At 36.5% G+C, this 139,633-nt stretch overlaps 3 protein-coding genes and 1 long non-coding RNA gene across 4 annotated transcripts; 3 read left to right on the forward strand and 1 right to left on the reverse strand.

Annotated features, from left to right (window-relative positions):
- The first annotated feature begins 6,785 nt into the window (after positions 1 to 6,785).
- LOC145109911 (GDSL esterase/lipase At1g29670-like) lies at positions 6,786 to 9,260 on the forward strand. The gene is made up of 5 exons (XM_079047028.1): positions 6,786 to 7,280; positions 8,041 to 8,165; positions 8,275 to 8,520; positions 8,614 to 8,854; positions 8,953 to 9,260. Exons 1-5 carry the CDS (start codon positions 7,043 to 7,045, stop codon positions 9,171 to 9,173), a joined length of 1,071 nt encoding a protein of 356 aa, XP_078903154.1. The 5' UTR covers positions 6,786 to 7,042; the 3' UTR covers positions 9,174 to 9,260.
- Positions 9,261 to 27,380: 18,120 nt separating this feature from the next.
- LOC145109912 (GDSL esterase/lipase At1g29660-like) lies at positions 27,381 to 60,564 on the forward strand. The gene is made up of 5 exons (XM_079047029.1): positions 27,381 to 27,737; positions 58,833 to 58,957; positions 59,233 to 59,466; positions 59,688 to 59,925; positions 60,157 to 60,564. The coding sequence occupies exons 1-5, from the start codon at positions 27,488 to 27,490 to the stop codon at positions 60,369 to 60,371; spliced, it is 1,062 nt and encodes a 353-aa protein (XP_078903155.1). The 5' UTR covers positions 27,381 to 27,487; the 3' UTR covers positions 60,372 to 60,564.
- Positions 60,565 to 61,310: 746 nt separating this feature from the next.
- Positions 61,311 to 97,726, forward strand: LOC145106347 (GDSL esterase/lipase At1g29660-like). Its single transcript, XM_079043348.1, has 5 exons — positions 61,311 to 61,579; positions 62,457 to 62,581; positions 96,656 to 96,889; positions 97,017 to 97,254; positions 97,479 to 97,726. Exons 1-5 carry the CDS (start codon positions 61,318 to 61,320, stop codon positions 97,697 to 97,699), a joined length of 1,080 nt encoding a protein of 359 aa, XP_078899474.1. The 5' UTR covers positions 61,311 to 61,317; the 3' UTR covers positions 97,700 to 97,726.
- On the reverse strand, positions 70,533 to 72,658 carry LOC145106349 (uncharacterized). Its single transcript, XR_013707546.1, has 4 exons — positions 72,435 to 72,658; positions 71,435 to 71,522; positions 71,186 to 71,286; positions 70,533 to 70,607 (listed from the first exon to the last, which is right to left on the reverse strand). It is a non-coding gene; the product is annotated as an uncharacterized LOC145106349 (long non-coding RNA).
- Positions 97,727 to 139,633: the final 41,907 nt, after the last annotated feature.

Raw genomic sequence — 139,633 nt, forward strand, 5'->3', positions numbered from 1 at the left:
ATGTTTATGTTCCAAGTGCAAGAAATAGCAATGTACTTTGGTTTTTGTCCTTAGTTTAAAAATAGCAATATACTTCGGCATCAATAAATTCATGTAGACTTGGTAATTGTGCTTATATCCCAAGTACAAGAAATAGTAATGTACTTATGATATTTCTTGTATTTAAGTGCAAGAAATAAAAATGTACTTTGGTAGTTTTTGCTTATGTTTGATAGTTTAACTTATAAGTTTATATATGTTGTTATTAATTATGTAGTTTGAAAATCTTCATGCAATGCCCAACGACCCGGTATGTAGGGAGGAACTTTATGCATTTTTTCAATCGGGAAAACCACAAAGTGAAGATCAATGAGGAAACGAAGGAAGCGGAGATGATGGTTCGTCGAAAAATAAGTTTATCTTTTGTATGATAAACTTGTTGTAACACTTTGATACTTGTTGGAATTATAACAATTTTTGTTGTTTATTTTGGTATTTGTATGGAATTATAACACTTCGGTACCTAATTACATGTCTTTATGTAATTTTTTTCTGCATTTAATTCCGTTACCTATTGGTTTTTTTTGCACCCGAAAAGTGTTGATTTTAAAAGTAAAAAATAAAAAATAATATTACCGACGACATATGCTATTATCGGCAAAAAGGAATTACCGACGACAAATATCTTTGACGATGACATTTTGAGAAATAACGACATGGCGTTACCGGCGACTCCTTAGCGCCGACCTATCACCGCTATTACTTTTACCGGCGACAAATCCAACCTTTAGCGGCGATTTTTGTCGCCACTAATGCCTCTTTTTCTTGTAGTGTTGCATCCAGAAAGCTCTATGTAACACTTATACTTTGGTATGTACCTTTGGCCCTTTTATTTTGGAATTGTGCATTTTAGTCGCTAAAGTAGTACGTGGGGCATACCACTTGGTACACTTAGCGTACTAGTTGAAAAGAGAGTACGCGGGGCGTACCACTTGGTACGCTTAACATACTGAGTTGATTGTGAGTCAGGACCCAGGTCACGTACATTGGGCGTATGTATGTGTACGTTGGGCGTACGTGGACTTTAATGAAACCCTAGTTGGGAGTTTTGCACCCTATATAAACATCCTTATTCATGAGGGTTGGCCTCCTTATCAGCCTCTAAAGCCCAAAACCCTAAAAGCGAGTCTTAGCCTCCATTGTTGAGTGTTTGAGCCTTTGGTGAGAATTTGGTGTTTATTTTGTGCATTTTGAAGGAGTCAGAGGAGCTTGAAGTTTCTTAGCTTGGAGAGAAGGTCTTGGATCTAGAATCACCACCCTTTTTGCAAAGTTTTTGAGGTATCAAGTTCTCATCTTGACTTCTAGTTGTTTATATCTCTTTTTGGGATGATTTTTCATGCTTTTGGCCATTTTTAGTGGATTATTGAGTTAAGATGTCCTAAGGACTTATCCCTTCATATCTAGGTTTATCATGGGCTTCTTAAGCATAAAGGTGCCAACTTTATGGAGTAAAAGGCATCATGTATGAATTAAGTCACTTATTAAGTCCTTATTGAGCTTAAGAGCTTCATTTAGCTATGTATGGACGTAAAGTTAGCAACTTCACGTGGTAATCCTACTCTAGGAAGTTAAATCTACATTCTGGAGTGGAATCTTAATGGATTAAGATCTGAAATGAGAAGGTGGCTAAAACTGGAAGAGTACGCTAGGCGTACAAACCCTTGAGCCAGTACTCTTAGCGTACAAGCTAAGTACGCCCGACATACTCAGTCAGGTGGCATTTTTCGATTTTGGCCTTTGAGTTCGGACCATGTTTTGGGCTTAGAAGGTTGGGGCTTAGTTGGGCCATCTGAAATTGGGAGTTTTAGGCCAGGAATATTATTGGGCTTTGGGTTTAGGCCCATGAGAAGAGATTCGGCCCAATTGGAAATTGGGCCATAATTCGGCCTTGGTGGGTTGTATGACTTTTGGGCCTTTTAGATTGTGGATTTGGGCCTTAATCTTGGATCAAACTAGGTCAGGGGTAAAATGGTCATTTTACCCCAACTAAGGATTATTGAATATAGATTGGAACCCAAGTGTTAATTAGGTGTTCTTTTGTATTGATAGCTCGGGGAGTCGTCAGGACAACAACTAGGGATCTTTAGTGAGATTCAACATTCGAGGTGAGTTTCCACACTGGGTTTGGCAGGTCAAAGGCACCAATGTCGGCCCTTACTTTGTATGTTAGGATACTAGGAGTCTGTGTGACCCTTGCATGTGTATGTTCTTCTATGTATACAGGCCAGGGCTCGATGTTGGGCGAGGCTCGATGGCTGGAACGTATGATATTGTTTTATGATATTGTATGTGTTAGCGTGATTATGTGTTATGTATTGTGTGTGGCTAGTGGGCAAGGCCCGACGTTATGTGGGGCCTAAGAATAACAGATATATATACCGAGCGGGGCTCGATGACGAGTGGGGCCCAATGTAGGACGGGGGCCTAGTATATGTTTTATTATGTATGGTATGGGGTAGTTTAAGGAACTCGCTAAGCTTTGTGCTTACGATTTTCAGTTTATATTTCAGGTACTTCTGGTTCCAAAGGGAAGAGCCCAGGTTGACTGTGTCACACACACCATATGGATTCTGCTTTTGAGATTTCACTCTGATTCTTATGATATTTGACACACTTATTTTTATTTGGGAGGTATGGATCATGTTTGGAATATTGTTTTACTAGAATAAAAAATTAAAATTTTGGATCATATTTTTGGCACATTACAAGTTGTTATCAGAGCCTTGGTTTGAGTGATTCGGGCACACTATCGCGTGTGTCTGAACTCAAACTGAGGATTTGGTAAGGTTTTTTTTTCAAAATGAAATATAATTTTTAAGAAAAGAGTTTTTTGAAATAAGAAAGGGTGTGGTGCATGCAATCAGCCGATCTCATGTAAGTTTCCCAAAATACCCATACATGTTATCTGTTATACTTTGATCTGTGAAGCTATGAAACGCGTGCTAGTTAGGGCTAAGGATCTGCTCAATTTTGCATGATAGAATTCTAGGAGAGATGTCTTTGTATGCCTATTGTATGAGCTAGTAGACTTGCATGCTACTATTGATCAGTCAATGATAGGATGGCTTGAATAGGTTATGCTTAGTTCTGGTTACTTGATGCTCGAATGCTACTAGCTTTGTGCTTTTAGGAGTTATTACTAACTTCAGCTAACTAGTAAGAGAATATCCTAGGTTACATACTATGGGAACTGAATTGTTTTAGAAGGCTATACTTTAACTTTTTTGCACAGCTCTTGTTTGAGTCCAACTGTGGTAGTGTAGGACCTTTCATTCGAAGAATTGTCCGCTTTTAGTGGTATGTAATTGTATCAGTGAGCTAGTTAGAGGGAGGTAGCGGGAGTTCCTTCTGCAGCATATGGCGGAGAGTAGTGTGGACTTTTCCCTAGGAAAATCTAGGAGGAGATCTAGTGTTGGGAGCCTTATCTGTGAGGGAAGTTGTATGTATATAAAGTAACTTGGTTGAGTCAAGGCGCTTCTTGAGGAAAGTACAGATATATGTGGAAGGTAGTATGGGCCCGTACTACTAAAAGTAGAGGATCCGTACACGATTCAAGGAGAGCTGCAATAAAATCAGGGAGGTTATGGAGTTGTGATTCCCCGATATATATATATATATATATATATATATATATATATATATATATATATATATATATATATATATATATATATATATTTCGGTGCGTATTCTGATGGTTTATATGGTCTATTTTCAGTATGGTGGTATTGCGAGGCAGACCTACTAGCAGTTCTGGTGCTAGGGAGGGCTTGGGCTCAGGATCTGGATTCGGGCAGCTCGATGAGCAGACTAGGGAGTTTATCTCGTCTGAGATTACTCGTTTCATCCTTGATCAGACTCATGTGATTTTCGGCACGGTCAAGGAGGGTATTCTGGAGGTTTTGGATGAGCGGTTGAGCTCGTTTCATTATGAAACGATGGCACTAGCGGGGTCACATTCTTTGACATTCAGGGAGTTCCGGGCATGTAGAGCTCCAGACTACCATGGGGAGAAGGACCCCATTACGAGCAGGTGGTGGTTAACGGATGTTGCTAATGTTTTCCGCACCAGTCGTTGTCCCAAGGGGGACAAGGTCAGATCAGCTTCCTGCATTTTGAAGGACATGACGAGATACTGGTGGGAGGAGGTTGGACGGGCGTTGGGTGATGATACGGTTGATGTGATGACATGGGATAATTTCTCGACACGGTTCTAAGCTGAGTTTGCACCAGTGATTGCGGTGCAACAGTTGGCGCGAGAGTTCCAAGATCTCCGCCAAACTACAGAGACGGTGGCTTAGATCACCGTTATGGTCAGGGAGAGGACGCTTCTGGTTCCCCAGCATGGGGCGGACAAGGAGATGAAGATGGCCCGATATCATAAGATGATGAAGAGTGACATTCGGCAGTTTGTGAGCCGATCCAGCTGCAAGACGCTGGAGGATATGATAGAGTGAGATATGGAGAGGGAGATAGATCTCGAGATGGAGAGGAAGAGGAAGTCGGATGAGGTGTAGGTGTAGGTGTCAGGGAGTTCGGGCAAGAGGCCCAAGGTATCAGACTTTAGATCGAGAGGCCATCAGGGCCGTAGCCGTTGCGGGAAGTTCGGCAGGGCGCACGAGGGACCGTACAGGGTGGGTGGATCTGGCTGCTTCAAGTGCGGTCGAACATATCATTTTAGTGGGGATTGTACTGCTACAAGAAGGTCCATTGTCCGAGTTTAGCAGCTGCACGACCGGTGTTAGCACCCGCTCCTGCGACACTGAGGATTACTGACGGACGCCAGGGTCAGGCAAATGTGCCTGCGGCGAAGAGCAGAGCGTTGTAGCTGACGGCTGAGGAGGCTCGCGCAACTCCCGTTGTGGTGATCGGTATGTATCTTTTCCTTATCTTTTTATTTATAATGAATTGTTGCTTATGTTTATTTGTTTTATTATAGGATCTTTCTTCGAGAACGATATTTCTGCTTTAGTATTGTTCGATTCGGGGGCTACCCGATCTTTTCTATCGCTTGCGCTTAGTAAGAGATTTATTGGAGCTCCGGGGGAGTTGGATTGTCCTCTAGATGTTGAGATTGCTGATGATAGGACTATTCAGGTTGCGAGGGTTCATCGGGGGTGCACTCTTCAGTTGTTCAGTGATCAGTATCAGGTCGACTTGGTTCCCATACTCAGTCTGGTGGCTTTTTCGATTTTGGCCTTTGAGTTTGGGCCATATTTTGGGCTTAGAAGGTTGGGGCTTAGTTGGGCCATCTGAAATTAGGAGTTTTGGGCCAAGAACATTATTGTGCCTTGGGTTCAGGCCCATGAGAAGAGATTGGGCCCAATTGGAAATTGGGCCTTGGTGGGTTATTTGACTTTTAGGCCTTTTAGATTATGTATTTGGGCCTTTTAGATTGGAACCCAAGTGTTAATTGGGTGTTATTTTGTACTGATAGTTTGGGGAGTCGTCAGGACAGCAGCTAGGGATCTTCAGTGAGATTCAGCATTCAAGGTGAGTTTCCTCACTGGGTTTACCGGGTCGAAGGCACCAATGTCGGCCCTTACTGTTATGTTAGGATGCTATGAGTCTGCGGGACCCTTGCATGTGTATGTGCTGCTATGTATATTGGGCGGGGCTCGATGTCGGGCGAGGCCCGATGGCTGGAATGTAAGCTATTGTTTTTTAATATTGTATGTGTTAGCATGATTATGTGTTATGTATTGTATGTGGGTAGTGGACGAGGCCCGATGTCAGGCGGGGCCTAAGAATAACAAATTTGTATACTGAGCGGGGCTCGATGCCGGGCAGTGCCCAATGTAGGGCGGGGGCCTAGTATATGTTTTATTATGTATGGTATGGGGTAGTTTGGGGAACTCACTAAGCTTTGTGCTTACGGTTTTCAGTTTATGTTTCAGGTACTTCCGGTTCCAAAGGAAGAGCTGGGGTTGACTACATCGTACACACCATATGGATTCCGCTTGTGAGATTTCACTCTGATTCTTATGATATTTGACACACTTATTTTTATTTGGGATGTATGGATCATGTTTGGAATATTGTTTTACTTAAATAAAAAATGAAATTTTTGGATCATATTTTTAGGACATTACACTCTAACTTAACGAGTCGAACACTTTCTCGAAGTCCACTTTCAATGCAATAGCCTTTTTTTGTCCTATATAGCCCATATGCGATCACTTCGTTAAAAATTAAGGGACGATGACCGTACTAGAAGTTGAAAGTAAAGGGTGAAGAAGGCCAAAACCAAGACTAGCTAGGAAGAGGCTATTGCAAAGGAAGCTGAGGGACCACATTACATCAACGCTAAGCGAGTGGTGTCTTTCATGAGTCCATTGGGATGAAATTAAATTTTGTAATATCTAATATGAATCTATACGTTTATATACTTCTTACCCCTTCCGATTGTAGACATGCATATAGTTTGTGCGCTTTGTATACGTGATAAATCTATACGTTTAAATACTTTTTATCCCTTCTGACTATTTAACCCTAGAAGCAAATGGGTGTTTTGTCTTTTAATTGACTTGAAGATTTTTTGATATTGGGAATAGGATCTTCGTTGGAATGATTATTGAGATGAACATGGAGAACCACAAGTCTGGGAATCTTTTTTACCGCACGATTCCCTTGCATCAACTTTTTAGACACCTTAATTAATATCACCGACTACTGAATGGATGATCCACATAATAACCAGTGAACGTTTTTTCCCTCGTCATCTTTTATGCAAAACCAAAAGAAATTACAAGCATATAATTGGATCGCATCCAAAATGTTATTGGTGTTGCTAAAACCCCGCCGGCAGCCATATGTGCATTTAAACACAAAATAAATTGATTTCGCACTGTTTTCATAAAAAGGGTTGTTAGGAATAAGCATATTTGCAAAATCCTGGTTTTATATCATTACAAAAATATTTAAAGAAAGGAGATCGATTTAATCAACTTTTTTAATATAATTCTCATGCAGTTGGCTGCCCCTTGATCGAAGTCAGACAAACATGGCTTCGGAGCCTGGTGTATTGTTTTGGATCCTTGTGTTGCATGTTCAGATATTTGTAGTCATCGGAAATCCAAGAGTCCCATGTTTATTCATATTTGGTGACTCGTTGGTTGATAATGGCAACAACAATGATCTTGAGACGCAAGCGAAAGCAAATTACAAGCCTTATGGGATTGATTTTCCTGAAGGTGTTAGCGGTAGATTCACCAATGGTCGAACCATTGCAGATATGATAGGTTTATTTCTATCTATTATTCTGTTGAAACACAAAACTTATCATTTGAAGAAATTTTGCTACATATCTATTACATTGTCCTTTTTGTCTTTAATTATCGATTATTAGTTCCATGGGCAAATATTCATATTTTCCAACAAAAACCCTTCATTCCAAACAAATTTGAGGGTTCATGCTTTTTATATTACGTACACCCTTTCATTTTATCCTAATTAATCCAAGAAAAATTGTTTTAGACCAAGTTTTAGATGTTCTCTTTTAGGTACAAAATAACCCAACATTTTATCTTATGACTGACAAATTTGTTGAATTGACGCTAGCTGTTCAAGAAAAGAAGAATATAAAATTAAAAATAAAATAATAATAATAAAATAAAATAAAATAAAATTATTTATACAACAATATCTCACTTTTTTTTTTTTGGATATAAAAACTATTTTACCTTATAATTTGCAAAAATCGTTAAACCAAAATATAAGCCTTTAACCTTTTTTGTTATACAAGAAAAATACGTACGTACATTTTAGTTTGTAATCAATATATAAAACATACTTCTATTTCATTACTTCAAATTATAAGCATGCATTTTAATTAACTGAAAATTCTAAGAAACTCATTTTACTACATATATATCTATTATATAATGATATCATAGTTTTTTGGTTTTCTACAAATTAAATATCATACATTTTGACATTTTTATTAGTCAAGATCATATATTAGTAAAGACTATTGACGTCAATATATAATATTTGTTTTAGGTCATCTTCTAGGTTTTAAAAATTTTGTACCACCTCATGCCACCGTAAAAGATGAAGAGATCAGCACAGGGGTAAACTATGGCAGTGGTAGTGCTGGTATTCGTGATGAATCTGGAATGCATCTGGTAACCACTAGTTGTATGCGATTTTATTTTACTTTTGAGCTTTTTTTGTGATGACTAAAATTATTTATTTGTTTGTTTGCATGTGTTTAACACTTTAACTACAACGCAGGGTGATCGTCTCAGTTTGGGTACGCAGATACGTAATCACAAAGCAATAATTTCACGCATTACGAATTTACAGAACAACAAGACACTTACCGATGAACACTTGAAACGATGCATTTACTTATCAAATATTGGAAGCAATGATTACATCAACAACTTCTTGATACCTGAGCTATATCCTCAAAGCCACAAATATAGCAGCGATGAATATGCAGCAATCCTTGTACGACAATACTCTCAACACCTAACTGTAAGTATATATGATTCTTATTTTCGTTTTGATTTTGTGATCGATCCATAAGCTTTCAAAAAAACTCCAAATTTATATATGATTCTTATACAGACTCTGTACAATATGGGAGCGAGGAAAGTTGCAGTATTCGGTTTGGGTCAGATAGGGTGTGCATTAGAAGTAATAGCAAGGTTTGGAACCCCTGGAAGTTCTTCGTGTGTTGATTTGATCAATGATTCAGTTAACGTATTTAATGGTAGACTCAAACCTGCTGTTGATAAGCTCAACAATGATTTTCCTGATTCAAGATTCACTTTCATCAACGTTACAAGCATTTTAGCACCACAAGGAGGTAAAGGATGAGCATAATATTTTATAATTTATGGTGTTTCATGCTGATTTCAACATATATCATGTGATTTTGTTATTTAAATTGTTGTGAATATTTAGGTGTACAGTTTCCAAATATTCCTTGTTGTAAAGTAAGGCCAGATGGACAATGTATTCCAGACACAGACCCTTGCCCAAATAGGGGGCTATCTGTTTACTATGATGGTTTTCATCCCACGGAAGTTGCGAACACAGTACTTGCAACAAGATCATACACTGCGCTGTCTGCTTTGGATGCGTCTCCTTATGATATTGCTCATTTGTCTCAAGTGGCTGATTAAAGGGGATTGAAGGATACCAATTAATCTGTTTAGATTGTTTATTTTTATTTTATGCATGACATATAAATAGCAGTAATCATGACGATAGTGACATTCTATTGTATCTGGTGTTCATTTAGATAATTAGATGTAGAAAATCCATACACAAAATCTACTGAACTAATGGAGCACTCAATTTTCTTGATTTCTCCAAATTAATGCTAGATATGGATTTTAAAAAGTTGGAACTGAGGTGAAAAGGGTTTGGGATCTTCATACATGCATAATGGTAACACTTTTAGTACTGCTAACAGTTCACAAAAGACCTGGAAAATTAATTGTACATTCTGAAAAAGAAAATAGTGCAAGACAAGCAAAAGATGCAAAAATCACCATAACAAAACATCGAATGGTCATGGCCGTTGGCAAGTGATATGTCAAACAATTAACGCTTCCAAAGAGCATGGTCATAGAGGCAAAAAGCTAAATTAACCCATGGTAATGATGAATGTTGGAATTTAATAGGATCAAATATTATATGCTAAAATGAAGAGTGAAATAAGTGTTTGTAACTTGTGCTTACAAGTCATAAAAAACCGGTAAGGACTTAAACGATATAGTGGAAGGAAAGGTAAAAGTAGAGAGATTTATTCAAGTGTTACTCTACTAAATATTGAAAGAAACGGTTACAACTTAATTCTTATAATGACGGAAGAGGTACATTGTATTCTTATATAGCCTAAGCTTCCAAATATTAAAATACTAAAGTACGCTAAACCTAAGCATACTATCATTATTTGAATACAAAATATCTAGACAAATTTCTTGGGATACTAAAGTACACTAAACCTAAGCATACTATCATTATTTGAATACAAAATATACAAAATATCTAGACAAATTTCTTGGGAACATGTAGTCAAGATAAAATTGAGACATAAATAACTCAAACAAACTCTTTGATTAAAAGGAATATCACTCAAAACTTTGTGTTACAGTTGTGAATTCTTCATCCTAAAACTCGATTAAGATAGGTATATATAGATCTAAATACTGACTTGTATTAGACTACAGTTAGGAAACTAGGAACCAACTTGTAAAATAGTTTCCTAAAACTTTGTTGCCTAAATTGGATTGCCTGATCCTCAAACTTAGGATTTCAACAATCACCCCGAATCTCTAAATCCTTCTGGAGATGTCTTCAATCATGATCAAGCTCCGCATTTCCTTGAACTTGGTTCAAGCTAATGGTTTGGTAAGAATATCTACCATTTGTTCTTCACCAGGAATGTACTCCACCTCCACTTGATCGTTTTCAACACAATTACGAATAAAGTGAAACCTCGTGTGAATGTGTTTACTCCTTCCATGAAAGACGAGATTCTTCGTTAGTTCGATGACCGACTTGTTATCAACACTAAGAACCACTTTCTTTTGAAGTCATATTGTTTGACATGCGATCATCGTGGCCGCCATGAACTCCGCCTCGCAAGATGATAAAACAACTGTATCATGCTTTTGCGAACACCATGTAATTGGAGATGACCCGTAGTAGAAAATGTGACCGATTGTGCTTTTTCCATCATTCGGGTCAACATTGTGACTACTATCACTATAACCAATGAGTCGGTTTTGTCCCATCCTCTCGTACTTGATACCGTATCTCGTTGTTCCTTCGCAGGATGTGCTTGATTGCAACTCCATGTGATTCTCTTGGACTCTGCCTGTATCGGCTAACAACTCCAACTGTATATGCCATATCGGGTCTTGGTTTATAGTAATCCCCGATTCCTATTGCTTAACTACAATGTCAAGGTAATAAGTCATTCTTCCAAGATCCTAAATCTCAAGGTTCTTGGACATCTCTAATTTGAACCTCTTGATCATGATCAAATGTGTACATGTCACAAATAAATCATCAACATAAATTACTAAAATTAGCAAGTTAGATCCTTCACTTTCCGGTACACCGATGGTTCTTTCATGCACTTTTGAAATTTCATACTCTTCAAAATCCCGTCAAGCTTCGTGTTCCATGCTCGAGGTGCTTGTCGTAGGTCATACAGTGCTATTGTAAGTCGATATACTTTATGCTCGTTGCCTTTCTTTATATAGCCTTCTGGTTGCGATACGTAAATGGTTTCCTTTAATTCTCCATGTAAGACGTCGTTTTAACATCTAAGTGGTGAAGCTCCCACCCATGAGTAGCATCTAAGGCTATAAGAAATCGGATGGTTTCGATTCGAGCTACCGAAGTAAATACTTCTTGAAAATCAATACCGGATTGTTGCACGTAACATTTAGCAACTAATCTTGCCTTGTATTTATTAACGGTGTCGTCTATAATTTTCTTCAATTTGAACACTCACTTGAGTCCGTTTGGCTTCACCCCCATAGGCTTGTTTACGAGAGTCCATGTATTATTCTTGTTTATTGAATTAATTTCCGTACTCATGGCTTTAACCCACTCTGGTTCTTTCTTCGCTTCTTCAACTGATACCAGTTCGTCAATGGTTGTAAGAAGAAGTTCTTCGAGATTATCAAGATGTTGAGAATAAATCTCGAATGATCAAATAGATTCAACAGGTAAAAGAACTGAGAACACAGAATGAATATCAAATATGTCGAATGATTTATTATCACAGCCTTAGAAGAGCTCGATTAAGAACTGCTACTGTAAAGGAGTGTAGGGTTTACAAAGATGATTTGACGATTATATAAAACAATGCATGCATGCACCTTAAATAGATAAACCCTAATAATAAAGAACGGTGGACAGGCCCAACCCTGATACAAAATAGACTAAACAATAAGCCCACAATGACGCAACACTTTAATCCCAACAATCTCCCCATTTGCGTCAATTGAGGCAGGAGACCTTCATTGTGGAGTTCGCTTCTGCACTTCAAATAGTTTCGGAATTACGTTGATCCACTGCTAGAAAAAGGACAGATTTCCTACGAATATTTCCGAGGAAAATGAATTTTTCGGTATTACCTACGAATTACCGAGGAAAGTCTTAGGAATAACCATAAACGCCCTTTCCTCGTAAATCCTTCGGAACTTCCTACACTTTTCCTAGGATATTTATAAATACCCAACTTTCCTCGGTATTTCCTTTGTAATATTTTTTTTTAACAATTTTTTTCTTGTAATAAAAAAATCACATCGAGTTTATGTAGAGAATACACTCATTGTTCCTACACTTTTCCTATGAAGGTTGTACTAACTACAGTTTGTATTTCCTACACTTTTCCTAGGATCTTTATCAATACCCAACTTTCCTCGGTATTTCCCTAGTAATATTTTTTTAACAATTTTTTTCTTGTAACAATATAAATCATGTCGAGTTTAGTAGACAATACAATCATTGTTCCTACACTTTTCCTACAAAAGTTGTACTTAGTACACTTTCCTCGGTATTCCCTCAGTATTTTTGAGGAATTTCCTAGGAACAAGCACATAAATGATAAATTTATATAGACGCTTGTGTTACTTAAACAAATTAAACCATGACTGTTACTATACTTCACTACTAGAAATGAAGTTTCCTCACTTTCCAAGGGATTTCCTAGGAACAGAATCCAATTTTTCTTTTAAATTTTAGGTTGAAATGTCTACTTTTCGTTCAACATTTTTGTACAGCTTCATTATATATAAATTGTTTTTAGCTTACCAAGTTATGGATGATATATACATACGTACGTATACACACCACCATAACACATTACACACCACCATAACACCTTACTCAAAGCACTTGTTTATTATTATATATTTTATATATTGTATAGGTATATATGTATGTTTATTATCATATGCATTTCCTAGAAATTTGTGACGAATAATGTATTTCCTAGGAAGTCCATCGGAAGTTCCCAAATTTTTCCTAGAGATTTCCTAGGAACGCAATCTATTTTCTAATATTAAAAGTTGAAACATCTATTTTTTCGTTCAATATTTTGCTCAACTTCATTATACTTGAAATTCTTTTAGTTTACCAAGTTATGCATGATATATACATACGTAAATATACACACCACCATAACATCTTACTCGAAACATTTTTTTATCATTATATATTCTATATAGTGTATGTGTACATATGTATGTTTATGTATGTGCATAATTCATATTTTGGTTAGGTAAAAGTATTTCATGTATAACAAAGTTGCACAAAATATGGAACGAATAAAAAATAACAAGAACGAAAAAATGAGTTTTATTCCTAGTAAATCCCTTGGAACTTCCTATGCATTTCCCATAAATTTGTGACGACTAATGTATTTCCTCGGAAATCTATCACAAGTTCCCTCATATTTCCTAGGGATTTTCTAGGAACAGAATCCATTTTCTAATTTTAAAATATGAAACATTTATTTTTTTCGTTCAATATTTTGTACACCTTCATTATACATGAATTGTTTTTAGTTTACCAAGTTATGCATGATATGTACATACGGAAGTGAGCACACTACAATAACATATTACTCAAAACATTTGTTTGTCATTATACATTCTATATAGTGTATGTGTATATATGTATGTTTATGTATGTGCATAATACATATTTTGGTAAGATAAAAGTATTTTATGTATAACAAAGTCGCACAAAGTATGGAACGAATAAAAAATAATATGAATGCAAAATGAGTTTGATTCCTAGGAAATCCCTTGGAACTTCCTATGCATTTCCTACAAATTTGTGATGACTACTGTATTTCCTAGGAAATTCATCGGAAGTTCCCACATATAACCTAGGGATTTGCTAGGAACATAATCCATTTTCAAATATTAAAATATGAAACATTTATTTTTCGTTCAATATTTTGTATAACTTCATTATACATGAATTGTTTTTAGTTTACAAAGTTATGCATGATATATACATACGTAAGTGTGCACACCAACATAACACATTACTCAAAACATTTGTTTATCATTATACATTCTATATAGTGTATGTGTACATATGTATGTTTATGTATGTGCATAATATGTTGGTAAGATAAAAGTATTTCATGTATAACAAATTTGCACAAGGTATGGAACGAATAAAAAATAATGTTTGAATCTGTAAGAATGGAAAAAATTAGTTTGATTCCTGGGAAATCCCATAGAACTTCCTATGCATTTCCCATAAATTTGTGACGATTATGTATTTCCTCGGAAACCCATTGGAAGTTCCCACATATTTCCTAGGAACTAAATATATTTTTTTTTTTTATATTTTGAGGTAAAAATGTCTTCTTTTTAAAAATAAATCTTGTTTAGTAAATTTACGATTTGACTCCTAGGTCAAATGCTATTTTTTTTGGTTTCCTAGTTAATGCATGTATATTCATATAACTTTCCTAAAACAAAATAAATAAATAAAAAATAAGCTCCCTTTATACGTCGTTTCTTCTTTTCACACCTAACAACAAAGTTTTTTTATTGCTCTTTTGCGCTCAATAGAAGTCGGAGTTCCCCCAAAATTTCGGTTGCAAATCTCACCTTCATCGCTACAACCGCTAGTGTCGCCGCCGCTGGGTCGATCGGAGCTACACTTATGGCCTTTTAGTTCAACCTCTTCTTCCCCAAATCATTTTTTGAAGGTAATGTTGTATCAGGTGTCTAAGCCCATAACTATATATGGTATGTACTTGACCCGATTGTAGCATGGTCCTTTTGGATTGCCTTCACCAAAGCAACTTGACTAGATGAATATTGGAGAAAGAGGATAAGTGTGATTTATTAATATATTATGAGAATAATATATTAAAAGAGAAATCATATTGTTTAATTAATATTGGTCAAGAATTAATTTAGAATTAATTTTGTGGTCAAAAGAGGTTAATTGAATTAAGAGGACTGATATTGTAAATATAAGATAATTACAAAATAGGCTGAGGAACCCTTTGAAAAGGGGTTGACGAAATATTATGGGAGCCCATAAGAATTTCGTCCAGGACTAGGTTTGTGGAAGATTCTTATGGGCTGCTTAGGGCTTAAGCGAGCAGATTAGATATTTGACTGAAACCCTAATTCTTCATCTATATAAGGACACCCTTGGCATCCCAAAACCGGCCACTTGAAACCCTAGAAGGATCACCAGCTGATTTTGAGCCTCCACCCCTCTCTCTAACATTCTCCAATTGCTTGTGGTGTTTGTGATCGATTAGAGGTATTATATTTGTGATACTAAGCTCTCAAAGGCAAGGATCTTCAAGCTTCAATTGAAAGGTAACATTATTACTTGTTTATTTATGTTGATTTCGATTTCTATATGATAGATTTAGGGTTTACAAGCTTTGGATGATTATTGCATGTACAACTAGAAAAAACTAGATACAAAGCTTTAGGTTTTGCATGTGCACCATAGGATTCTTGTTTTGCTCATAACCCAACAGTGGTATCAAAGCCTAGGTCGTTTTTCTATTGTATTTGACGCATAGCTAAATTGTTCAAAGCTGAAAAAGTCGAAAAAACTGCTTCTGACTGATGAACTCTTCGAGTCGCCTGATGAACTCGACGAGTCAGGGCTACTCGACGAGTCCAGTCTGTGACTCGGCGAGTCAGCTCGTCTATTAGCAGATTTTTTGTGATTTTGACTAGAATTGGGTTAAGATAATTAACATAAACGTTTTTAACTAATAAAATCCGATTTTCTCAATATGGTATTGATATCCTCATCCAATTAGAAGATAATTGTTAAATAATAAGATAATTACTTGTTTATATGATAAAATAAAATATTTTTATTATTTAATATGAATTATCTTGCCATGAATGAATTAGGACAAATTTAGATAATCATAATTTATTTGATTGTAAATTATTTGAAATTTGATCTAGAAGGTTTTGAAAAGTTTCAAAACTTGCCCTCAAGTTTTGGAATTTAAATTTTGATTAATAGTTTTAATTTTGAAATATTTAAATTCTAAACCCTAGAATTTTACAAGTTTAAAATTCAACCCTTATACTATTATAATATTATAAGACTAATAATTATATATATGTATAAGATAAGCCAGTCTTACTGTTAGTAGGCCTCATTCACGAAGCTGGTCTATATGGGGTGTTTAAGGAAGCGGCCTATAAAATGACCGTCATTGGGTATCCACTCTTACTCACCGCACTCTTGACTAATGGAGGGTCGTTAGCCGAACGGGTAGGATAGGGCAACTAATTCCTCATTAATAAGTATAATGATCTATAAAGTAACTAAATGTTTTTTTTATAAATTCTCAATCTTAGTTACTTTAGGAAAAAAAATGTGAAAATGATGCTATTCCATGAAATTACACTTTACACCTTGCCAAGTCGTTAGTGGAGCGTGCATGGATAACCGGCACACTAATTTGGGACTAGCAATGGTGGCAAAGGGTGGCTCGATGTTTATCATAGATCAATGGAGCGTGTGTGCTTAACGGCACATTGATTAAGTGGTAAATGACATCGAGAGTATCAAGTACATTTGCATGGTTATTCACACCTTGTTTGTGATCCTCGGTATCCCAGTCACAAACTTGAAGGGCATATCGAGATTTAAACATGTCATTGAAAAGTTCAATGAATCTCAAAAGAATCTAGGAATTTCAATTCATTTAAAACTTAATTGTCTTTTTCGTTTTTCATGGTGGAAATTGGTAAATCGTCATTTACCTACCTTCAAATTATTTGCAATTAGATTACGGCATCCCTATTCTGGATTGTAAATAATTATGTTGGGTCCTAGCCCTAGTTTCTCATTTGGGTGTTAAATTGGGGATTCTTATCTTATCTAAACTTTGTCTCTTTTCTTTTTCAGATGTCTACTCCAAACAACAACGCTTCTGGCTCAACCCCTTCTGGCTCATTCTCACTCATGAACTTGTGTGGGAGGGTGATATTTGATGGGTCCAACTTTAATGATTGGATCCGCAACATTCGCATGGTCACCCGCTACGAGGACAAAGAGTATGTTCTCGACAATGAGCTGAAGGAGATTGATCACAACACTGCTACTCCTGAAGAAATTTATGCGTACGAAACTCATGAGAGAGATGCTATGAAGGTTCATTGCATCATGCTCGCAACAATGACTGCTGAACTCCAAAAGTCCTACGAGGATTACTATCCATTCGAGATGCACCAAGATTTGATGGAAAGGTACCATCAAAGTGCTAGGCAGGAAAGGTATGAGATCATCGCCTCGATGATCACTACCAAAATGAAGGATAGAGAGTCCATCACGGTCCACTTGCAGAAAATGCAAAGATATGTGGACCGCTTGCTGAAGTTGAATGTCAACTTCAATGAGGAGCTGGCCATAGATATTGTTCTACACTCCTTACCTCCCTGTTATGTCAGTTTCGTATGACTTATCATATAAACAAGGAGGAGGTCACTCTAAGCAAGCTTCAAGGCCTGCCAAGGACTAATGAGAGTAGTCTAAAAGGAAAATCTATTGCATCTACTCCTACTACTGCTGCCTTTGTCTTGGTTATTGGGCAAGGAAAAGGAAAGAAGAGGAAGGCTCCTGCTAAGAGCCACAAGGGAAAGTCTCACGATGGTACCTCTTCTAGTGGAACAAAACCTGGTCCTGATGCTCCCTCTTCCAACCCGAAGGATGCAGAGTGCTTCTACTGCCACGAGAAAGGGCATTGGAAACGAAGTTGCCCGAAGTATCTGCAAGATATCAAGGATGGGAAGATATATCCCACCTTCTCAGGTATTTATACTATTCAATCTAATAACTCATCACATGCTATGTCTTGGGTCCTCGATACAGGATATGTTTTTCACATTTGTTTTAATTTGCTGGGTCTAAGAAGAAGTAGGGATGTGGAGAATGGGAAGATAAACTTGATCATGGGGAATAGGAAAGTGTCGCCGGTCACCAAGATTGGAGTTTACTCTTTAGTGCTTAGTAGTGGGTTAGGTTTAGATTTGAATAAATGTTGCTACTCGTCAGAAATGACATGATACATTATTTCTTTTCATGGTTCGTATAAACAAGGTTTTATATTTTCGTTTAATAATGAAAATGGTTCTATTAATTCTTTCTTTAATGGTACTTTCCATTTTGAAGCATTGCCTTGTAATGGTATATATGAAATTGTGATGGTTGTAGACAACTTAGGAAATGATGTGTTGCATATCGATTCGTCCAATGGGTTGGACAAAGCATGCTTGTGGCATTGTCGTCTTGGACATGTCAACAGGAAACACGTAGCCCAACTCCAAAATGATGGAGTGTTGGAGTCATTCGAACTTAGGGACGATGACACGATCGAGTCTTATTTACTTGGAAAGATGACCAAGTCACCCTTCACTGGTACTTGTTAAAGGGGTGAGGGTTTATTGGATCTCATACATACCGATGTATGTGGGCCCTTTAGATCCACCGCAAGGGATGCAACCCGCTTCTATGTGACTTTTCACCGATGATTATAGCAGATATGGGTATATCTACTTAATCAAGCACAAGTCAGAAACCTTGGAAAAGTTCAAAGAGTTTAAGCAAGAAGTGCAGAATCAACTGGGCAGGAAAATTAAGATGCTCTAATCCGATCGAGGAGGTGAGTACCTTAGTATTGAATTTCACGACTACCTCAAGGAATGCATAATTGTTTCGTAATTGACGTCACCTAGGACACCGCAGTTGAATGGTGTGGCTGAGAGGGGCAATCGAACCTTGTTGGACATGGTTTGTTCCATGATGACTCCAGCTTGTTGGACATGGTATGTTCCATGATGAGTCGAGCTTCGTTACCTATCTCATTCTGGTGGTACGCCTTAGAGACTGTCGCCCATATCCTTAATCTAGTCCCGACTAAGAAGGTTGCCAAAACACCTCACGAGATGTGGACAGGGAAAGCTCCCTCATTGGCACATATCAAGGTTTGGGGTTGCGAGGCTTTCGTAAGAAGAGAGACTCACGACAAGCTCGAGCCTCGTTGTGAGCGATGTATTTTCATCGGCTATCCACAAAAGTCCTTTGGATATCTCTTCTATAGACCGAGTGACAATGTTGTCTTCGTTGCGAGGAGAGGGGTTTTCCGAAAGCGAGAACTCATATGCCAAGAGGACAGTGGGAGGCAAATTGACCTTGAAAAGCTTCAAGAATCAAGTGATGAAAGAACCTCTAACACTGGCGTTCAACCCGAGGAGGAAACTCCTGTTGAACCGATTGACGAGTTCTTACCTATTAGACGTTCCAGTAGAGTTAGTGTTGTTGGGTTTTATACAAACAATCCTATGTGTGCATGCAACCCTAATTGGATCCATGTTTTCACTATTAGACATACAACTTTATGAACACAAAAAGAAACTTGACATGCTACTATTATTTTCGAAATCCATATAGAATAATAGAATACATACCTTTTGTTGTTATATAGTAATAACAACTAGTTCCTTGAATCACCTTAGCTCTTGGAAGCAAGTACCACAAGTGTAGTACCTCTAATGGCTCACAAACACACTAGGTGAAAGGATAAATATGGGAGAGAGGAGAGAAGGGTATCTTGCCCTAAAATTCGTCCCTTTTAGGGTTTCCCAAGGCTTGGACGAATTCTAGTGCCTTAGGGTGCTATTTATACTTGAGGCTAGCCAGGGTTTCAAGGTGGAAACCCTAATCCTTTAGCTTAGGGCCTAAGCAAGTCCATGGACTCCTTTCCTTAAGCCCTTGGACGAAAACTCCTAGATCCTTCTAGGATTTTCATTCAAGCCTTAATAAAGGTGATCCAATAGCCCAAAGTCTCAACTATCAAATAATTACAAAACAGCCCCTGTACTTTTAATTAATTCCTTTAATCCCAAAATTAATTCCTATTAATTTCTGATTAAATACTAATTAATAATATGATTCCAAATTAATATATTATTCATATAATATAATAAATAAATCATATTTATGCCCTAATCAACCTCTCTCCTCAATTGTCATCCTGTTTAGTCACCCGTGTGAAGGCAACCCAAAAGGACCATGCTCACAATCGGGTCAAGTACATACCAAAATAGTTATGGACTTAGACACTAATCCAACAGTCTCCCACTTGGATAAGTCTAATAACTATTCTGCGTATGACTTCAGAACCTGATCAGCAATCGTAGCTTCCAAAAGCCGATGTCAACTCTGATCTTATCAGATACGCGTGTCCTTTAGATAAGGGATCATATATTCCTCAATTCTACAAGATATCGTATAGACATGAGACATGGATTGAAATCATTCTCTCAGTCTATGTGTCGTTTCCCGATTTCCGATTTATGACGACTGACTAATTGAACAAATCAAATCAGTCCTGGCCCGGCCGAGCACTTTCTTTTGTCATCACTAAATCATCGAGGGGCCCACAGATATCGCTTTTATCCCACCTTGGGTAAAAGGAATGGATAAACTTTGACTCAAATGCTTGCTTGCACCTACTAATCGAATCACACACAACAATAAGTTTTATAACACCAAGTTACTGGTGTGTTTACTTATCATCAATGTGCAACCGACTAGCAAATAACAACTCACACGTCTCGGTTTCAAGAATATACAATGTTATCGTCTCACCAATCACTCGTGATAAAACCATGAAGTGATTCAAGTGAGCGTGGGTTTAATCCAATACTTTAATCTTATCAAAGCACTCATGAACTCTGCAGCAAACTTGTGCTATGTCTAAACACTTTAGACAATCTACAGACAGATTCATGACAGTCTTCCTTCATACCTACTTCCAACGTATGACCGACTGTGGAGCTTCGAATAACTTAGTTATTCTGGAAGTCAAAACATGAAAAATGAAACGCAATAATAATATTAATCCTATATGGTCCCAAAACTTTTTGAGCGTAAATAAAAACACTTTTAAACACCATATTGATTACTCATTATTCATTGCTTACTGTTTCAGAAAATCAACTTATTACTCGAATTATAACCACAATTGTCCCATGCTCCAAGCATGCACACTTTGGTTACCTATGGTCCATACTCTATGAAATACAACAATTGAAAAACTTTTCCAATGAAACTCATTTCACAATCCCCAATTTTATTATTAGTATAAGAATACCAAATTCTTGCCACTTTTAGAATATGTCAGATTCTAACACTTTATGCAATGATTCTTTCGTAATGTCATAGCACAAAAGTCACCAAGACCCGGCTAATGAAATTACTAAGTTCTCTATCAGAAATTGTTACAAAACAATTTTATAGATGTGATGTCTCTCACTCAAAGTACATTCCTTTGAACATCATTTTGCATAAAAGTTTCTAATCTACATAGAGTCTTAATATCCAACTCCCATTAATGGAAACATTTCCATATTTTCTATATGACAACTTATTCTTAATAGAATCTTATCTATTCATAATAATGTCAATATAGTCCATCCAGTACTATACTTCCAACTACTCACAAGCGACAAATCCTCAGTGAACCTCAGACCGTCCTTTGATAGTTGTTTAATTATTTTAGTCAAAACCGATTCTAGTCCTTTTTCCCTCTTAATGCCCTAGGCATTTGGAAAATTTAGAATGGTGAAATATTATAACATATGCAATCGGTCCCATACCCGAAGCGTATTAGACACGATGCATAATGTCTCACATAAGGATGTGATACTTTATCATCCTTCTGCCATAATATTTTATGTGCCCTGTTTCCACAATTCGAACTATGAAGAGGTATGCCGTAATCATAATCGAATTTTTTAAAATGCACTATGTATCCTTGACTAAATTTATTAACATTTCTCAATCTAAGCTTTAGAATTTTGAAATGAAGTATAATATTCTCTCCCTTAATTATAGCTAAACAATTTTTTTTTTAACCCTTGCAACTTTGCAAAAATGAATCTTTGTTTTCTATAATTAATATTGCTAACTTGCAATACTTACTATAATAATCATGTTCCCACTAACATGACGATTATTTTCTTACCATCATAACACTTATGCTCCCACTAGCTTTGACATGTATTCAGAAAACAATTGAACTTCTAGAAAACAATGCTTATTGAATTCCTTAAGTTCATATTTCTAATACCTAATGCTTTCATAAGAATTTATCTAAGATTTTTAAGCTCATACACCTTTGCCTTAGATAGCTCACATGTGTGTCTAAACAATTCAGAATTTATGTTACTAAGTCCCAAATGTTCAGATCAATTGCCAAATCTCACAATTCGAACTATGAAAAGGGATGCCGTAATCATAATCGAATTTGAGAATACAATTTTCACAATTGCTATCTTCTTAAAATCTCTCTTAGTGAAAGCATTTCCTCACAATCATTTTCATAAAGGAGGAAAACCTTATGACACTTAGATTTTATGATGTATGTGTTCCTATCCATGTGAATTTGTCAAAACGAAAGTTTGCGACAAATCCAAAAACATATGGACTGAACTTGTTCAATCTTGATTTCTTGCCTCATGGTAACATGAATGCCCACCATGTCTTCCAAGCAACTCACCCTTTCATATCAATGTACTTTCCATTGATCAAGGTGCTTTGTCTTTATGCATTCAAATGAGAACTCATAGAACTCACACGCATAATTAACTCAATTGGAATGGCACAGAAAAAGAGTATGTCATCCACGATAGGCTTTAAACCTCAAGTCGTGTGCTAGTGATGATCAACTAGGTTTACTCTTGATTTGTTCTTGAAACTTTTCAAGACCATTAAGACTCCCACTGACTCCTTGACATATAAGATTCTCTTGTCAAGAAACATTTCTTGACAAACAAATATTCAAGAGTTAGTGTAGCCTTTTGTCAAGTTTAACACTTCACACAATTGGTCCTGGTTGGTCTTTGTCTTATCCAAGACATCACAACTTACCAATTTCAAATGTGCAAGAATAAGAAAACTTTTCCAAATTCCACATTTGTCGAGTGTTATAAACCTACTTAAGACTTGTCACTCATGTCAGAATCTTGACTCTAAGACTTGATATTGGAACGAAGTATGATTGACTTCTTGATTTAACCATTTCTATAATTCTCGATTCCTCTTTTTAGACATGCAATTGCACTAAGACTCACTTAGAGGATCAATTGAGATATGGTTCTTAATCATTAAGACTTATCATAAAACACAATAAAAGGTACTCTCCCTTCTTCTTAGAATAGAGAAACTTTTATCTTTCTGCCTACTTGATTCTTCTTATTCGTTCTGCTATTGATTGAAACTCTTTCAATCAACTCAGAATTATACTTAATCTTATAAGTATAATCATATTTACTAACCTTTAGTAAATCATGACGAATATCTTTATCACTCTTGTGGTGGACTTGATCAACGCACAACCTAGTGTACTCGATCTCCTGGTCCTTCTCAGAGGTTAATTGAATTAAGGGGACTGATATTGTAATTATAAGATAATTGCAAAACGGGCTGAGGAACCCTTTGGAAAGGGGTGGACAAAATCTTATGGAAGCCCATAAGGATTTCGTCCATGACTAGGTTTTTGGAAGATTCTTATGGGCTGCTTAGGGCTTAACCAACCAGATTATGAATTTGACTGAAACCCTAATTCTTCATCTATATAAGGACACCCTTGGCATCCCAAAACCGGCCACTTGAAACCCTAGAAGGATCACCAGCCGATTTTAAGCCTCCTCCCCTCTCTCTAACATTCTCCAATTGCTTGTGGTGTTTGTGATCAATTAGAGGTATTACATTTGTGATACTAAGCTCTCAAAGCCAATGATCTTCAAGCTTCAATTGAAAGGTAACATTCTTACTTGTTTATTTATGTTGATTTCGATTTCTATATGATAGATTTAGGGTTTACAAGCTTTGGATGATTATTGCATGTGCAACTAGAAAAACCTAGATCCAAAGCTTTAGGGTTTGCATGTGCACCATAGGATTGTTGTTTTGCTCATAACCCAACAGGTAAAACCCTAACTTTTTTATTTTTTTCGAAATCTTTAAATTTAACTGGTTATATGTTGAACATTAGGCTTAGATTTATGTTATTATGTTTTGAAGTGTTATTTCTTAGATTTTAGGTTGAATTTTGCCCTGGATGGTGTGATTTCTTCGACTACAGTTGAACCATATGTATCAAAAATGAATGTGTAGATGCAACACAAGATAAACACTTAATATGTTAACAATTGAAAGCGCTAAAGGGGCAATTACATTTTAGGATGATCGTGTTCTCTTCTCTTTTTATTTAGAAAAAATCCTCAAAATTCCTTCTAAATTCATCAAAAATCCTCTAAAATTCTTCTACCCACTTTCCAGATTTGGTTTTGTAAGATTTGTTTATGTTTTTTGATTTGGTTCTGTTTCTATTTGTTTCTGTTTCTGTTTGTTTGGTTTGGACAGATTTCCAGATTTGTTGGTTGGTGTAATCTGTCATATGTGTCATGTTTTAAGTTTTTTGTTGTTTAATTGTTTAATTGATGCATTAGAGTTCATCTTTCTAGACATGTAGTGACAAAAAACTGACATATATACCCTTTAAAACATGTAATTCTATTCAATTTTCCGTTTCTGGTTGTTGTTTGGTGTGCCAAAATCCCAAATCATCACCAAGGGCAAAATCGTCATATTTATTAAAAAAACAATTTTGATCAGACCTGTACATACCAATAACCCATAAAAAACAATTATTTGTTCTAATGTAATGGCAGCTGTGTTTGAACTCTAACCCATAAAAAAACAATTATACACCATTCAATAGAAAGTTTTATATAAAAATAAATAAATAAATAAGCTTGCACAAGTTAAATGACAGCTGCGTTTGGTGCTAGTTTGTGTGTGAAAAACAAAAAAGTGTTATGCAGAAAAGTGGTAGCTACATCTAATTTTCCTGGAATCTCAATTCAATAATGCAAGAAAAAAGGTTAAATGGAAGCTTTGTTTAATGGCTGCACGTTTGGTGTTGGTGTGTGTGCAACAAAAATTAAATGGAAGCTTTGTTAAATGGATACCACGTCATTAAACAACATATGTCAGAAATAATAATTATTTCATTTCCACTATCATCTTAATGTTCGTTAGTTTTATCAATAATTAAGTGTGTCGATTCATTTGTTAGTTGATTTGTGTTAAGTTGTTAGGCCTTTTTTGTTAACATCTAACAAATACAAAAATCTTAGTTCTAGATCGAAAAATGTCATCTAATAGAGAATGGATGTACACTTTGCATGCCACTTCAAATAGATCTAACAAATGCATTTGATTTGTGTTAAGTTTTTAGGTATTTCCTCTATCATCTAATTGAAAGTGTAGTGCCTCACTTCAAATAGTACAATACTAACAGTCGTTTTGTTTTGATAAATTGTAGGAGAGATACACTAGCTAGTGCCATGGTTGAAAAGTACGGGGAGGACCTAACTCAACATCCAGAGGGTGATGTTGACTTGTGGGTGCAAGCACAAGAAGGGAGAGGCAAATGGAGACATATTTACGGGGTAGGATGTTCAGATCTACATTTTGTTGTCACGGGGACATCATCCAACGAGAACAAACCGACCTCTTCTGACTACCAGCAGTCACAACAACGAGTAGTTTTCTTTGGCATATAAATAAAAAAGTTGTTGCTATTATTTAAAAACATAGAAGTATATGGTCTTTGATAATAAGTAACAATTAAAGTATGTTGATATTATGAAAAAAAAAAAAGGTAAAATGCTATAATGGATAGAAAATAAAAGTATGTTGCTATTATATATTAAAAAATGATAATATGTTGCTATTGTGAATAAGAAAATTTAAGTTCATTCCATTTATTAGTGAAATGTATGTTGCTATAATAGATAAAAATGTTAATATATACTTTGTTTTTACTATTTTTTTATGTTACTAATGTATGTATGTTTCTTTTAACATTTTTTTAGGTCCGGGAATTAGAACAAGCTCATGCCGAGTTAACCCGACAAAATGGTGAAATGGCCGAAAGACAAGCACAAATGGAAAAACAAATGGCGGAAATGGTCGAGTTCATGAGATGATATGACGCTAATAACCGTCCCGACAATCAATCCAATCCATCGAATGCTCCTTAGGTTATTTGTTGTAAAAGTTTGTACGTTTTTAAGACTTCTAGATTTTTTGGTTTACATGATTGTTGAAACTTATGTTCTAAAGTGTAAACGTTTGTATGACTTCTAGATATATGGAATGAACTTAGTTTTTTTGTATTAGTTTTTCTTTTTTTCTGCATTTTAGGCTAAATTTTTTGGTTTTTTTGTGTTGTTTTTAATATTTTTTTATAACTGCACTGTTTCTCGGAAATTCCTAGAAACTTCTGTCACGTAAAAGTGTCACAAAAAGCTATTAAGAAAGTTTTCTAGGAGTTCCCGAAAATAAGTTTCCTCGGAGATTCCTCAGAAATAATCCTCGGAATTTTGTCGGAAATAAACTTCCTCGAAAATTCGTTAGAAATAATTTACTCGAAAATAAATTTCCTCGGAAATTCATCGGAATTAAACTTCCTCGGAAATTCGTCGGAAATATTCTTCCTCGGAAATTCCTTGGAAATAATCTTCCTAGGAGTTTCCTCGGAAATAAAATTCCTAGGAAAACCTTCGGTACTTCCGACAAAACAATTTCCTAGGTAATGCGTTAGAAAGTTCCTCGAAAATCCCTTTCAAAGCATTTCCTAGGAGGGTTTTACCTACACACAGGATTTTCTCGGTATTTCCTCGGAAACGCTGTTTTCCTAGAAATTTCCTAGGCATATGTCTATCGGAAATAGCGCTTTTTTTAGTAGTGAGCATAGCTTTGCGAACTTGAATGTACCACAGGATCATATCCGAGAAGCACTTCTTATCACTTTTGTTGTTCCCTCTGCTTTTACCCACAAAGTCCATGACGTATTGCAGACACGAAGTGGTGAAAAGATGCTTATCAGCGAGATGGAAGCAAACTTTGTGAAAGTCTCACTTCGTTCTAGACCTAGAATGTGTATAAATTAGAAGTAATTAAACATTCTTTTACTTTTTCTTATTATCTATTCTCTTATGATTTTTGAATGATGACAAGTATAATAAAAAATTATTAATATTATTAAATATGATGTCATAATTTTAATTTTTTTAAGTGTTCTAATAGGATGAAAAATCAGGAGATTATTTGATTTTTCATAAATTAACCATTTAAAACAATTAATATTAAAAGAAATACAATCTAGTTAGTTTAGAATACATGATAAATGTGATGGTTTAGAAAACCGTTTTGCTTTTTAATAACTTGATTTGTACAACAAACTCCCACGTTAGTAGTTGTCAAAATAACTCAATTGTCCACCTCGCCTTCTCTATTTCTTTTAAGACAAATTAAATATCCTCGCATTTGCTTTGCATTCGGAGCTATCATCATTCATCTTCAAACTCCAACTATAATGGCTTTCGAGCTTGACCGATTACTCTTTGTCCATGCATTTATAGTGTTATTACACGTAGTAGCATTTGTGGTCTCCTCCAAACCACAAGTCCCATGCTACTTCATTTTTGGAGACTCCTTGGTCGACAGTGGCAACAACAATAAACTGAAAACAAAGTGTAAAGTCAATTACCCGCCATATGGGATTGATTTTCCTCATGGTAATACCGGCAGGTTTACGAATGGTCGAACCTCAGCAGATATCATCGGTATAATATTCTCTCATTCTTTCTTTTATTTTGTTTGATGATCTTCATTTGTGAATTGTATATACCTTTAGTTATGCTAGTCAAGAAAACAAATAACGGATTCTAAAGATGAATGTTTTTGTTAAATACTAAATGCACAAATTATAACAGTATCTTTTTTTTGTTTATTCTTATTACAAAAAGTTGGTGGCGTTGTTGCTTTTAGTTCACCAATAAATGATTCTCTTATTCTTTGTCTGTCTCATATTTATATTAAAGAAAATAGAAATATTTTAATGTTCGTCGGCGTTACCTATATATATCTAGCTGGGTATGCACATCTTGATTTTAAAAAATTAGACCAAACAGTTGGATTAATAACATATTTTCATAGATACAACTCTTACTTAAAAATGAAGAATTACTTATTGATCACAAATCTTTCCTGGATTAAAATACAACATGTCTATGAACAAATGTTATCTTATTGTTAGATCGATAAGTAAGTTTGTATGTGGAAAGAATGAAAAAGAGATGTTGAGTTATCGCTCAATAGGTAGAAATTGGAAAAGTTGGCACAAACTTTTCTACCGAACGAAACAAATGAAGGAAACAAAGGATAAATGAAATAAAAATAAAAGATAAAAGATAAAAGGAAAACCAAAAGCGGAAGATGTCGAATTAGAGATGAGCTTTAGAACCGTTAGAATCGAACCAAAACAGAACCGGGAGCGGACCCGATTTAGTATTAAGGTCTGGTTATTGGTTCTTTAATTTTATTAAAATCGGTTCTGGTTCTAATACGGGTTCGGTTCTAAAAAACCCGGTTAAAAAACCAAAATTAGTCCCGTTTTTTAAAATGTGTGTAACTCACTCATATGAAATCAGAATTACTTGATTTTTTTTCCAACATGTAATTGGTGTTTGTACTTCATTCTAGAGTATATAAACACATATTTTTGTTAGATATTGAATCAGATACAAACTCCAAGACATAGAATATCAATGTTGCATATTTTATATTTTAGAATTTTTTTTTGGTTCTTTGAATCTGTCCCCTTTTTTTAGATATGCACAACTCACTCATATGAAGTTGAATTACTTAATTTTTTTTCTAACATGTAATTTGGAGTTTATACTTCATTTTAGACTATAAAAACATGTATTTTTGTTAGATATTGAATCAACTATAGGTCCCGGAAGACAACATATTAATATTGCATACTTTCTATTTCAGCAGTTCATTTTTTCTTTTTGGAATTTGTCTCTCTTTTTAAAATGTGTGTAACTCACTCATATGAAATCGAAATTATTTGATTTTTTAAGCATGTAATTTAGTGTTCGTACTTCATTTTAGAATGTATAAATTCAAATTTTCGTTAAATATTGAATCATCGAAAGGCCCCAGAAGCCAGCATATCATCTACAACATATCAACTAGTTCTTGTTTGGTTCCTAACCGATCTAGTTCTAAAGCTCATCTATAGTTTGAATGGATATGGTAACATTGGTTTTAATGATTGAAGATATAAATCAAGATTACAACTTATTACGCTCAAATCAATCAAATATTTTTTAAACCAATGTAATGGAACATCATGGAATGATTAAAAAATATAAAAATCCAGACACATTGTTTACCGAATCTGAAAGGTTCAAACCTACTTTATAATACGATAAAATAAATCAAAACTACTTCGGGTTGTGATCATGTGAGGAATTAGCCAACATGGTGATGGATGATGAAGATGGTGAACATTTTTGGTAGTAGCTTGATCTTTGTGGGATTCTTCAATCATGAGTCAACCGAGGCTAGAATATTTGATTGGACGAGTAGAAGTGTTTTGGGAAGGAATTTTTATCCTTGTAAGCTTTAAAAAGTGTTTGAAATTGTCTAGAAATTTCTGAATATTGATGGGGGCAAACAAGGATCCACTCTTGTGATTGTGGTAAATCTTACCACCAAAATAGGTGTGATATATGTATATTTATATAACAACAACTTACAATAATGGTACTTGAAGAATAAGAAAAATACAAGATATACACAAAGTATTATTTTAGGCTAACATCCCCCCTCAAGCGAAACGGTGGTGGTCCCAATCGTAACATGGCACGAAAGAATTTAAACTGCGATCTTGGAAGACTTTTCATAAAGATGTATGCCACCTAAAGCTTGGTCAAAACAAATTTGGTGTATAGCTTACCAAAAGTAACAAGCTCTCGTATAAAATGATAATCCAAATCAATTTGTTTAGCTCGCTTATGTGAGACCAGATTCTGAGTCAAGAATAAGGCACTGTGATTGTCAAATAGAAGTGTTGGCTGAACTGATGGCAGTGCGTATAGTTCCTGCAATAAATGTGTAATCCAAACAATCTCAGCTGCAGTGTTAGCCATGGCTCGATACTTAGATTTACAGCTAGATTGAGAGACAGTGGGATGCTTCTAAGCACTCCATGAAACAACATTAACACCCAAGAAGATTGAATAACCATACATAGAGCGCCTAGTTTCAAGACAACGAACCTACTCAGCGTCATAATAACCAAGAATAGCAACATCATCTGGTTTCCGGAAGGTGATCTCAAACGAATAAGTGCCTTTAATATATCGAAGTATGCGCTTGACACATTGAAAATGTGTATCGGTACGAGATTGTAGAAACTAACTAAGCTGGTTCACATAATAAGAAATATCTGGCCTGGTAATGGTTAAATACTGAAGCACACCTACCAGAGACCGATACAGGTTTGGAGAGTGAAAAGGAGTACCTTTTAAAATCAATGTCTCATTAGGAGCAAGAGGCGTGCAAATCGGTTTAGAATCAAGCATGGTTGCTCGTTTAAGAATATCTCGCGCATACTTGGATTGACTCATGAATAAACCATCATCTGTATAAGCCACCTCTAAACCAAGAAAGTTATTTAACTCACCAAGATCTTTAATCACAAATTATTGGTGTAATCGACAAATGAAAGAAGTAATAACTTTTTCTTGATTTTCGGTCATAATAAGATCATCAATATTGACAAAAAGATATGTGATGCATGATTCCCGTTTGAAAACAAACAATAATGTGTCAGCTTTGCGGCAAGTAAATCCATCACGTATAAGAAAAGCACTTAAACATTGAAACCAAGCTCGAGGAGCTTGTTTAAGATCGTAAAGAGCCTTTTTGAGCTGACAAACGTGATCAGGAAACTGTGAATCAGCAAAACTGGGAGGTTCCTCCATACAAATGGTCTCATTAAGATGCTCGTGCAAGAAGGCATTCTTAACACAAAGTTGATGAAGTTTAAACTGATTAATAACAACAAGCGATAAGACGATACGAACAGTAGCAGCCTTGACTACAAGACTGAAAGAATGTAAATAATCTAGACCCAGAACTTGTGTGAAGCCCTAAGTACTAACTTGGGCTTTGATTCGTTCAATAGTGTCATCTGAGTTGTATTCGTACAGAAAACCTATTTTGAACCAACTACATTTTTGTTTTTAGGTTTAGGTACCAATACCCATGTATCATTATGTTTGAGTGCATTGAGTTCATCATGCATGGCCAACATCCATTTAGGATCTTTTGCTGCTAATTTAAATCCTTTAGAGTCATGAGAGGCAAATAAAGCCAAGCATAACAGATGATGAGTGGTGAAAGCAAGATCAATTGTGTGTTTAGGTTTAAAAATTTTGGATTTTGAACGAGTTTGCATATGATGAGTGGAAGAAACATGACCGAAAGGTGTATTTCTATCACTAGGAGATGTTGGAGGATGCGAAACCGAAGGAACAACCATATCGGTTTGAGTGAGCTGATCAGAAATGGTCTCAGACACAAGTGGGGACTGCATAGGAGAAGTTTGCATTGGACTAGTGCCTGACGTGTTAGGTTGAATAGCGACAGGATCAGGCTTATGTCGAACGTAATATGAATCACGATTTAGGCAATGTTCACCAACAACATGAGTAGCAAAATAAGAGCAAATTGGGGAACTTTGAACTTTGTGTGTGAGAATGAGCATAAATATCCTTAATATTAAGCTATACCGGTGAAGCAAGAGTAAATGATGTTAACGAGAGGCTGTCCAACTCTTGTGATGAACCCGAACTTGCAAAGGGAAAGCTTTGTTAATCAAAACAAGCATGACAAGTAATAAAAACCCAAGATGTAACTGGATCAAGACATCGATACCCTTTATATTGAGAAGGTAGAGAAGAAAAACACACAGAAGACTTTGTGGTGACAGGTTATGTTTAGCATAGTCCCGTAGATAGGGAAATACAAGACAACCAAAAACTAAAAAATTCTGATAATTCGGAACTCATGAATATAAAATCTGAAATGGAGTTTTGTTGTCGAGAAGTTTACTTGGCAAATTGTTGATGATAAAGATCGCCGTACTAAATGCATCAACCCTACATTGAGCACGAACATGAGAATTGAAGAGATTGCCTAAACCGGTTTCCAGAATGTGACAATGTTTTCTCTCCTCTTGTCCATTCTTCTACGGAATATAAGGACAAAATAAACAGTGAAAACTGAAAAGTCCTATTGTCCTCAAACATTTTGCGAACAGTATTTAACAAATTCAGTGCCTTTATCACTTTGAAATACCTTGACTTTTTGTGAAAATTAAGTATGTACAAACTTTAGAAAAGTTTCCAATATTGTATAAAACCCAGATCTACCTTTTAGTGGGTAAAACCAGCTGAAGCGTGAGCAATCATCAATAAAAACCAAATAATAGCGATAAACATCAGTTGAAGAGACAGGTGAAGGCCCCTATAAATCCACAATGAACTAAATATAATGGATTAGAAGAATGTTCATCATTTAATTGAAAAGGTAAGCATTGTCCTTTAGAGAATTTACAAGAATAACAAACAATCGGTTTTCGTAAAACGGATGTAACAGACAAGCAACCTAATTTATTCAAAATAGAAATAGTATCAAATGCAGCATGCCCTAAACGACAATGCCAAATTTCGTACGAAGCCTTCATAGATGAAATAGCAACCAAAGCTTGATGTGCATCTTGAAGAACATCTAATCCATTTTCACATATGCCTCTTGCTAGGGGTTGTCTCGTTTTCCTATCCTGAATAGTAAAATACGATTGAGAAAACAAAACATCTACTAGGTTATCAATAGTAAATTTGCTGATAGACCATAAGTTCTTGCTAACATTACCAAGAAATCACACAACTTAATCTCATGAGAAATATTAGAATGACATTTATGCAAAATATTTAAAGTATGACCATTACCAAAGGTGACAGTCGTATTGCCCGAAACAAGAGAGACATGTTATAAGTGTTTAGCAGAGGATGTCATGTGAGCAAATGCTCTCGAGTCAACTTACCAATCTGGATTCAAATTAGAAACATGACATTGCAAGTGAAATGCCTTAGCAAGATTAGCATCAAGGGAAGGAGCGTGACTTGCATAAGAGGCGAGATTGGGACACTGATTAGCATAATGCACTTCTTTTCTACATAACTGAGAATATGGAGAATGACATCTACGACCTCGACCATTCCCACGAGAAGAAGAGAATCGACCTCGACCTCAAGAAGAGTTGTTTGATCGAGAAGAATCAGCAGCAAAAGCAACAATGGGTGAAGAAGATGAACCATGAATTGATTTGAGAAATAATTCATGACTTTCTAATTGACACACAAGATCATGAAATACTAATTCCTGTCGAGAAACCCGTATTGTTGTAGAGAAATTTTCAAAGGAAGATCCAAACCCACATAAAAACTAGTGAGCTTTATCCATATGTTCCATGGGGTGACCAATTGTAGAGAGCTGATCACACAGACGTTTGAATTTACTACCAAACTCAAAAACAGAGGACGAACCCTTTATCAGTTGTCTAAGCTGGTCATGAAGACTTTGAACCTGCTCAACAGATGAGTGATTATAGGCATGTTTGACTGTAGTCCATATCTCAGTAGAGGTTGAGAGACCCAAAACTTCAGAAAGAGCTTCCTCAGAAAGAGAGGAGTTTAAGATGATTAGTGCCTTTTGATCATTATCGCACCAGGTAGTGTAGGATAGATTCACGACTTCTTTACCCTTTTGAATGATGGTTGGAGATGGAGCTTTAGACGAGCCATCAACGTGCGCCATTAGTTTTTGATACATGAGAAGAGGTATCATGTGAAAAATAAGATAAATACAAGATATACACAAATTAGACAAAGTATTATTTTATACTAATAACTATTCTTATGGTTGATAAATACAATTGTGTTAATTGCTCACTTGTAAGACTTTCCTTGTGGAAGGTGAATGCAATCCCTATAGGAGATAAATTGACTCTCATTTAGTATGTTCTTGGAAACCTTGAAGTCTATTTGTTTTCTATGCTTTATATCCTTAAAGGTGTAGGGTTTTGAGCATTCTAACACTCCTAAGGTGTTATGCAACCCTAGAAACCTTAGATCTATGTTTGACTAAGATACATGCAAAATTGATTTTCCAAGGTTCATAATCCTATCTAGCATACATGGGGAACTTTTAATGTAAAAGTTAGCTAGAAGACATACCTTGTAGTAGTTTGGATTCCTTGAAAACCTTGTGAGCCTAGCACCCCAAGTGTGATGCCTCAAATGTCTCACACAACACCAAATGTTATTGGAATGACTTGAGAGAAATGTAGAACACTTCTAAAATCGGCTTGCCCTCTCTATTCTTTCTACTAGTCGATTTTGGTGAGCTTTATGTTGCTTATATAGTGTGTTACAATTAGGGTTACACCATGTAAACCCTAATGTGACATGACTCTTCATTTCCATGATCCATGGGTTTACACCTCCATGGAGCATCCATGGAGCATCCTATGGGTCTTAGCCTAACTTGATAATCCATGGAGCATTTAGCCCACTATACAAGTATGGATGATTTACACAATCAACCCATATATTTAATTAGTCACCTTTTTGATCACTTAATTAATTCTAAATTAATTCTTGATCAATACTAATTAAATAATATTATTAATATATATTAGAACTTATAATATATTAGTAAACCATAAGTGTTATTTCTCTCATTTTAGTCTATCCAAATGCCTGATGCCATGTAACCCAAATGGACCATGCCAAATTGGGTCAAGTACATACCAGAAATAGTTATGGACTTAGACACCTTATCCAACAGTCTCCCACTTGGATAAGTCTAATAACTATAACTGCAAGTATGACTTCAGGAACCGATCAGCAATCGTAGCTCTTTCAAGGTCTCTCGGAACTGAGATGATGATGATACGCCATTTAAGATAAGTGATCATATAATCCTCTGTTCTAGATATCAGCCGGACAAATACATGGAACACTGTCTTACTTATTGTCTAGCAGTTTGTTTCTCGATTTTCGATTTGTTTGACAAAGAACTTAATTGAACACATCAATTTAGTTCTGAGCGGGCCCGGTACATAGGTCAAAACAAAATCATCGAGGGGCCCAGATATCGCTTCTAATCCAAGAAGGAACAGATAAACTTTGACTCATATGCTTGTTCTACTATTTGTTGAATCACACACAAAAGCACATTTTCTAACATCGAGTTACCAATGCGGTTTCGTACAATCAATGTATAACCAACTCATAGGCAACAAGTCATCTCTAGTTTTGAAGATTTATATGATATTACCGTCTCACGATCACTCGAGATAAATTCCATGAAGTGATACCAGTGAGCGTGGGTTGAGTCCAATACTCAGAACTTATGAGCACTCATGAGTGTTGTAGCTATGTCCAACATCTTAGACCTCTACAAGCCAACCCATGACAGTCTTAATTCATACCTACTTCCAACATATGACCGACTGTGGAGAATTTGAAAAATATGAAACAACATAACATAATTATTCTGGAAGTCAAAACATGCAAATGAAATAATAGTAAACGATTGACAAAAGATAGCAACACTTTACTCATAAATAAACGCCACTTTTATCCATCATCAAATGTCAATTACACTTTACAAATTTCAGAGCTATTTAACTACTAAAACTAATATCATCCTTCAGCCCTATGTGCCTCGCATGCTAGAGATGCTTAACCCTACACAGTCCCTTCGTGAGGGGATCTGTTGGGTTCTCATCCGATGATACCCTCTTTTCCACGAGGAGTCCTTCTTCTATTCGATGTCTGATGAAATGGTATTTTCTGCCGATGTGTCGGGATCTCCCATGATCCCTTGGTTCTTTCGCTAAGGCAACTGCACTTTCACTATCACAGAAAATTTCCATTGGCTCTTTAATAGCTGGTACAACTCCAAGGTCTCCAATGAAGTTCTTCAGCCATATTGCCTCCTTTGCAGCCTCGCTTGTTGCTATATACTCTGATTCGCAAGTTGAATCAGCCACTGTCTCCTGCTTGGAACTTTTCCAAGTAATTGCTCCTCCGTTTAAGGTAAAGACCCAGCCCGACTGAGAGCAGAAATTATCCCTATTAGTCTGGAAGCTAGCATCACTATACCCTATAACTCTCAAGTCATCACTCCCACCGAGGGTAAGGACCCAGTCCTTAGTCCTCCGCAGGTACTTGAGGATATTCTTTACCGCAGTCCAGTGAGCCTTGCCAGGATTCCCCTGATATTTGCTGACCATGCTCAAGGCAAAGGCCACATCAGGACGAGTACAAGTCATAGCATACATGATCGAGCCTATAGCGGAAGCATAAGGTACTCGACTCATTTCTGCTATCTCAACCTCGGTACTTGGGCTCTGAGTCTTACTCAATCTGGCGTTACTCTGGATGGGTAACTCTCCTTTTGTTGGAATCTTGCATGTTGAACCTCTTCAGCACCTTATCCAAGTAGGTACTCTGACTAAGTCCAATTAGTCTTTTACTCTGGTCTCTCAGAATCCTTATCCCTGGAATATAGGCAGCTTCTCCTAGGTCTTTCATAGCGAAACACTTCCCAAGCCAGGACTTCACTTCCTGCAAGGTTGGGATGTCATTTCCTATGAGTAGTATGTCATCCGCATACATTACCAAAAAGCTAACTATACTCCCACTAGCCTTGACATATACACAAGATTCATCTTCACTCCTCGAAAAGCCAAACTCTTTGACTTTCTCATCGAAACAAAGATTCCATCTGCGAGGTGCTTGTTTCAATCCATAGATGGATTTCTCAAGCTTACACACTCTATTAGGGTATTCTGTACAGACAAAACCCTCTGGCTGACACATGTAAACATCTTCAGCCAAACTTCAATTAAGGAAGGCGGTTTTGACATCCATTTTCCATATTTCATAATCATGAAATGCAGCAATGGCTAACAGGACCCTAATAGACTTAATCTTTGCTACTGGTGAAAATGTCTCATCATAATCAACTCCTGGAGTTTGAGAAAAGCCCTTTGCAACCAGTCGCGCCTTATACGTGCGTACATTACCATCCATGTCGGTCTTCTTCTTGAAGATCCATTTGCACCCAACTGTCTCGCGACCTGGTACATTGTCAACCAAGTTCCAAACATGATTGTCATACATGGACTGTATCTCGCTGTCCATTGCCTCTTTCCATTTAGCAGACTCGGGGCCTGTCATGGCTTCCGCATAATTGTTAGGTTCATCCAGATTTACCAGTGTTTCATCACTGATAAGTGTCTCACCTTCCGCAGTAATATGGAAACCATAGTAGTGCTCAGGTGCATTCCTAACCCTTATGGAACGCCTCAGAGGTACAGACTCGTCAATTGGATCAACAGGAGTTTCCTCCTCAGGTTGACTGTTGGGTTTGAAGTTCCTTCACCACTTGACTCTCGAATTTCTTCGAGGTCAATTTTCCTCCCACTGTTTCCTTGGCTTATGAACTCTCTCTCTCGAAAGACACCCCTCCTTGCTACAAAAACCACATTCTCACTGGGTCTGTAGAAGAGGTAACCAAAGGATTTCTATAGGTAGCCGATGAAAATACACCTCTCACTTTGAGGTTCGAGCTTATCGTGAGTCTCCCGCCTCACGAAATCCTCGCAACCACAAATCTTGATGTGGTCTAGATTAGGAACTTTTCCAGTCCACATCTCATGAGGAGTTTTGGCAACTTTCTTTGTGGGGACTAGATTAAGGATATGGGCGGTAGTCTCTAAGGCATACCCCCAGAATGAGATTGGTAGCGAAGCTCGACTCATCATGGAACGAACCATATCCAACAAGGTTCGATTACGCCTCTCAGCCACACCATTCATCTGTGGTGTCCTGGGAGGTGTCAATTGTGAGACAATCCCACATTCCTTAAGATAGTCGAGGAACTATGTACTGAGATACTCACCACCACGATCGGATCGAAGCATCTTAATGTTCCTACCCAATTGATTCTCGACTTATTGTTTAAACTCTTTAAACCTTTCAAAAGTCTCTGACTTATGCTTGATTAAGTAGACATAACCATATCTACTATAATCATCTGTAAAAGTCACATAATAACGATTAGCATCCCTTATGGCAGTTTTGAAGGGTCCACACGCATCTATGTGCACTAGATCCAACAAACCTTCACCCCTTGCACAAGAACCAGTAAAGGGTGACTTTGTCATTTTTCCAAGTAAGCATGATTCACAACTATCATCTGACTTTAGGTCAAATGACTCAAAGACTCCATCCTTTTGGAGTTGGCCTATGCGTTTCTTGCTTACATGTCCAAGACGACAATGCCATAATGATGCTTTATCCAAGTTATTATTGTTAGAAGAATCAATACACAACCCATTATTTCCTAGGTTATCTACAACAGACACAACTTCATACACACCATCACAAAGTAATGCTTTAAAATAAAGAACATTATTAAAGAAAGCATTTATTCCACCAACTTCATTATCAAAAGAAAAAGGTAAACCCTTGTTTGTACAAAGCATGAAAGGAAATAATATTTCTTGCCATTTCAGGCGAGTAACAACATTTATTCAAATCTAATGTAAACCCACTACTTAGCAACAAAGAATAAACTCCAATATTGGTGACAGGTGAAGCTTTCCTATTCCCCATGATCAAGTTTATCTTTCCATGCTCCACATTCTCACTTCTTCTTAGTCCCTGCAAATCAGAACATATGTGAATTCCACATCCTGTATCAAGGACCCCAAGAGTTAGAATAGGGTGAGTTATTAGATAATATTGTGTAAATACCTGCATGGGTGGGTTTCACTTTCTCATCCTTAATATCTTGCTAGTACTTTGGGCAGTCCCGCTTCCAATGCGACTTTTCATGGAAATAGAAGCATTCAACCTCTTTTGGGTCAGAAGAAAGAGTGACGAAACCTTTCTTGGTTCCACTTGAAGAGGAGCCATCAAGGGTCTTACCCTTGGTACCCTTCGAAGGGTTCTTCCTCTTTTTCCCTCTACCTTTCTCGATTGCCAGGACAGGGGCAGAGTTTGGAGTAGGAGTAGGAGTGGTAACAACCGAATTACCTTTAAGACCTGTTTCAGCAGTCTTTAGGAGTCCTTGAAGCTTGCTGAGGGTAATTTCCTCCTTGTTCACGTGGTATGTCATGCGGAATTGATCATAACACGATGGTAAGGAGTGAAAAATGATATCTATTGCTAACTCCTCAGGGAAGTTCACATTTAGCTTCAGAAAACGGTCCACATACCTTTGCATTTTCTGCATGTGGCCCGTGATGGGTTCACCATCCTTCATCCGGGTTGTTATCAAGGAGGAGATGATTTCATATCGCTCTTGACGAGCACTCTGATGGTAGCGGTCCATCAAATCCTGGTGCATCTCAAAAGGATAGTAGTCCTCATAGGAGTTTAGGAGCTCTGCTGTCATAGTGGCCAACATGATGCATGCCACTTTGGTAGCATCTCTTTCATGTGCCTCATATTCAACGACCTCCTCAGGAGAAGCAGACGGCTCGGGTACCTTAAGCTCCTTGTCGAGGACATATTCCTTGTCCTCATACCGAGTGACCATCCTGATGTTCCTGATCCAATCCATAAATTTGGATCCATCAAAGATGACTCTCCCACAAAGATTCATGAGAGAGAAGGAGCCGGTAGGGTTTGAGCCAGAATCAGCATTATTGGAAGATATCTGAAAAAGAAGAGAACAAGTTTAGATTAGATATAAAGATAGTCCTTAATAAAACACCCAAATGTAATATTAAGGCTAGGATCCAATATATTATAACTTAGAAGAGGGATGTCGTAATCTAAGCTATAACATATTTGAAAGGTAGGTGAATGACGATTCACCAATTTCCAACATGAAAAACGAAATTATTAGGTTTTAATTGGTTTTTAGAAACTCCTAGATTCTTTTGAGATTCATTGAACTTTTCAATGGCATGTTTCAATCTCGAGTGTGCCCTTCATGTTTTGTGATTGGGATGCCGAGGATCACAAAACAAGGTGTGAAGTAACCATGCAAATTACATGGTACCCTTAATGTTTTTCACTCAATCGATGTGCCGGTTAGCCACACGCGCTCTACCGACCTATGAAAAACCTTAAGTCACCCTTTGCCTACCTTGTTAAGTCCAAGTTAGTGTGCCGGTTAACCACATACGCTCCACTAACGACTTAATCAGAGTGCAAAGTGTAATTTCATGGGTTAGCACCTTATTCACATTTTCCTAAAGTAACTAAGATTGGGAATTTATAAAAACATTTAGTTACTTTATTATAATCATTATATTTTTAATGAGAATTTTTTAAGTCATTGTCTTGGCCCTTCGGCTAACGACCCTCCACCGATCAAGGAAGCGGTGGGTGAGAGTGGACACCCATTAAGCTGCCATTTTATAGGCAACAACCTTATACCCCCCTTATAGATCAGCTTCGTGAATGAGGCCTACTAATGGTAAAAAGACTTGATCTTATACATATATATATATATATATATATATATATATATATATATATATATATATATATATATATATGTATATATATATATACATATATATATATATATATATATATATATATATATATATATATATATTATTAACTTATAATATTATAAAGTATAAAGGTTGAATTTTAAATTTTAAAATTTTAGGGGTTGGAACTAAAGTTTACTAGATGACTTTACATGTTCTAAAACTTGAGGGCAAGTTTTGTAACTTTACAAATCTTTTCAATTCATAACTTATGAGTTATTGTTTATTAAAAATGAAGACTCTTCATTTTTTTGTAACTTATGTGTTCTTTTAATGGATTTATTACAAAGTGACTTTTGGTTATCCAAAACTTGATGACAAGTTATGGACTCCATTAAAACACATCATGATCATGAATTAACTACCAATCAATAGCACATAATTCCTATGATCTTGCAAGAACTCATAAGAACATGAATATTCATATCAAAATTTCAAGAACATATGAACACATATAAACATGGAATTTTGATATTAGCCATTGTAAATGGATTAGAACAACCATTACACCATCTAAAACAAGTTTTATAAGACCAAAACAGTTTAGGGTAATGTTTCTAGTCCATTTCCAGCAGCAAAAATCGAAAATCTGCACTCTGCCTGGCCAACTCATCGAGTGCAAGAACTGACTCGCCGAGTTGGTTGAATTTACGCTTGGACTCGTCGAGTCCCCCCATGGACTCGGCGAGTCCCCTGTGCAGACAGCAAGAATTTCGACTTTTTCAGCTATTTTGCATCAAGTATCAAACAAACAAGCCTAGGCTCTGATACCACTGTAGGGTTTTAAGCATTCTAACACTCCTAAGGTGTTCATGCAACCCTGGAAACCTTGGATCTATGTTTGACTAAGATACATGCAAAATTGACTTTCCAAGGTTCATAATCCTATCTAGCATACATGGGGAACTTTTAATGTAAAAGTTAGCTAGAAGACATACCTTGTAGTAGTTTGGATTCCTTGAAAACCTTATGAGCCTACCACCCCAAGTGTGATGCCTCAAATGTCTCACACAACACCAAATGCTATTGGAATGACTTGACAGAAATGTAGAACACTTCTAAAATCGGTTTGCCCTCTCTATTCTTTCTACTAGTCGATTTTGGTGAGCTTTATGTTGCTTATATAGTGTGTTAAAATTAGGGTTACACCATGTAAACCCTAATGTAACATGACTCTTCATTTCCATGATCCATGGGTTTACACCTCCATGGAGCATCCATGGAGCATCCTATGGGTCTTAGCCTAACTTGATAATCCATGGAGCATTTAGCCCACTATACAAGTATGGATGATTTACACAATCAACCCATATATTTAATTAGTCACCTTTTTTATCACTTAATTAATTCTAAATTAATTCTTGATCAATACTAATTAAATAATATTATTAATATATATTAGAACTTATAATATATTAGTAAACCATAAGTGTTATTTCTCTCATTTTAGTCTATCCAAATGTCTGATGCCATGTAACCCAAATGGACCATGCCAAATTGGGTCAAGTACATACCAGAAATAGTTATGGACTTAGACACCTTATCTAACAAAAGGTATGCTTAGCAAGCTGGAAAGTCTTCACATAATGTTTTCTGGGGAAGTACAAATAAAGTAAGTAAAATCCCACACGTCTAGTGGGAAAAGTAATGTCAGATAAGGATAAAGGTGGCACTACTAGAAAAACAGCCTTTTACGACGCGCAATGCGTGTCATAAAACGTTAAGACGACGCGCAAATGCGTGTCAAGGAAGGCCCTGTCATAACGAGAGACGACACGCTTTTGCGAGTCATTTATTTACGACGCACATTTATGACACGCATTTACGACGCGCAGTTATGACACGCAATGCGTATCAATGAAGGCCCTGTCATAAAGGAAGACGACATGCATTTGCCTGTCGTAACCTTACGACGCGCGTTTAGGACACGCATTGTGCATCATTAAAGCCCCTATTATAAATGAAGGTGACATGCATTTGCGTGTCATAAACTTCAACAATCATTTACGATATGCATATACGACGTGCCTTTACGATATTCTTTTACGCATAATACAAACATATAGAAACAAATATATACCAAAACAATCAATTTCATCCAATAACATCATATATGGGCAACTAACATCAACAATCAGATATGAGCACTGAAACAATTCAAATACATGTTGGTAGCATTAAAAGTTGTTCATCCCTATTAAAAGAAACAGAAGACCGTAGACCAAAAGTAACAAATTAATCAAATAGCTAAAAAGTAATGGACTGCATGTATGCATTTAAAAGTTTGAGTATCCATCAAAAAACATAGTAAAGTTACCAACAAACATAGTAAAAGAGGAATATACATTTAGGTCATTTTGAATTTCTCCTTGGACAGTTGAATCAGGGTATGCAATGTTGTACCAAATTTACCAACAAATTAACGCACATACCTCAAAGAGGGATGGCCAGACCTAAAATCAATCTAAATTACTTCTATAAAAGATAACATCTCAATTTTTGACACTTCTTTATGGGCGTCTCGTTCTTGATGAAAATAACAGCAAAAGATGGAGGCTGGATACAGATTGTATTCTTTCCAAATTAAAAAAGAACTCAATGCCTGTAATTAAAAAACCTAACCAATATGTAATCATATGTTAATATTAGCCAACGTCACTGTTTAAACAGGAAAACAGAAGTGGGCTTGCTTGAATTGAGCATAAACATGGCAGTAACATTAGAACATATAAAATCGAACTTAAATTTCCTTAGAGGCTGATGACCATTTTCCAAAATTAAAATGGAATTACCCCAAAGTTCTTGATGTCCTCAATACTATGAAAAAAGAAGGGTACAAAGAAATTACTTTTGATTAGAAGGAGGTGGTAGGAAGCTTGGAAGAGGCAATCGACAACTCAACTGCTCGGACTTCCGTCTACAACACATAACACACAAACGAATGGAAAAACCATGAACCCGACTTCGCATCAGGAAAAGAGATGTTAGATACCGATTAACCCCAAAATGGAACCTGATTCGCTAGCCTAATAAAGAACCCAAAACAATTTAAATTATAAGAAACATGGAATCGATTTTTCCATGGGGATGAGGATGGATTAGAAAGGAATGTGAAAGGAGATTCATGATAATGGAAAATTTTAGTTTTCTTTGCCAACGATTATATTCCAGTTTGTGCCATTACCAAAATTTGCATACATATCATCACAACATAGTTGGAAACAAAACGTTGTGGGCAACGAAAGCTAGAATTTTTATACTCAGATGCAATACATGATACTTTAATGAAGTGGAAAGCACCAGATCTGATATCAAAGCAAAGGTAGTTCCATTTTTTGGCAAGAGAGAAAATGTGTCTCTTCAAACGAGTTGAATTCAAATGACGATGTTTTTTTATATATACGCTCAGAATGGTGGCCCGGGGGAAGATCTTGACTCGTTTACATTAGAGAAAGTTGATACAGTACTTGTTTCGCTATAAAGAAGTAGATCTGATGACAAATGAACAGAATTCGAAACGAAAAAAATTTGATCCATCATCTCTGATAACTCACGGAATTCGAAACGAAAACATACCTTAATCAGACCTAGGGCTTGTAAACTTAAGCATTCGTCACAGTCTCTAGGAGGTGAGGTGAACCCAAGGTCGCCGGTAGAAAAATATGAGTCGAGGTCATCGACAAGAGGTGATTCGAGGTAGAGAATGTTGTTGAAGGTCACCACCTTCAGGAGGGGAGTTGATTTAGCGAACGTGGTACGGAGCCATCATTGACAAACCCTAGAAAATGGTCCCTGTGATTTTTTGATAAGATAAATAGTCTAAACGCGCGTTCATTTTAAAAATTATAAAGCGATCTGATTATACGACACGCTTTTTATTTCGGGTGCCATCCGTGTTTTTTTTTTGTTCTGACACTAATTTTAGGAGACACATAAAAATGTGTGCCTTAAATCCTTCAAATTTTGGGAGAGATGAGATTATTTTTAGGGAACACACTTTTGCGTATCATAAATCGTTGTGTGTCATTGTTTGCGTGTCATTAAAGGCCTATATTCTAGTAGTGTGGGCTCAGTGTAGGTAGTCTCCATGTGCTAAAAAGAGCATTGGTGGCAAAAATGGATTTAAAGATTTAAGTTAGATAAAAAGGCCCTTTGACGTAAAGTCTAATGGTGCATTAATGGTGAAGATGGTCTTATTACCGAAGATAAAATCCGTATAACACATGGATGCACATGGAAATTTATTGTTTATTCACTTTTTAACTTAAGATATAAAAATATTGATTTTTTCAAGCTCTTTAATATCAAGCTCGGGAATGGGTGGAAACTAAGTTATAGAAGGACATGTGGTGTTGGGAAAGAAGTTTAAAGGATTATTTTCCTAGAGTTTTTAATCTTGAAACGAGTACAAAATGCAAGGTTGTTGAATGTTTTTTGAATGGACTATGGAGATAGAACTGTAAGAGACAAATTAGAGACACAACCGAAACAAAGAAACTTCAAAATCTTATGGACCAAGTTAATAGTGTGGAGTTAGATCCGTCAAAGAAAGATAATTGGAGATGCAACCCTAAAGGGGAAGGGAACTTTACAGTTGCTTTGTTAAGGTCTTATATTGATATGTAAGTTCTACATTCCAATAATGAAAATGCTAAGTAGAATAAGTGTGTGGTGTGTTGTTGGGAATATTAGGGTTTGTAGTGGAGATCTGGATACCGACTTGGATCGTGATATCACTTTCCGAACTGATATTTCTACCCTATGCCTGGGTTACAAGAAATTCAGCCTAGGATAATCCAAGTGAACACTTACGATTCTAGGCACAGAAATCGTAAGCTAATATGCTAGAGGATTCTGTGAAAGTGTGATGAAAAACGAGAGCTTAAGATCGTCACCCTCTTCTGAAAAGAAGAGCTGTTTATATAATAAACGATATTAGGGTTTCATTAGGTTGGGCCGTCATTAGTTGTTTCGGAAGCAAGTAATATTAATCCGGATTTAATGAGGATTTAGGGTTCCTAAAACTAACGAATTTCGTTAGTTTTACCATAAACACCCTCAAGAAATTGAATTTTCCACTATGGGGCTCTGCCCCTTGGACCCCGCTAGGGGCGCTGCCCCTTTGGAAACCCCGGACCCCAGGGGCGCTGCCCCCGGACCCCTGACTAGTCGTCGAACCGGCTTCTAATTTGATCTTATACATGCGTGCACTCCGCACAACCCCGTACATATAATAAAGTACAAATTATGAAGCCCCTTAGCTCACATGTTAGTTCCAGTTACTTAAAATGACATGGTGACACTAAAATCACCAACAATCCTCCCCCATTTTAGTGTAACCCTTGAACAAACATAACCTTTGTCAAACAGACCAAACTAGTACATAATGAAAATATCTAAACGATTGAATTTCCACTTAGTATCATACATTTTCAAATACTCGAGAATCAGGGTGTTCTAATAATTGAACCCATCAACCCATTTGAATACCAGAAAGTAAAATGCATACTAGTTTATTGAATTTCTAGCAAATTACAACTTGACACTATTATAAAGCTGTGTGTCCCAATCCTCTCATGATCGTATCAAGGTCAAGTCCACAAACTCTAGAAATGCGGCTACACTTCACAATCACGTAGGTAACTCCTTTCCATGTATCTGCACATACATTTATCAAAGGAATTATTAAGAAGTTAAACTTCAACCTGGCTAACATGCAGAACCGAACACATACGTGGGATGAATACTTCCTGTGTTCTAATCTATAAGTATGAGCTTTCCACATTGAATTCAACTCCTAACATTATATTAGGAGGGAATTGGGTGTCTCATCATTATAGAATTAAATGGACTTTAATCTCATCCCGATTACAGACTTGTGCACTAAGTCTCTTGTCAGACCTTTAGTCAAGTGATCTGCCAAATTTTGTTGCGATTTCACAAACTCAGCCGAAATCACACCATTCATGATTAGTTCTCTAATCATACTATGTCTAACACCTAAATGTCTAGACTTGCCATTATAAACCTGGGTATATGCCTTAGCCAAAGCAGATGCACTATCACAAAGGATAGAAATAGGTGTTATTGGATTAGACCACAAAGGAATATCATAGACTAAATTCCTTAGCCACTATGCTTCTTTACCAGCAGCTGATAACGCAACAAACTCAGATTCCATTGTCGAGTTTGTAATGCAAGATTGCTTCTTGGAAGCCCAAGAAATGGCACCTCCCCCAAGCAAGAATACCGAACCAAAAGTTGAGGAATGGTCCTCCATGTTGGTTATCTAACTTGCATCCGAATGACCTTCTAAAACCAAAGGACTTACCATATAACTCAAGCCATAATCCATGGTTCCCTTGAGATATTTAAACACTCTATTCACTGCTTGCCAATGTTGAGCACTAGGATTACTAGTGTACCTGCTCAACTTACCCACAGCAAAAGCAATATCAGTTCTGGTACTTGTCATGGCATACATCAAGCTACCAATAGCCTTAGAATATTCCAATTGTGAAATAGGAACACCATTATTTGGCATTAATTTCAAACTTGGGTCCATAGAAGTACTCACAGGAGAACAGTCGGTAAAATTAAACCGCTTGAGAATTTTCTCAATATAATGACTTTGAGTCATTACCAAACCTTTGTTCATCCTTTTAATTCTTATTCCAAGAATTACATCAGCCTCTCCTAAATATTTCATAGAAAACTTAGATGATAACAATTTCTTTGTTTCATCTACTTGATTTTGGTCGGTACCAAAAATCAACATGTCATCTACATATAAGCAAATGATCACCCCAGCTTTAGTAGCATCATCAAATCTACTATAAACACATTTGTCACATTGGTTTGTCTTGAAACCAGAGGACAAAATAACTTCATCAAATTTCTGATGCCATTGTTTAGGCGCTTGTTTCAGCCCATACAAAGATTTGACAAGTTTACAAACCATATGCTCTTTACCGGGCATAATAAAACCTTCAGGTTGTTTCATGTAAACTTCCTCATCAAGATCACCATTTAAAAAGGTTGTTTTCACATCCATTTGATGAATAACCAGATTGTGGATACTTGCCAAAGCAATCAACGATCTAATAGTAGCAATACGTGCAACCGGAGCATACGTATCAAAGTAGTCAATACCGGGTTTTTGTCTAAAACCTTGGATGACTAACCGGGCTTTGAACTTGTCAATAGTCCCATTAACATTCATTTTCTTTTTGAAAATCCATTTGCAACCGAGTGGTTTAAAACCTGGAGGCAAATCAGATAACACACATGTGTTCTTCTCAAGAATTGATGACATTTCATCATCAATTGCTTCCTTCCAAAAGGCACTATCATGAGACTCTATGGCCTCTTGATAAGTCTTAGGATCATCTTCAATACTATAGCAATAAGAGTATTCAAGATTAATTTCATCTCTTGAACCTTCCATCAAATACAGTTGGAAGTCGGATCCGAAATTTTTCGCATGCCTCTTTTGCTTTTACGAAGCTCTTGTGGTTCTTGCACATTACCACCATCTTGACTTTCTGAATTTTGATCTTTAAGAGCACCAAAAGTCAGATCCTTAGGCCTTTGAATCGATGAAAACCGCATCTCATCAAAAATTGCATCTCGTGATTCGATAACAGTGTTAACCGAAACCGAATCATTAGGTTCTATTACATAAAACCTATATGCCTTGGAATGTTCAGCATATCCAATGAATATGCAATCAATTCCACGTTCTCCCAAATTCTTCTTTTTGGGCTCGGTGAGTTTTACAACTGCCCGACATCCCCATACCCGAAAATAACTCAAATTCAGCTTTTTCTTGAACCAAAGTTCATATGGGACTATTTTGTTCCTTTTATTTGGAACCCTATTTAATAAATAGCAGGCCGTTAACATGGCCTCTCCCCAGAATCCTTCACTTAATCCCGAGTAAGACAACATCGAGTTTACCATTTCCTTTAAAACTCGATTTTTGCGTTCAGCAATACCATTCTGTTGGGGCGTATAAGGTGCCGTGGTCTCATGAATGATACCCACTGATTGGAAGTATATGGGATCCATATATTCACCTCCCCTATCAGTCCTGAGATATTTAACCGAAATGCCCAATTGCAATTCCACCTCGGTTTTGTATATTTTGAATTTATCTAAGGCTTCATCCTTAGAATGCAACAAATACACAAAGCAAAACCGAGTGCAGTCATCAATAAAAGTGACCACATATTTTTTATTTCCCAAAGAAGGAGTGGAGTGGAAATCACACAGGTCACTGTGTACAAGTTCCAAAAAAGCTGAATTTCTAGTGACACTAGGAAAGGGTTGTTTTGTCACTTTTGTAAGCATGCATGTTTTACATTTATCAGATGTCATATCAAAGGCTGGAATTAATCCATCTTTTGACATCTCATGCATCTTTCTAAAGTTGACATGACCTAATCTTACATGCCAAAGCATAGATTTATTAACATTAGAAGCAGAAGATACAAATGCAGAATTCCGAACAAGTAATAATTTGTCAACAATATTCAAAAGAAACATTCTATTATTTAAATATCCAAAGCCAACAAACATTCCACCCTTAGACAAAACAAACTTATCCGACTCAATAACTTGTTTAAAACCATCAGAATTCAAACAACTAGAGATAGCAAGATTCTTGCGAATCTTGGGAACAAACAAAACATCAAATAACCTAATTGTCTTTCCAGAAGTAAATTCAAGACACACGACACCTAAACCACAAATAGAAATAAAAGAATCGTCTCCCATTTTCAGCACCGACCCATCTTCAAGCGGAGTAAATGTTTCAAACATCCGTTTATCCTTGCATACATGGTTGGTTGCACCGGAGTCGATCCACCAAGCAACATCATCATCCTGCACATAGAATGATTCAGGGATAAATGAAACATAATAAACATAATTCTGATTAGAATTATCAAAGTTAGTCAAAAACTGACCTCTTTTAACTTGGGCCGAAGACCCGTTCACTTTCCCATTGGCTCCACTGTTTCCAGCACCATTGTTGCCCAAATTCACACGACAATCACGCTTGCAATGCCCAACTTGATTGCACCTCCAACAAACCAGATCCTTTCTCTTTTTGTTGGAGTTGCTTGGGGCATATTCCTGCTTACGTTTGCCATGTCCTTTGTGGTTTGGTTCCTTGGTTTGTTTTCAACCATATGAACCGAGGGCTGTCCAGGTTCAACTTTTCCTTTGGGTTTTTCAGATTTGTCACTTTCCTTCGCACGAAGAGATTCTTCAATACGAATGTGACTAGCAATTTGAACCAATGACAGTTCCTCCTTTTGATGTTTCAAGTTATGTTTGAAGTCTTTCCAGGACAGAGGCAGTTTGTCAATGATAGTGGACACAACAATGGATTCATCCATATTCATACGGTGCAGTTTAAACTGACCGTATATGCCAAGGAGTTCATTATACTGCTCAGTGACAGACCTTGAATCTTCCATCTTATAATTAAAGTCACTGACCAGAAACTTCTTGCTAGAAGCATCCTTAGTAATGTATTTCAGTTCAAGGGTGTCCCACAACTCCTTGGCACACAAGGCTTCACTATAGATATCAAATAATGCATCAGATATACCGTTCAGAATATGACCTTTGCAGATGTAGTCATCATTGTCCCACTTCTGTCTCTTTCTTGTCTCTTCAGCTGTCTCAAAAACACCTTCTGCAGGCTCTGCTGGTCTTGGAGTAGTCAACATGTATGCTGCTTTCAAAGTAGTTAGCATGAAGTGCATCTTCTTCTTCTAACGCCTGAAGTCGACACCTTCGAACTTCTCCAGTTTGGAAAACTTGGTAGTCATCTCGCGGATTGAGTCACACATCTCCAGGAATAGGAAATATCAGTTCGATTGTTGGGAATATTAGGGTTTGTAGTGGAGATTTGGATACCGACTTGGATCGTGATACACTTTCCGAACTGATATATCTACCCTATGCCTGGGTTACAAGAAATTTAGCCTAAGATAATCCAAGTGGACACTAACGATTCTAGGCACAGAAATTGTAAGCCAATATGCTAGAGGATTCTGTGAAAGTGTGATGAAAAACGAGAGCTTAAGATCGTCACCCTCTTCTGAAAAGAAGAGCCATTTATACAATAAACGATATTAGGGTTTCATTAGGTTGGGCCATCATTAGTTGCTTTGGAAGCAAGTAATATTAATTCGGATTTAATGAGGATTTAGGGTTCCCAAAACTAACGAGTTTTGTTAGTTTTACCATAAACACCCTCAAGAAATTGAATTTTCCACTATGGTCCCAGCCAGGGGCTCTGGCCTTTGGACCTCGCTAGGGGCGCTGCCCCTAGACCCCGCCAAAGGGGCGTTGCCCCTATAGAAACCCCGGACCCGGGGGCGCTGCCCCCGGACCCCCGACTAATCGTCGAACCGGCTTCTAATTCGATCTTATACATGCGTGCACTCCGCACAACCCCGTACATATAATAAAGTACAAATTATGAAGCCCCTTAGCTTACATGTTAGTTCCAGTTACTTAAAATGACATGGTGACACTAAAATCACCAACAATCCTCCCCCATTTTAGTGTAACCCTTGAACAAACATAACCTTTGTCAAACAGACCAAACTAGTACATAATGAAAATATCTAAACGATTGAATTTCCACTTAGTATCATACATTTTCAAATACTCGAGAATCAGGGTGTTCTAATAATTGAACCCATCAACCCATTTGAATACCAGAAAGTAAAATGCATACTAGTTTATTGAATTTCTAGCAAATTACAACTTGACACTATTATAAAGCTGTGTGTCCCAATCCTCTCATGATCGTATCAAGGTCAAGTCCACAACCTCTAGAAATGCGGCTACACTTCACAATCACGTAGGTAACTCCTTTCCATGTATCTGCACATACATTTATCAAAGGAATTATTAAGAAGTTAAACTTCAACCTGGCTAACATGCAGAACCGAACACATACGTGGGATGAATACTTCCTGTGTTCTAATCTATAAGTATGAGCTTTCCACATTGAATTCAACTCCTAACATTATATTAGGAGGGAATTGGGTGTCTCATCATTATAGAATTAAATGGACTTTAATCTCATCCCGATTACAGACTTGTGCACTAAGTCTCTTGTCAGACCTTTAGTCAAGTGATCTGCCAAATTTTGTTGCGATTTCACAAACTCAGCCGAAATCACACCATTCATGATTAGTTCTCTAATCATACTATGTCTAACACCTAAATGTCTAGACTTGCCATTATAAACCTGGGTATATGCCTTAGCCAAAGCAGATGCACTATCACAAAGGATAGAAATAGGTGTTATTGGATTAGACCACAAAGGAATATCATAGACTAAATTCCTTAGCCACTATGCTTCTTTACCAGCAGCTGATAACGCAACAAACTCAGATTCCATTGTCGAGTTTGTAATGCAAGATTGCTTCTTGGAAGCCCAAGAAATGGCACCTCCCCCAAGCAAGAATACCGAACCAAAAGTTGAGGAATGGTCCTCCATGTTGGTCATCCAACTTGCATCCGAATGACCTTCTAAAACCAAAGGACTTACCATATAACTCAAGCCATAATCCATGGTTCCCTTGAGATATTTAAACACTCTATTCACTGCTTGCCAATGTTGAGCACTAGGATTACTAGTGTACCTGCTCAACTTACCCACAGCAAAAGCAATATCAGTTCTGGTACTTGTCATGGCATACATCAAGCTACCAATAGCCTTAGAATATTCCAATTGTGAAATAGGAACACCATTATTTGGCATTAATTTCAAACTTGGGTCCATAGAAGTACTCACAGGAGAACAGTCGGTAAAATTAAACCGCTTGAGAATTTTCTCAATATAATGACTTTGAGTCATTACCAAACCTTTGTTCATCCTTTTAATTCTTATTCCAAGAATTACATCAGCCTCTCCTAAATATTTCATAGAAAACTTAGATGATAACAATTTCTTTGTTTCATCTACTTGATTTTGGTCGGTACCAAAAATCAACATGTCATCTACATATAAGCAAATGATCACCCCAGCTTTAGTAGCATCATCAAATCTACTATAAACACATTTGTCACATTGGTTTGTCTTGAAACCAGAGGACAAAATAACTTCATCAAATTTCTGATGCCATTGTTTAGGCGCTTGTTTCAGCCCATACAAAGATTTGACAAGTTTACAAACCATATGCTCTTTACCGGGCATAATAAAACCTTCAGGTTGTTTCATGTAAACTTCCTCATCAAGATCACCATTTAAAAAGGTTGTTTTCACATCCATTTGATGAATAACCAGATTGTGGATACTTGCCAAAGCAATCAACGATCTAATAGTAGCAATACGTGCAACCGGAGCATACGTATCAAAGTAGTCAATACCGGGTTTTTGTCTAAAACCTTGGATGACTAACCGGGCTTTGAACTTGTCAATAGTCCCATTAACATTCATTTTCTTTTTGAAAATCCATTTGCAACCGAGTGGTTTAAAACCTGGAGGCAAATCAGATAACACACATGTGTTCTTCTCAAGAATTGATGACATTTCATCATCAATTGCTTCCTTCCAAAAGGCACTATCATGAGACTCTATGGCCTCTTGATAAGTCTTAGGATCATCTTCAATACTATAGCAATAAGAGTATTCAAGATTAATTTCATCTCTTGAACCTTCCATCAAATACAGTTGGAAGTCGGATCCGAAATTTTTCGCATGCCTCTTTTGCTTTTACGAAGCTCTTGTGGTTCTTGCACATTACCACCATCTTGACTTTCTGAATTTTGATCTTTAAGAGCACCAAAAGTCAGATCCTTAGGCCTTTGAATCGATGAAAACCGCATCTCATCAAAAATTGCATCTCGTGATTCGATAACAGTGTTAACCGAAACCGAATCATTAGGTTCTATTACATAAAACCTATATGCCTTGGAATGTTCAGCATATCCAATGAATATGCAATCAATTCCACGTTCTCCCAAATTCTTCTTTTTGGGCTCGGTGAGTTTTACAACTGCCCGACATCCCCATACCCGAAAATAACTCAAATTCAGCTTTTTCTTGAACCAAAGTTCATATGGGACTATTTTGTTCCTTTTATTTGGAACCCTATTTAATAAATAGCAGGCCGTTAACATGGCCTCTCCCCAGAATCCTTCACTTAATCCCGAGTAAGACAACATCGAGTTTACCATTTCCTTTAAAACTCGATTTTTGCGTTCAGCAATACCATTCTGTTGGGGCGTATAAGGTGCCGTGGTCTCATGAATGATACCCACTGATTGGAAGTATATGGGATCCATATATTCACCTCCCCTATCAGTCCTGAGATATTTAACCGAAATGCCCAATTGCAATTCCACCTCGGTTTTGTATATTTTGAATTTATCTAAGGCTTCATCCTTAGAATGCAACAAATACACAAAGCAAAACCGAGTGCAGTCATCAATAAAAGTGACCACATATTTTTTATTTCCCAAAGAAGGAGTGGAGTGGAAATCACACAGGTCACTGTGTACAAGTTCCAAAAAAGCTGAATTTCTAGTGACACTAGGAAAGGGTTGTTTTGTCACTTTTGTAAGCATGCATGTTTTACATTTATCAGATGTCATATCAAAGGCTGGAATTAATCCATCTTTTGACATCTCATGCATCTTTCTAAAGTTGACATGACCTAATCTTACATGCCAAAGCATAGATTTATTAACATTAGAAGCAGAAGATACAAATGCAGAATTCCGAACAAGTAATAATTTGTCAACAATATTCAAAAGAAACATTCTATTATTTAAATATCCAAAGCCAACAAACATTCCACCCTTAGACAAAACAAACTTATCCGACTCAATAACTTGTTTAAAACCATCAGAATTCAAACAACTAGAGATAGCAAGATTCTTGCGAATCTTGGGAACAAACAAAACATCAAATAACCTAATTGTCTTTCCAGAAGTAAATTCAAGACACACGACACCTAAACCACAAATAGAAATAAAAGAATCGTCTCCCATTTTCAGCACCGACCCATCTTCAAGCGGAGTAAATGTTTCAAACATCCGTTTATCCTTGCATACATGGTTGGTTGCACCGGAGTCGATCCACCAAGCAACATCATCATCCTGCACATAGAATGATTCAGGGATAAATGAAACATAATAAACATAATTCTGATTAGAATTATCAAAGTTAGTCAAAAACTGACCTCTTTTAACTTGGGCCGAAGACCCGTTCACTTTCCCATTGGCTCCACTGTTTCCAGCACCATTGTTGCCCAAATTCACACGACAATCACGCTTGCAATGCCCAACTTGATTGCACCTCCAACAAACCAGATCCTTTCTCTTTTTGTTGGAGTTGCTTGGGGCATATTCCTGCTTACGTTTGCCATGTCCTTTGTGGTTTGGTTCCTTGGTTTGTTTTCAACCATATGAACCGAGGGCTGTCCAGGTTCAACTTTTCCTTTGGGTTTTTCAGATTTGTCACTTTCCTTCGCACGAAGAGATTCTTCAATACGAATGTGACTAGCAATTTGAACCAATGACAGTTCCTCCTTTTGATGTTTCAAGTTATGTTTGAAGTCTTTCCAGGACAGAGGCAGTTTGTCAATGATAGTGGACACAACAATGGATTCATCCATATTCATACGGTGCAGTTTAAACTGACCGTATATGCCAAGGAGTTCATTATACTGCTCAGTGACAGACCTTGAATCTTCCATCTTATAATTAAAGTCACTGACCAGAAACTTCTTGCTAGAAGCATCCTTAGTAATGTATTTCAGTTCAAGGGTGTCCCACAACTCCTTGGCACACAAGGCTTCACTATAGATATCAAATAATGCATCAGATATACCGTTCAGAATATGACCTTTGCAGATGTAGTCATCATTGTCCCACTTCTGTCTCTTTCTTGTCTCTTCAGCTGTCTCAAAAACACCTTCTGCAGGCTCTGCTGGTCTTGGAGTAGTCAACATGTATGCTGCTTTCAAAGTAGTTAGCATGAAGTGCATCTTCTTCTTCTAACGCCTGAAGTCGACACCTTCGAACTTCTCCAGTTTGGAAAACTTGGTAGTCATCTCGCGGATTGAGTCACACATCTCCAGGAATAGGAAATATCAGTTCGATTGTTGGGAATATTAGGGTTTGTAGTGGAGATTTGGATACCGACTTGGATCGTGATATCACTTTCCGAACTGATATATCTACCCTATGCCTGGGTTACAAGAAATTTAGCCTAAGATAATCCAAGTGGACACTAACGATTCTAGGCACAGAAATTGTAAGCCAATATGCTAGAGGATTCTGTGAAAGTGTGATGAAAAACGAGAGCTTAAGATCGTCACCCTCTTCTGAAAAGAAGAGCCATTTATACAATAAACGATATTAGGGTTTCATTAGGTTGGGCCATCATTAGTTGCTTTGGAAGCAAGTAATATTAATTCGGATTTAATGAGGATTTAGGGTTCCCAAAACTAACGAGTTTTGTTAGTTTTACCATAAACACCCTCAAGAAATTGAATTTTCCACTATGGTCCCAGCCAGGGGCTCTGGCCTTTGGACCTCGCTAGGGGCGCTGCCCCTAGACCCCGCCAAAGGGGCGTTGCCCCTATAGAAACCCCGGACCCGGGGGCGCTGCCCCCGGACCCCCGACTAATCGTCGAACCGGCTTCTAATTCGATCTTATACATGCGTGCACTCTGCACAACCCCGTACATATAATAGAGTACAAATTATGAAGCCCCTTAGCTCACATGTTAGTTCCAGTTACTTAAAATGACATGGTGACACTAAAATCACCACAATGTGTAAGGCTAATATGATTAGGTAGAAAATAATCCTTAATCATATTTCTATGAAAGATAACCTTGATAAAATAGGCATAAAATGAATAGAATTTTGTGTGATTTATGCTCAGAAAAAACAAAGTCGATAGAGAACTTACTATTTGATTTTGGGTTTATAAAAGTGGTCTCGAGTAAACTAAGCAAATGGTGGGATTAAAATGTTTCAGGACTTCAAAACTATGGCGATTTAGCAGGGATATTGGACAGGTGGAAGGATCTAACCCAAGAACAATGGGTTTTGACAGCATCATATGTGACATGTCTTGGTGTACATGGAGGTTAAGAAATGACATGGTGTTCATGAAGAAAAAAGGATGCATCGAGGTGCTCTTTATTGATGTTAGACTTCCGCATTTTATGTGGATTAGATCTAGATGTAAAATTTTGAATACTTAATTCTTAGAGTAGTTGAGGTCCCTTAGTAAAGCCTTACAATCGAAGTAATTCTTGTTTTCTCTATAGCTATGTCCTTGTTAGTAGCTCTTCTTTAATATATTTGTCGTTTAAGAAAAACATTACTCTTCACTTTTCAACAAATCAATAGGAAAGTTCCACCCCAATTATGATAAGTAAGAAACTCGTAGATTTCATATCCTATATGATTTTAACCTTATTATGAAGAACACCCAAACACTTATAGTTTAGAATACTCCAATCACCCACCACACTATTATGTAGACATGATAACTTCCTAAAACTTTCAATATTCAAATCCTATTTTGTTTTGCCACATTAGCTTGGATTTTCTATGAATACACTAGTCATTCACCCCCACAAAAGGTTGAGGAGAAGCAGGGGTAAATCTAAATAGGAGATAGGGGCTGGTGCCCTCAATGGCAAAAAAAACTTTTAATACTTTCCCTCAACGAATACTTGAAATGCAATGTATAAACCTATTATCTAGTCAAAAAATGAAGTTTCTATCTACCTACCATCTTACACATTTATTTTTACGAACTTGATTGCTTATGGATTATCAATTTATTATAGGACTAATGAAGTAGGTTTAACAGAAAATGCATAACTATGGTAACATATGTTGGAACTAATGATCAAGTGACACATTTTCATTTCTCTATTCATAAATAATGTATTGTAAAAGTATTTATGAAGTTTACTCTAAAGTGATGTGTTGTCATGGTTTCATTAGTTCCCACATGTGTTGCACTGATCGTGCATTTTCCATTAAACCTTCCCCTAGGATTAATAACATAAACTTTATTATAATTTAATCAAATCCACCACATCATGGTGGGTCAAATGTTGTTAAAATATATAACATTTTATTTCTCTATATCAATGTATAGTTGCTCTCAAAACTATATTCATGACCAATGGTTAATTGTTTTGATAGGTGTACAAGTTGATTTTTTAGCCCTTTTTTGTTATAGAAAAAATAATTGATTATATTATAAACAAACTCACCCGATAACTCTTAAAAAAAAAGCAAAACAAAACAAAACAAACCGGCCCCAAAACCAAAATTTTCCGATCGACTATTTTGTCATTTGATGCAAGCGGGAAAAACATGTGTTTAAAATCTTGGATTTGGCTACTACCCCCAATTATCAAAAATCTTGTATCCGCTAACTGGGGAGAAGTCGGGAGAACATAAAGATATATATGTTTGGTCCCGACGAAATGTTTATGCAATATATATGTTTTTTTATCAAAGCTTTCATGATCGAACTCAGTAGGGAGTTTTCTCTCTTTTATTATAGATAAAGGGAGATGATTTGTACACAACAATTTTTCTCCATACACAACAATTGGTGCTTTAAAATGTTGTATTGTACAACTCTATAATTCATAAATTGTTGTGTATGGCAAAAAACTGTTGTGTACGAATCACTTCCCATACAAAAAGTGTTAAATGGACTTGGTGTCCTTATTAAGGTGGAGATTGTGGTGTTTAGTGACATAAATACTATGCCTAAAGGTCTAATTTGTAAATAATTGTATTATAGAGTTTGACTTTGAGCGCTCTCAAAAGTGGACTTGTTTAGTTTTTTGTTACACTTTCATTGTGTCGTATCTCTCTGGTCGCAAACATGCAAGAGAAATAATAGTGGATCTTGATGAATATGTTTGTATTCTAATGATTCCATAAGGTAGTTTAAACCACATTTCTTGCATAACCTAGTCCAACCATGTTAAATTCTCTGTATCTTGTAGTTACAATTTTATATATTTTGGATGACTTATTTAGCTTATTCAATGGCAAAATATTGTTAGTTTGTGTTCTTGGTTGGACATTTATTATTATCGGCTTAATTTATTTATATATAATATGTAAAAAATATTGACAACAATAATATTGAGATTAACAAATTACATACTTGCTTCAGGTCAACTTCTAGGCTTTGATAAGTTCATTCCATCATATGCTACTGCAACTAACAAAGAAATCAGCATTGGAGTAAACTATGGCAGTGGGGGTAGTGGGATTCGGAAAGAAACGGGAAGTCATATGGTAATCTTCATTTGCAACTAGACTCCTATAACATGCATTTTATTTAATGGTATACTAAGAAGCCTTAGAAATCACGTTTCTTGATGGAAATTCATTTCCTTACAAATAGGATTTCCATGTTATCAAGTCGCTTTAGAAATTAATTTGGCATTTTAATGATGATAACGGCTAAACTACATCTATTTAAATTTGGTTGAATTTATCCTTAAGTATAGCTACTTTTTCCATTAACTCTTGAGACATAATAAATTTATATGCATTTTCTTTCATCACAGGGTGATCGCTACAGCATGGATAGGCAATTACTTCATCACAAGTCCATAATTTCACGAATTTCACGCTTGAAAAAGAATACAAAATTCCTAAGAAAATGCATCTACATTGTAAATATAGGAAGCAACGATTACATCAACAACTACTACATGCCCGACCTTTACAATACAAGCCACATGTATACCAAGCGTCAATACGCAAAAGTACTTATAAACCAGTACTCTGGACAACTGAAGGTACACATATTATAATTCATCTATTCTTTATCTAGGTTTATGGTACTATTTTTCCTAAAAAGGGGCTTGCTCATTCTCATCTCCCTTTCGTGTTGCTAAAACTACATTCTTAGAACGACATGTCAACTTAAAGTTAAAACCTTTGAGATTCAAACATGAGGCAACTCTTTTTGGAATGCTTAATAATGCAAGCATGTTTCTAACATTTTGATGTATGATAGAGTTTGTATAGTTTGGGGGGCAGGAAGATTGCGGTGTTTAGTCTGGCTCCTATTGGGTGTAGCCCAATTTATATAAACAAATTTGGCACATACGGCAAACCGTGCGTACAGAAGATGAATGAGGCAGTTACATTATTCAATGATAGGCTTAAAGCTCTTGTTCATACACTTAACCATAAGAAATCAGATGCAAAATTCACCTTCATCAACCTTGGGAGCATTTTGTCACCTCTAGGAGGTAAAGTCTGGGTAGTAATGAAACTAGATTCACATGGACAAAACTGGTTTCATGGCTTAATTAATTACTATATAACTCCTCAATGCAATTAGGTGTATGCATATATGAAGCATGCTGCATTTTTCAAAAAAAAAATTATGAATCAAGTAAAAAGTTACAAAGTAATGTTTAAATGTTAAACAAAATATATGAAAGTTCATTAGAGTTGTAAGATGCATATTTATATTTCAGATGTGCCCATGCCAAATTCTCCGTGTTGTCTAGTAAGAAAAGATGGACAATGCATTCCAAAGTCGATTCCTTGCCCTATGCGGTCTGTCTCTATTTTCTTTGATGGTTTACATCCGACAGAAGTTTCTAATAACATCATTGCAACAAGATCATATTCTGGAGTTTCACAAAAGGACGCTTCCCCATATGATATAAGCCAATTAGCTCAACTTTAATGTTGAGTATGACTAAATGATACACATATTTTCTGCAATAAGGTGTGCCATGAAGTGTTACGTACTATGCTATATTGTTTCATTTGAGAAACATGCAAGCCATTAGGACATTTTCTATGGATTAATATCATCCATCTCTTTCAATAATCTATAAGAAAGAAGTGATCGTTTTCAAAAAAAGCAAGGTCACGATTCGAGCTTTTATCGTTGTTTTATGATGTTAATTTATTGTAATCAATGTTTCTTTTGATCTTATATTTGTATTCTAGAAATAAGTTTTGATTCTATAATTGTTTTAGAAAAGTGTTTTAGTAAATCAAAGTTTTATGTTTAAACGTTTGTTAAGATCTTGAAGCCCTTTTGTTGTTGCTTGAGGTTATAAGGGCATTTTCAATACAGTTCAATGTATTGTCATGTTATTTTTTTATATTTCATACGCTATCAATTTTTTCTACAATATATTGAACTGGACAAAGTTCAATAGAAAATTACAGAACCTAATTCATAGTAAATATTTAAGAATTTAAAACTTTTTTTTTTCCCATTGAAAAGTTTAATGACCATAGAACTCCAAATCAATTGAATGTCAATGTAACATCTCACCATGGTAAAGTTTAATTCATTGAATGACAAATATATTTGTAACCTCATTCAACTCTCATAAAACTCACTATTGTAGATGATTTAAGGAGAGATAAGATAACTATTTCAATACTATCGTAGCGACAATGATTGAGCGTTGATATATGTGGCCTAATATTTTAGTATAACCACTTCTTATAACTTCAATGCATGTTGAAGTAGTAACTGATTTTTAAAGTATACGCATGAACTTAGTTTTTACCAAATTTTCTACTATTTTGCCTAACTTAGTTCCCCGCCTCTTTTGTCTTTAAGTAAGAGGAAGATAGCACAAAAAATTAATTATGGTAATCCCTCTCCTTTTATGCTAACAAAAATGGCTCACGAGTCGAGCTTTTTACTCATAGTCCACGTCTTTATATTATTATGGCACTTTGGGACATACAAAGTTTCCGGTGAACCAAAAGTGCCATGTTACTTCATCTTTGGAGACTCATTAGTCGATAATGGCAACAACAATGAACTTTACTCAAAATGGAAAGCCAATTACCGTCCTTATGGGGTTGATTTTCCAAAAGGTGATACTGGCAGGTTCTGCAACGGTCGGACAACCGCAAATATTATCGGTATCTCTCTTTATTTTTTTCTCTCTCTCATTTTGTTTGACAATTTGCATCTTCAGCCAACCAATAAAAAATAAACATTCTACATTTAGAAAACTAATCAAGATAAGTACTTATTTTGCCTGTTACTATTGTTATACAAAGATGAAATAATTTCTTAAAAATTAAGAGTAAATTACACGAATGGTCCCTCTGGTTTGGGGTAATTTGCATGTTTGGTCTCTAACTTGTTTTTTTAACTCGGAAGGTCCCTATAGTTTGTTTTTTTTTTTTGCGCGCTTGGTCTCTGTCTTACCTAAAAATACTATTTTGCCTTTGATTTTTTAATTTATTTAAATAAGATGAGGTAGGTAAAATAAGGTAATGTGAGGTGTAAGTGGGGTTGTGGTGTTTTATTTAAATGAATTAAAAAATCAATGGCAAAATAGTTTTTTTATGTAAGACGGGGACCAAGCGCGCAACAAAAACAAACAGTAGGGATCTTCCGAGTTAAAAAAATAAGTTAGGGACTAAACATGCAAATTACCGCAAACCATAAGGACCATTCGTGTAATTTACTCAAAAATTAAAAATCGGTGAACTTGATAACCACTTCATATTGAAGCCTTAAGTTTAGATTAAATAAGAGAAGGGATCAAATAGGCAGTGCTTTTATAACCATGTATCTAGAGTTGGATAATCTTCAACATTATTTTATAACAAAAATATTAATGTTGGTGTTGTTTTTGTTCCTAAATATTTTATATTCTTTTCATTGACCAAGGATAATCTTGTCAATTCATCAAAAGTCGGTTTTCTTATGTTATATACTTATTCATTTTCTATACGTGAAAAATATGGACAGTAACAATCAACATATCCTTTGGATGATGAATTTCAGGTCAATTTCTTGGCTTCGATGACTTTATTCCACCTTATGCTACTGCAACCGACGAAGAGATCAGCACTGGTGTAAATTATGCTAGCGCTGGTTGTGGCATTAGAGAGGAAACCGGAAGTCATAATGTAATCACCATTTGTGAATGAACTGGTACCAATTGTTTATTTTTAAGTCGTCTAAGAAAGGTAGAAAGCTACCATATGTTATGGAATATTTAGCAAATTATATTATTTAGTCAAAAACTAAACAAGATATAAGTATAAAATTTAATAAAGTAGGATATAATGACGATTTATAATAGAAGAGAATTATGTGTTATACCATAATTAAACATGAGTAAGTCCTTGGTGAATATTATGTACTTAAGGTGTAATGCCCGTAAAATTAGAATATAAGATACACAAAAAAGAATTCATGTTCTAAAACATTTTTACAATACACTTGTACTATGAACAAGCAAAGTATACAAGTTCACATAAAATCTTAGTTACAAAAAATGTTAACCCAAATGTGTGTTACATGACAAACTACCCAAAAGATGGAAAAGAACCATCTTCCAGATATTTTTTAAGCTTCATATACTATGCCAACTGTTGTTCATTTGCGGAAGCAATAAATGAATAATTAGGAAGAAACTTAGAAGAAATCAACAAAGAAGTAGCCAAAGATGGATTTTCTATTGATCTTGACGTGCTTATGTATGCGATACAGAAATAAGAAGTTAAAAGAAATAATGAAAACTGTACATTTCTTTCTAAAAGCCATTTCCCTATTTACATTAATAATAGAGCACCCAAAAATTGACCAACCCACCGACCTAATCGACCAACCCACCGACCTAATCGAACCCAACTCAAAATTAACAGGTTGGGTTGGGATTTTCAATCCATTTAGGATAAATGAATTAACCCGCCTAACACATATAATTAAATAGGTTAGATTGGGTAAATGTTGTCAACCCGTTTTCAACCCACCAACCCATTTAACTTTAATATATATATTTAATATAATAATTATTTAAATATTACCATGTATTAATCTAAGTATTAATTTATAAATTACAAAGTTGTATTATTATTTATGTTTTAAAAAATGCAATTCTAATTCCTATTTTTTTCTTTGCACTGACAACACTAATCACTTTTCAAAATCATTTCGAAATTACATATTTTTAATTTTATTTGAAAATTTTCTTTGTATTTTTGAATTATGATTATACATTTATTATACTTTGAAAGTTTACTTAAGTTATGAAATAATTTATGTGGTTTAATCTTTAGTTAATTTATTTTACTTTTCTATTTTAAATGGGTTAACCCAAATTTAACTCATATATTTAATAGGTTAGGTTAGGAATTATATAAACGGGTGAACCTAGTGACAACCCATTTATTTGAAAGGTTAGGTTGGGTTGGAAATATCTAGTCATTTAAATAAAAAGGTGGGGTTGGGTTGAAATCTTCAACCCAATTAATAAATGTGTTGAACCCGAACCAAACCTAGGTCGACCCATTACCAGCTTTAATTAATAATGGCCCCCATAGTGAAGTCTTAATTATTTACGAACCATAGACTTAAGTTTTAAGCCACCTTTTATGTACAATGTTCACCTTAGCTTACAAACTAAATCCTATCATTCAATATTGAAAGTCAAATTTTATTCGAAACTTGAAACAACTTTGGATAGTCGACCGTATCCAATCAAAACATTCGAGTCACCAAAACAAACACCTTGGAGTTGTCCCAACTTCACTTTCGATCTCTACCTAACTTCTCGCCACCAAAGCATGCCTATCAAACCCGTATAACCCTATATACACGGACCCGCAAATACGTACGATGTGATCCACCATCAGATAAACTGAAAAACCAACCTGGTTGGGCCCTTTGAGTTTCCTTCAATGAGAGCACAATAAAAAAATCACATGTCGCACTACGGGTGAAAATTTTTGCTTCGTAGTTGACCCGTCTACCTTTCGAAACATCGCCTTAACCCACAGCTCACCCCTATCGAGCTAAACATCGCCTCCCACCAAGTAGCACCAACCACATCATCCATGTAGGCTCCCAGGTCCTCGAACCCATATCTAACTTGTCCTTTGCACCAAACTCGAGCAATCGAAGAACAAGCCACTTCGACTCCACCTTAAGGAACATTCTTATACAAGTCCGCCATTAAAGACCCAAGGCTATGTTGAAAAAACTCACGTCCAACTCCTTTGTATCAATTTGAGTAGCATACTTTTCGACATTCGATACCACCACAAAGTCGTTATCTTCTACCCGTTAGGAAATCCCCTCCACCTTCTCCACCATACACGAAGAACCATATCGGTAGACCATCAACTTCTTATTGAACGTAGTACCCCGACTCAACACAGTACACCTCTTGGACGACACAAAACCGGTATCCCATGACACCACTACCAAATTCATTTCTTTACCTTCTTCTTTCCATATACATTATCTCACACTCACTTGCAAGCCTCTTTCTTACAAGTGAAAACCATATTCTTTGTTTCTTTAGCAACACTCGCGCCTTGAACTAAAACTCCACCCACCATAGACCATTCTTCCTTAGAAACATACCCTCTATGTTGTAAAATATGTCAACTACTTCCTTTGATCGAAAAACCCCATGAAAATCAAATGGATTGCCACCTGATTGAAACCCTTACACCCCTTATTCGATCCCTTTGAAATGATAGTCAAACCCCTATTTTTGAACCCGAAGAACACTACTTGACCTCTTTGAGAACTTTTATCGAACATTTGGCATGCAATCTTTCAAACTCTACTTCAGACACAATCTTTGTAGAGGGACCCCAAGAAACAAATCACAAACTCAAAACAAAGGCAGTTTAATGAACGAAACCTAAACGAACTTGCCTATTAACCCAATTAAAACTCCGAATTTTTTCACAAGAAAAAAATACATCCACTATAGTGAAATTTCGAATTTGTGCTTTTATTTTCTTTTCATTAATCTTGATCGAATATTACATGTGAATACTAAATTGGAACGTCATCTAAATACCCTTTTCACCTTCAATGAAGCACCAGAAAAAGAACGCACCAAGAATCACCTTCATATCACCAATTGGTCAAAAAAAACTTCTCCTCTAATTGTGATACCACTTGTTTTGCAATTGTGGAAACATTTAATGAATAATTATGAAGAAACTTAGAATGAATCAACAAAGAATCAGCCATAGATGAATTTTCTATTGATCTTGACCTACTTATGCAATATAGAAATAAGAGAGCAAAAAGAATGAAATCTCCAGAAAAGTCCTAATATTTTACCCTAATTTACGAAAAAGTCTCAAACTAAAATTTGTTTACAGAAAAACATGAATTAACGTAACAAATGACGATTTGAACTTTTTTTGCTCTTTACTGGTTTCATTGTTGGCTTGGTTTAATTAAAGTATCATTACTTTACCCTAATTTATGTTATTTTACCTTAATTTACGAATAAGTCTCAAACTAAAATTAAGTGATGTTTTTTCTAACTTCTCCATGTAACATACATTTTACAAGTTTCATTGTTGACCTAAATGTCTAGTCATAAATGAGCTGATAAGATGCATACGATGTGTTATATAATGCTACGTTTACCGTAAAACTTGATATCTATCTAATCGACTCATTTATGATTATGTATCTACGAAAACAATGAAATAGGTAAATTATATGTTTTTGAGAAAAAAGTGTGGAAAATGAGTTGATGAGATAGATATATTAGGTTATATAAGATTAGACAGAAAGTTTGAAAGTTCCTATAAACTTAAAAATGATGAAGTTGTTGCTAGCTTATATAATTATTGCAGTCTTCTTTCGATGCATATGATATTGCAACAAATATATAATACATCAGGATATCAAATTTTATGGTAAACATAGCATTATATAACCAATCATATCCATCTCGCCAACTCATCTAATGACTAAACATTCAGGTCAACAATGAAATCGGTAAAATGTATTTTACAGGGAGAAAATTGACAAATCATCACTTAATTTTTAGTTGATACTTATTCGTAAATTATGGTAATATAATGGGATGTTAATGAAATCAAGTCAGTAATGAAACCGTTAAATCGGGAAAAATAGGTCAAATCGTCATTTTTACCGGTAATTCATGTTTTTTCGTAAAAAAAATTTAGTTAAAGACTTTTTCGTAAATTAAGGCACGTAAAATATTAGGATTTTTTCTTGAGATTTCTCTAAAATGAAAGAATGAAAACTATGATTTCTTTCTAAAAGCCATTTCCCTATTTACACTAATTCCCCTACGAATTAGACCTAGACTTAAGTTTTAATCCCCATTTATCTTCATAAACTACTTACCTTTAGTATTTGCAAACCACGAAGATAACCACAACATAAGCTCCTTATCTTTACCACTAGCACATGTATATATAGAAGATAACCACAATATAAGCTATAAAGCTTATGAGTAACTAACATGATTTCTTATAATATATGAATAATGACTTTTACTTCAACATATTCATAATACTTCAACAATATAATCTTTAACCATGGAAAAACATGTTATCTATTGATATAAACCACCAAATGAAGCCTCATGTGATTCATTAACAAGCATCCCAAATGGAATGAACAATGTAATTAACCTAAGAAGGAAGAATAATTCAACCATCCTAGGGAAGAATAATTCAACCATCCATTCAAGATTATAATTTATTTTTAATATACTTTCTACTTCTTTTGCTCCCAGAGGTGCTGGTTCGAATCCAGTTCGTGACAACCACAAAGCCTTTGATCATAGAATATCTCCGGACCCCCGTATTGCAACAATAATAATAGTTACAATTGGATTAAATAATGCTTTCAAGAGACTATTAAATGTAGTTACTAACTTTTATAAATTTAGAGTGTGTCTACTCGAAACATTGATGTTTGTTTTCCACCTTGAGCCTTTAGATTAGTGGGTGTGGGCAATATGTTACGGCGTGTTACCACACCCAAAAATTGTCACCTCACATGCCATGACATTCATGGTGTTATAATACCAAGTGAGGAAATAGGCAACATGTTATAACACCCATTAACTTCAATGTCATAATTTCTTTTTAATTTTTTTGATTTAATTTTTAAAATTTCTAATAACAAATTAAAATTAATTTAATAAAACATGTTATTTAAATAAAATATAACTTTTTAATTAAAATAACATCTAAAGTTCTAAAAAATATATAACAAAACAAATAACATTTAAAAGCAAAAAAAAAAATACATTTTTTTTCTAAAGTATTCATCTTGGGTACCATCGTACATATAATCTGTCAAGTCTTCTCAAAGTTGTTTGTGTTTTCCTGCGACTTGAATATCAACGGCCCTATATAAATATTCCATTGTCCCTGGTTGAAAGTGTACGTGCATGGGTTTCGTAGTCAAATACACTGCAATATTGTGTCCTTTATCTTTAACCACCATGTTATGCATTATGATACATGCATACATAATATCTCGTAGAACGCCTAACTGATATGGTCGTGCGGCATGTTCAACTATGTGTCATTTCGACTTCAGAACTGCAAAAGCACGTTCCACATCCTTATGTGCTCTTTCTTGTCTTCTCTTGAAAAAATTGTCTCTTGGTGTTACCGGATGTCGAAACACCTTCACAGATGTGGAATATGCTGGATATATTCCATCCGTAAGGTAATACCCAAACATATATCCATTTCCATTCATTGTGAAACGAGCATCTGATGCCTTTCCCGAAAAAATATCGTCGAATATTGGTGACTGATCAAGAGTGTTGACCTCGTTGTTGGAACCCGCAACCCCGAAAAAAGCATGTCAAGTCCATAAATCTTGGTGTTAATGGATGTCGAAACGCCTTCCCGGATGTTTAATATGCTAAATATATTCTATTTGTAAGGTAATACCCATACTTATATCGATTTCCATTCACTGTGAAAGGAGCATCGGTGCGTTTCCTAACAAAAGATCATCAAATATTGGTGACTGATCAAGAGCGTTGACATCGTTGTTGGAACCTGCAACCCTGAAAAAAGAATGTCAAATCCATAAATCTTAGGAAGCAACAACTTGTAATACCAACGAAGACGCTTCATGATGACCACTTGCATATTGGCCTTTCCACGCCGCGGGACAGTTTCTCCGTTTCTAGTGTGTGCAGTCAATGCTTCCAAGCATACCCGAAAAACAATGTCTTTCTTCATGAGTTTTATATAGTTGTTGCATATCATTCAACGAAGGTTTGCACAAATATTTGTCAGCGAAGGTTTCAACAACAACTCTCACCAATCTATACAAACTTTCTCGTGCAGTTTTCTCAGACATTCTCATATAATCATCAATAGAATCAGGCGACTCACCCATAGCCATAAGCTTTATTGCCGCAACACATTTTTGCAACCCTGTGAATTCTCGTTTACCTATAGCATCGTATCTCATTTGGAAAAATTCATACCTAAACATATATTTAATAGGTAAAAAATTGTAGTTATTTTATCTAAAAACTACATTTATAATTTATTGCAAAACTTGAAAGAAATGATACCTGCTTTCAAATTCATTGACTATCTGTTCAAACACACTTGTTCGCAAATGAAACCTTCTTTTGAAATCTTATGGTTGGTGGACACAATAATCCGCAAAATAATCGTGAACTAGACGCATGTGCCCTTCTTCGCGATCTCCGTTTAACGCCGCACTTTGTGTTAGTAGTGGAGCTGGAGCAAGTTGTAGTAATACGTTTGTACAATACTGGTACATCATACTCGCAAAGATATTGTCATCATCATCATCATTAGACAGGTCGAAATGATCCATCTTTTAAAAATGGGAAGTAATGAAATTTTATAAAATGCTGGGAAAGAAAGAATGAGGTGAATGAAGGGGAAATAGATTGTATGTATATATAGGTAATAAAAATTCATTTTTTTTATGAAAACTGGCCGTTCAACGGTCACATTCGTTCAAAATTTAAAATAAATAAACAAAAAAAAAAAGATAATTAATAGGGTAATCACATCATATAAAATACATTAAATCTATTAATTTACAGAATTGGGTCTATAGTGAAATCTTTCGCAACGTTAACACACCCCAACCCCACCTTATTTGAAGGAGAAGATGTGAATCAAGATACATATCTTCCAAGCTTGATAATATAGGATTAGAAATTGTCAATTAATGATTTATCACACTCCAAATCAACTTAGATTGGCCCAAAATCTCCTTAAGGTATTCTTTTTATCCTTTAGTATTTAAGAACTTTAATTCGACGCAACAGATGTCAGATCGTGCTGAATTTCTCCAACACCTAACTCCCACTACACTCATAATCAAAACTATAAATCTACCTTTTTAAGTGCCCATGCGAAACACAAAGTGTGGTTTCATCATGTAAAGAATAACTTCTTGAATCTATATAATAGTGTCCAAAAGACTTGATCTTTTTTTTTTTGGTGGGAGGCGTACATGATAAGATATGGAGCATAAACTTACACCAAACAATAGTACGCTAGTAGTATATTGTCTCGTCCTAAAATAGCATCATGCCTTTGAGAACTTTGTTATTTGACTTTTATTTATATATATATATATATATATATATATATATATATATATATATATATAAAAGTCAAATAACAAAGTTCTCAAAGGCATGATGCTATTTTAGGACGAGACAATATACTACTAGCGTATAGTAGGTTATAACCCGTGTACCACACGGTACTGCAAAATAAAACAACTTTAAAATTTAATTGGCATAATAATAATTAGTAGCAGATTTGCAAACAATTTTTTTTTATAAACTTAGATATTTTATCTTGTAACTGTTTAATTTTTAATTTAAATCAATTTGGGGTGAACCATTTTCACCGCAAGAATAAAGTTACAATCCATTTTGACCATTTCCATCGCAATGCATGTTAAAACAATCAAAATCAATATTTTTATGCTTACATAGTCACAGTTTCGTTTAATAACAACACTAAGGGGTATAAGACATTTTTATATATGAAGAATGAGAAAAGCACAAAATAAAATACAAACACAATTTACATTACTCCACTAATGCTTATCATAAATTAGTCCACCTTTTTGGATCTTTTATATTTATGCCAAATCTCATGTAGCATCCTGCATACATTGACACAGATTACAAATACATATGTCTTAAAAATAAAAAATAATGATTCTTTGCGACACACCAAGTATTCTACAAAAAAACCAAAGTAAAATGCTTTAAAAACAAATTTAGAAAAGTAATTAAGATGCCATACAAACAAATCAAGTAAGATGCTATAAAAAACAAATAAACAATTTTTAATCAGACATTTTTTGACAACCACTAAAAGAGAGATCAACTTTTTAGCATTTATCACTTGAAAGTAGGATGCTATAAAAAACAAAACAATAATATTAAATGTGTTGCTATTTTTGAACTGTTTTCTTTAAATGAGAGTGGTTTTTTAGACGTTATCACTCTTAGTTTTTCCTTGAACTCAGCCTCCATAAAGAGCAACATTAAACCCTATCCCAACTTCAATAACTTCACGAGACCTTTCTACATGCACAATAAAAATTAATGGTGATGCCACCAATATTGAGATGATGTTTCTTTTTTTCACACAAAAATCCTCTCTTTCAACCTATTGTATGTGATAGTAATTTTGATGAAATAAATCATATTTTAACTCTAACCAACTCAAAGTTACCTCAAAACATTATGTAACTGACTTATAATCCTTCATAATCAATTGAAATGCTTGCATACCCCCATTATTAGTATGTTGATACGAGCAACTCAGGTTTTCACCTGATAACAACAATTTAAAAGTTCATTTTCATCCCATTTTGGTAAATTTTTTTCAAAACAATAAAGAAAAAATCATAGATATACGACTCAATGATATTAGTTAAAAACAATTAATTAATAATATAGCTTTAAAAGAACATATATGTACCTTATAAGGATCACGTCTTAAGAAATCAGTTAGGGTAGCTGGCTTCTACACTCAATTGATACACATAGACGCCACACAATGGAAGAATCTAAATGGATCAAAAAAAGATTTTAGAAAGGTAATAAAATAATAAAAATAATAAAAAACTACAAAGTAATAAAATTGTATCATTTGTGCGAGGTAATGGTGGATGTATCATCAAGTTCTTATTATCCTTTGTTAGTGACACAACCACAAATGTTAATCAGGTAATGATCAACATAGAAAGTTAAAATAGATTATATAGGTGTTCACGATTCCAATTTTTCTGAAAGAAAATTAGTTTTTATAAATGAGTTATTTTTTGTTGCAAGAAAAATACATGCTCTTTTTTAACCATATGATGGTTTGCATAAAAGCAAAAACATTTAAATATCAAACAAAAGTTTTGCAGGTCTCAACCTTCACAACAGATTTCAAATTTATGGAGTAAAGAAGTAACACACATACATACACACACAAACATACATTGAAGTGTGTAACAATCTTTCATATGAAAAAGAACTTCTCATGGGCATTTTATCAAACACATAGAATGCAACATCAAAATCAAGTTTTCCATCACCAAATCATGTACAAGAGGATTTTGAATATCATTAGATTATCACAATCAAATACCACACACACACACACACATACAGTAATAAACAACAAACTGAAGAAAAAGAGAAATGGTAACAGATAAAAACACCGAAATCGTGAAAATTGGAGGCATAATAATAATTGTATTTCATATGTAAATTTAAATGTGGAATCAAACTTCTTCCATTCGGTTTCCTACCAATAACTTGTGAAGATCTTTTCTTATTTATATGAAAATTAGACACAAATCATCGAATATTGTCATTACCGAAAATAGTCTCCAAAATGAAAACCCAAAGTATTGGCTCTGGCTCCACAAAATCGCAAAATTCGAACTACATACAAAAAAAGGAATCAAAACCAAAAAATCATGAAATACCTTGCATCAGGAACCTTTATCGGGAGCCCAATGTGAATCAAAGTCTTCATATCAATTTTACCTTCAAAAGCCTTTAAAGAGAATCCATAACCCGGTGGAAGAAGATGAAATAACTCAATTTTGCATATCAAGAATGACGACTTCCTGTCAAATTGAAAAAGAAAACATTAACTAATTAATCAATGACAGATGAAGAATTACAGGTGATTTGGTTTTCAAAAGAGATTGAGCGAAGGGATAACCGATGGAGTCAACAAATAATGCCTGATTAAAAGGATAATTAAGGAAACTTTTTAAATGCAACCAAATTTTCCGAAAATTTTGAATTTCAATCAATAATAGGTTATCAATATCAAGAATTAGTTGCCAAATATATCCTGTAAAGTTTCTTGGGCGGGAAATTGAAGAGAAATAGTCTAAGAAGGTGCCACGTGGAATGAAATAGGTCTATAAAGGGGACACATGGCGTCTAAAGTACTCTTTTATTAAGAATAGATATATATATATATATATATATATATATATATATATATATACACACACACACACACAGAGGTAAGTTCCGTTGAGATAAAAAAAATAAAGATCTTGAAATTCAACATCAGTCACATAACCACTCTAACACTCCGACGCGACACCTGTTATAAATCATAAATGATTATATAGCGTCGCACGTTCCCTTTTACTCCGCCACCATCCCCACCACCACAACTGCCACCGCCACCGCCACTACAACCACCTCTGATATCAGCCGATCCCACCACTGCCACCTTCGTCACTTATACCACCACCACTTCTTCTGCTACCAACTGTCATAATCATATATGATTACTTAATCTGTGAACATACATCTATGTATAATCACTAATGATTAGGCATTTACGTATAAACAGGTATAATCATATACAATGTTCTAGAAGGCGCGCCATGGCGTGAGGCTTGGCTTCGACGTTACGAAAAACTTCATAATGTTGCTGTTAAGCGTGACGCATGGCAAGATGTGATATGACATGCCATGGCACGTTATGCCACATGTTTTTCGTTTCAGACACGTTTTTTTGCTCTTTGTTATATCTTTTCCAATCGAGGATATTTTGTTATTAGTATTTGATATAACACTTCTAAAAATTAGTTATATTTGTTATATATATATATATATATATATATATATATATATATATATATATATATATATATATATATATATATATATATATATATATATATATGGTAATATAATAATAAATTAATATAAAATTGTTGCCTTACATCACGCCTTGAAAAATGTTATGGCTCGATATGGCTCGTTAAGCTTGAGGTTTGGTCTTACTGCCACGCCACGCCTCACGCCATTTAGTACCTTGATCGTATATGATTAGACCTCTTTGCCATATAATCATTTATGATTAGGCGTACCTCGTTGTTACCGGTATGCTAGAGCGTTAGAGCGGCAAATGTGAAATATGTGGCTGAGGTTGAATCTCAAGATCTCTATTTTTTTTAAATCTCAAGTGGCATTCATAAATTTGATATATGAAAACATTGTGAATTATGTGAAGTTTCTTAAGTAACTTTAATTTGTAGGTTATGGATCCCACTTTCTCTATTATTTAAAACGGTCTAATGAGTCTTAGTTGAACTTTCGTATTTTTCCAAAATGAATGATTCAGTTTGAAAGAACCCATTTCTAAACTTTCATACTAGACAATAAAGTTACTCCAAAACATGCTACATGCATATTTATAAAACATTATCTTACATTGATAAAGTGATTACAAAAGATTGGATACAAACCGACTATGTTTTAATATTTTACATAACTACCCAGGATATTGTAAATTTATACAAACATGATCCCTAAATACAAAAGTAATATTACAACTATTCTAAACCTTTCAACAGTATATGACTACACTGGTTACTTATCTCCTGCAAAATTTGTTAAACATTGAGAGGGTAAGCGGTGACGCTTAGTGAGTTCAATAATAGATACAATATAACGTTCTGCCATATATATATATATATATATATATATATATATATATATATATATATATATATATATATATATATATATACACTTCAATATGCCAGAAGCAAAGAGGAACAAGGAACAACAAAGGCATAATGCGAAAATCTTTCCATATTAATCAATGAGACATAACAATTTCCATACTTGATATAAAATCAATAAAGTTTCAGCACAAATGGCACAGTAAATACTCAGGAATATCATTTTGCTAGAATATTTAGGCTTTCAGCCTTATCTTAGCATACTACCGAAGCCAAAGTGATGCCTATGTCATACACTTCATGGTCAACGGTTCATACCAATACCCAAGTGATGCTTATGTCATACACTTCAAGTCAGAGGTATAGCCTTGCTATAAAATAGCAGATACAACAACACGAGATGATAACATGGAAAAGCACATAGTACATATAACACATAACATACAATTGTTCCTATATATTAAACTCACCGTGAAATAACCGGGGGTCAAAATAGTAATTTGTGCAGTATTTCGGCTCTAAATATGACTTTCGTTGTTGAAAACCGGGAGTTTTCTTGAAAACCGGGCCCTGCGAAGGTAGAGCTTCGAAACCGAAAAGATAAATTTTTCGGGTCTTCGGGCACTTTGGGGCGCGTTTCGGGCGTTGGAAATAATCCCGGGGCTTCGGGGGATGTCAAAATAGTAAGAATATTGAAAAAAAGTGAAAAAGTGCCAAAATTCTCATTCTACTCGGGAAGGCTCGCAGCCTCCCTTTTATAGGGTCCGAAGGTCGGCCGAGCTCGGACAGATGGCAGCAGCAGGAGCGAGGCGCGTGGCAGCAGCGAGGGGCTCCGGGTGGCTTCGCATGCGAGGGGCCAGCGAGGCTCGAAAGGACACGGAGACAGCAGCACGTCGGACGGGGATTGGGACGCTGCTCGGACGAATCAGAAGGCGACGCGTCAGCAGCTGGGTCTTCGGCTCGGACACGTGGCGCGATGACTCACCGAAATCAGCCTTATCCTTGCGAGGTTTCTCGGAAATTGTGCCCCGACCTTCTAATATCCGTAACTTTTGCATACGGGCTCCGTTTTTCACGTTCTTTATATGCACACGTAGAGAAAATTATGCTCTACAACTTTCGTTTAGACTTCGTCGGAAAAATTTTGACTTTATTTTTATATTATTATTTTTAACAGACCGGGACTGGTAAATCCGTTAAAACTTCATAACTTCTTCATCTGACGTCCGTTTTCGTCAGACTTTTTACCGTTGTACTACTAATGACGAGACCTTCGATTCTCGTTTAGGTTTTGTCGGCTAAAAATCACTCGATCTAAAATTCGAGTTTTTAGCTGTCTACTGCTAAGCTGAAACTTGTAAAAATCATAACTTCCTCATACGAAGTCAGATTTTGGCGTTCTTTTTATCGAACTTCTCGGTTTAAAGAATACTACGACTTTTATTTAGATCACTAAGGCTAAAAAGTAGTTTATCAAAAACTCACTTTTTACGTCATTCGGCACCGTGCCGGTTTTATCGCGGATCTTCGATTGGTCATAACTTCTTCGTTATAACTCGGATTTCGACGAGCTTTTCGCCTACATGTTTCTAACGAGATTATCTACAACTTTCAATAATAAAATTTTACATATTTCAAATTTTATATTTTCACTAAATTTCACTATTTGACTTTTAATTGGAATCTCATAAGACTTCCAATAATTTATGAGTGATTCTAAACATAGTTTTACTTCATTTCTAGTAAAAAAACTATCTGTTAGAACTTAACACTCAAATTTCTCATAATATTTCATAATATTATTAACTTTTTAATTTACATAACACGATTTCAAAACGTGTATGTTACAAATACCTCCTCCTTTTGAGGATTTCGTCCCCGAAATCACAACGATTTAGACAAATGAGGATATTTCGCTCTTATCTCATTCTTATTTTCCCTAAGTATAATTTGAATCTTATCAGTGGTGTCTTGAATCATTTCAGGACCACCAAGGATTTTCTGTCCAACATTATGCCAACATAATGGTGTTCACAGTTACTACCGAACCCTTAGACACATGCACGAAGCATATCTTCTACTGTTTGGATTGTTCTCTCCATCTATCCATCTGTCTGGGGATGATAAGTTGTGTTGGGAGCAACTCGAGATCCCAATTCACTTTTCATACTCGCCCAAAAGTGAGAAGTGAAGCGAGTATCACGATCGGAAATAATCTTTAGTGGCACACCATGTCTCGCCACAATTTCGTCTAAGTAAACTTGTGCGTATTTCTCCATTAGAACCATTGTACGTATGGCGAGAAAATATGCACTCTTAATCAGTCGGTCGATAATTATCCAAAGGCTATCATTCACAGTTTTCTTTTCCTCTTTCAAGGTATTAACTGTATAAGCCGGATAAGTAAAATATCCCTTCGGCATAAATTTACGAGTTTTTAAGAAAGAAAGAAATTTATTATTTTCACGGTAGACATAAATAGAATCTTCCCTTTCGATAGGGATGCATATCATCTCTTCGTAGCACAGGAGTTCTGCATGGTTCTTTAACAACCAATCGATTCATGTCGAGAATAATATCAAAGTTGGGGAAAGAAGATAGTAATTAGGTTAGCAGGAAGATTATAACTTTCAATTCCTATGACACTATCTCTATAGACTTTATCAGCAAGTAATGATATATTTCCTATGTTATCTATATGAAATGATTGGACAATTGCGTAACAAGCAATTTGAAAAGAATGTGCGAATTTATAAGGCATGAAAGAATCTGAGGCATTACAATCAAATAAGATGTAAGCAGATCTAAAGTTTACGAGAAAATTACTAGTCACAACATTCGAGTCCTAACTTACTTCCTCTGTGGTAATCTAAAATATATGATATTTAACTTTTGGTTTGCCAAACTATTGTCAAACTCTTCAAACTTATTAATTACTAGCGGTGCTCCATCCTGCACCCGCTCATCATTCTCTATTGGGCCTTCGATCCTAATCCTTGAGTTAAAACTCAATTCTCATTGCAGACTCCTGCTCCTTCTTGGTTTATAGACTAAACCCATGATAAGGTCTTTACTTTTGCTATAACAACAAATCAAATGGTCTTATTCTAATGACCTTTGATTTTATAACGCACAAGACACGTAACGAACCAAACTCTTGTATTAGAATCAGATCGAATAAATCAAGCTGATGGAATAAAGAAAACAAAAAGAGTTTGAACAACACGTGGATGCTTCGGAATAGAAAGAATAGCACCACGTATCTCTAATTCGTGCTTTCGTACATACACATCTTTTAGCTTTTGGCACCTCCTCCTTTTTAGTTGGAGTACTCTTTGATTGTTGAACGGAAACTTGACTCCCCGCCATTTGACTAGTAAGAGTAGGGCGGAAACATTTCTTGTGGCCAATAACACCACATAGCAAGTCACATCTCTGGTTAACGATTGCTCAATCTTTTAATGAATATTGTTATATTTCTATCGACTACCTCGACCATTTACTTCTTCAGTATTCCTACTGAAGTTTTGTCACTATATAAGACATGGTTCTCTGAACCAATCAACTCCTTTCGCGGATTTATACTAATCGGACTCGATTCTTTATGACATTAAGATTTGAACGATAATTATCTTCTTAGTCATTACCGAAACGAAGGTAACGACACACATGAATAAAACGGAATCATTTACTAGCTTCTTGGTAACCTTGTGACTTTGCCTGATCCAAGCGTGAGTCCTGTGCTTCCAGTAGTATAGGCCTCTACTACTATTCACACCTACTCATACTTGTCCCAAGTATTGTCTCGTAGTTCCCAAGTCACCATTCAAATGTTTTCACAAAGCAACTTTTCACACCTGAGTGTGTTCAAACAAATACATACAACAATTTCTCCTAGACTCAACTAGGGTTTTCGCGTTTCTATCAAACATATATTGGATTACTTATACTCGCCTTCTAAAATTCTTCTCATGCATATGCTCGATTTAATATATCCTAATACTTTTCCATAGGTCGATAGAAATTTTACTTCCATTTCTTCATATAAATTCTTTCTCGGGTAGTGTCTACTCTGCAAGACATACTACACCCAAAATTTCCTCTAGAAGTGTAAAGACAAATAGTTTCCAACTACTTACATCATCTTCTAACTCATGCAAACCATCATGCATATTTGTAAGTCTTCTTCTCATGGTTGTATCTTTTAAGTCTACTTCATAGGAATCTATCCTAAGAAGTCTGTATTATAGCTGCATCTCAGCAAGCTCTACTAGCTTCAACTTGGTTCTCTGTCATTCCTAACTACATCTCTTCTCATATAATAATATGAGCATATATCTTCTTCAACTAAGTACTCTACCTTACTCTAAAAAGTAAGCCACTCAGCCTTTTCACAACCAAATAACCTATTTCACCATCCCAATCTTGTATGTTAAAGTAGGCTTAACACACAATGGAACTTCCATAAGGATGTGATAGAAGTCAATCATCACATAGTATTATTAAATACTAAGTCTGAGCATCCTGTATAATGTTACTACTCGAACTACATACTACATCACAAGGCCTTGGCCTATTGAGTCTAAAAACTTCATTAGCCTTTCCTTTGATCTTCTTTTAATTCTTCTAAATCTGGTACTACATTAGTTTTAATACTGCCGAAGTATTTATCACCATCCCCGGTTCTTCCGACTCTATAAACTATCACTGCTTTAATCTGGACAGTGGTGGAACAACTTCATCGGTTGTGCCAAAACATTTATCTCATCCAAATGTATTTCAAACGCACATCTTTCCTCCAAAGATGTTATTATATTATGTTACATATTTTAAATGCATAATACCACTTTATTGGTATTAATACACTATTTACGATTTCACTTTATATTTATGATTTTACGATATCCCGCAATCGTTTATTTATAAACTTATCGATGTCAATTATCATAAGTATCTTTATTACTTCGAAAAGTTTTATGTAAATTCTATTACGAAAATTCTTAGAATTCCGAACATAAAATTTTCTAAACCAAGGTCGGCAACAGACCTTAAACTTTCTCAAATAATAGCAATATAGGTATGAAACCTAAAGCATGCTATATTTACTTATCATTTAGCACGTAATAGAATATAAGGCATATCTCCTCTTAATATTCTAGTGCTTACCCCATTAGGTATTCAACCTAAAGTATACTAGATACATATTGTATCATCACTTAACAATTCAAATCTAGAAATTCTCAAAATTCCAGTTTACATAAACTAAGTCTCTAAAATTCTTGAAGTAACTTAATATCTTAGAATACAAGGGTTTATGACTACCCAATACCCCACTTAAGTGTTTCCTATGGTTTGTATCCATATATTTACAATGATTCAGTTCATATATTGAACTTCCAATAGTTTAAGTCTAAATACCAATCCATGGAATTTAGTTCACTTAAACCACTGCTCTGATACCATGATTGAAAGAACCCCTTTCTAAACTTTCATACTAGACAATAAAGTTACTCCAAAACATGCTACATGCATATTTATAAAACATTATCTTACATTGATAAAGTGATTACAAAAGATTGGATACAAACCGACTATGTTTTAATATTTTACATAACTACCCATGATATTATAAATTTATACAAACATGATCCCTAAATACAAAAGTAATATTACAACTATTCTAAACCTTTCAACAGTATATGACTACACTAGTTACTTATCTCCTGCAAAATTTGTTAAACATTGAGAGGGTAAGCGGTGACGCTTAGTGAGTTCAATAATAGATACAATATAACGTTATGCCATATATATATACTTCAATATGCCAGAAGCAAAGAGGAACAAGGAACAACAAAGGCATAATGCGAAAATCTTTCCATATTAATCAATGAGACATAACAATTTCCATACTTGATATAAAATCAATAAAGTTTCAGCACAAATGGCACAGTAAATACTCAGGAATATCATTTTGCTAGAATATTTAGGCTTTCAGCCTTATCTTAGCATACTACCGAAGCCAAAGTGATGCCTATGTCATACACTTCATGGTCAACGGTTCATACCAATACCCAAGTGATGCTTATGTCATACACTTCAAGTCAGAGGTATAGCCTTGCTATAAAATAGCAGATACAACAACTCGAGATGATAACATGGAAAAGCACATAGTACATATAACACATAACATACAATTGTTCCTATATATTAAACTCACCGTGAAATAACCGGGGGTCAAAATAGTAATTTTTGCAGCATTTCGGCTCTAAATATGACTTTCGTCGTTGAAAACCGGGCCCTGCGAAGGTAGAGCTTCGAAACCGAAAAGATAAATTTTCCGGGTCTTCGGGCACTTCGGGGCGCATTTCGGGCGTTGGAAATAATCCCGGGGCTTCGGGGGATGTCAAAATAGTAAGAATATTGAAAAAAAGTGAAAAGTGCCAAAATTCTCATTCTACTCGGGAAGGCTTGCAGCCTCCCTTTTATAGGGTCCGAAGGTCGGCCGAGCTCGGACAGATGGCAGCAGCAGGAGCGAGGCGTGTGGCAGCAACGAGGGGCTCCGGGTGGCTTCGCATGCGAGGGGCCAGCGAGGCTCGGAAGGACACGGAGACAGCAGCACGTCGGACGGGGATTGGGACGCTGCTCGGACGAATCAGAAGGCGACGCGTCAGCAGCTGGGTCTTCGGCTCGGACACGTGGCGCGATGACTCACCGAAATCAGCCTTATCCTTGCGAGGTTTCTCGGAAATTGTGCCCCGACCTTCTAATATCCGTAACTTTTGCATACGGGCTCCGTTTTTCACGTTCTTTATATGCACGCGTAGAGAAAATTATGCTCTACAACTTTCGTTTAGACTTCGTCGGAAAAATTTTGACTTTATTTTTATATTATTATTTTTAACAGACCGGGACTGGTAAATCCGTTAAAACTTCATAACTTCTTCATCTGACGTCCGTTTTCGTCAGACTTTTTACCGTTGTACTACTAATGACGAGACCTTCGATTCTCGTTTAGGTTTTGTCGGCTAAAAATCACTCGATCTAAAATTCGAGTTTTTAGCTGTCTACTGCTAAGCTGAAACTTGTAAAAATCATAACTTCCTCATACGAAGTCAGATTTTGGCGTTCTTTTTATCGAACTTCTCGGTTTAAAGAATACTACGACTTTTATTTAGATCACTAAGGCTAAAAAGTAGTTTATCAAAAACTCACTTTTTACGTCATTCGGCACCGTGCCGGTTTTATCGCGGATCTTCGATTGGTCATAACTTCTTCGTTATAACTCGGATTTCGACGAGCTTTTCGCCTACATGTTTCTAACGAGATTATCTACAACTTTCAATAATAAAATTTTACATATTTCAAATTTTATATTTTCACTAAATTTCACTATTTGACTTTTAATTGGAATCTCATAAGACTTCCAATAATTTATGAGTGATTCTAAACATAGTTTTACTTCATTTCTAGTAAAAAAAACTATGTGTTATAACTTAACACTCAATTTCTCATAATATTTCATAATATTATTAACTTTTTAATTTACATAATCCGATTTCAAAACGTGTATGTTACACAGTTCGAAGGTGATACTTGATAGTCTATCCATTTCCTACACTTTTAATTCCAAGGGTCTTCATATTCGGCTAACGTATTGTTTCCGTCTCTCTTGAGCAATATGTATATGCTCACGTATCTCTTTGACCTTGTATTCACTTTGATGCACCATCTCCTGCCCAATAATGGTTTTTACACTCCGTTCCAACATGTAGGGGCTATGATGCATACGATGACATTCGGATACAAGAGTGGTAAGTGTTATTCTATCTAAATTCAAAGATTGTTATATGTTCTTCCCTTCTACCACCAAAATCAATAGAACGTGATAATAATGACTTTGGATCCTATATGATCTTTAAATATTTTCAAAAGTTTGGAGGTGAATCAATTGTCTCAGTTAGAGATAATAGATCCAGATGCTCTTGCACACGAATATGAACGAAATAGACTAACTTAGGTAAGCGATCTCGAATTACCCTAATGGAATCATGACTCTATGATATACAGGTTGTTTCATAAAAATCCATATTGATTTATTCCTATTTCTTCGTAGGTATCAACAATGATTATATTTTACTATAAGTTTTACTTAACAACAACTTTCTAGACTTTCCACATTTAGGTACCCAAAATTTTCCATCAAAATGTAATGTCCCAAAAATATTAGTAAAAAATTCTCTTTTCAAACCATCAAATCCATACAAACATTGGTCAAAACCAAACATAGTAAAATGTATCTCTTATACGTCAGAGTCAAATGGTAATAATCAGTGTTGAAAAAGCCATCAGGGGATGTTGTACAGTCAAGTCAGTCCATTCCCTTTAGAATTAGAAGTACCTGAAAATATTTAAACCATAAAACGATAAGCACAAAGCTTAATGAGTTCCCAAAATACCACATATCATACATATCAGTTGGCCAATCCCTACGAGAGTGTATTATCCAACCATACTCTTACAATCACTCCCAGATTACAGCCCATCTGTAACCTTTCTATGATGATCCAACCATGGTCTCCCATGCAAGTCATAAAGACAAACAAGTGTTGTGATCCAACTACAGTCTTTCATACAACTGATATGATCCAACCACAGTCTTTCATATAGGTGTTGTGATCCAACCATAGTCTTTCATACATGTGATGTGATCCAACCACAATCTTTCATGCAAGAGCCACAAAGACAATCCAACAACCTACATAGTATAGTGAGAAGACTCACCTCACAGATGTAGTTAACAACTAACAACTCTCACAGAATCAACGGGTACTATACACCTCCAAATAAACCATACATAGTAAACCCTTAGTCTACCTTCTAAAACTAACCAATTGACAAAAAAACAAGCGGCCATGTTGTGGCAGCCAATTTGAAATATGCGGTCAAGCGGCCATGCCACGGCGTGGGGATACCTCCGTCACGTCGTGACCAACACAAAACTCCAAAAATTAGTTTAATTCTCATACCTCGAGGATCCAGATGTTACACAAAAGTTTGGAGTCATTGTTTATTTTCTAAGGTATGTCACATAACTGGCCATTCTTTCTTTCGTTAGTGGTTCCTCCATGAAGGCTTCATTTTGATCTTCCTTCAAATTGGGTACATGGTTAACAATTCCTACACGTGCTAACTTTCCATGAATTTAATATTGCTTCTGATTTAAGGCGTATATAACTAGTTTCATCTTTCTAGGATGATATAGTATCTTTTTGTTATAGTCCTTCAACAATTCCATTCAACGTTATTGTTGTATGTTTAGTTTTATTTGGTTAAATAAGTACTTTAAACTCTTTTGATCGACATAAATATGCAATTTTACCTATATGAATAATGGCAACATATCTTCAATGCAAAAGCAACTACATCAATATCGAGTCATCCACTCGATTGGTATTTAATGGATGAAAACTAGTAATAAGTCATTAATTATCTTGTCTTGGTTTCATTGGAAATGCTCTAAGTAAAGAAGATATTGAAGGGTTTCAAACCTATCATGTTGGGTTTTTATTCAAAAATCCAGTTTCACAACCGGTAAAAATGACAACGGAAGATTTAAAAATGTTGAATAAAACAAAAACTATTTTACCCACCAAGGATCATTTTGCAAGAGTTAGAAAGATTAAAACAACCACAGAAGGGAAAGCATAACAACCTTTGAAGACTTTTATCCTCATGGGAGGTTGGAAGTTGATGAAGTGTGGCATGAAACTCTAAAACAAGAGTTCTCAAGAAGTATCCACCAAGCAAGAGTAGAACCATCAAAACATGTTAGTATTCACTTGTAATTTGTTGTTCATAAGCCTTTGAAATATATACCAAATATATGTTCAAATGAGAAGCAACAAAGGGACTTTGTCTAGCATCAAAATGCAAGAGAATGGATGAGAAGAAGAGCTTATGAAGCTCGAAATTTGGCAGCCCCATAGAGAGCATGGTGCTCTCGGATTTGGCTCAAAGAAGAAGAAGAATGAGGCTTTCAAAGAACCTTAATCCAACCTTCCATGCCCTTCCTTATATAATGTCCAAAAGCAAAGGGATACCATAAAGCAAAAGCATGGGACAACACTCTTCTAAGCATGGCATGCACCATTAAACAATTGAAAAGTAGACCATGCTTGGTATCCGCTTCATTTTCGAGAAAAGCATGTTCCAAAGAAGACAAAAGTGATCTCATGGCTTGTTTATATACACATACATGTTATCTTTATAAAAATCAATCATTTTTATATACAATTCCCAACACACACACATATATATATATATATATATATATATATATATATATATATATATATATATATATTTATATAACTAGTCATATATAAATATCTTATTTTATATAAAACTATCTTTTATATAAATTGTAACTAGCTTATGATATATAAAACCACCTTCTATATAAATTGAACTAGTTTGTCAAGATATAAATATAACTTATAAATAATCATACTTTATGATATATTTCATAAGTTGTTATTTCTCTAATAAATATGATTTTCACAAAAAATAAATTCCCAATTAGTAAAATATTATTTCCATGAAATAATAATTTTCCAATTAAATACAAATGTTGATATATTTATTAATAATCAAATTATACTAATAAATAATCAATTGACGGTAACTTGCTATATGGTGTGACCCTATAGGATCATATATTATTAGCAATATCGTTCTATAATGACTCTAGGGCATACTAGATCTTTCAATCTCCCACTTACACAAGACTCATCATAGATTGATATAGACAGTGGTGAACGTCTAGCAACATTTCACTGCCCCCAATAACATATGACGAAGAATGTCATTCATCAACATCTAATTCCCAAATGCTCTAAGCTTCAATTCATGTATTAAGGTAACTTTATCAATTATCCCTTTGTTACAGACATCCTGTTGAACATGAGCCTTGGATCGCAATCAATCTCATTTGTAATTCAACTTTGGGTAACGCATGTTAGATGTCTAACTCTCAACACATAAGAGGAACAAATCCCATCTTGACTACATAAGCCTCTTGCATAGTTCACACCATACTTGAAAATGACTTTTATAACTGCCCGGTTAAGGAACATCATTTGGTCATATCAAAGCACAACACTCCCTACACTTAAGTCCCACTTTGTGTCTCAGGTGTTAAGGATACAAAGATAATACCTTTTAATCAAGTGTCACTCACGACTACGATCTATGAGTTGATCTTGATGTGGGTCTGTTTAGTACTTGTTCTCTGACAAGTACCTATGAAACTTGGTTACAACTTCTTGCCTACTTTCATCTAGTGAGAGTCAACCAATCCTTTTCATATTAGTCTTAATTCATAATTTCTCCCACAATCATGACCGAATATGAACCTTTCGAATAATAAGATTATTCATGGATTAAACATGTTAATATACAACACAACAAGTATTAATGTAATGATCATATCCCAGTATATCAAAACATTATTTAATAGTTGTTGTTACAATGTTCCAATATCCAAATACTAAATCCAAACCAAAATCCCATTTCGCGAATACTATATCTCCATATTTGACTTTTACTCTAGGTATAGTTAAATATCTTGGAGAATATGATTGGTGTTCTTTCGTGACATACAGTCCCTTAGCTTGATTAAGTCAACTCTCGAAGTCACAAAGATTTCTATGTGATCCTTGAATGACATAAATCAACATAGTTTTTCAATGAACTCATTTATCCGATCATATTTGACTTTAACTTTAAAAGTTGTATATTCTTATTTTGTAGTAGACTGTGTCATTATGTTTTGGTTGGACCTCATTCCAACTAAACTTACTCTTCATTCAAAAATGATGTCATAATCCAATTATAAATCATAATTATCTATATTTATTTAGAAATCAAAATCCATTGTAGCTCTTGACATTAAGATTTTATTCTAAACTAATTTTCTCATATACATTCTCTCAGATCTTTTTAAGTACTCTTAGAATGTTCTCACAGTCATCTAGTGACTCAACCATGTATTCAGTTTTTTATCTCATGATATGACATAAATGAAGGGATCATTTGCCAAGCAAATAGAATATAAATCATTTCATCTAGCTCAACCTATGTGCTAGGTCCATTTGTGACAAACTCAAAAATGGTGTCATGTGACAATGTCAAGAATCTTCCAAAGGAATCTTGTATCTTGACCTCTTTCAAGATATTGTCATTTCATGAAAAAAGAATTTTAAAACCTTTAACATTCATTTTCATCTATCTCTTATAGATTCTACATTCCAAGAATGTATCTTGTCATTCCTAAGTCTTTCTTTTTAGAAATAATATCCGAGTCAAGGTGAAAACCACCTTGCATAGTCGGAATGTCATTTCAAATGATTATGTATGTCTCTTTCATACAAGATTAGGAATATCACTATCCTCCCACTAGTTCTTAGTAAACACGCACATTCTTTTTCATTTTGATATAAAAGCATACCTTGTATCTTTATATTAAAATTACTATTGCAGCCTTGAGATGTTTGCTTTATATCCACAAGTGGATCTTTAAGCCTTACACATTTGGTTAGGATAACATGGATTAAGAAAACCCCCAGGCTAAGCTATATAGATATCTTCTAGTAGATGTCTATTAAGAATAACGGTCTTTCTTGAAATCTATTTGCTATATCTCATATTAAGAATATGAAGTTATAGTAGATAATATCCTTATTGATCTAATCATAGCTACTTGTGAAAAGTTTGATCATAGTCAATGTCATGAGTATGATAAAATCCTTATATAACAAGTATTACTAAATGTGTATATATTCTTTCTAGAAAAATCTCTTACTCCTTCTAGCCTTGCTATAGAGAGGAATATTAATCAAGCCCATACTTGATTATAAAACATGGATTACATCTCAATGTTCATGACTCTAGTTATTTTTCAGATCCAAGATATGATATAACATTTTGATATTTGATGGTTTAACTAGAAAACATCAAGAACTATTCAATGAGATATTCCATGTTTCTCAGTTCATAGATGATTTCTACTATTATTGTGAAAAATTTGTGTTTATGAATAGGTACTATTCATGTTCAACAATTCCTTGTTGAAACTAGTGCCAACAATTGTTACATCCGGCTATGGTTCTTGAGTTGCTTCAAGTTCCACATGCCTCCCACTTGCTTTGTCATTAGAAGCTTGCTTTCTTCTAACTCAACTTTCAAAGGAATAAATGAACTTATTCTTGGTGGGTTTTATATATATAATCTAAATGCCCTTTTAAAATATTCTACAATTATGTAATTAGTTGGTGTTTGTATTCTAGATACAATCAATAGTGATCAAAGTATAGTCCCAAAAACGTTAAAAGGAGGACATTTCTACCGATAAGAAAGTAAATTATATCAAGTAAAGTTTAAATCACCCTTTATCATCACGAAGGCTTTAGATGGTACAACTGGGTTGTATCTTGTGCTCGATCATTGACATTCATTAAAAAGGAAGTCATACACCAAAGGGTATAGTTCCTTAATAATTATTTTCTCTACACTTTAGTGAAAATATTATTAGGAATCTTCTATATATAAATAAGATTCACATATGTCAAATAAACTAGATTATTTGCCTTCAAAAATCCCTTTCTTGAAGTTGGAATATGTAGATTTCATTTATACAATAAAGATAACAATGTCATGGATAAGTTTGATTTAAAACAATTTTAAGTCAAAAGTGTTTGCATATAGAACTTAATTTTATAAAATGTTGATATTTACTTTGTAATTCTATTAAGAGATCTAGTCTCCGAAATAGAAGGAATTATTTCAGAATATGATTATTATCGTTATGAAAAACGATCTAGTAAATAATCAAACATTTAAATAAATACCTGAGACATAAATATTTAGGCATGCTAAATTTAAAATATACATTGTTATAAAACAAATATTGTTTTATATTACAAGCAATTTATGTTCTAAGCATAAATAATAAAATAAACTTCGAGAGTGTAGTTCTAACTTGCTTGTGCTCAGCTAGTTACTCTTTTGTAAATATTTTCAATCAAGTTACAAATATTAGTTTAACATTTAAGTACCAAGTACTTGAGTGTTACTCGAAAAGTATGAGTTCTATCCAGTAGATACCTAAAGTACTAGTCTCTTACAGATTTTCTTTGTAGATAAGAGGAGCAGTTCCTCTACCAGTGTCTAGTTTCTTCACAAAATAAACAAGATCCATCTATGTGGGCCTTAGTGGATTTCTTGGGCTTAAAGGTGTTTATTCCATAAAACATGGGCCTTTTATATCACATAAGGTGACTCTTTTAGCCTTGTACTATTCCAACAAAATATCACTATATTTATTGGAATATTGCTTAACCTGTTATATATATATATATATATATATATATATATATATATATATATATATATATATATATATATATATATATATATATATATAAATTATCCAAAACTTCAAGGAAGTCATGAATAATTGTTACTAATATGATGTTAGAAGCATCTTGAGCATCACTGTGATGCATTACTAGGTATCATATTCATGTCTATTTGTCAAAGCAATTTGTTTAGGAAAAGGTCCTTTAAGTGTATACAATTTCACATCTCTCACGAGATTGTCTCTTAAGACATGAACCCATTCATTGAAGTTGTATCTATAAAATGTTATTGTTTCATTAAGTCATTTAAAGAGAAATGACAATTCATGGTTATGAGAGTGGATTATATGTATCTACAAAATTTTGAAAAAATTCATTTAGTATTTTCAATATTTAATCTTTAATAATTAATACCCTTTTAGTTTCTAAAAACATTAATTATCAAAGTCTAGGATCGAAGTTGCAAAACAAATAAATGGTTAGGTATCATTTATCTCATCCATCCGAATTCAACTTGGTAGATTTCGATTATCAATTATATCTTACCATATAATTCTTAGAATTATGGGATCGCTAATAAGAAATTTAATTAGACATGTTTGATCTCATCTATGCATCAAAACTCTCTTGCTTAGGAATCCTTTATTACAAGAGATTTCCGATCAAACCATCCAATTTGAAAAACTTGTGTAATCGGCCTATAACTTGGTTATAGAAATCGCGAAAACACCCCGGCCATCAAAAGATAACACCAAGCGGTTAGTTATCATTTATCCCACCAGTGCATACAAGAGACGTGCGAGTGTTCTTTAAAAAGGATTGCATAGATTTGAGGTTTGTAAGGGGTCTTTGATGTTTTATAATTCTAGTTTAAAAAACATGTTATATCATGGTTATTGCATGCATTCAATAAACCATGGTATATATATATATATATTTTTAAAAAATCTTATTTTTATGAAAAAATCACATTTTAACAATGTTCCTTTTATAAAACCCGATTTTATAAAATTGACGCGATTAAAATTTAATAGCTAGTATTAAGTCGATGCTTGAGCGCTCTAGAATATTTGTAAACCTTTTAATAAAAATTTCTTTTATAAAATAAGGTTTGGAGCTTGATAAGTTTATAAATCTCAATTTTAACTTATACAATTTTAATCCCAAAATTTTACCGGTTACTAGTTTTAACGATAAAGTTTGTTCTATTGTGAAACTATTTTTAGCATCTTATGTTAAAAGGTAAATTTCATTAAAACCAAACACATTGTGATGTTTATTTTTGTTCAAATATTATTTTGCATTTGAAAAACTAATTTATCAACCATAACATAATAATAATAAAATAATAATAATAACATAAACATAAAACAACACAAACATGCATAACAATTATAACATATGTGCATAAACCAAGCCATTAACTAGTAATAATTTTGTGAACCATCACAAAATTATCAAGTTCATTCCTAAAGGGACGTAAGACACATTTATCTTGTAAAGTCTTCATGTGCTCCCACTTGTTTCAACACCTTGTAGCAAGTTTATAAAAATAATTTTATAAAGTTTGAGAAACTTTAATAAAATCAACTTTATAAACTTTTGATCTTCAAAATAGTCATCATCTTCATTATTGTTACATTTTTGTAAAAATAAACTATTTCTAAAACTAATCTATTACTTACAAAAATTAACAACTGAACAATATCTATTTAATTATTACATGTCATATGAATAACTAAATAATTACAACCATTTTAAATAAATCAACACATGCAACAACACAAAGGTCCATGTCTACTTTATGCATATCATACATATTTATATACTCAAAAATATATATGACAACTCTTTGTTTTTCTAAGACAACTTTGATGACCAAAAAGATGCATGTAAACTTTTGGTCAAAAAATAACAATTATAAACATTTTAAAGTTGTCATAGAAAATATGTATGGATTTTTCTTGCAAAGAGAAAACCATCCATGTATTCCGAAAGCAAAGATTTTATCAACTAAACAAATAATCTAACTAATCTTTAAAAAATGGCTCTGATACCAATTGTTGGGTTTTTATTCAAAAATCCGGTCTTACAACCGGCAAAAATGACAACAGAAGCTTTAAAATTGTGATAAAACTAAAATTATTTTACCCACCAAGGATCATTTTGCAAGAGTTAGAAAGATTAAAACAACCATAGAAGGGAAAGCATAACAACCTTTGAAGACTTTGTTCCTCATGGGAGGTTGGAAGCTGATGAAGTGTGACATGAAACTCTAAAACAAGAGTTCTCTAGAAGTATCCACCAACAAGAGTAGAACCATCAAAACATGCTAGTATTCACTTGTAATTTGTTGTTCATAAGTCTTTGAAATATATACCATATATTTGTTCAAAGGAGAAGCAAGAAAGGGACTTTGTCTAACATCAAACTGCAAGAGAATGGATGAGAAGAAGAGCTTATGAAGCTCGAAATTTGGCAGCCCCATAGAGAGCATGGTGCTCTCGGATTTGGCTCAAAGAAGAAGAAGAATGAGGCTTTCAAAGAACCTTAATCCAATCTTCCATGCCCTTCCTTATATAACGGCCAAAAAGTAAAGGGAGATCATAAAGCAAAAGCATGGGACAACACTCTTCCAAGCATGGCATGCACCATTAAACAATTCAAAAGTAGACCACGCTTGGTCTCCCCTTCATTTTCGAGAAAAGCATGTTCCAAAGAAGACAAAAGTTGTTTCATGGCTAGTTTATATACACCTACATGTTATCTTTATATAAAAATCAATAATTTTTATAAAGAATTCCCAACATATATATATATATATATATATATATATATATATATATATATAGTCATATATAAATAGCTTATTTTATATAAAACTACCTTCTATATAAATTGAACTAGTTTGTTAAGAAATAAGTATAACTTATAAATAATCATATTTTATGATATATTTCATAAGTTGTTATTTCTCCAATAAATATTATTTCCACAAATAATAAAGTCCTAATTAGTAAAATATTATTTCCATGAAATAATAATTTTCCAACTAAATACAAGTGTTGATATATTTATTAATAATCAAATTATACTAATAAATAATCAACTGACAGTAACTTGCTATATGGTGTGACCCTATAGAATCATATATTATTAGCAATATCATTATATAATGACTCTTGGGCATACTAGATCTTTCATATCCAAGATCAACCATTAGGTAGCAGAGATAACAAATAACTTTGATCTAGAAGACTCAAAACAATATGGATCTAACTCAATAAATCTAAGCTACTTATTAGGACACAATAGTTAGACATATACCTTTGATCCCTTGGGAGGTTTCTTCTTTTGATGAGCCGCTTGGATGCACTAGAAAACCTAACATAGAGTTCCGCTTCTAAAATTTCATCGAAGACACAAGATAGAAGCAGATCCAAGCAATCCTCAAACTATTAGCTTCAAACACAACTGAAGAATCGATTCAGCTATTGACCACGACGTAGTGATCTCGCTGCCATGACATGGAAACTGCACTCCGGGAATTCTTAGGATTTTTGGAATATCCGAACTTTTGATAGCTGAAGGGTTATCTCTCATATCTCAGAACCAGATTTAGATCGCCCTTTGTATAGGGTGGTGATTTTAAACCCTAGAGATAATAACCAAATTTAATTATCATTGTCTATGAAATTCAAATCATTTTGGAATATTCCGTATTATATTACTTTCAAATTAATTAATTAAACTATTAATTAATTTAAAAAACTAGTCCTTCATATAAATATCTTTTCAGATATGTTCTTATTTTGTTCTTGTGTGTAACCCAAAAGGACATTGTTATTTATATAATATTATTGGGTTTGTTATGACTTTGGGCATTAATCTCCCTTTGCTTCTACTTGTACCTAGGAATTAACAATTGACAGGTCTAATACTTACGCGAAACAACAATGAGTGGTAGTCCAATGCAACTATTGTACTTATGACAAAATTGATATAAACAATCCTAAGACTAATAACTTCAAATTCATTTGATCTTCATGATATCTTATTATAAACTAGAGACATGAATCTATGGTCAGTCTCATAGTTTAAGATTATATTCTCGATACCGACTTGTGGTGACATTCAGATTGACTATCGATTATAATCAACTAAGTCTCAGCTTGGCCAAGCACTTGTTGTCAAACCAAATCAACGAGGTGCCCAAAGATATATATTTCTCCATTTCTGGAAGAAGGATCAAATAAACTTTAACTACATAGGTTAGTACTATTCCTCATGCAATATCTAGTCAAAACATGTATGATTTCTAGTTATGGACAACGTTAGGGGAAAACCAAGACATAATAGGTTATAGAACATAAGCTCATGCATCTCCATTTGAAGAATATGAAACATAGTCTTCTTAGTTTACTCATGACATGATCCATGGAGTAATATTTAAGTGTGGTTACTCTAATACTTAAAATTTCCATTTTTAAGTACTCATCAGTATCGATCGCATGGATTTGATATGTTCATCCCTATGAACAATCTACCAATACTATGACAATTTTTATTCACTGGTGGTATGTCAGAAACACTCTTCTTAGGGTTGGAATTAGGAGCACCCACTTTTCCTTTCTCTTTTCCCTTGATATTGGGATGAGATGGCCTCTTTCTCTTGACACCACCTTCCCTAATAGCCAACACATGAGTTGTTGAACTTGTGTTCCTAGGTGGAAAAATTCTTTCCTCAGTAGTCTTGAGCATCCCACGTAGCTCCATGATAGTCTTTTCCAAACCATTCATATAGTAGTTCATAGTGAACTACTTGTATGCACTAGTCAATGAGTTAAGAATGCCATAAATAGTCAACTCTTGAGTGAATGGGAAGCCAAGATGTTTTAGAACATGGGTACTTACAGTACCACCCTCATGTTTCTTGCAACCTAGAATTCATTGCATCACCTTGAATTTCTCAGTCCGAGCTTGCTCTTGGAACATGTCCTTGAGCCGATCGTTTATTTGGTACGCCCCAATGTTTTGAGGCTCTTTTGGAGTTCAGAGTACATGGTTGCCAACATCAGCCACGAGACCTCAATAGAGTGACAATGATGCTTTTCATGTTTGGTTGCTTTATCTTCAGTAGCATCATCAGGAAGCTCCTCTTCAAGATACTCGTCCAACACATACTCCTTCTTTTCGTACCTAAAAGTGATCCTTAGGTTATGAATCCAATCAAGGTAGTTAGGACTAGTGAGCTTATCTCGTAATAGGAGTCAAAGTAATGAGAAGTTTGATGAAGTGGTTGGTGCAGGAGAAGGAGTAGCAGCCGAAGTAGAAGACATCTATACAAAGAAAAAACACAATTAGTTGGATCAAGAAATCATTTTAATATAATTACCCAATAAAAATTATTAAACAAAAAGGCTAGGATCCATATTTGGATTCACGATGTAAAGTGGATTAGCCGAAAATTACAAAGTGAAGTCATTTAGTTGGACAAACTATTGCCAGTCATAATCTCTATGAGATTCCTAGAAACGAGATTTTTTGACATATGTCAATAGCATGTCAATCTCTTCTTATGCTCATTTAGCAATTATGGCTGGATTAGCCGAGGATCATGAATCAAAATGGTGAATCGACTATGCGATGTTACAATGAGATTTGGCTCAAGTAACTCTTGAGAATCGCGATCAAGATATACCTTTCTTTGACTATATTCATCCCTTGACGAGCCAGTAAACCACACACACTTACCTCAAAAAGAATATGCCACAAGGCGTAATTTCCATGTGAAGCATAAGATTCACATTATTATATAAAATAGGATTTTGTTTTATTACTTATTAAGTTAATACTTTTATATTTGTACAATTATCCTATCAAACCCTTTCTGTAACTCCACTTCAAATGCAATAAGGTGATGAGAGTGGCGAACCATGAATACCACTTAAAAACCGACCTCATTAGGAATCAAAGATACCTACCTTAAACCTTCCTTATTGCAATAAAGTGGACGAGCCTAGTCGAGGTTCGACTAACAATGCACTTTTAAGAAGCATGAGAGGACTTAATGTTTGTAGTTGATGTGATACATATAAATACTAGTTTTACAATATATATATATATATATATATATATATATATATATATATATATATATATATACATTTTGGGTTTATATGTCTTTTAATTCTATTAACTGAAAGTAAACAACTAAATTATTTAAGAGAGTCCTAATCTTTTAATTAATCTTATAATTAAATCAATTTGACTTTATCTTTTAGTATAAAGGCTAGTTTGTATGAGTTTAAAATCGAAAAGATTGGCAACTAGAATAGGAAAGGAATTTAGAAAAATCTGGAACTTCAGGTTCCACGACGTGGGGAAGGAACAACCATGTCATGGCACACTGAAAACATGCGATTTATTAAATTATTATTTTAGGTTCCCTGCAGCTAGCCACAATGTGGCCAAGAAGGAACCACGACGTGGCGACGAAGACAGTCGCAATCCGAATTCAGCATCGACCGAGCCCACGATGTGGTGGATGACCAACCACGATGTGGCGAAGTGGTAGAACGACCCGTTTTTCAAGAAAATTTGATTTTTATCAAGGCAAATTTCTAGTCATTTAAAATGATTTAAAACAGAAACTGTACACATACAAACCCTAACATACTTGTCAAGACAAAGTCTAAGTGCAATAGACTTGAGTTAACCAGGCTCTGATACCACTGATGCGTTTCTAGCCTATCAAAGATCAACTATTGGGCAATGGAAACAATAAACAATTCTGATCTAGAAGACTCAAAACAATATGGAGCTAACTCAATGAATCTAAGCTGCTTATTAGGACACAATAGTTAGAAATATACCTTTGATTTCTTGGTAGGTTTCTTCTTTTGACGAGCCAATTGGATGGACTAGAGAACCCAACATAGAGTTCCTCTTCTCAAATCGCATCCAAGACACAAGATAGGAGCATATCCAAGCAATCCTCGAACTGTGAGCTTCAAACAGAACAAGAAAATTGATTCAGCTGTTGACCACGATGTGGTGATATAGCTGCCACGATGTGGGAACTGCACTATTTTCAAATTAATTAACTAAATTATTAATTAACTAACAAAACAAGTCCCTCATATAAATATCTTTTCAGATTTGTTTTTATTTTGTTCTTCCGCATAACCAAAAAAGGACACTACTATATATCGGGCTTGTATATTATTACCATGGTTGGGGCTCTCTGAATAGAGTAATAGACTCAAAAACTATTCCTGCTCTATGGAAAATATCCAAACATAATAAGTATACGGGTCTCAAATATTAAAATTTTATAGAACGACTAGCTCACACATCTTGTATTCTACTCTTAAATTCTATACATTGCGTCTCTAAAAAGACTTAAACTATTAACCTTTGGCCGAAGGGCAACAATCAAAGAACACCTGATACCGTTATGTCAAATATCCTTTGATGTCAAACTTTATATGGTATGCCCGCTAATTAATTTTCACCTAAGAAATAAAAAACAACTAGTAACAAAATTTGCAAATTAAAATATACACTTGCAGTACAAGAATTAAAAGATGATAAATATGTTTTACTAGAACCATTTCAATCTCTTTTTCTATGCTTACATTTCATATTTCACTGTATAATACCAAAGTAGAATGGTTAATAGTATCCCTAACAAATTCTCGAAAATTATTTTGGCATATTTTATAATCATAAATTCATAATGACTACCAATTAGAGATTAATTTTATTTTGTCAAATTAATATTAACAGGGAGGTCGATTCAGTCTTGATATGCAATTAGTTAATCACAAAGCAGTAATTTCACGCCTTTCGCGCTTGCAACAAAATATAAGTACCCTCAAGGAATGTATGTACCTTGTAAATATCGGAAGCAACGATTTTGTTAACAACTACTTTCTGCCTGACCATTACAACACAAGTAGCGTATATTCCACGAAAAAATATGCAGAAGTCCTTATGAAACAATACTCTAAGCAACTAAGGGTACACATCTTGTTACTTTCGTCTTCCTTATGCATTCATTATAATATTTTTTTTTTTTTCTGAAAAATACCCTTCTTCATTCCCATTTCCATATCGAGGTTCTCTTCATCATTTGGATGTTTGACAGACTTTGTATAAGATGGGAGCTAGGAAAGTTGCTTTATTTGCTCTGACTCAAATAGGCTGCACCCCTCTCGCGACAAGCAAGTTTGGTACCGATGGGAAACCATGTGTAAAGTCAATCAACAAAGCAGCCATGTTATTTAATCATAAGTTTAAGCCTCTTGTTGATGAGCTCAACACTAATAACGAAGATGCATTATTCACTTTCATCAACATTACGAGCATTTTATATCCACAAGGAGGTAAAATACGAGCAATGATTTTAATATGGGATTGTATACGTACCTGGTCTCATAGCTTGATTTTACTCTGTAACTCAGTGATGAAATCAGGTTTATGTATACACATGACATGATATAAACCATCTTCAGTGTTTTTTATTTGAAGGAAAATTTTCATGATGTTAAAAGTATAAAGATGAACTTATAAGATCCATTAGTTTGTAAGACACTTTTGGATTTTTCAGATAGGGCGATGCGAACTCCTCCTTGTTGCAAATTAGACGGAGAATGGGCATGCAAGGCTGGCTCCATCCCTTGCCCGTTTAGAATTTTTCATATTTACTACGATGCTCTTCATCCCTCTGAGATTTCAAATATAGCCATGGCAACAAGAGCATATCATGCTATTCATCCCGCTGATGCTTACCCATATGATATATATCATTTGGTGCGAGTTCAAAATTAATAAGATGTCATAATAAACATTAACTTGTTGTACATAAATATGAAAATAATGAAAAGTGTTACTATGCATTATTATTCATACTAAAAATGCAGGAATCAGTTTGCAAAATTTCCCTCTGTCCAACAATATTCATCCATCATATTATAAAATTTGTTAGTGAAAATTAAAAATATATTTAATTAAATATTACGTGTAGGGCCGATTCAAAACGATTTGAGGCCTCAAACAAATCTTTATTCTAATAAATGAATAATTTTAATATCCTTTGGCAAGTGTCACTCTAATACAACTCCTCATTAATATTATGTCATGTGTCATGTAGATATATTAGGCAACTCATTTCAAAATTCAAATTTATATTTTCTAATTATATGTTAAATTTTAAGTTATAATAACTTTAAAATTTTGATATATCTCTTAATAAATAATTTATTTAAAATGACTTATTTAAAATAACTGATTAATAATTATAAATGTTTATTCGTGTGATGGGAAACCTTCCTGCACGGTTCGGAGAGCACTGAATTAGAATGAGAGGTTCACCACCACAGTTTAATTAATTTTATAATTGTGGTTAACACGGGTTATAAACTAGTTAAATAACAAAAGAAGATCCTTAACATTAATTTTTTAAGTGAAAAATTGATTAATTGCTTAGATTCAAAAAGAATCAGTTGAAATCTCTTCGTCTTCTCCACTAATTTTGACTCCAATCTTGTTTTTCCTTTTTTTCCACTGCAGGTGACGATTTAATACAAAACATTTTTTTTCTCGTAATAATATAAGTAAATACATAAAAAAAAAATAAACCCTAAAAACTTGGAGGCCTCGGGAAACCGCCTATGCCGTTGTTAAGATTTATGGAGTCATGAACAAATTGACAAGTTCCTAAGAGTTTAAGGGCCATAAATGTAACTTAGCAATTAACAATTGAATTAATATTCAATTATTGAACGACCACTTGTTACGGTGCAAAAGGAAATTATTGGACGTCCACTAAAGCAATATTAAATTGTTTGTGGCAAAAGGAAATTATTGCATCACTATCACAACTCCACTTTCTCCATGTGCAGATGGAATTATTTCAAGCTATGGAGCTACTTTCTTCAATTGGCAGACAAATTGAATGGTGGAATTTACAAATTGATGGTGGAGCATTATTTAATTGGTGGAGATTGAATTCATGCACTAATATCCAACTATAAATAGGTCCTTCGGCAATTCAGAAAGAAAATCCCACAAGCTCAAAACAAAGAGCAGATAACAAGCCTTTTGAGCAGATAAATTCCAAAGAAAATATTGTGAGATATTTTGTGCAGAGTCTAAATTTGGCAGCCAAAATTAGAGTGATACAATATTGTGAGTGATCAGATTACAAGTGCAGTTTAAGCCTTGTATGATTGTAATTTTCTTTAGTGTTAATAAAATCTCCTCTCTCTCGTTCGCCCGTGGATGTAGCTCAGATTAGACCGAACCACGTTAAATATCGTGTTCAATTTCGTTTGCAATTTTTCAGTAGTTTTATTCCGCTAGTGTCACTGAAATCATTTATCGATTTGTTTGAAGTACTTAACTCGTTTTGTTGTATTCCAACAAACTGGTATCAGAGCTATGGCTGAAGATGGGAAAGTTAAGATCGAAAAATTTGATGGTCAAGATTTCGGTTTCTGGAAAATGCAAATTGAAGATTATCTCTACCAAAAGAAGTTACACCAACCTTTGTCCAAAGACAAACCCGAAGAGATGACGCAGGAGGAGTGGGACTTATTAGATCGGCAGGCACTCGGAGTGATAAGGTTATCATTGGCAAAGAATGTAGCTTACAATATTGTCAATGTGAAGACAACCTACAGTCTGATAAATGCGTTGTCTAATGTGTACGAAAAACCTTCAGCGGCAAATAAGGTTTTCTTGATCCGACAACTTGTAAATCTGAAGATGAAGGAGGGTAGCTCGGTGACAGATCACGTAAACGAATTCAACTCAATAATATCAAGATTGATATCTGTTGATATTGGATTTGAAGATGAAGTCATGGCGTTGCTACTATTATCATCGTTACCCGATAGTTGGTCCAGCACAGTGACCGCCGTTAGCAGTTCAGCCGGAGGTGCCAAGCTATCATTCGAAGGTATTCGCGATTTAATCCTTGGTGAGGATGTGCGCAGAAGGAGTGCCGGAGAAGGTTCCAGTAGTCTTCTAACTACTGAAGGCAGAGGAAGAAAGACCAACAGAGGAGGTGGTGGTAGAGGAAGATCGAAGTCAAGAAAGAGAGGTCAATCGAAGAACAGGAAAGATATTACCTGTTGGAACTGTAATGAGAAAGGTCATTTCAGAAATCAGTGCCCAAAAGCCTTCGGCAGACAAAGGCAAGAAGGAAGTAAATATGGCAGCAGATTCTGAAGATGATGCACTCATTTGTTGTGTTGAAAACTCAACTGAATCCTGGATCATGGATTCTGGTGCGTCGTTTCATGCTAGTCATTCCAGAGAAGTAATGTATAATTTTAAGCAGTACAAAGGGAAAGTCAGATTAGCAGATAACAAGAGCCTGGATATTACCGGAGTTGGGGATGTGGTCCTCAAGACAACCTTGGGTACAAAGTGGACTTTGAAGAATGTCAAGTTCATTCCAGACTTGAAAAGGATGTTAATATCTGTGGGGCAGCTTGATGATGAAGGTCACCATGTTACATTTGGTGATCATCAGTGGAAAGTGACAAAGGAAAACTTAGTTGTTGCTAGAGGTCAGAAGCGGGGTACACTTTATATGGTGGAAGTTTCTGATGCTGAAGCACATGCTGTTGAAGAAGTTGGGGCATCTACTCTATGGCACCAAAGACTTGGCCATATGAGTGAGAAAGGAATGAAGATGCTAGCCTCCAAAGGAAGAATTCCAGATCTGAAGACTGTAACAGTTGATTTCTGTGAGCCATGTGTTCTTGGTAAACAGAAGAAAGTTACTTTCGTGAAGACTGGTCGTCCTCCCAAGTCCGGGAAGTTGGAGCTAGTACATTCAGATGTTTATGGTCCCACTTCAGTTTCTTCAGTGGGAGGGTCCCGATATTACGTTACTTTCATTGACGACTGCACAAGGAAAGTTTGGGTTTATTTCTTGAAGCATAAGTCTGAAGTTTTCAGCACATTCAAGAAATGGAAAGCTATTGTAGAGAATGAAACAAACTTGAAAATCAAGTGTTTCAGATCAGACAATGGGGGTGAATACAGTAGCAAAGAATTTGTTAATTATTGTGCTGACCAAGGAATCAGAATGCAGAAGACGGTTCCGGAGACACCTCAGCAAAATGGAGTACCAGAAAGGATGAACCGAACATTGAACGAGAGGGCTAAAAGCATGAGACTACATGCAGGTTTACCCAAGATGTTCTGGGCAGATTCGGTAAACACAGCTGCATATTTAATCAACAGAGGACCCTCAGTCCCCATAGGGTTCAAGATTCCAGAAGAGGAATGGCAAGGTCGGGAGATTTCGCTCAAACACTTGAAGGTATTTGGTTGTGTCTCGTATGTTAAAGTTAAAGACTCGGAGAGAGACAAGCTAGAGGCAAAGGCAAGGAAGTGCACCTTTATAGGTTACGGGTTGGATGACATGGGGTACCGCTTCTGGGATAATGAGAATAAGAAGGTTATCAGAAGTCGGGATGTGGTGTTCAACGAAAATGCTCTATACAAGGATGAACTTGCAAAATGCTCCAATGGTGACAAGCAACCAGAAAAGAAGGATCAAGTTGAGTTAGAAGAAATCTCAGATGATGATGTTGTAAAACCTATTAGTACTCCAGAGATAGGTGAAAGTTCAGGAAGTAGTGGGAGCTCCGATGTATCTGGAGATAGTGGGAGCACAATGGATAGTAGTTCAGAAGATGAGGTTGCAGATGATGCAGAAACCGAAACTCCTATTATTCGTAGATCCACTAGAGCACGAAGACCTCCAGTAAGGTATTCTCCTTCAGCTAATTACTTGCTGTTGACTGAGAATGGTGAACCTGAATCTTATCCAGAGGCCTTAAGGATGAAAGATTCCATACAGTGGAAGACGGCTATGGAAGACGAGTTGAGCTCACTTGAAAAGAACCATACTTGGTCCTTGGTCAAGCTCCCGGCAGGGAAGAAAGCACTGCAGAACAAATGGGTGTTTCGGGTCAAAGATGAGATTGATGACACTAAAAGATACAAGGCCAGATTGGTAGTAAAGGGTTTCCAACAAAAGAGGGGTGTTGACTACAACGAGATATTCTCCCCAGTTGTGAAGATGACTACAATCAGAATGGTCTTGGGAATTGTAGCCTCTGAAGATCTCCATCTAGAGCAGCTAGATGTGAAGACAGCTTTTCTCCATGGTGACCTGGAAGAAGACATCTACATGGCACAACCAGAGGGTTTCCCAACAGTTGGCAAGGAAAACCTGGTGTACAAATTAAAGAAAAGTCTGTATGGATTGAAGCAAGCTCCAAGACAGTGGTACTTGAAGTTTGATAGCTTCATGCAGAGGAGTGGGTATCACAGATGTGAAATGGATCACTGTTGTTACTTGAAGAAATTCAACTCCTCATACATCATCCTGTTATTATATGTTGATGACATGTTGATAGCTGGGTCCGACATGCAGGAAATCAACAAGCTTAAGAAGCAGTTGTCCAGAGAGTTCGAGATGAAGGACTTAGGGGCTGCTAAGCAGATATTGGGCATGAGCATAGCCAGGAACAGAGTTACCGGTACATTTAAAACTTTCACAAGCTAAGTACATCAAGAAAGTTTTAGAAAAGTTCAGCATGGCAGATGCTAAAGCCAGAAGTACACCTTTGGGAAGTCAGTTGAGACTCTCAAAGAAGCAATCCCCAAAGACGGAAGAAGACAAGAACCAGATGACTAAAGTTCCCTACGCATCTGCAGTTGGTAGCTTGATGTATGCTATGGTATGCACCAGACCAGACATTGCTCATGCAGCGGGAGTTGTGAGCAGGTTCATGTCAAATCCAGGAAAAGAGCATTGGGAGGGAGTAAAGTGGTTGTTACGCTACTTGAAAGGAACATCTGAGGTTGCCCTATGTTTCAGAAGAAAGGGTGTGATCTTGGAAGGGTTCGCCGATGCTGATTTGGGTGGATGTATGGATTCAGGAAAGAGCACAACAGGTTATGTGTTCATAATTGGAGGTACATCAATCAGTTGGATGTCCAGGTTACAAAAGAGTGTTGCTCTCTCAATCACAGAAGCAGAGTATATGGCTATTGCAGAAGCAGCCAAAGAGCTTATATAGTTGAAGAACTTTCTATCAGAACTTGGAATGTATCAGGAGGATTGTGTATTGCATTGTGACAACCAGAGTGCAGTTTACTTGGCAAAGAATCCAGTGTTTCATAGTAGAACGAAACACATTCAGATGAGGTACCATTTCATTCGAGAATTAATTAATGATGGAACTCTAAATCTGAAGAAAATCCTTGGAATGAAGAATCCAGCAGATATGTTCACCAAGGTGGTTACCACTGAAAAGTTGAAGCTTTGTATGGCTTCAACTGGCCTTTCAGAAGTTTGAGAAAAGGCATGGCAGAGAACGAGAGAGAGAGAGAGTGTGTGTGACTAAGGAATGTCGCAAAGTTTTGGATGGCTGAGAAAAGCTAAGTTGTTCAAGCCTCCAAGTGGGAGATTGTTAAGATTTATGGAGTCATGAACAAATTGACAAGTTCCTAAGAGTTTAAGGGTCATAAATGTAACTTAGCAATTAACAATTGAATTAATATTCAATTATTGAACGTCCACTTGTTACGGTGCAAAAGGAAATTATTGGACGTCCACTAAAGCAATATTAAATTGTTTGTGGCAAAAGGAAATTATTGCATCACTATCACAACTCCACTTTCTCCATGTGCAGATGGAATTATTTCAAGCTATGAAGCTACTTTCTTCAATTGGCAGACAAATTGAATGGTGGAATTTACAAATTGATGGTGGAGCATTATTTAATTGGTGGAGATTGAATTCATGCACTAATATCCAACTATAAATAGGTCCTTCGGCAATTCAGAAAGAAAATCCCACAAGCTCAAAACAAAGAGCAGATAACAAGCCTTTTGAGCAGATAAATTCCAAAGAAAATATTGTGAGATATTTTGTGCAGAGTCTAAATTTGGCAGCCAAAATTAGAGTGATACAATATTGTGAGTGATCAGATTACAAGTGCAGTTTAAGCCTTGTATGATTGTAATTTTCTTTAGTGTTAATAAAATCTCCTCTCTCTCGTTCGCCCGTGGATGTAGGTTAGATTAGACCGAACCACATTAAATATCTTGTTCAAATTCGTTTGCAATTTTTCAGTAGTTTTATTCCGCTAGTGTCACCGAAATCATTTATCGATTTGTTTGAAGTACTTAACTCGTTTTGTTGTATTCCAACAGCCGTCTCAACTCTCCCCCAATAATGCGAACCTCATTACGTGACTATAAAATATGCATGTCAGGTCATGGAGTTTTTATTATTTTTTTATTATTAATGTTCTTTATTTATTTTATATGCATTTTTAATTTTTTGTTCAAGGCAAAATTTTAATGATGAAGTATATATGGACACCCATTTTTAAAATAAAATAATGTATTGCATTTTCATTTTATAATTCTATGGGACGAGTTGGGAGAGGCCGGAAACAACAGGGGGCATACTTTTAGCCTGTTTTATTGTAGATATCTTAATTAATATGATGGCCCAAAGTTCATTTCGCCCAATAATTTGTGTGTGGATTTGTCGTTCTCGCCGGCAAGGACTTAAATTGTATCGATGAAGGAGGGCACGAGAATTAAAATGCCTGGAAGAACGAAGCTCAACCCGAGAAACTCCAGAATCAAGACGTAGAAGATAGAAGATTACGAGTAGACTCTTTCCTCAATGATATCTTTCTCCCGAAGGATCTATTTAGATCCATTTTATATTTTTAATTGTCTAGAAAATGGTACATCCTTAGCATGTCCTCATATATGATTTTTTTTTAAGACATATAAGACTTTTTTAAAGCTTGAGAGAATGATAAGATCTAGATAAAAAATGATAACATTTAATTTTTAAATGCTGAGTAATTTTCCTTTGAAAAAAAAGTTAAGCCAACAATGATTGCCCTTTCTTTCCTCTTTTTCTTTATCTTTCCTCTGGTTGCCTGCAAGCGCCCATCTTCTAGCGAGTCAACTAGCAATATAATGGGAGTAGTGGAGACGAGCTTGGCGAGCGAGCCACTCCCTCCATCATTATAATTATTTTAACTTTTTTCTTAAACATCTTTAATAATTAAATAAAATTATTTTTTAGTTATGATTATTAACTACTTACCAAATGACTATGAAGATTTTTTATTTTTTATTTACAAATCATATAATTATTTTTATATAAAAGTTTTCTAATAGAAGTAAGAATTGATTAAGAAAATATTTTTTCAAACATATAAAATAAAATATGTTGAATAAAATAGTTTTATATATTTTTTATATTATATATATATAGTTTATTAAAATCATTTTAATATGAAAGTACTGTAATAAGAAACTTCAAATACGACATAACAATAATAAAATAATATTTCGATGCTATGCATAACAGAAGAATTCAAATACATTTGTACTTAATCATTAATATGTATCGAAGATATTCCAAACCTATGAAACCTAAGTATATTATGTTAGGGAAAATAGCATTGTAATACAATCAACTATTGTCATTAATCTGGTTTGGTCATTAAACAATTTTTTTCGCAATAAATCGTTAAACTTATAAGTTGCCTGTTAGTCACTTTCGTTATTTTTTTTAATAGATACCCGATTAACAAGTTTACGTGAAAGTGTGACGTGTCGAGAAAGTTTAATGACTTATTACGTAAAAAGTAGTTTAGTGATCAAATGGGGTAAATGACAATAGTTGATTATGTTACAATGATATTTTCTCCTTTTCCTTGTTTTTATGTTTTATCCTTTTAAGAACATTAACTAGAGCATGTCCCACCCACATAATCCTAACATTCTTCTTTTTCTCATGAATGAGACTTTCAATAGGATTCAAACCAACACCTCTTTCCTATTTCCTTTTGTCCATTCTTCCCTTCTAACCGACGGTACACAAATGGAGACTTCTTTCCCATCACCGACACGAGTGAAGTACACCGTTTCCGTTACCAGCATGAGCGAAGACATCTTTCTCTTTTCTCCCTTCTTTAGTAGCAGACTGTTGCCCTTCACTGAAACCATTGTATGCGTTGATTTCATATTCAATTCAACAACCATATGGGCAACTCAACTCCGATATCGTCAAAGGGGTAAGCCAAAACCTGATTCTGCTTAACACTGATGTTGATGCCCTGATCAGATTGGCCGACGTAGGTTCTGATTTGCAGCACTCGTTTTTTCCAAAAATTAAGTTTGAACATTTCCGAAGTATGGTATTTTATGTGAGAGAGATATACAAATGGGTTGAAAGTGTGATCCATATTTTTGTTTACTAATATAAGTTAAACAGAAAAAGTATAAAATATGGTAGATGACTAATGTCGTGGCCCAATGCCGCATAAACTTTCTCTATGTAACTGGGGATTCATTAAAAAAATTAACAAAAGCGACTTAATTGACAAGTAACATGTAATTTTAATGATCTATTATACAAAAAATAGTTTAGCGACCAAATCGGGTAAATGACAATAGTTGACTGTGCTATAAAGACATTTTCACAAAGAAAACAAAGATATGACGTAGTCCCAATAACCAGGATCTGTTAAAAATTAATAAAAATGACTTAGTTGACATGTAACTTGTAAGTTTAACAACCTATTATGCAAAAAAATTAGTTAATGACCAAATCAGGTGTGTTTTGGTAGTAACAATGACATGTCCAAAAGAGTGTGTTGTCTTTGTCTCAACTCCAACAATTTCTCACAAGACTTGAACATCTGAAATCGAATTTTGACCGTTTTAATATATATATATATATATATATATATATATATATATATATATATATATATGGGAAAAGTGAATATACATTACAGCCCCACCTAAGCTTAGGTACAAAACCTCATGAAAATACATTGTTTTACTTTATAAAGATTGCGATTAGGGGATTCACGATTAACACTTGAAGATGTAGATTCATGATGTACACAATAGTTTTGATAAGGAAGCAAGAACATTGATTATTTTCGACCTTAATGACGGTGGAAAACAATAGTGTTCAATAGGGTTAAGTAATAAACGATAATGGAGGAATGAAAACAATGATGGTAAAATGATAATAGAGGGAAGAAATGTTATTGGAGACAATATATTTACCAAATGAAAACCAAATCGAGCATAATTACTAAGTTAAAACGAAATATTTTAGACATTTAGTACCTAAGCTTAGGTGGGGCTGTAATGTATATTCCCTATCCCCTATATATATATATATATATATATATATATATATATATATATATATATATATATATATATATATATATATATATATATATATATAGGGAAAGGATCAAATGAGAACCCCTAAAAGGATGAGAACGCGAGAACAGTTCTAGACCAATAATTTCATAAGGGTAAAAGAGGAATTTTACGATGTAATTAAATATGGATAATTAATCACTCCTAAAATCATGGGATGTTATCTAATTAATTATTTTTTTACCTAAATACTAGAAACGTATTTAATCTATTTTTAATCAATAATATTATTTAGAAAAACATTTTTACCCTGATTAAAAAACGTTTTTTTTTTATTACCAATCTATCAAAAATATTGATGAGTTATTCATTTAATCCGAATATGTATACATATTCATCAGTGAATAAAGGTGTTCATTAAAAAAAATATTTTTTTCCAGAATTTCCAGAAATTACATGATACCATATTAATTATGAATGATTAGAAAATAAACAAAAAAAATTGATCTAATATTCATCTAACAACAATCAATAGAAATATATTAATCTAGTAGCATTCATAAATGAGCAAAGTTACATTACTTTTATTCAAAAATACATACATCTAATATTCATCAAGTTTTATTCTTAAACGAATAAAACTAAACTTAATTCTACTCATAAATACATATTTGTTTCTTTTTCTCGCTGCCACATGGGTTTCTTTTTACTTGTGATGAATCTTTTCATATGAGATACGATGCTTTGGTATTAACTTGTTCTGTTTTTTGACAGCAAAAACTCGCAAGCAACATTTTGTAAGGGTCATAACTATTTCGAATTCACCTGCCTTGAATACCTATCACAATTTTAGACAAGTGAAAAACCAGCCTTGATTTTTCATATTTGAAATGCAGATAAAATAGATATAATCATAAAATAAATACAATACAATAAAAAGATAAATAAGTCCAATACATTTGCAATCCTAAATGAATAAAGCATAGTTATGATATATAAAAAGAATCTAAAAACATGTATAATCATAAATAAATAAATCACGATTTCAATCATATATAAAAAAAGTCAAGATACAAATATAATAAAACATGAATAAAGCATAGTATAGAGATAAACAAATATGATATATCACAAGCACAAATGAATAACGCATAACTATAATCGTATATAGTAAAAATCAAAATTCAGTACTAATCGTAAATGAATAACACAAATTTCTAATCAGATATAAAAAAATCTTTGTAATCATAAATGAACAAAATATTATAAGAATCAATTTTCAAAGTCAACTAAAGCATTTGTAATCATACATAACATCTAGAAATTAAAAATAAATTGTTGGAGCAATGGACAGTAAAAAAAATTAAGATAACTAAGTAAAAAAAAGGAACCAAATTTGTGTGTTTACTGTGTTTACTGCTATTCACAGATGAATACAATGTTATTCATAAATAAATACACATTCTGAATTTATGGAGTATATTGTCGACTGACTTGGAATCGGGATGGTCAATTAAAAAGTCAAAATTGGATTTGTGGACTTTTTTGGTTCGAAGTTTTCACCTGTGAATGTAATCAGAAACGAGTTCTCAGAATCGTAACTCATATTTGCAATCGGAATCGAGCCTATGTTTGGAATGCTTGGATTCAAGTATTAACATAGATTCGCAATCGGGAGTGTGATGTTCGGAACGAATGAAATTTGGATTGAAAACTATCTCACATGCGAACGATCGGAGCTTGATAATCTGGGCTCAGACTCATTTTTCCCACGAACATCAAAGTTAAGATCAGATTCAGAACCGACTATTCACTGTTGGGATGTTTGTGGTTTGAAATTGATTCGGAGCTTCATATTCGGGGATTGACTTTGATTCGCACTAAAATTATTGACTCAGAGTGAACCATCTCACAGTCGGTGTTTCAATTGTACTCGGAATTGGGGTTCTTATCGGCTCAAAATCGGAATGAGATGTTGATCGCCTGAAATTCATAACTGTGTGCTCGGAATGAAGGTCTGCTCGGAGTTAATTGCATTTTGGATTCAGAGCTCATGTTGTGTTTCACGAGTAGTTTTGAGTCGATCGAAGTGAGTTGTGTTCGTTTATCATGGGAAATTAGGGAAGAAGACTACCGATTTACACACGGCGAGGTCTGATGATGATCGAGTTGAAGGAGGCCGCTTCTGTTTCATCGATTTAATGCTCTACGAGATTAGGTCAAGACATAGAGAGGAAGAGAGTAACTATAGGAGTTTACAAAATTAGGGTAATGCTTATTTACCTTAATAGCCTTTATAATTTTCTTTAATTTAAAAATTAAAATTTAAATGTATTAATAATTAGAAAAATAACAATTAACAATAGCCACACATCTTAAAAATTAGAAGGTCCAGATCTGTTCTCGCGTTCTCAACCTTTTAGGTGTTCTCATTTGATCCTACTCATATATATATATATATATATATATATATATATATATATATATATATATATATATATATATATATATATATATATATATATATATATATATAGCAGGGTTGGCTCTACATTCATTGAAATTAAGTAAGGGCTTAGGGCCCCCAATCCTAAGGGGCCTCACTTAACCTTAACCCAAATGTCGATTAGTTAAGGGACGAATGACGATTTTCCTATTCTCCATTCGCAGACACGCACGTCGATTCCCAATTGAATTCTGAACGACTATTCTTCTTCTCTGTTCTCGATTTCTTCTTCTTCCTGGCTCAAAAGTCTGAAAAATAATCGATTCTTGAATCTTGATTTGATGACAAATCAAAAAAACGTATCTTGAATCTTGACTGCTCAAAAATCGATTCTACATCAGTCCATTCTTGAATCTAAAGCGGTATGTTCTCCTTTGATTCTTTATTTCTCCATATTCCATACTAATAACTGATAACTCAATTGTTGATTCTTCTTTTTCGATTAAACTATCTATTAGGGTTAATATGGCTTAATTTTTTTTTTAATTTTGACCGTGTCAAGTTGGATTTTTGAATTAGGTTTGGACTTTAAATATTGGATATTGGAATCAGCTTTGGATTTTGGATATTGGAACGATTTTGGTTGGATTGTTGGAATGAATTTCAGTTGTCAAGGCTCAAGAATTCTCAAGAACTCCCTTTGCCAAGCAGGCAAAGTAAGTATTTCCAATCTATAATCCGTTAATGACTTACTTACTTTCCAATTGGCTTTTTATTGTCTTGGTGATAGTTGTTGTCAAAGGAAAAGAAAAATTATGTCTAAGAGAAAATATGAATAATGAGCTTTAACTAAAAAGGAAAACAAAAATTATGTCTAATGTTGAAATTAATATTGAACAAAATTAAAATGACTTTAATTGTATTTATGAAAGGGCCCCAACTTTTGGTTCGCTTAGAGCCCCCAAACTGGTTGAGACGGCCCTGATATATAGGGCTAGGTTATAATGTGGATGGACAATTATTGTGCGGACGTGTGGACAATGTTATTCTATGAAAATTACTAAGAGAATACGTTGTTTAGTAATGTGAATACGTTCAACCTTACAAAAATATCGTCATTTTCATGTATTCTCACTAATTCTTATTCATTTTTGTTCTCACACATCGTTTTTCACTCATTTTCATTCTGATAGAATACGACTCAATAAACATTTTGACAACATTCTGACGGAATGAGAATAATAATAATAAGTCTATAATAACCTTATAGACGATTTAATTACTGAGAATGTGTGATAATAACAATAGTTATGTAAGATTGAATGTATTCATATTATCAAACAACATATTTTTTTTGTCATTCTCACAGAATAGCATTTTGTCCACACGTCCGCACAATAGATATCAATCCATATTTGAACCTAGCTCTCTCTCTCTCTCTCTCTCTCTCTATATATATATATATATATATATATATATATATATATATATATATATATATATATATATATATATATATATATATATATATATATATATATATACAGTGTTGTAAAACTCGCCGAGTTGGCCGATTACTCCTCCGAGTACTCACTACTCGGCCCCTTGCCGAGGCGAGTTACAGAATCCCGAGTACTCCCCGATCGGCCCCTTACTGAACTGAGCAGTGTTGTAAAACCCGATCAACTCGGTGATTAATATGTATAATATACTTAATGATTTATTATGTAACACACACACACGTGTGATTATTACTACATATATATCTTAAACTTTTAGTAATTATTCACGAAGTGAGACCATCATGTGTTTTTCAGTTTTTCTGTATTCACATGTATCTAATTTTGTTATATATTTCAATCAACTTAAGATTTTAACTTATGATTTTGACATATATAAGTTCCCTAAAAATATTTCTACATGAATTACCGAATCCGAGTACTCCCGAGTACTCGCTACTCGGTAGTCGGCAGAACAGGTACCGAGTAAACAAATTGATTCCAAAAAAACTTAAACATTTCTATACACAAAAATTACAATAGATAAATAATTAGAATATTGCATAAATATAAAAATGAAAAGTACATAAAAATAATTATTTTTTAAAATTTTAATAATAAAAGAAAAAACTATTTTAAATAAAATTTATAAAAAAATGTAAAATATGCCAATTTTTATTAAAAACTAGAAAGAGGACACATGTTTCTCATGAGTCGGGAAGCTTTTTTTTTGTTCCGTGATTAAAAATAATGATCAAACACATTTTAAGAAAAAAGTTGAGTTGTTTTTTGGGACATAAATTATCGATTTTTCACATACTTGGAAAATATAAATCGATCAGGAGAAATATTTATTTTGTTTCCAATGGTTAGGCCCCAATCTCTTTTTCGATGTCATCTATAATTGACTTGAGTTATTTCATTTTTCTAAGTTCTAAAAACAAGAAAACGAAAGTAGCATCCTCATGTTCCATCTTTATAGAAATACATACAACCTCAAATGATTGCTAGTAGTGTTCAAGTATGAAGTCTTGTCCAACATGGAGCATTTGGATCTTGTTTATGGACCATTTGGAGCACTAGAAACTCAATGGAGCACTTGAGGTTCATGGAGCATGTGACAAAGGAACGGATCATCTGAGAAGGGAATGGATCATCTCACAAAGGAACGTATCAAGTGCCAAAGGAACGAATCATATATAAGGGGGTTTGGAGCATCTTTAAGAGGTATGGATCACTTGGGAGTGATATGGAGCAACAATGGGACCTTGTTGTGCCATCTGTTGAAGGGTTGGGCCAAGAAGGACGTTGTTGCGCCAAGGGCACTCCTTCTTGCGCCAAACTACTCCCCCTTGCGCCATGGAGTACCTATCTTGCGCCATGAGGTACTCTTGTTGCGCCATGGAGTATGTTGTTGCGCCAAGCATGTGTTTTGCCAAGATGGTAATGTTGCTCCCACCTAGAAGTTCTTGTGCCGTACTTGATGCCTGTTACGCCATCCTTGCACATGTTGCGCTATCATGGTCTAAGATGGTCCATTATGGTTCCTTGATGAGCCATGGTATCCCTGTTGAGCTAAGTATGCTATGAAGTCCTCTATGATGCTTAATATCGTTCAAGGATGCTCAAAAGTTGGTATTGCTCAAGAAATACACCTTGTTGTGCCGCTATGATGGATGTTGGGCCATTAGTGTTCATGATGTGCCACCTATGCATCATGATGCTCCACTATGCTCAAGGTGGTCCATCATGTGTGCTGCTGATGCTCATGGGTTGTATGACATGGAAGAATGTTCCAGAATATGCTGCATGGCAGGATATGATTGGTTTTCACCAAGGTTGCAGAAAATGTTCGACGTTAGCTAGTCGGTGGACTGGGGTCTAGGGATTAATCGACTAGGCGGGGATTAATCAGGGAACAGTAATTATTAAGAAAATTATTCAAAATTTTATAAACCTAACCTTAATCGTGAAACATCCCAGAAATACAACCCAAAAATTTTGTTTTTAAAACATTATTAAGCCCATAATCTCATCGCCAAAGTATAAAATCATAAACCATGTGTTTCAAAATCTCATGATATCTATCACATATCAAATCTCATGTCAAATATCATATCAAAATATCAGAGTAAAACTCCCAGGCTGAAGAATGTGGTGTGTGCCACGCGATCATCCCGAGCTCTTCCCTTTGCTACCAGAAGTACCTGAAACCAAAACTGAAACTGTAAGCACGAAGCTTAATGAGCTCCCCCAAACTACCACATACCATACAAAGCACATATAACAAATAACATAACTATGGGACTACTCCCAACTGCATCGGGACGAATCCTGACATCGGCTTACCCGACAACGGACTCCTGCCCGGCATCGGGCTCACCCCGGCATCCGACCGCATCAGGCCCCCCGACATCGGGCTTACCCCGACACATACATAGCATAACATATATCATAAACACATAACATAATCACATAATCTGCATCGGGCTTGCCCCGGCATCAGACCGAAGCCCGGAACACATAATCATATCATATAAACTAGCATACGTCGGGCTTACCTCGGAACATATAATACATGGCATAATAATTAACATACATCGGGCTTACCCCGGAGCACATAACACAATAAACATGCATGAATCACAAAGACATAAAGCATACATAACTACTTCTCATGACCGCCCCGACATCAGACCGAAGTCCGGAAACATATAAACTACATCGGGCTAACCCCGACATCGGGCTCACCCCGGCATACTCTACTACTTAAACGGGCCGACATTGTGGTCGTAGACCCGTTACTACTGGAAGGAAACTCACCTCGTATGACTGCCTTCTGAAAAACCGGGTGAGGGATCCCTATCTGCTGCTCTGGCGACTCTCCGGCTATAAATTCCATAACAACACTTAATCAAAAACTGATAATCCTTCCTAGGGTAAAATTGATGGGTTTTGAGCATTCTAACACTCCTAAGTGTACATGCAACCCTAGAAAACCTTGGATCTATGTTTGTCTAAAATACATGCAAAATATGATTTCCAAGAATCATAATCCTATCTACCATACATGGGGAACTTTTAACATAAAAGATGGCTAGAATTACATACCTTGTAGTTGTTATGATTCCTTGAAAACCTTGAGAGCCTAGCACTCCAAGTGTGATGCCTCAAATGTTTCACACAACACCAAAAGCTTTGGAATAACTTTAGAGAATATATAACACTTGTAAAAATCGGCTTACCCTCACTTGTTCTTAGTGTAACCGATTTTGGTGAGTATCATGTTCCTTATATAGTATGTCACATCTAGGGTTACACCATGTAAACCCTAATGTGACATGACTCTTCATTTCCATGACCCATGGGTTTGTAACTCCCATGAAGCCTCCATGGAGCATCCAATGGGTTTAACCCAACTTGATAATCCATGGAGCCTTTTAGCCCACTATACAAGTTATGGATGATTTACATAATCAACCCATATATTTAATTAGTCATCTTTTGATCATTTAATTAATTCCAAATTAATTCTTGATCAATACTAATTAAATAATATTATTAATATATTAGAACTTATAATATATATTAATAAACCATAAGTGTTATTTCTCTTATTTTAGTCTATCCAATTGCATGATGCCATGCAACCCAAATGGACCATGCCGGGTCGGGTCAAGTACATACCAGAAATAGTTATGGACTTAGACACCTTATCCAACAGTCTCCCACTTGGATAAGTCTAATAACTATAACTACAAGTATGACTTCAGGAACCGATCATCAATCGTAGCTCTTTTCAAGGTCTCTCAGAACTGAGAAGATGATGATACGCCATTTCAGATAAGTGATCATATTATCCTCTGTTCTAGATATCAGCCGGACAAATACATGGAACAATGTCTTACTTTTGTCCATCAGTTTGTTTCTCGATTTTCGATTTGTTTGACATAGAACTTAATTGAACACATCAACTTAGTTCTGACCGGGTCCGGTACATAGGTCAAAACAAAAACATCGAGGGGCCCATATATCGCTTCTAATCCAAGAAGGAATAGATAAACTTCGACTCATATGCTTGTTATACTACTTGTTAAATCACACACAATGGCATGTTTTATAACATCGCGTTACCAATGCGTTTTCGCACGATCAATGCATAACCAACTCATATTCAACAAGTCATATCTCTAGGTTTGAAGACTTATATGATATTACCGTCTCGCGATCACTCGAGATAAATTCCATGAAGTGATACCAGCGAGCGTGGGTTGAATCCAATACTCAGAACTTATGAGCACTCATGAGTGTTGAGGCCATGTCCAACATCTTAGACCTCTACAACCAACTCATGACAGTCTTAATTCATATCTACTTCCAACATATGACTGACTGTGGATAATTTGAATAATATGTAAAACACAACATAAATATTCTGGAAGTCAAACCATGCAAAAGAAATAATAGTAAATGATTGACAAAAGATAGCAACACTTTACTCATAAATAAACACAACTTTTATTCATCATCAAATGTCAATTACACTTTACAAATTTCAAAAATTATCTAACTACTAAAACTAATATCATCCTTCAGCCCTATGCTTCTTGCGTGCTGGAGATGCTTAGCCCTACCCAGTCCCTTCGTGAGGGGATCTGCCGGGTTCTCATCCGATGATACCCTCTTTGCCGCAAGGAGTCCTTCTTCTATTCGATGTCTGATGAAATGGTATTTTCTGTCAATGTGTCTGGATCTCCTGTGATCCCTTGGTTCCTTTGCTAAGGCAACAGCACTTTCACTATCACAAAAAATCTCTATGGGCTCCTTTATAGCTGGTACAACTCCAAGGTCTCCAATGAAGTTCTTTAGCCATATCGCCTCCTTTGCTGCCTCGCTTGCCGCTATATACTCTGATTCGCAAGTTGAATCAGCCATTGTCTCCTGCTTGGAACTTTTCCAAGAAATTGCTCCTCCGTTTAAGGTAAAGACCCAGCCCGACTGAGAGCGGAAATTATCCCTATCATTCTGGAAACTAGCATCACTATACCCTACAACTCTCAAGTCATCACTCCCACCAAGGGTAAGGACCCAGTCCTTAGTCCTCCGCAGGTACTTGAGAATGTTATTTACCGCCGTCCAGTGAGCCTTACCAGGGTTCCCATGATACCTGCTAACCATGCTCAAAGCAAAGGCTACATCAGGACGAGTGCAGGTCATAGCATACATGATCGAGCCTACTGCAGAAGCAAAAGGTACTCGACTCATTTCTGTTATGTCAACCTCGGTACTCGGGCTCTGAGTTTTACTCAATCTAGCGTTACTCTAGATGGGTAACTCTCGTTTCTTGGAATCTTGCGTGCTGAACATCTTCAGCACTTTATCCAAGTATGTACTCTGACTAAGTCCAATTATTCTTTTACTACGGTCTCTTAGAATCCTTATCCCTAGAATATAGGCAGCTTCTCCTAGGTCCGTCATAGCAAAACACTTCCCAAGCCAGGACTTCACTTCCTGCAAGGTTGGGATGTCATTTCCTATGAGTAGTATGTCATCCACATACAATACCAAAAAGCTAACTATACTCCCACTAGCCTTGACATATACACAAGATTCATCTTCACTCCTCGAAAAGCCAAACTCTTTGACTTTCTCATCAAAGCAAAGATTCCATATGGGAGGTGCTTTCTTTAATCCATAAATGGATTTCTCAAGCTTACACACTCTGTTAGGGTTCTCTGTACTGACAAAACCCTCTGGCTGATTCATGTAAACATCCTCAGCCAACTTCCCATTGAGGAAAGCGGTTTTGACATCCATTTGAAATATTTCATATTCATAAAATGCAGCAATGGCTAACAACACCCTAATAGACTTAATCTTGGCTACTGGTGAAAAGGTCTCATCATAATCAACTCCTGGAGTTTGAGAAAAGCCCTTTGCCACCAGTCGTGCCTTATAAGTGTGTACATTACCATCCATGTCGGTCTTCTTCTTGAAGATCCATTTGCACCCTACTCTCTTACGACCTGGTACATTGTCAACCAAGTTCCAAACTTGATTGTCATACATGGACTGTATCTCGCTGTCCATTGCCTCTTTCCATTTAGCAGACTCGGGGCCTGCCATGGCTTCCGCATAGCTGTTAGGTTCATCCAGACTTACCAGTGCCTCATCACTGATAAGTGTCTCACCTTTCGCAGTAATATGGAAACCATAGTAATGCTCAGGTGCATTCCTAACCCTTGTGGAACGCCTCAGAGGTACATACTTGTCAATTGGATCAACAGGAGTTTCCTCCTCAAGTTGACTGCTAGGGTTTGAGGTTCCTTCACCACTTGACTCTTGAATTTCTTCAAGGTCAATTTGCCTCCCACTGTTTCCTTGGCTTATGAACTCTCTTTCTCGAAAGACACCCTTTCTTGCTACAAAGACCACATTCTCATTGGGTCTGTAGAAGAGGTAACCAAAGGATTTCTGTGGGTAGCCGATGAAAATACACCTCTCACTTCGAGGTTCGAGCTTGTCGTGAGTCTCGCGTCTCAAGAAAGCTTCGCAACCCCAAATCTTGATGTGGGCTAGACTAGGAACTTTTCCAGTCCACATCTCGTGAGGTATTTTGGCAACCTTCTTTTTAGGGACCAGATTAAGGATATGGGCGGCAGTCTCTAAGGCATACCCCAGAATGAGATTGGTAGCGAAGCTCGACTCCTCATGGAACGAACCATGTCCAACAAGGTTCGATTACGCCTCTCAGCTACACCATTCAACTGTGGTGTCCTGGGAGGTGTCAATTGTGAGACAACCCCACATTCCCTAAGATAGTCGAGGAACTCTGTACTAAGATACTCACCACCGCGATCGGATCGAAGCATCTTAATGTTCCTGCCCAATTGATTCTCGACTTCCTATTTAAACTCTATAAACCTTTCGAAAGTCTCTGACTTATGCTTGATTAAGTAGACATATCCATATCTACTATAATCATCTATAAAAGTCACATAATAACGATTAGCATCCCTTGTGGCAGTTTTGAAGGGTCCACACACATCTGTGTGCACTAGATCCAACAAACCTTCACCCCTAGCACAAGAACCTGTGAAGGGTGACTTTGTCATTTTTCCAAGTAAACATGATTCACAACTATCATCTGACTTTAGGTCAAATGACTCCAAGACTCCATCCTTTTGGAGTTGGCATATGCGTTTCTTGCTTACATGTCCAAGACGACAATGCCATAATGATGCTTTATCCAAGTTATTATCATTAGTAGAATCAATACACAACACATTATTTCCTAAATTATCTACAACAGACATAGCTTCATACACACCATCACAAGGTAATGCTCTAAAATAAAACACATTATTAAAGAAAACATTTATTCCACCAACTTCATTATCAAAAGAAAAGGTAAAACCTTGTTTGTACAAAGCATGAAAGGAAATAACATTTCTTGCCATTTCAGGCGAATAACAACATTTATTCAAATCTAAAGTAAACCCACTACTTAGCAACATAAACTGCAATCTTGGTGACAGGTGAAACTTTCCTATTCCCCATGATCAAGTTTATCTTTCCATGCTCCACATTCTCACTTCTTCTTAGTCCTTGCAAATCAAAACAAATATGAATACCACAACCGGTATCAAGGACCCAAGAGTTAGAATAAGGTGAGTTATTAGATAATATAGTGTAAATACCTGCATGGTTGGGTTTCACTTTCCCATCCTTTAAATCTTGCTGGTACTTCGGGCAGTTCCACTTCCAGTGTGCCTTTTCATGGCAATAGAAGCATTCAGCCTCTTTTGGGTCAGCAGAAGGAGTGACGAAACCTTTCTTGGTTCCACTTAAAGAGGATCCACCAAGGGACTTACCTTTGGTACCCTTCGAAGGGTTCTTCCTCTTCTTCCCTCTACCTTTCCCGATTGCCAGGACAGGTGCGGAGTTTGGAGTAGGAGTAGGAGTGGTAACAACCGATTTACCTTTAAGACCTGATTCTGCGGTCTTTAGGAGTCCTTGAAGTTTGCTGAGGGTGACTTCTTCCTTGTTCATGTGGTATGTCATGCAGAATTGATCATAACACGATGGTAAGGACTGCAAAATGATATCTATTGCTAACTCCTCTGGGAAGTTCACATTCAGCTTCATCAAACGGTCCACATACCTCTGCATTTTCTGCATGTGGCCCGTGATGGGTTCACCATCTTTCATTCGGGTTGTTATCATGAAGGAGATGATTTCATATCGCTCTTGACGAGCACTCTGATGGTAGCGGTCCATCAAATCCTGGTGCATCTCAAAAGGATAGTAGTCCTCATAGGACTTTTGGAGCTCGGCTGTCATAGTGGCCATCATGATGCATGCCACTTTGGTAGCATCTCTTTCATGTGCCTCATATTCAGCAAACTCCTCAAGAGTAGCAGTCGGCTAGGGTACCTTAAGCTCCTTGTCGAGAACATATTCTTTGTTCTCATATCGAGTGACCATCCTGATGTTTCTGATCCAATCAGTAAAGTTGGATCCATCAAAGATGACTCTCCCACAAAGGTTCATGAGAGAGAAGGAGCCGGTAGGGTTTGAGCCAGGAGCAGCATTGTTGGTAGACATCTGAAAAGAAGAAAAGACAAGTTTAGTTTAGATATAAAGATAGTCCTTAATAAAACACCCAAATGTAATATTAAGGCTAGGATCCAATCACAATATATTATAACTTAGAAGAGGGATGCTGTAATCTAAGCTAAAACATATTTAAAAGGTAGGTGAATGACGATTCACCAATTTCCACCATGAAAACGAAATATAAATTATTAGGTTTTATTTGGTTTTTAGAAACTCCTAGATTCTTTTGAGATTCATTGAACTTTTTCAATGGCATGTTTCAATCTAGAGTGTGCCCTTCATGTTTTTGTGACTGGGATACCGAGGATCACAAAACAAGGTGTGAAGTAACCATGCAAATTACTTGGTACCCTTAATGTTTTTCACTTAATCGATGTGCCAGTTAACCACACGCGCTCCACCGACCTATGAAAAACCTTAAGTCACCCTTTGCCTACGTTGTTAAGTCCAAGTTAGTGTGCCGGTTAACCACACACGCTCCACTAACGACTTAATCAAAGTGCAAAGTGTAATTTCATGGGTTAGCACCTTATTCACATTTTCCTAAAGTAACTAAGATTGGGAATTTATAAAACATTTAGGTACTTTATAATAATCATTATACTTTTTAATGAGAATTTTAAGTCATTGTCCTACCCGTTCGGCTAACGACCCTCCACCAGTCAAGGAAGCGGTGGGTGAGAGTAGACACCCATTAAGCTGCCATTTTATAGGCAACAACCTTATACCCCCCTTATAAACCGGCTTCGTGAATGAGGCCTACTAACGGTAAAACGACTTGATCTTATACATATATATATATATATATATATATATATATATATATATATATATATATATATATATATATATATTATTAAACTTATAATATTTTAAAGTATAAGGGTTGAATTTTAACTTTTAAAATTCTAGGGGTTGGAACTAAAGTTTATTAAGATGGCTTTACATGTTCCAAAACTTGAGGGCAAGTTTTGTAACTTTACAAAACCTTTCCAATTCATAACTTATGAGTTATTAAAATGAAGACTCTTCATTTTTGTAACTTGTGTGTTCTTTTAATGGAATTAATACAAAGAGACTTTTGGTTATCCATAACTTGAGGACAAGTTATGGACTCCATTAAAACACATAAATATCATGAATTCAGCATTAACAAGTAATTCCTATGATCTATCAAGAACTCATAAGAACATGAATTAATCATATCAAAATTTCAAGAACATATGAACACATATAATCATGTAATTTTGATATTAGCCATTGTAAATGGATTAGAACAATCATTACACCATCTAAAACAAGTTTAATAACACCAAAACAGTTTCGGGTAATGTTTCTAGTCCATTTCCAGCAGAAAAAGTCGAAAATCTGCATTCTGAGGCTCCTACTCGTCGAGTGCACGAACCTACTCGACGAGTAGGATGAGTTTAGTCATGGAATCGACGAGTTCATCATGCAGAAAGCAAGAAAATCGACTTTTTTCACTATTTTGCATCAAGTATCAAACAAACAAGCCTAGTCTCTGATACCACTGATGGATTTTGAGCATTCTAACACTCCTAAGTGTACATGCAACCCTAGAAAACCTTGGATCTATGTTTGTCTAAAATACATGCAAAATATGATTTCCAAGGTTCATAATCCTATCTAGCATACATGGGGAACTTTTAACATAAAAGATGGCTAGAATTACATACCTTGTAGTTGTTATGATTCCTTGAAAACCTTGAGAGCCTAGCACCCCAAGTGTGATGCCTCAAATGTTTCACACAACACCAAATGCTTTGGAATAACTTTAGAGAATATATAACACTTGTAAAAATCGGCTTGCCCTCATTTGTTCTTAGTGTAACCGATTTTGGTGAGTATCATGTTCCTTATATAGTGTGTCACATCTAGGGTTACACCATGTAAACCCTAATGTGACATGACTCTTCATTTCCATGACCCATGGGTTTGTAACTCCCATGAAGCCTCCATGGATCATCCAATGGGTTTAACCCAACTTGATAATCAATGGAGCCTTTTAGCCCACTATACAAGTTATGGATGATTTACATAATCAACCCATATATTTAATTAGTCATCTTTTGATCATTTAATTAATTCCAAATTAATTCTTGATCAATACTAATTAAATAATATTATTAATATATTAGAACGTATAATATATTAATAAACCATAAGTGTTATTTCTCTCATTTTAGTCTATCCAATTGCATGATGGCAGGCAACCCAAATGGACCATGCTGGGTCGGGTCAAGTACATACCATAAATAGTTATGGAGTTAGACACCTTATACAACAAAAATGACTATTTTACCCCTAGTCAAAGTCAACGTCCTGGCCAAAGTTAATCTTATGGGTTGACATACTCGCCGAGTCAGCCTATTGACTCGCCGAGCTCTAGAACTCAGAAACCCTAAAACTCGCGACTCGACTCGCCGAGTCACCCTATAACTCACCGAGTCCCCATGCTAACTGTCATCGCGACTGGGCGAACTGACTCGTTGAGTCGTCCTTAGACACGCCGAGTCCTAGCGTAATCAGAAAAGGGACATATTGACTCTAACTCGCCGAGTCCATTCGTAGACTCGTCGAGTTCTTCAACTCTCGTGTCCAAGTCCTGACCAACCCACTGAGTCCCCACCTCAACTCACTGGTCCTACCCTAAATCAAGAAAGGAGTTAGGGTTCACGACCCGACTCGCCGAGTCTGAGAACAACTCGCCGAGTCCTCCTTGTGACATATCCATTCAGTCGATTTTAATCCATTTAGATGCTTCTAACTCATAGATCTGGACTCCCTAGGCTAGTATTACACGTAAAGTTGCTAACTTTACGTTCATGCATGATGATATGGAGCTTAAACACCAAAACTTAGCTAGTAATGGAGGTTAAGTGCATAGAATGGGGACATGGCCGAATAAAGTTGGCAACTTTGAGCTTCTGGAGCTCATGAATGTCTAGATCTGAAGTCCTTACATCCCTAAATGCTCACTACTCGAAAATGAACTTAGAAATGGCTCAAAAATGGTAACAAGCAAGATTTCATGGATATCTAAGTGAAAAGAAGCCAAGGTATAAGCTTTATACCTTCAAAGATTCTGAAATGCAATAAAAGCTCTGGATCTACTGCCTCTTCTTGAATCACAAAGGGTTTCCTTCCTCCTCCTTACTTCAATCACACAAAAATGGCAAGAAAAGCTTAAGAATACTCCAAGGTTGCTAGGGTTTCGATAATGAGGAGTGGAGGTAATGGAGGCTGGAATGGGGGCCTGAAATGTTGCTTAAATAGGGTGCAAACCCTAAGGATTAGGGTTTGCTCCTGATGGACCTACTCGCCTAGTCCATTCCCGACTTGTCGAGTAGTCCACTTAAACCCCACGGTTAAACTAACATCTACTCGACGAGTTAGGGCTACCAGCTCGTCGAGTAGCTCTTATAACATGAGCATTTAATTAACTATATACATACCGGGAACGGGGCGTTACAATTCTCCCCCAATTGTCTTAGACTTCGTCCTCGAAGTCTGCTGAATCTGAAAACAACTCCGGGTAGTGCTCCCTCATCTCCTCCTGTGGCTCCCATGTCCACTCTGAACCCTTCCGGTGCTGCCATTGCACCTTCACTAACTCTACCCTCTTGTTTCTCAGCTCCTTCGTCTTGCGATCTAAAATCGCTATTGGTCTCTCGATGTAGTTCAGGTAATCGTCAACCTGAATGTCCTCCAGGGGTACCACTGCTGAATCATCCACTAAGCACTTCTGCAACTGAGAAACATGGAACGTGCTGTGGATCTGGCTGAGCTCTGCTGGAAGATCTAACCGATAGGCAACCCGACCCACCCGGGCCAAAACCCTAAATGGACCAACGAACCTGGGGCCCAACATGCCCCGCTTTCGAAACCTGATAACACCCTTCTAGGGTGACACTTTCAGGAGGACCATATCGCCCACCTGAAACTCCAAGTCCGAACGCCACTTGTCGGCGTAACTCTTCTGCCGACTCTGAGTAGTCTGGAGCCTGCTCCATACTTGCTGAATCCGCTCCGTGGTCTTGAGTACTACCTCCGTACTCCCCATGAATCTCTGACCGACCTCACCCCAATAGATTGGGGTCCTACACTTCCTCCCGTAGAGCATCTCGAAGGGAGGGCGGTCAATACTGGAGTGATAGTTGTTGTTATACGAAAATTTCGCTAACGGAAGATACGTATCCCAACTGCCACCGAAATCTAGTACACATGCCCGAAGCATGTCCTTGAGAGTCTGAATCGTCCTCTCGCTCTGTCCGTCCGTCTGAGGGTGGAAAGCGGTGCTGAAATAGAGACGAGTACCCATCTCGTCGTGAAACCGCTTCCAAAACCTGGAAGTAAACCGGTCATCTCGGTCTGAAACCACCGAGACATGTACTCCATGACGTGCCACTACCTCCCGCACATAAATCTCGGCCAACTTCTCGGCCGAGATGCTCTCCTGGATCGGTATAAAATGGGCACTCTTGGTCAACCGATCTACGATGACCCATATCGAATCAACCCCACGTGCGGTCCTGGGAAGTTTAGTAATGAAGTCCATAGTGATATCCTCCCATTTCCACACAGGAATGTCTAGTGGCTGCATCTTACCGTGGGGCCTCTGGTGCTCTGCCTTGTCCTTCCTGCAGGTCAGACATCTCTCCACATACCAAGCTACATCCCGCTTCATGCAGGGCCACCAGTAATCGGGTCGAAGATCTCTGTACATCTTTGTTGCCCCTGGATGGATGGAGAACCGAGACTTGTGGGCCTCATCCATCAATACCTGCCGTACTCCGCCCCAGTACGGTACCCAGACCCTCCCATGCAGGGTCAATAATCCCCGGCTGTCGTAATCAAACGAAGCTACTCGACCCACTATCCTCTCGAACTTCCGGCGCTCCTCCTTCAGGCCCTCAACCTGCGCCTCCCTAATCTGCTCTAGCAGGGGAGTAATCACTGTCATTCTCAGACAAATATCTCGGATCGAAGCCGTCACTGCCTTGCGGCTCAGGACGTCGGCCACTACGTTGGCCTTGCCCGGGTGATAAAGGATCTCACAGTCGTAATCCATCACCACATCTAGCCACTGACGCTGCCTCATGTTCAGATTCGGCTGATCAATGAGGTACCTCAAGCTCTTGTGATCTATGTAGATAGTATACCGGACCCCGTAGAGGTAATGCCGCCAAATCTTGAGGGCAAACACCACCGCCCCCAGCTCCAAATCATGCGTCGGGTAGTTAGCCTCGTGAGGCTTCAACTGTCTCGAGGCATAAGCTATCACATTCCCCCGCTGCATCAACACTGCTCCCATACCTGTGATAGAAGCGTCATAGTAGACCACAAAGTCATCTACTCCCTCTGGCAGGGTAAGAATCGGCGCCTCGCATAGTCGCTGCCTGAGTGTCTCAAAGGCTATCTGCTGCTCAGGACCCCAGCGAAACACCACCAACTTCTTGGTCAGTCGGGTTAGCGGAACTGCTATATTGGAGAAATCCTGGATGAATCTCATATAATACCCTGCCAAACCCAGGAAGCTTCGAATCTCGGATGGAGACTTCGGGACCTCCCACTGCATCACGACCTCTATCTTGGCCGGATCGACTAATATACCCTTCTGGTTGATGAGGTGTCCCAGAAACGGCACCTCGCGCAACCAGAACTCGCACTTGGAGAACTTTGCGAAAAGTCTCTCCCTCCTCAAGGTTTCTAGCACCTCTCTCAGGTGCTCCTCGTGCTGCTCCTGAGTCTTGGAATAAACCAAGATGTCGTCAATGAATACTATCACAGACCGATCCAGTATCGGCATGCACACGTGGTTCATGAGGTCCATGAACGCGGCTGGAGCATTGGTGAGCCCAAACGGCATCACCACAAACTCATAATGACCATAGCGGGTCCTAAAAGCGGTCTTCTGCACATCATCATCTCTGACCCGCATTTGGTGATATCCAGACCGTAGATCAATCTTGGAAACCAAGATGCTCCCTGAAGCTGGTCGAACAAATCATCTATCCTCGGGAGTGGGTAACGGTTCTTCACCGTCACCTTGTTCAGCTCCTGGTAGTCTATGCACATATAGTGTGACCCGTCCCTCTTCTTCACAAACAGACCGGGGCTCCCCATGGTGAACTGATCGGCCTGATAAAACTCTTGTCTAGCAGCTCTTGCAGCTGCGTAGACAACTCCTGCATCTCGGGAGGAGACAACCGATATGGTGCCTTGGCTATCGGAGCCGCACCAGGGACCAGGTCAATCCGGAACTCAACTTGTCTCTCCGGAGGTATCCCAGGCAAATCTTCCGGGAATACTTCCGGATACTCTCGTACCACTGGTACATCATCGACTGGCGTCTTACCCTTATCCCGGTTATCCGTGACGTAAGAAACATATCCTGTGCAACCCTGCTAAAAGTAGCGTCTCGCCCTCGCTGCTGAACAAAGAATCGGTCCGCGCTGTGGTCTCTCACCCTGAATCACTAGCTCTCCCCCACTAGGAGTACGAACCCTCACTAGCAGCTGCTCGCAGTAGATCACTGCCCCATTGGGGCTCAACCAATCCATACCTACGATAACCTTATTCCCTCGCAGGGGAATAGGAACCAAATCCACTGAGAACCGCTCATCGAATAACCGCAGTGCACATCCTCTATGAACTCTTGCGACCCTGATGGTCCTATTATCTGCTATCTCCACGTCAAGTGGGCAATCCAGCTCCCCCGGAGCTCTGCTAAATCGCTTACTAAGAGCGAGCGAGACAAATGATCGGGTAGCCCCCTAATCAAACAATACCATAGCTGAAATGCCGTTCACTATGAACGACCCTATACACAAACACATAAATATGAGGAACAAACAATATCAAAAACAGAGATGAGAGGAAAATACATACCCGTCACCACGTCAGGAGCTGCTCGTGCCTCCTCTGCAGTAAGCTGAAAAGCCCTGCTCCGCCCCGTAGGCGCCTTAGCCCGGCCCTGACGGCCATCGGTAATCCTCAAGGTGGCAGGAGAAGGTGCTGCCACCTTCCCTGCTACTGCTAAACTCAGGCACTGGGACCGCTTGTGTCCCCTATGATTGCACTGAAATCAAATCAGGTCTGATGCTGGTGTGGTGGTAGTAGTAGCTGTACAATCCCGGCTCATGTGACCAGTTCGGCCGCACTTGTAGCAGCCCGAACTCCCTGCCTTGCACGCCCCCTCGTGCATCCTGCCGCATTTGCCACAATGACCGTGGCTCTGCTGGCTCCGAGATCTGTGATCTGATACCTTGGGCTTCTTTCCTGATCCTCCTGACTGAACTCCCTCTGGCTTCCTCATCCTCTCCATCTCTAAATCCAACTCTCTCTCTCTCTCTAGCCCTCACTATCATATCCTCCAGTGTCTTGCAGCTGCATCGGCTCACAAACTGGCGGATATCACTCCGCAACATCTCATGATATCGGGCCTTTTTCATCTCCTCGTCCACCACATACTGTGGAACGAGGAGACCCCTCTCCCTAAACTTGGCGGTAATCTCCGCCACAGTCTCTGTTGTCTGTTGGAGGTCCTGAAACTCCCTGGCAAGCTGCTGCACCTCAATAACAGGTGCGAACTCGGCTCTGAACCTGGTCGTGAAATCGCTCCAGGTCATAGTATCCAACACAGTGTCATCTCTAATAGCTCTCCCAACCTCCTCCCACCAATCTCGTGCCCTGTCCTTCAGAAGACAGGATGCTAATCTGACCTTGTCCCCCTCGGGACATCTGCTGGTGCGGAACGCGTTGGCGACATCTGCCAACCATCTGGTACTCGCAATGGGGTCCCGAGCTATAACACCGTAATTTTTCAAACACTTTTTTTTTTCATTTTAAAATCGCATACTTTTCATAACACATTGTATAGAAATCTCGTTTATTCAAATTACAAAACACAACTCCATTAATAATCCAGGATCCTCAAACATAACTCTTTCTCTGATGTGTACACTCAAGCCAGTACCTTCCCGCGATCCTCTGAGATACCTGAAACACATAACACATAACACATAACACATAACACGGTAAGCACGAAGCTTAGTGAGTTCCCCAAAATACCACATACAACCCATAAGCCATTCGAGGCTATAACTCGGTATGACCCTCCGATCAATGTGTCTCAGCGGGACCCTCCAGTCCCGTAGCTCGTTGGACCCTACAGTCCGGTCTAGCTCGTTGCACCCTCCGGTCCGGTCTAAATCGTTGGACCCTCCGGTCCGGTCTACTCGAGGACCCTCTGGCCTCATAAGTCGTCGGACCCTCCGGTCCGGTCTATATAACACATAACATACATATATCACAATGCACATAAACTCCAACATACACATAACACATAAGACCCTCCGGTTTGCACATAGTTACCACTCTAGGTAATGTATAGTGAGAAGACTCACCTCGGCTAGCAGGTGAGCAAATAACCTCGCGCTCGGATCTCGAACTAGCCTCCTCCTAACACAAAGGATGAATATCTCTTATTAATACTCTTATTAATACTCTTTTCACGACTCAGATCCACTGCCTTTCTTTGCTCCCCATCATGAAGCTCTTCATCCTTCTTCATAGAAATGCACCAAGAACCACCATATGAGCTTCTCTCTCTCACTCTCTAGCTCCAATAGAAATTAGGGTTTGCTCTCAGGGGAAGGTAGCCGCAAATGAGGCTATAAATGCCTTTAAATAGGTCCCAAACTCGGGAAATTAGGGTTTCTCTGCCCAGCACCTACTCAGTGAGTCCCTCCTCTGACTCGTCGAGTCCATTCATTAAATCCACGCGAGCAACTCGACTAGACTCGGCGAGTTGGTCCCTTAACTCGTCGAGTCCCTCCTTAAATTTCAAGATTAACATACATATTAATGTCCCTGAAAATCCGAATATTACAATTCTCCCCCACTTGAATTAGATTTCGCCCTCGAAATCGCTCCTTCACAACATATAGATCTAATCAAATAACCAAACAACACCATCGAAAGGGTCTCATACCACACAACTATCTTCCTTTATGGACACCTGAATCCAAACAGGAACTCCTCCCTCGAAAAGGATTGACCCATCTGCCACTATGCTACCCCTTCTGACTCTCAAGAATCTGGAACTCTAGTAGCCTGACACACAGCCAGACCGCCATCTCCAGATGTCACCACGTTATTCGCTCCTCGAATAACAAACCACGATAGCTCACTGCCCCTCTGATTCTCCAGTGGGGACCGATAAAACAAGTCTATGCCCAAAACTGGCTACCGATCACTCGTCCCAGACATGATAAACAATCCAGATCATATACCAAGGAATGGAAGGATCACATCACACCAGGGACTCATCCACTGTACTGCAATCACAACCCTTCTGAACAACGAACTCTCAACACCCTGTCCTCAGACACGAACAATGACCATGCTTGTTCAGAAGCGTCCTCCGACATCTGACAAACATAAACCTCAGCTCCCTTCTCAATATCCCTTTCAAGACTGAGCACTAGGTCATCTCCCGACCCAGCAATTGAACCTCCAAAGGTTACCCATTGCATGTACCAAAACGTCTCACTGACTTCCTTATCAATACAACTATCTTGGCCCAGTGCGACACACAAGTCGTGAAGTTTGCTTTACCTCAAGCGAATACGGAATTCGACTCACTCTCGATCTCTGCTGTCTACTACTCATTAGTTCCATGCGTTTCGCAGTTTTCTCATACCAACGAATTGACCCACTCAGGTCTAAGACACCAGATGGAACCAATACCCCCTTCCAAAGGAAATTCATTTCTGAATCCGGAATCTCATTTTGCCTACTCAATACACCACTAGAATCAAACTCAAATCGAGAGTCTGGTCGGCACAGAGTTGGAACCACTCGTCCCAATGAACCACTCAACTCATGACTCATAACCCGCAACCCATGCGTTCCTCACTTATCCACTTCCCTTTGGTTGCGACAACCACTACTCAATTCAGAATATAACGACTCCCGATAAATATGGAGACCCCAGTCTCGCCCCTGGTTCGACCCTAGGCTTTCACAAACTCAAATATTAGGGCTACCCAAGCCTATAACTCTTCTGCGTCAAGCTCTGATCAGAGAGCACTTCATCACAACATTCTCTCGCTGACTAGTGGGTACTGTTGGATAAGGTGTCTAAGTCCATAACTATTTCTCGTATGTACTTGACCCGACCCGACATGGTCCATTTGGGTTGCATGGCACCATGCAATTGGATAAACTAAAATGAGAGAAATAACACTTATGGTTTATTAATATATTATAAGTTCTAATATATTAATAATATTATTTAATTAGTTTGATCAAGAATTAATTTAGAATTAATTAAGTGATCAAAAGATAACTAATTAAATATATGGGTAGATTATGTAAATCTTCCCTATCTTATATAGTGGGCTAAGAGGCTCCATGGATTATCAAGTTGGGTTCCACCCATAGGATGCTCCATGGGAGTTACAAACCCATGGGTCATGGAAATGAAGAGTCATGACACATTAGGGTTTACATGGTGTAACCCTAGATGTGCCAACACTATATAAGAAACCCATTCTCCACCAAAATCGGCTACACATAAGAAACAAGAGGGCTAGGCCGATTTTAGAAGTGTGTATTCTCTCTAAAGTCATTCCAAAAGCATTTGGTGTTGTGTGAAGCATTTGAGGCATCACACTTGGGGTGCTAGGCTCACAAGGTTTCAAGGATCATAAGCAACAACAAGGTAAGTTATTCTATCTTTCATGCAAGTTAAAATTTGTTCCCCATGTATGCTAGATAGGAATATAACCTTGGAATTCAACTTTGCATGATAATTAGACAAACATAGATCCAAGGTTATTAGGGTTGCATGTACACTTAGGAAGTGTTAGAATGCTCAAAACCCATCAGTGGTATCAGAGCAGGTTCGTTTGTTGTTTTTTTTTGTGTGCAAACAGCTTGGAAAAAAATCATTTTTCTGTTTTCTGCTCGTATGAAAGTTTGCACATTTTTTGCTGGAAATGGACTAGAAACATTACCCTAAACTATTTTGATGTTTTAAAGCTTGTTTTAGATGGTGTAATGTTTATGCTAATCCATTTACAATGGCAATTATTAAAATTACAAGTTTTTTTTAAGTGTAATTTTTGATTCTTGAAAGTGTTCATATTCATGTTCTTGAACTTATGAAGATTAGATGATCATAGGAATTGTTTGTAACCTTCATGGTAGTTTAATTCATGATCATAATGTGTTTTAATGGAGTCCATAACTTGTCCTCAAGTTATGGAAAACCAAAAGTCTCACTTTTATTAAAGCCATTAAAAGAACACAAGAGTTATAAAAATGAAGAGTCTTCATTTTTATTACTCAATTAATTCATAAGTTATAAGAAATGAAAAGTTTTGGAAGTTTACAAAACTTGCCCTCAAGTTTTGGAACATGTAAAGTCTTGATTAAAACTTTAGTTCCAACCCTTAGAATTTTAAAAGTTAAAATTCAACCCTTATACTTTATAATATTATAAGTTACTAATATATATATATGTATAACGTCAAGTCGTCTTACCGCTAGTACGCCTCATTCACGAAGCCGGTCTATAAGGGGGGTATAAGGTTGTTGCCTATAAAATGGCAACTTAATGGGTGTCCACTCTCACCCACCGCTTCCTTGATCGGTGGAGGGTCGTTCTCCGAACGGGTAAGACAAGGACTTATAAATTCTCATTAAAAGTATGATGAATATTATAAAGTAACTAAATGCTTTTATTAAATTCCCAATCTTAGTTACTTTAGGAAAATGTGAATAAGGTGCTAATCCATGAAATTACACTTTACACTTTGTTTAAGTCGTTGGTGGAGCGTGTGTGGTTAACCGGCACACTAACTTGGACTTAACAAGGTAGGTAAAGGGTGACTTAAGGTTTACCATAGCATCGGTGGAGCGTGTGTGGTTTACCGGCACATCGATTGAGTGATAAATCTTGAGGGTACCAAGTGATTTGCATGGTTACTTCACACCTCGTTTTGTGATCCTCGGTATCCCAGTCACAAAACTTGGAGGGCACACTCGAGATTGAAACATGCCTTTGAAAAGTTCATTGAATCTCAAAAGAATCTAGGAATTTCTAAGAACCAATTAAAAACCTAATATTTATATTTCGTTTTTCATGGTGGAAATTGGTGAATCGTCATTCACCTACCTTTCAAATATGTTATAGCTTGGATTACGGCATCCTCTTCTAAGTTATAATATATTGTGATTGGATCCTAGCCTTAATATTACATTTGGGTGTTTTATTAAGGACTCTCTTAATATCTAAACTAATCTTGTTCTCTTCTTTCAGATGTCTTAAAACAATGCTGCTTCTGGCTCTAATCCTAATGGCTCCTTTACCCTTATGAACTTGTGTAGGAAAGTCACTTTTGATGGATCCAACTTCAATGAATGGATCAAAAACATCAGGATGATTACCCGCTATGAGGACAAAGAATATGTCCTTGACAAGGAGCTTAAGGAGATTGATGAGACCACTGCAACTCCCCAGGAGATCGCTGACTTCCGGGCACATGAAAGGGATGCTACAAAAGTGGCATGCATCATGTTGGCCACCATGACAGCGGAACTCCAAAAGTCCTATGAGGACTTCTACCCTTTTGAAATGCACCAAGATCTGATGGAAAGATACCATCAAAGTGCACGACAAGAGAGGTATGAAATCATATGCTTTATCATAACAACCATGATGAAGGACGGGGAATCCGTCACGAGCCACATGCAGAAAATGCAAAGGTATGTGGATCGGTTGCTGAAGCTTAATGTGAACTTCCCTGAGGAGCTTGCAATAGATATCATTTTGCACTCCTTACCATCGTGCTATGATCAATTCCGCATGACATATCACATGAATAAGGAAGAGGTCACACTCAGCAAACTTCAGGGACTCCTCAAGACCGCAGAAACAGGTCTTAAGGGTAAGTCGGTTGTTAACACTCCTACTCCAAACTCCGCCCCGGTTTTGGCAATCGGGAAAGGTAGAGGGAAGAAGAGGAAGAGCTCTTCGAAGGGTACCAAGGCTAGGACCCTTGATGGCTCTTCTTCAAGTGGAACCAAGAAAGGTTTTGTCACTCCTTCTTCTGACCCTAAAGAGGCTGAATGCTTCTATTGCCATGAAAAGTCACATTGGAAGCAGAACTGCCCAAAGTACCAGCAAGATGTGAAGGATGGGAAAGTTAAACCCAACCATGCAGGTATTTACACTATCTTATCTAATAACTCACCCCATTCTAACTCTTGGGTCCTTGATACCGGTTGTGGTATTCATATCTGTTCTGATTTGCAGGGACTAAGAAGAAGTGAGAATGTGGAGCATGGAAGAATAAACTTAATCATGGGGAATAGGAAAGCTTTACCTGTCACCAAGATTGGAGTGTATACTTTATCGCTAAGTAGTGGGTTTATTTTAGATTTGAATAAATGTTGTTATTCGCCAGAAATGGCAAGAAATATTATTTCCTTTCATGCATTGTATAAACAAGGTTTCACCTTTTCATTTGATAATGAAGTTGGTTCGATTAATGCTTTCTTTAATAATGTTCTTTATTTTAAAGCATTACCTTGTGATGGTGTGTATGAAACTGTATCTGTGGTTGATAACTTAGGAAATAATGTATTGTGTATTGATTCTGTTAATGATAATAACTTGGATAAAGCATCATTATGGCATTGTCGTCTTGGACATATAAGCAAGAAACGCATAGGCCAACTCCAAAAGGATGGAGTATTGGAGTCATTTAACCTAGAGTCAGATGAAGTTGCGAATCATGCTTACTTGGAAAAATGACAAAGTCACCCTTCACAGGTTCTTGTGAGAGGGGTAAAGTTTTGTTGGATCTTATACACACGGATGTGTGTGGGCCCTTCAAACATGCCACAAGGGATGCTAATCGTTATTATTTGACTTTTACTGATGATTACAGCAGATATGGATATGTCTACTTAATCAAGCATAAGTCAGAGACTTTTGAGAGGTTTAAAGAGTTTAAACAGGAAGTCGAGAATCAATTGGGCAGGAACATTAAGATGCTTCGATCCGATCGAGGTGGTGAGTATCTTAGTTCAGAGTTCCTCGACTATCTTAGGGAATGTGGGATTGTCTCACAATTGACACCTCCCAGGACGCCGCATTTGAATGGTGTAGCTGAGAGGCGTAATCGAACCTTGTTGGATATGGTTCGTTCCATGATGAGTCGAGCTTCGCTACCAATCTCATTTTGGGGGTATGCCTTAGAGACTGCCGCCCATATCCTTAATCTAGTTCCCACAAAGAAAGTTGCCAAAACTCCTCATGAGATGTGGACTGGTAAAGTACCCAAACTAGATCACATTAAGATTTGGGGTTGCGAGGCTTTCGTGAGACGCGAGACTCATGATAAGCTCGAACCTCGAAGTGAGGTGTATTTTCATCGGCTACCCACAGAAATCCTTTGGTTACCTCTTCTACAGACCTAGTGAGAATGTGGTCTTTGTAGCTAGGAGGGCTTTCTTTCGAGAGAGAGAGTTCATAAGCCAAGGAGACAGTGGGAGGCAAGTTAACCTTGAAGAAATTCAAGAATCAAGTGGTGAAGGAACTTCAAACCCTAGCACTCAACTTGAGGAGGAAACTTCTGTTGAGCCAATTGACAAGTATGTACCTCTGAGGCGTTCCACAAGGGTTAGGAATGCACCTGAGCATTACTATGGATTCCATATTATTGCGGAAGGTGATACACTTATTAGTGATGAGACATTGATAGGTCTGGATGAACCTAACAGTTACGCGGAAGCCATGGCAGGCCCTGAGTCAGGCAAGTGGAAAGAGGCAATGGACAGCGAGATACAGTCCATGTATGACAATCAAGTTTGGAACTTGGTTGAGAATGTACCAGGTCGTAAGACTGTAGGGTGCAAATGGATCTTCAAGAAGAAGACCGACATGGATGGTAATGTACACACTTATAAGGCACGACTGGTTGCAAAGGGTTTCTCACAAACTCCGGGAGTTGATTATGATGAGACCTTTTCTCTAGTGGCCAAGATTAAGTCTATTAGGGTTCTGTTAGCCATAGCCGCATTTCATGACTATGAAATATGGCAAATGGATGTCAAAACCGCTTTCCTTAATGGAAAGTTGGCTGAGGATGTTTACATGAGTCAGCCAGAGGGTTTTGTCAACACAGAGTACCCTAATAGAGTGTGTAAGCTTGAGAAATCCATTTATGGGTTAAAGCAAGCACCTCGCAGATGGAATCTTTGCTTTGATGAGAAAGTCAAGGAATTTGGCTTTTCTAGGAGTGAAGATGAATCTTGTGTATATGTCAAGGCTAGTGGGAGTATAGTTAGCTATTTGGTATTGTATGTGGATGACATACTACTCATAGGAAATGACATCCCAACTCTGCAGGAAGTTAAGTCCTGGCTTGGGAAGTGTTTCTCTATGAAGGACCTAGGAGAAGCGGCCTATATTCTAGGGATAAGGATCTTGAGAGACCGGAGTAAAAGACTAATTGGACTTAGTCAGAGTACTTACTTGGATAAGGTGTTGAAGAGATTCGGCATGCATGACTCCAAGAAAGGAGAGTTACCCATCCAGAGTAATGCCAGATTGAGTAAGACACAAAGCCCTAGTACTGAGGCTGAGATAGCAGAAATGAGTCGAATACCTTATGCTTCGGCTGTAGGATCGATCATGTATGCTATGACGTGTACTCGACCTGATGTAGCCTTTGCTTTGAGCATGGTTAGCAGGTATCAGGGGAACCCTGGTAAGGCACACTGGACTGCGGTAAAGAATATCCTCAAGTACCTACGGAGGACTAAGGACTGGGTCCTTACCCTCGGTGGGAGTGAAGACTTGAGAGTTGTAGGGTATAGTGATGCTAGCTTTCAGACTGATAGGGATAATTTCCGCTCTCAGTCAGGCTGGGTCTTTACCTTAAATGGAGGAGCAATTTCTTGGAAGAGTTCCAAGCAAGAGACAGTGGCTGATTCAACTTGCGAATCAGAGTATATAGCTGCTAGCGAGGCAGCAAAGGAGGCGATATGGCTGAAGAACTTTGTTGGAGACCTTGGAGTTGTACCAGCTATTAAAGAGCCAATGGAAATTTTCTGTGATAGTGAAAGTGCAGTTGCCTTAGCCAAGGAACCAAGGGATCACGGGAGATCCAGACATATCGACAGAAAATACCATTTCATCAGACATCGAATAGAAGAAGGACTCCTCGTGGCAAAGAGGGTATCATCGGATGAGAATCCAACAGATCCCCTCACGAAGGGACTGACTCGGGTTAAGCATCTCCACCATGCTCGGAGCATAGGGCTGAAGGATGATATTAGATTTAGTAGTTAGATAACCTTGAAATTTGTAAAGTGTAATTGATATTAGATGATGAATAAAAGGTGTTTTATTTATGAGTAAAGTGTTGCTATCTCTTGTCGATCGTTTACTATATTTCTTTTGCATGTTTTGACTTCCAGAATAATTATGTTTGGTATATCATATTATTCGAAACTCCACAGTCGGTCATATGTCGGAAGTAGGTATGAATCAAGACTGTCATGATTGGTTGCAGAGGTCTAAGTTGTTGGATATGGATACAACACTCATGAGTGCTCATAAGTTCTGAGCATTGGACTCAACCCACGCTCACTGGAATCACTTCATGGAATTTATCTCGAGTGATCGTGAGACGGTAATATCATATAAGTCTTCAAACCTAGAGATATTATTTGTTAGTTATGAGTTGGTTATGCATTGATTGTACATTAACGCATTGGTAACTCGATGTTATAAAACGTGCTTTTGTGTATAATTCAATGAGTGGTAGAACAAACATATGAGTCGAAGTTTATCTGTTCCTTCTTGGATTAGAAGCTGATATCTGGGCCCCTCGATGATTTTGTTTTGACCTATGTACCGGGCCCGGTCAGAACTAAGTTGATGTGTTCAATTAAGTTCTTTGTCAAACAAATCGGAAATCGGGAAACAAACTGCTGGACAATAAGTAAGACATTGTTCCATGTATTTGTCCGGCTGATATCTAGAACAGAGGATTATATGATCACTTATCTTAAATGGTGTATCATCATCTTCTCAGTTCCGAGAGACCCTGAAAGAGCTACGATTGCCGATCGGTTCCTGAAGTATTGCAGTTATAGTTATTAGACTTATCCAAGTGGGAGACTGTTGGATAAGGTGTCTAAGTCCATAACTATTTCTGGTATGTACTTGACCCGACCCGGCATGGTCCATTTGGGTTGCATGGCACCATGCAATTGGATAAACTAAAATGAGAGAAATAACACTTATGGTTTATTAATATATTATAAGTTCTAATATATTAATAATATTATTTAATTAGTTTGATCAAGAATTAATTTAGAATTAATTAAGTGATCAAAAGATAACTAATTAAATATATGGGTATATTATGTAAATCTTCCATATCTTATATAGTGGGCTAAGAGGCTCCATGGATTATCAAGTTGGGTTCCACCCATAGGATGCTCCATGGATGCTCCATGGGAGTTACAAACCCATGGGTCATGGAAATGAAGAGTCATGACACATTAGGGTTTACATGGTGTAACCCTAGATGTGTCAACACTATATAAGAAACCCATTCTCCACCAAAATCGGCTACACATAAGAAACAAGAGGGCTAGGCCGATTTTAGAAGTGTGTATTCTCTCTAAAGTCATTCCAAAAGCATTTGGTGTTGTGTGAAGCATTTGAGGCATCACACTTGGGGTGCTAGGCTCACAAGGTTTCAAGGATCATAAGCAACAACAAGGTAAGTTATTCTATCTTTCATGCAAGTTAAAATTTGTTCCCCATGTATGCTAGATAGGAATATAACCTTGGAATTCAACTTTGCATGATAATTAGACAAACATAGATCCAAGGTTATTAGGGTTGCATGTACACTTAGGAAGTGTTAGAATGCTCAAAACCCATCAGGTACTACGGCTCCCCGCAGTATCACAACGACCTCTCACTGAATAGTGAGTACTACGGCTCCCCGTAGCATCACCACACCCTCACTGAATAGTGAGTACTACGGCTCCCCGTAGCTCACCACACCCCTCACTGAATAGTGAGTACTACGGCTCCCCGTAGTATCACCACAACCTCTCATTGAATAGTGAGTACTATGGCTCCCCGTAGCATCACCACACCCCTCACTGAATAGTGAGTACTACAGCTCCCCGTAGCATCACCACAACCTCTCACTGAATAGTGAGTACTACGGCTCCCCGTATCATCACCACAACCTCACTGCACTGACTCATTGAAACTGCAGCTCCCCGCAGTCTTACCGCACTTACTCTTACCACTTCACAATCTCATCCTCAGGTTGACACCACACTGCGATCATTAACTCATGCTCTGCGGCCCAGCATAGCTAGGAACACACACACACCCATCCAGGCTAAGCATCACTACTTCGGACGACCATCGTCGTGACAAAACCTCTTTTTCTTGCTGCAATTCACATTCTCAAATAAATCCATTTGATGTCAATTAGCTGAAGGGCCCCCACCGGAACCATAGACATTTGATACACCACTCGTCATCTCAAACTCAAACTCAAAATAATCTGAGATTTAGGACATTAAACTCGGATACCCCGGCATACCATCACAACGCCTCGCAGTGTCTTGACTCTACCACTGATCTCATGCTCATGGCATCATACTCAGATACCGCATTGCTTCCTCGGAACTTCGCAACCGGTCTTTCTCTCGTGTGTAACAGCCCAATTTTCACGCCCAAAAAATTCATTTTTATAAATTACTTTAATTAAAACATTCGGAGGAAAAACATTGTCACATCATAACATCTCATAAAACTATGTATAATGTCTGAAAATCCAAATCGTAAATAGTGATAATGTCAGAGCACAATCCCAAGGAAACTCATAGTACGGAATTTGGGGTGTGTGTATGATGTGCAGCTACCGCGCCGGCTCCTTCCCCTTCGAAGAAGAGGTACCTGAAACAAAACTAAAAACCGTAAGCACAAAGCTTAGTGAGCTCCCCCATAATACCACATACCATACACATATAATGAACAGCTAGAAGATACGGGCCTCGCCCACACTCATGTAGATACGGGCCTCGCCCACACGCCGCTAGCTGGGAGATACGGGCCTCGCCCACACTCCACTATCTCTGAGATACGGGCCTCGCCCACACTCAGCTACTAAACCATAACATACAAGTATCACACAGACAACGAGTATAAACAATTCTATCGTACAAGCATATATCATAATCAAGCTCAACTATGAGATACGGGCTCTGCCCACACTCCGATACTAGCATATCGTCTATACGGGCCGGCCTTGGTGCCTTAGACCCGTTCCTACTGGAAGGAAACTCACCTCAAACGAGTAGCTGCTGATAATCTGTGCGGGGGAATCTCTGACTGCTGCTGCTCCGGAAATCCTCCGGCTATATTCCCCACAAAACACTTAATCAGAATTTGGTATCTACCCTTTAGGGTAAAATGACTATTTTACCCCAGACCAAGTCCAAGTCAAAGTCAAAGTCAAAGTCAAAGTCAACGTCAAAGTCAACTTCCAATTGACCCGACTCACCGAGTTGGGTCGTTAACTCGTCGAGTCCCTACCTCTTCAACTGTCCTCATCCACGTCCCTACTCGTCGAGTTTAGCGATGACTCGACGAGTTCTCCTTCTAACACAACCTCAGATGAACCTTCATCCGACTCGCCGAGCGGTATGAACACTCATCGAGCCCGTCTTCATCCTAAGAACACGTCCTGTCCTCAACTCGCCGAGTTGTATGAACAACTCGTCGAGTTCATCTTCAAGGGTTGGGAGATTGCCTTGGACTCGCCGAGTCTGTTCTAGCACTCGTCGAGTCCCATGAACTCCAGG

This window comes from Lactuca virosa, chromosome 4 (assembly GCF_052849685.1).
Source record: "Lactuca virosa cultivar CGN04683 chromosome 4, Lactuca_virosa_CGN04683_v6, whole genome shotgun sequence".
Classification (NCBI taxonomy): domain Eukaryota; kingdom Viridiplantae; phylum Streptophyta; class Magnoliopsida; order Asterales; family Asteraceae; genus Lactuca; species Lactuca virosa.

Coding starts and splice junctions, on each gene's coding strand:
- LOC145109911 (XM_079047028.1), top strand. CDS start 7,043: ATGGCTTCGGAGCCTGGTGTATTGTTTTGGATCCTTGTGTTGCATGTT. Junction 8,166..8,274: donor ATGAATCTGGAATGCATCTG/GTAACCACTAGT, acceptor ACTACAACGCAG/GGTGATCGTCTCAGTTTGGG. Junction 8,521..8,613: donor AATACTCTCAACACCTAACT/GTAAGTATATAT, acceptor ATTCTTATACAG/ACTCTGTACAATATGGGAGC.
- LOC145109912 (XM_079047029.1), top strand. CDS start 27,488: ATGGCTTTCGAGCTTGACCGATTACTCTTTGTCCATGCATTTATAGTG. Junction 27,738..58,832: donor AACCTCAGCAGATATCATCG/GTATAATATTCT, acceptor TACTTGCTTCAG/GTCAACTTCTAGGCTTTGAT. Junction 59,926..60,156: donor CATTTTGTCACCTCTAGGAG/GTAAAGTCTGGG, acceptor TTTATATTTCAG/ATGTGCCCATGCCAAATTCT.
- LOC145106347 (XM_079043348.1), top strand. CDS start 61,318: ATGCTAACAAAAATGGCTCACGAGTCGAGCTTTTTACTCATAGTCCAC. Junction 62,582..96,655: donor AGGAAACCGGAAGTCATAAT/GTAATCACCATT, acceptor TAATATTAACAG/GGAGGTCGATTCAGTCTTGA. Junction 96,890..97,016: donor AATACTCTAAGCAACTAAGG/GTACACATCTTG, acceptor GATGTTTGACAG/ACTTTGTATAAGATGGGAGC.